The sequence below is a fragment of the Paramormyrops kingsleyae genome, chromosome 17 (assembly GCF_048594095.1).
Source record: "Paramormyrops kingsleyae isolate MSU_618 chromosome 17, PKINGS_0.4, whole genome shotgun sequence".
Lineage (NCBI taxonomy): Eukaryota > Metazoa > Chordata > Actinopteri > Osteoglossiformes > Mormyridae > Paramormyrops > Paramormyrops kingsleyae.
The window spans coordinates 10,941,229-11,046,145 of record NC_132813.1 but is presented as its reverse complement, the minus strand read 5'-3'; the positions used below and the strand labels follow the sequence as shown (position 1 = coordinate 11,046,145).

The window sequence follows — 104,917 nt, the reverse complement described above, 5'->3', positions numbered from 1 at the left end:
CACCATACACATACACCATACACACACACCATACACATACACCATACACACACCATACACACACACCATACACACACACCATACACATACACCATACACACACACCATACACATACACCATACACACACCATACACACACACCATACACACACACACATATACACCATTCACACACACACACACCATACACACACACCATACACATACACCATACACACACACCATACACTATTCACACACACACCATACAATACACACACACACACACACAGGTTTCTAATTATATCTTGTTGAGGACTCTCCATTCATTTCTATGGGGAAAACTCTAATCCCAACATAACAACCTTACCCCCTACCCAGCCCTAACCTTAACCATAAGTAACCAAACAAAATACAAGTCTTTTGGCATTTTTAGCTTTTTTGATTGCATTCACAGATGTTTATAAAATGTAATGTACACTTGGACCACACACGCACACACACACCTACAACTCCAGTTCACCTCAGTATGTTGTTGGGCTGTGTGTGGAAAACATGGAGAACACAAAGGAATCTCCATGACACCAACATGCAAACTCCACACACATGGAGCCATGACCGAGACAAAGGCGACGCTGCCGACCACTGGGCCACCTTCTGACAATCACACAAATTCCAAATTTCAATTTAATCTTAAAAACGGACAAAAGAAATGAAGTGTAGCCTTCTTTCCATTTGTATTCCTGTACATACTGTCCTGGTTGGAATGGAATGATCCTAACCCGATGCTTTCTGTCCTTCACTGCACCCAGTGTGGAAAATAAATAAGTGATGAAACCCAAATAACTATTACTTTCCTAGCAGCGCTACAGTGGGTAGCATTTTTTCCGCCCTTCTCCACAGTTGTGCGGCTGATTCGTGCCCTGGCTTTTGTGCATGGAGCTGCCGCGTTCTCTTTCCTTCTTTGAGAGCTTCTTCCCTTCTTCAAAGACGTGCAGTTTACATGAACTGGAGTCTGCTTATTGTCCTATTTGACGTATATCCTGTGTGTACCCAGGGCAGGATGCAGGACTGCCATAAACCTAGATGTTATGAAAAAACGAATGAATGAAAGACCAGTGTCAGGCAAAACAAACACATTTTTCGTTGCGCACATGTGTCTGTGTGCCATACGGAGAGCAAAATGGAACAGACAAAAAGACTATTTCCCCATAAATTATTCTATTACTAGTATTAATGTGTGAATAATAATAATAATAAACAAAAAGCATGGTGGCTTAGTGGATAGCAGTATTGCCCCACACCTCCAGTTTTGGGAGTTTGAATCCCTCCCTGTTCTGTGTGTGTGAAGTTTGCATATTTTGTCACATGGGGATTCCACCCTGCATCCCAAAGATATGTCCTTAGGTTACATGGCATCCCTAAATAGCTCTTAGGATATGTAGGTGTGTATGTCCTATGACAGACTGGCATCCAACTGAGGGTGTTCCCTTAGCCCTGGATGGGCTCCAGTACTTCCTGTGAGCCTGACCAAGACAGGGACTTGTAAGATGGATTGATGGTTAATTATTAAAAATGGACCAACTAATGGTGGATGTTTACAAACAATGCAATCGATTTGCTAAATGAAGATTTTTTAAAGCAAAAAGTGAAAAATAAAATTACAATGTTTCAGTATCATATGCAGAAGGATAAGTAGCTTCATGTTTACAAGAGTATTTTTACTGGCTACTGTTTCAAATGAAAACATATGAGTAGCTGACATAAAACATTAACAGGATTGTACATGATTTGATGGTATTTGTTTTCCAATGTTCTTTCGATTATTCTACGATGAAATGCATAACAATAACAAAGTATACCTTCACGTAATAAAAGAAGCTATTCCGAAAACTTGGATTTTGTGAGTTTTGTGTAACGCAAATTGCAATACGAAATAAAAAAGTTTGCACAATAATTCATTAGGTTTATGAAACTTCTTCATGCCGTGCCGCATAAAATGAAATGTTGAAACATCCTACGGATTCTTTGCCACTTGCAAGGTGCATTACCTGCAGCAGGCAAGCGATGCAGGAGGGTTTGTCTGGATGCAGATGCTGGCCGTACGTGCGGCCAGCTCCGGTACTGGCGCAGATTGATGAATGGAGGGATTGTCTCTTTAAGAAAATGGGGGCAGGGTGTGTGAGCCTCTGCTGCAGCCGAGCCTATTCTTTCTCCTGACGTCCTTCCTTCTCCAAAGTGTCATACGGTTTTGGGGATGTAGACTTTTTAGCTTAAAACTGAAGTGTTGATATTGCGTCTATCTTGGGGGTTAGGCTTGCTGTTTTACTAACTGGTGGGTTCTCTTTATGGGGTGTATTTTTTAGGAGGGGGGGACGTTTGTTTACCCCCCCCAAACCTGAGTCTGGCTTCTGGTACAGTGTAGAAAACCGTTCTCGGTGATGTAGTTACCATGTTTTTCAACATAGGTAGTGATATTTATTTATTTATTTATTCATTCGCCGGCGCGACATTAATAGTGAGACGCGTATTATATTCGCCTGTGTCTTTTTGGAAAGGATGTTAGCAGATTGAGTAGCTTAGCCCTTGTCACTGTTTTTTTTCGTTCGTCTTGCTGGGTTGGCGATTGCTGTTCCTTAATTTGTTTTTAGTCGTCATTTTTGTCCGTATTTTTTTTTTCTTAGGTACCATTTTTAATGGAGACAGCGAAGTCTATTAACTGTTCGTAGGATAACGAAGAAATAATTTATTTTTGCTATTATGACAGCAGTTTAAAAGCAATAGCCACCTTGGGCTTCGTGCTTGCTTTTTTTTTCTCTCCCCCTTTTCAAAATGAAGCACAATATCAATATTCGCCATAGTACTTTACCTTTCAGGCAAACATGAGACGTTTTCAGCTGGCTGCCCGGCTATCGTAAATCTACATTTTTCTCTCATTTTTGTCACGGTTGTTGCTGGGTTTCCTCGGTGAAAATGCGGATGGTTTGAGGATACCGGTCCCTCCTGCGACGGGCACAGGACGCGGCTTCCCCGGGCGCCGACGGGATAAAGGCATTGACTGCCTTACAGAACTGGCTTGGCTGCTGAGCGGCCAATGTCGACTGTTATTTTCAGCAGAATATAATCTTGTAAATATATATATATATATAATATAAGTATAGATCGTATATAGCTGTAAAAGTAGGAAAACTCAGGGAAAAATGTCTTCTCGCTCAGCACTCCCGTCTGGAAACGAAAGGAATTCCGACCATGTAAGTAATATTTTACATAAATATACACACCTTTTAGCCAAGTAGATATTAAAATAACAAACAGCAGTAGCTGACCCTATCTGATCGTGTGATGTACGAACGACAGCGGGGTGTATTGGTAGCTGGCTAAGTTACGTACGTTGTATTGTTACGTATTAGCTGGATAATTGCAGATAATAGGAAATGGACAAACTATAGCCTATATGGGGCATCGGTTGTATGTAGCTGTGATTTAAAAACGTTGGAAAATACACTTTGATGTGTATGTGTAGCGAATTGGCAAATATATAGCCAACGCAGGGGGAGCACAAATCCGCAAAGATCGCGCAGACCTTCCAGGGAGAGCCGACCTGAAACCTGCGATTTTTTAAATGATGACTTGTGCATTTTCCCCCCTAGCTAATCCATTTACAGTCTTTAGACATCACTTGGCACAGGACAGAGGCTGCCAGGATGTCCAGTCGGTTTTCAAGGTGCTGTCAATGCCACAGTGTATCGGGGCGACGTTTGATTTTTGACTCGATGCTGGATGAGCGATTCATGACCCGAATCTTTCCTGGCATGTTTTTAACCGCAAGGCTCCAAGTGCATATAGTCTCTGTCTTATTATAGTGTTATATTATCGGGGACTGTCTTGTGCTGTATATACATGCAAAGGGGACACACTGGGATACATGTCATATTGTGTGTCGGCTGTCTTGAATATTTAGAAATCAAACGCGGATAGGTATAGTCATCGATCGCCCCCCCCCCCCCCCCCCTTCTCTATGGGATTATACTGCGAAAACGGACAATAAGGGAAAATAATGAAAAGAAGAATAAAAATAATCAGTGGGCTAGCTACATTAACACAGAACCACTGTTAATTTGTTGGAATATTTTCCTATAATTGCTATTATACGTATACATAAGAACATAATAACATAAGTCGATGTCGATGTGAATTAATTGTATTCAAGGCCAAACAAAGCAAAGCAGTAATCGCATTTGTTTACTCGTATTTAACGTTTTTGTTTATTTTTTTCTGTTTACGGTTTTTATATGAAACGCCATTAGCTGTATTTTTGAGAAATATGCCGGTCATCTATTACATTACTGTAAAACTAGAAGCAATACTCGAAGGCCACTCCCCTACCACCAGCTTTCGTATGACGGCCTGTGCTTGGTATGCTGGCTTATGGCGGGGTAAAGGGGCTTTCACGTGCAGCCAGGTTTTCATTTTGTAAGAATCATGAATATAGATACGTTGTGGTGTTGTTTACGTAATATCACTTATTGCATCAAAGAGATTAGTACATCGGTAAAAGAACATAACGAACTTCACAGATGTGCCAGCTGTGGGGGACTTGTGCGGAAAACAACACTGTTAGAATGTGAATCGATTGGAAATGCAAAAATGTATTGATTACATACTACACAAATCTTAAAACTAAACAACGGTTTTTAATTTTAAAACCAAAATCGAGAGGGCAATGCTGTCATTACCATAAATACTAGAACATTGTAGCAGGATTTTAATTACTTGGATTTTGAATATCTGCAGCTTTTGATCAAATGAGTGAATGTAGTGTAGTAATTATTCCAGATATGTAATTAAGGATCTAGATGAAAGCCAGTAGAGTATATACGAAACTCATTGGGCAGGTTAACGCTTATATACGATGATACTTGAGTGCTTATTATTATTATTGCACCTTCTGTTTTCCTCACTGGTGAATTTTGGTCTTGGTATTTATTTGGTATCATTATGAAAATGATACCAAATAAAAATCCTAAAAGCTGACAGAAGATGCTTCATGGTTACAGCTGACTCTATAAAGCATTTAAAATACCATGTAGCCTACATATCACAGGTAATTGTTTTACCCAGCCAGAGGAGAATTAATTGGCTACTTTTGGCTAGCATACAATGTTTATGAATTCTTAAGTGATTGTAAAAGTTCAAAAGAAAACATGCTTTCTCTTCAGGCTGTTTTGTTTTGGTGTTAAAAAAACATACAGAAGCAGAACTATAGTGTGTTAGCTCATATTTCCTTCATTTTGAAATTGGTGCATCAGACACTTTGCAGTGAAAGTGTTACATGAAATAAAAACTGAAAATCTGCTGTCTGAGTTAAATCTCAGAATTACTTTTTTCCAGTTCCATCTCCATGAATATGGTTTCTTTCTCTTAGTCTGTGATCAGCATGATTTTAAGGCAGATACCTAATTTATTCATTTGTGTTGTGTAGAATGAAGCCATCCTTATTTACATTAACTGTTGTAAGTGATTTGTTCTCTGAATGTTTTGAATCTTCCATATCCTTATGTCTGCTAGTAATACAGCATATGATTGTGAAAGCCAATTCAAATCCAGGTGATGCATATTTGACTGCCTGTTACTGAAATCCACATGGAACCCTTTCATCAGTTTGAAATGATAGTAGTACTGAAATCATGTCTGCTCTTTATCTCTGCTGGTCTTTTAATAGAGCCCTTTTAAAGTAGCCATGCTCAGTTTTTTTACTCTACTAGAGGTGCACACTTTATTTTAAATGCTAAACTTGTTCAGATGTGAGTTGTCTGGGATTTTTCTGACACTTTCTCAGTTATGGTCGACAAATATGCCATATCATAGCAATACATTATTGCATCTGTGTGTTACCACTCTGCTCTCTGCACCTGGATGCAAGATCATAAGAAATATTTTGTAACAAAACCTCAACACTTTAATATAGGATTCCTTTACCAGAGATTTAGTCGTCCTTGTATTTTTCCTTTTTATTTCTGGGGGTCATTCCACAAACCAGGATTTCTCAGATAACTGGGTTAACTTAAGCTAGAAGTCATGATTGTCCAATAAGAGTTTAGGTAAGGAGCATTCCTATTGGACATTCTTGACTAGCTTAAGTTAACCCAGCTAACTGAGACATCCTGCTTTGTGGGAACACCCCCCTAGTCTTACAGGTGTAGCAGGGGGCTGAGGGGGGGTGACACCATTATGTCATCAATACATAATCTGTTAGTTTTTAGTCAACCTGAATATCACACACAGCTGAGACAAGTTAGACAGGGACATCTTGTTTTTTGCAATATATGTCAGTTCTAGAGGAAGAAACGTGCTGTCGTACTTGTGGCAAAACTAGCATCCAGATTATGGCATTAGCCTGACTTAAGCCTTAAGATATTTCTGTATCACTTTACAATAAGGCTTCCTTTTTCCACTTGTAAATGGTAGTAACTCATTAATAAAAAGAGACCTGTGTTATAACTTGCTTATAATTGTCTGTTAAAAATTTACAAAGTGTTACAACCTAATTAATAACCAGATTATAAACCATTCATAAACCCTTTATATGGGTATCCTTATTGTAAAGTGGCACCGATGTTTTTATGTATTTATCCTGAGGAAGGTCCACTAAATGTTCTCTGGTTTTTGGTTGTATTTTATATCTACCTTTTACATAACAATCTCTTATATTTCAGCACTTCTCTGCCCCAGGATTGCCATCAGGACGATAGCCCAACTTTAACAAAGCAGCTTTGACACCACATTTAGTGTTTGTTCAAATTAAAGAAGGTGATGTCACACCGTCCACAAGGATCTTATAGTAGAATGTTTTGCACGGTGCTATTTGTGAATGTTCCCCTTCAAAGCAGTGGTTTTAAGAAAATATTGTAAAAATGAGTTAAGGTAAATCCAAGGGTTAGGCTAGTATAAATACTTGTACTTTGCTTTATTTGGAATACTCAAAAAATAATAATTTGTGCATTTTCTTGTTGGGATATATAGTGCCTTTTCTAAGCTATGGTATTTTGATGCTTCAGTGTAAGAATATCTAGTGCTGCCTGCTTAAGCTTAATTAAGTTTTCCTTGGTATCACTGTCTTCTAGTAGTTAATGTTTCTGACTATAAAAAAAGTGAATCAGTCTGGTTCAACCTCGCCCTTGCTCTGACTTAAAGTTGTAAAAGGTACTATTAACTGTTTTCTGTGTCCCTGAGAAAAAAAGAGCATATTGAAAGGCTGCCTCTCTCTGTGTTGCACTTTGGTTGGACAGTAGTTTGCTGTGCGGGGCAGTTATGATCCGTCTTTTTTTTTTTTTTATCTCTTTCCTTCTCATCCAATCCACTCAGCAGCACTTACGTGAGCGGTCTTACAAATCATTCCAGTGCTGTAGGTGGATATACAAGTTAGAGCTACACCTAGATGGCCTCATTTACATGTATACAATCGGCGCATTTGCCACAAGAAGTGCGTTATATACTGTATTATTATTACTGTAATTGGCTAATAATACTACATTGGTCTTAAATAAATGCCATCCAACTATAGATGGCTTTTAACCTTAATAAGGTCACAGCAACCTCTCTTATGACCTGAGCATCTTTTTCTGTTTTTTATATGTCTAAAATTTTAGCTTTGTTAGACGTTGATGATCTAGAAATGTATTTAATTTAAATCTATACACATATGTCATATGTTTCGAAACAGTAAAGCAGCACAATTACCTGAGATTCTGGATAATGTAGGTTACCTAATGCATGATACCTTGAATCTACTTGTCATTTTTAGTTATTTCGCAGACACATTATGAGCAGGAATGATAAAGCTTATGATTTTATTGTTTAATGTGTAATCTTTGCGACATGTTGCAGACATTAAATGTTCTCGTAAGCAGTTTGATGTATTTTCCAGTTGAGCTGGTATTGCAAAAATAGACATGTTGCCTGCCGATATTCTCTCCTTTGTATCCGCTGTTCTTCGCTAATCCGGGTAGTGCAGGGAATCAAAATTGGCAAGGACTGTCCAGGGATGCGTGGTCCCGTCAGCATGTCCATGCTAAGTGGTCAGGCTTTCTGGTCCTGGCTCAGATTCTGTCCTCCCAGCAGTGAGGGAGGAGGCAATGGCACAAGAGCAGTGGAGGCTGGGCTTACATCACATAATGCAAGAAAAGTAGGAAGTGCGTCAAATCAGGCAGACCAGTCCATAGATTACATAAACCATCTGTCTCGTTCAGTCAAATCAAAGATGGAAAATTTTGCAGATGTGATCCAGGTCACCCGGATTTAGTGATAAAAGTATCTCCCAGTTCATACACAATCCATCTTTCCTTTACTCAACAACGCTGGAGTATCAGTGCTGATTTGCAGTTATCTGTTTCAGCTTGCAATACAAGCTTGTGGCTTGGGAAATACTTTAGGATTAGTGATCATTATTGTCTCGTGTCTGATATTACTATTTGGTCATATATTTTACAACTCGTTCATTTAGGGAAATGTATAGAGCATAGTAGGAGTGGGCAATTTCATCAAAATGTTACAATGTTTTTGGTTGGAATCATGGGCTACGATATAGATCATTATATTTTTGTTAGTTTATAAACCAACCAAATTGGAATGTAAGTAGTTAACTATTTAACTACTTAACCAGCAATTCTGTCCTTTCAAGAAACAGTTTGTAGCATCATAATAATCAATTATTAATGTATGTAAAATACTGTACAGTTTGCAAAGTCCGTTAATTACAGTATATTGGTTCACGTTGGATTTGGAAATCCAAACCTTTTCCACACAATCGAAGTAGAACATTTTGTTTTTTGGAACCAAGTCTTCCTCATCAGCCACATGCCATGCACTTTATTTGACAGCATAGCCAACCTGTATATGGACAATGTGTCGTTTACCACATTTTAGCATTAGCATTTTATATTTGAAAATTTTTAGCTGTTTTCTCACATTGATTTGTTTTTGTTGTAGTACCATTACAGCTCCTGAACACAAAGGTATTGCGTGATCAGTACTTGCCAGATGGTTCTGTCGCTGTAATAAAAGTGTTAAGTAGTGCTGAAGCACAATTTTTGCGATAACTCTGAAATTGCAACTGATCATGATAAAATGTCATATTGTCCACCACTACAGCATAGTTGGTCTCACGTTCACTGGCTACCAGTTCAGTGTGGTTTTTGTTCTGTGCAGTACAGTGTCATTTCATGACCAGCATGTGTGATGATTTGGCCAGTTTGAATGCCTTTCACGTTCCCAGTACCTGAAGGGCTATAGTAGGTTTTAATATTTAAGTAGTGGTGCTGGCTAGCATCAAGGTCAGGAATACTGTGAGCTCTGGATTTTTTTCTAATGCTTATTCTCAAGATCTAGTATTTGGTCACTAGACTGGATCTTCTTAATAATAAAAATAGTTCATGATATTAATAATGATTTTAGAAATTTCAGTTATAATACGACAATATCCGGTGAATTTGTTTAAACCACTTTCAGATATTATGTTTTTAATGATTTATGCAGCTCTCCTCTTAACATCAAGTTTTCAACATGAGTACTTATGTTTTAATCCAACATTGTTAGCTGCTAAGTAGTGTTTCAACATTTTACTTAATGATTTAATTACCAATAAAACTTGATTGCCCAGACATAAACACTGGCAATCTGTGTCCTTTTGTCTTTTATTCTTGTCCAGTGACACTTATTATTACAAGTTGGATTTGTGTTAATGTCTTTTATAGAGAATGTTGATTGCTGTAAAATTAAAACTGTTAGAAGAAAAGGTGCATAATTAAAAGTGTCAGAAAAGGAAAAAGTACTTTGTTTTTCATGTTAAATTTAATAAGTGTCATGGTTTGGGTGTCTATCATTGGTCAAAGAATACAAAGATATGCTTATCTTTGCTTTAACAGAATGGCAAGTAGTTTGTAGCCTTCTAAACTCAGAAATATGTTTTATAATTTATAGAACTGATTCAAATGTATTGTGCAATTTTTCTTGTGCTGTTTGTACTTGTTAGGCTGGAGGTGTCAGTGTTCATCAGTCTGGAACTCACTCAAAAGCGTAGGTCTAAGTAGAGTGGCAACTGTACAGAAAAAGTGTTTTGATTTTTTATTTTATTTTGTATGTTTTAGTATATTGTTCTTTATAAGTTGTGATCCTTCTATAGTGATGTTTTTTTATTGATGACGTACTGGACTCTCGAAGATTTGTGAATTATAGCTTTTCAGTTTAAATTATTAAATTAAAGCTCATGTTGAATTGTGCATTCACTTTTTTAATGGACAAAGTTTCAACAGCATTAAGTTTTTTTTTTTACCTTAGAATAATTGTTTACCCTTATATTACTTGTATACACACGCCACTAAGGATTTTGCTGCTACGGACTGTTAAGCACTGACCTTGTGTCAGACCCTACTATAAAATACTCTGAAAAATTGACTGACTCTCTGCCACAATACTCTCTGCCACCAACAAGCAGGTCTAGGTCATGAACTATCTGCTCCGATGACTCTGAAATGAAATTAAACGTATTGAAAAATAGAGCAATGTCTGATCATGATTTTTTTTATAAAATAGCCATTTTGAGAATGATGTGGTGGGCCACCCAAGCACATTGTTATATTAAATATGCCACGGTGGCACTGGGACCCCAATGCAGTTCATGATTTTGCTCCCTCCTGGCTCTCTACCAGGAGTTGGTTTGGAGCAAAAACATGAACTGCTGGGGGTCCCTAAGACCGGGTTGGGAAACACTGACTCAGAGGGCAGCACTGTTCCCTCACACCTTCATGGTTGGGGGGGTTCAAATCCTGCCTCACAGGTTCTCCCTGTGTCGCATGGGTTTTTTTTCTGGGTACTGGGTGGTTTTCTGCCACAGTACACAGTGCAGTTCAGTTGCCCACTGTGTGTGTAGGCCATGATGAAGAGGCATCCCGTCTAGATTGTACCCCTGTCCTCTGGTGTCTCGGATAAGCTTCTCACTCCCTACTCTGTGATTTTTGGGTATGTCTTTGGAAAATGGATGACATTTATGTATTCTGTTAAAATAGTCTGATTCTGGAATGGTTTGTGATGACTTGCTTTGAGCATAGGTAATTCTAAATGCCATTGTTAATCAATTTCCTGAGACTAATAGCAATAAGAAAACTTTTAAGCCATTTATTGTGTTGTGCATATGATTTATCGTTCCAGGAATCCAAATGGCCTTTCTGGTAAGGAAAAGATAACCTCCGTTCCTAGCCTGAGATGCAGTAGTCGTATCGTGACCACTTATCGTAAATCCAACATCTCACCTGAAAGTAGGAGCCAAAAGAATGGTTTTATAATTTTTGTTTTTTCTGTTAACTGTTTTTAGGAGATGCGTTGTGTTCAAAATTCTCAAAGTAAAAATGTTTAGCACCTACATGGAAAAAAGACTAATAACTAATTAAACGTATTACTGCTGTAGCTTTTCCAAGTAAGTTTTGCGTTTCTTTGAGCCATTTGTTAGCAGGTTTTTCTACATGTATATGGGATATAAACCAAATTGCCACAATTACGGCAGATCTTTTAAATCTTCAGTTGTGAATTGAATCTGAATTTCACATTTTACTGAAAAACATTGTTTAGAGGGAAAATGTACTGAGTTACGTTGCGTACACTTAACTAATTGGAGCAATTGCTTTTATTGCCTGAGGGAGCTATTGGGCATTGAGGGTATATTCACTAGCTTTGATTTAGCGCAGCCAAATAGGCATGAGCCTTTAGGTAACGTCTATGTGCTGGTTATCCTGAAGTGACACAGGTACTGTAACAATCCGATTGAGTGTGAAGCAGCTTTTCATTAGGAAAAGAGTATGATTTTTGTGGTAAGAAGGAGACAGAGTACTACGCCAGCATGCATATCAGGGAACAAAGAACAGTCAGCACTGACAGATAAAGCGATCTAAATAAGCAATGGTGCAAACTGGCTTCCACTGGGAAGCCGTTAAATAATGCAGTGCTGATTGGGATGATGCAATCGCCTCATGATATGAACTTAGCCAGACATTGGAAATACAAATAAAATTTAACAATTATACCAAATGGCATTGCAATTCTTTATATAAGCACACATTGAGCATACTTTTCATGTTATTTCAGTTGCATGCTTAATTCTTTGAAATCTCTAGTTTTAATGACTAAGGACCAAGTCTGTCTGCAAAAGTACTGGTATATTAAAAGTGAGTTAATGTCATTTCATATGATATGCTTAATTTAATTGACAATAATCACAAAATAATCAAATGGAGTTGTGTACATGTGAAGTTCTTCTTTATAAAAAAATAACATAAGGGATGGGTTTTTCCAAAAATCTCAAGTTTAAGAAAGCCTGCAATACCTTGATAGTATGTAGAAATAAATTCCAGTATTAACCAATTCATGGTGATTCCAATAGTCAGCTGAGTTTTGGAAATTAGTACATACAGTAATTTCAAATAGTTGTTTTGTACATCTTGGTTAAAAAACGTTCGGCAAGGCCGAGTTTCTCAGTTTACTACCAATAATGTAAACTTGATATAAAATCAATGATTTTGTTTTTGACATTTTATGCAAATTAAAATAATTGGAAGCTATCAAAGTGTATATATCCTGCTAAGAAAGATAAATTGAAAAGGTCTTGCAACATCAAAGCATGTAGTTAAAATTCAGGAACTTGGAATTCTGACAATTCATTAAAGTATCAGCTTTGCATATGTTGCCATAGTAAATGCCATCTTGTCAATGCAAAACAAAGTTTTAGGATAATTAGTGAAAAGAATATCGGTAAAGAGACCAGTCCTGTGTTGCCTTGTGAAATAATAGGTAAGACTGGGAAACTACAAAGAAATAAAACAAAGCAATTGTTGAAAAGGGTTAAGTTTCAGATTAACTTCATATGTTCTCAAACCCACATGTAAACAGATTGCAGAAGAATAACTAATGAATGCTCATTTGTCACAAAAGGTTAAGATGCCACTTTCCAAATATGACTGTATGACCATGAAATATAAAAATAACCACTACTGACTGTGTAAGTCCATGTTTTACTTCATTTGTAATTAAATTAATTCCATGTACTGCAGTTGAAACACTGTATTATTAATCAGGTTTCTGATTACAAGATATTCTGTATCTTTGAGGGTGAGCATTCAGGCCGACAAAATGTTTAACAATGTAGCTGCTTTAATTCAAGCAACATCCACTCTTGTCTACCTGGGTGTCATGTTTTTGTGAGAAACATCTTATATTGGTAATCTCGTATGTATTATATAATGAATGCTTAGAGTGTTTCAAATATCAGACCAGTGCTGTAGCTGATAATACTGCTCTTTTGCTATATTCAAAATCTAGTAAAGTATAACTGGTGATCTGGAAAAATATTTGTATTTATTGGTGTCAATCATATATAAAAATATATAATATCTTTTAGACTTACTGTATGCTTGATATATTACTTTTTAATGTATTGTTTTGACCTTTTACAGACATGATTACTGTTTTTCTGAGCTCTGTTACTACGCTTATTCACTGACGTCAAAGCTGCAGCAAAATTAAGACCTGTGTGGTTTGTGATGACGTGTTTCAGTTAGGCCTCAGCTTAAGATCAACTGAGCACTGCTGTTGATTTTACAGGCCTGCTTTTATTTTCGTAATGATAATCCTTGAAAATGTCAACAGTTCTGAGTTTTGGCTGAGTATTTGGAATAATATTCAATAATTATTATTTGTAGGTTTTATATGTCCTGAAAAAAAAATTAGTCTGCTGTTCAATATATATTTTCAATAGAACAAATCATGTATCTTTTTTCTGTCATTTTATTCGCCTACAAAAAAAAAAAACACTAAATACGTCCAATGGCGCCAGCTGTCTAATGTTGCAAAATGGGGGAAATCAAATTGTGTCAATAATTATTTTTATTATGCTAAATCTAGATTAACTGAATTGTTTGGAGACACGAGGCCTTGGAGCGTGCCTGGTTTGGTCAGTTATCATCAGTTTCATCCCATTTCCCAGTGTTGTCCCATTGGGTTAAACCAGGTGCTGACTGACTGGTAGTTATTCGTCTGTCACTATATTCCTGGGTACAGCTTGTCTAATATAAGTAACACTTTACTTGAGGGGGCACAAATAATGTGGTAGTACACTCTTACTTAATGCATTAGTTAACCATTAACTAAGTGTTAGTTACAAACCAATCCCATGATTGTTCTTCATTAATCAATCATAACTGTTTATATATTTCCTGCAGTTACTATATTTGTTCATGATTTGTACTTGAGTAATAAATGAGTTACTAAGTTACTTGTGGCACTTAAAGTCAAGTGTTACCAGGGCTTTTTTTTTTAAATGTATGTAGCATTATAAGCATTCAGTTTTAGCAGAAATCCATCATCCTTGTCCTGTGCAGGGGTCCGGAGCCTTTCCCGGAAGTGAATTTGGCCTTTTTTTGCCGAGAAATATTGGAATATATATTTATAATATTGTGATTTATAAAACAAAAAAATTGAGATTGAACCCAATATTACCCAAGCAACTTTATGATCTACCAATAAATTGGTGGTTTTGGCTCCAGTTGTTCTGACGAATCCCTTGCTATTGCTCTATGGAATCCAAAATATTTCTGTATCCAGAAGCTACCGTTTCATGTTTGCTTTTCTGCTCCTCACTCATTTTAGTTAAATTTCTCACTAATGCACCGCAGTGTCTATGAATGAATCCAATGGCAAGGGCAAAAATGATGATGCCTGGCTTGGAGAGTGCATGGAAAAGCCGTGGTGGAAAATTTCACACTGATTTTTTAACATATGCTAGATAATCATGAAAAGGAACAGTCAGTAAAATTGCAAAGCTTGCAATTTTGCAAAGTTTTGTTTCCTGTGACAGAGGAAAAATGTTTTAGCAAAACTTATTGAAACTAACAATCATTTAGTGAAATCTATCCCATCATGAAGACCCTCCTACTGCTCTGTGAATTTTACCTGCAAGATTTCAAAATATTGGAACTGTATTGCCAAAAAATGTTGCATTTGAAAATACCAAATATCACGTTATGAAGTCTGGAAAATTAGAGGAATTAGATATCGCCCAAGCGTAATCTCAACCCAGCTGACTATCGCGGTCCTTGCGATGTGACAGTTGCATCTGCATAACATGCAATGTGGATATTAATATTGCGAATTGTCCAGCCTGACATCTGACTCCATTTTATGGTTGGACTTATGATGTTATTGTGGCTTGTTCTGTAGACTGCTGTAACCCGGTGACATGAATAAAATGGAACGCTAACATGCTTTTATCCAAAAAAAAAAAAAAATCCATGATTGTGAAATTCTGGATCTCTTAACAGTTTAGGATGCTAAGACGTTTCGACATGTTTATGCTGGTGGGATCACCTGTGTTTTTAAATCAAACTGTTTTCAAGCTTGTTTTCCTTGGATTTTGGTGTTTGGATGGTATGGATATTGACAGCAACAGGAACAATCGACATTGTCGAGAACTTTGAGAAGGGGAAGTCTGAGGACTTGTGGCCTGTTGGGCAATGTACTTCCCTCCTAAACTTCTTGCTGAAGCCCCTGCCTCCCCTCTGCTTATCTCACAGACTGATACATACACATATGAAAACCGTCCTTCACAGGATGAATGCAGCCCAGTAGATTTATTGTTTCTGGTGGGAACTATATATATATATATATATATATATATATTTTTTTTTTTGTCAGAAATGCATTTCAGGGGGAAGCCCTGCACACATGCCCAGGGAAATATCTATACAGCCTTGAAATCCCCAAGTTTGCATGCCAGTGCCCCCTAAGTGGCAGCCTGACCCAGCACAATTAGAGCGCTGTGTAAACCTAGCTTTCGGAAGGCTTGTGTGGGCAACTGTGTAGAGGGACTCTTACCCTCTGCGACATCCAGGAAACTGACTTAGCACACTTTGCAGTCATGTGACACTATTGCATTATCTCTGGTGTTTTTCTACATCGCTGGGCTGTAGCAAAAGCTGATTTGGCAGTGTTTTTCTTAACTTTTGGATATATAAATATGGTCAGAATTGTGGCAAAATGGTATTTGTAACTTGTTTTTCTTTTTGTTGTTTGTTACTGTATGAAAGCGATCGATATAGTTATAGAAAGTCGTGAGGGACAGCCAACAACCCGCGAGTGGATGTGTTTGGGCTAGAATAATGGATAATTAGATATTAGCATTTCTCATGTCTGACTTCACACCCTGCTGTGATCTTCATGGTGTCCCCTGGTTATGTAGGCTCTTCATATCTGCCTACCAAATTTATGGGGTTTCCATAGTGGAACTATCCCACCTCTTTCATGACTTGTGCAGCTGTGTATGACTTGTTCATTTTGCAGTCCTTGGTCCCCACAATTAAAGCTCTCCGCAATTACTGTCCACTTATCTGCTAATCCAATAAATGCCACCTTGTTTCAATGTTATTTTCATGTGTGCTTCTGTGATGCAGGTCCTGAGGCTCACAACAGTAATACTTATTAACAGCAGCTAGCTGAAAATGACACTAAAAGACCTAATGTGCATAGAGCAGTGTTTCCCTATTCAGTCCTCTGGGAGCCACAGACAGTCCATGTTTTTGCTCCCTCCCAGCTTTCAGTAGGGAGCAAAAATGTGGACTGTCTGGTAGGGAGCTGGGAGGGAGCAAAAACATGGACCGTCGGTGGGTCCCCGAGGACCGGATCAGGAAACATTGCTCTAGAGTAAATAGAGTATGTTTCCAAAAAGAATGCAGTAACAAAGGCATTGCATATGTAAACATAGAGAACAAACGTTGTGTCATAGACTAGGCCAGTTTTTCCCAGTCTGGTCCTCGAGGACCTACAGCTGGTCCATGTTTTTGCTCCTTCAGAGCTCCCTGCCAGACTGTCCACATTTTTGGAGGAGCTAGGAGGGAGCAAAAACTTGGACTGTCTGTGTGTCCCTGTGGACTGGATTGGGAATCACTGGACTAGGCTATACTCAACATAACAGAAAGGGAATGTTCTTTTCCAGAAGTACCAGCCAAATATTTTCAAATCTCTTATTGCTGGAATTGGTGTAATGAAGAATTTTTCTGATATCCAGCAAGATATATTATTATGAAACTGGTAATAAAAATATACCAAATATGTTCTGTATATTTAGTGTAGTAAATGTCGTATGTGCATCATTTTTTAAAAGTAAAACTACGGTGGTAAATTAAATTAACAGTTGCAGCAGTCGACAACCAGGTGCAAGATCTGCAGTTTTGTAAATAGTGTTGAACATTGTACTGTTAACATTAGTCACATTATGTTTGTAGAAACTGAGTGACTGAAAGAGATTTAATGGGAGGTGGTATTTGAATTAAAGTGGAATTGTTAAACATTCTATTTGTCTTTATGTGCAAACAGAGCATTGAACAAATGTAAGGTGAGGTTTTTTTAATTTGTACTTAGTTTGCATAGTTAATATGTTTCAATCGTGTGTAATTTCCTATTTGTATTCCTATCTGTATTTACTTTCATTACCATCGATAAACATTGAATCTAACAAGTACTGCTTTCTGTTTCATATTTTCCCATAAGAATTTTTTTTTATGCTCTTTAGCTTCGTCAACCTCAGTGCTTTGGAGTTGTTGATGAAGTCCAGAACATGTCGTTTGGGATTAATGATCAGTAAATCAGAGCATTTTTTCCAGTGTACATTGGAAGTGTGCCGAGTTGAAAATGGATAGGATAAATAATCAGTATTTTTATTATCTCTATCAATATTGACTTATGAGTGTGTGTGTGTGTGTGTGTGTGTGTGTGTATGTATGTATGTGTGTATAGCCTATGTGTGTGTGTGTGTGTGTGTGTGTGTGTGTGTGTGTGTGTGTATATATATATATATATATATATATGCGCCTCCATGTCTTGGATGTTTCCTTTCTCTGTGCCTTTTGCTACTTGTAATTAGTGTCTGGTGTCCTAGTGACCCTGACCAGATTAGATGGATAGAAGAATGATCGATGGTCATAATTCACGCCTGGAAAAAGAAAAGAAAACTTAACTTTCTACCAGAATGAATATGAGGTACCTTATTATATACTTGCAAATTTCCTGTTTTCCAGCCTCTCATCTTGGACCAGGCCAATCCTGTTTCAGGCAGAGTAGGGGGCGTGGCTACTGTGAATGACGGCTAGTCAGACAGAGCGCACATGCATGCAGGCCAGGAAATTTAAAGATGCCAGTTAACCGGGTGATGCAGAGGAAATCCGCATGACCCGGGGAGCTCGTGAAAATTTCCCACATACTGAGCAGAGACGGGATTTGAACCCCAACCCTGAAGGTGTGCATAGGCAGCACAGAGCTACGTTCTCAAAGAACGATGCAGTAGGTCCTCAGTAGGCCTTCAAGCAGCATCTGCTTATTTAGGAAATATGTGTGTATATATATCATTTATATTATAGAGCTGTGGCCCATTGTCTGTAAGGTTGAAACATGTGACAACTCATATGATGTGAAAAAATAGCCAATAATTTAAAACGTCCAGCTGTGCTAGTAACGAGATTTTATTTTACAGAGTGAATCTATACATCATACAGTCCATGCTGTAAAAAGATCAAAAACTAGTATTTGTAATATTATCAGTTTAATATCAATTTGCTATCCATCCTTGTTTTTTCTCCTTTTTTGTTTAGCTGGTCAGTTTGAAACTTTGACATTTATTTGGGCAGAATAACTCTGAACTTCTGAAATTGGAAGGCTACACGTCAAGAACACTTTAAAGAACCATTAGTATGATGCAGGTTTTTAAAGTCACTACATTCATATTTTAATCATCATAAAATATGAAACCATGCCAGCTCATCTCTGTGTAAGCTTACTAATTGGGTAGATGGCTATTTTAGTAGCTATATTAAGAGAGGGCAGGGTCAGGATCTGAACTGAAAATGGTGAAGTGACAGTGAGCTGGCAAGTCACCTTTACCACTAATCCGTACATTTTTTTTGGTTATTTTTAGCAGTCTTTACACAAAATTGTTTTCCTGTGTGTGTATCCTCAGGCTTTAGATTCCTGCCCTTAATAAGATGTTGGATCCTCTGGTATTAGATTTTGCCAGAGCGAATTGTAATTCTTTGCAGAAAATTTGTATTGCTCTAATGCAGGAGCGCCCAACTCCAGTCCTGGGGGGCCAGAGCCCTGCACATTTTTGGGTTTCCCCTCATTTAACACACCTGATTCAACTCCTTGTGCTAATTACCACACAGCTCTTGAGCTAAATCATTTATGGTGGAACAGGGAAAGAACTAAGCTACACAGGGCTCCGGCCCCCCAGGACTGGAGTGGGGCACCCCTGCTGTAATGTTTTTGGATTTAACATTCTTTTCTCACAAAATTACAGATGTATTATAAAGAACAGATATATTAAAAATGTATCATTTTATACATCTGTAGGACGACTTTATTTTATATGTATCTCCTGATTTTCCTCCGGGAATCGATAAAGTACCATATCTCGCTCTTATAATGTCTAACTGCTAATTCTTTTTTTCATTTTCACTTTTCCTATCAAAGTAAGTCTCACTGTTTGCTGCTTCAGACCAGATTCAGGTGGACCTGGAAAGAGGATCATGCAGCCTGAATGTAAAAAATGCAGGATGATTACACATTTATTAATGTATAATAATTAGGCTGTAGTCTTCATTCTATAGCCTGGGATGCTTTTACAATGGTCTGAATCAGTCAACACGGTGGTCCCTCTGTCACCCCCTCCCCCATAGTTTTTCTCAGAACCCCACGCATCTTTAGTGACGGTCGCTCATTAGGCGACCCCCCCCCCCCCAAACCCGACCCCCCCCCCCCCAAACCCAACCCCCCCTGAATAAATTGTCCTGGCAATCAGACTGAGAAAGCTGGAGAGGGAATCGATGGCATCTTCTTGAAAGGGAGAAAATGGAAAAAAATGTAGAGGGGGAGGGGGCGTGATGCTGTGAAGCAGATTGGGGGGCTGGTTTGTAGTGGAGGAAAAAGATACCAGTATGTGGGGGTTGCTGGTGGTGTATTGATTTAAGTGGGAGCTGAGTAAGGGTCTTACTGGCAGGGTTTCCTCACAGTGTACTGGGGGGGTGGGGGTGCCCAGAACTGAATGTGCCAGTGGTATATGAGCGATAGAAAATGCTTCAGCAGTAGGTTGAATAATAATCGTGAATTTGGGGTGGGGGGGGGGGGGGGACTGGGAGGCATTGCAGAAACAGTAGAGTGACGCAATCTCAGATGGTGCATAGATACCACGTAATTCTTAAGATCTGCCCCCATCTGTGCGTGCGTGCGTGTGGGTTGCAGGGAGGGGGGGGATGGGTGGGATCGCAGCATGGCGACAGCCTGATATGTGTGACTTGTACATGTAGTTCCTCTTTCTGCGTTGTTGAAAGCGTGTGGCCAGCCTGAGGCCTGGATGCAGCTCTGCTGCTGCCGAGGGCTGCAGGGCACCTAGGGGCTGCGCAGGGCAGCAACTGCTGTGTCTGCATCTGCTTCCCTTTCTGTCCCTCTCGCTTTGCTCTCATCCTCCCTCCCTCATCACCCCCCGCCTTTCCGGTTGTCATTTCAGCACTCTTCCTTGTTCTAAGCTATGCTTTATTGTAGGTGTGTCTGGATTCACGACTGATTCGTTGAAAAATCTAGCCGTACTCTTTATTTTATTTTTTTTTCCCCCCTCTAAAAATGTTTGATGGCCTTTAATGTAGGCCCTAGGCATAGTGAATAAGGAGCATAGCCTTACTGGACCTTGAGTTATACTCAGAACATTGTCCAGCTGAAAGATTTATGTTTTATTAGTCATTAAATATCCACCATATCAGGCCAGATTGAACGGTTCAATGTGTGTGGTGCTAATTCAATAAATGTGATTTTGCGTCATAATGCTGTCAGAAGATTCAGATGAGGATTGTTGCAGTTTCTCGTCGACTTAGCATGCAAATACAGCGTGCTGCATACCAAGACAGATTTGTTAATAGATACAAGGAGAGGGCCCATACCAAAAATATCCCCCATATGTTATGACGTAATGTGTACCACAGAGGAATGAATGCAATGCAGAATGCTGGTAGAATAGCACTTTGCTCTTTCCCATAGGCCTACATTGTACCAGGGTGCATTTTTTAAGATTTGAATATCTTTGTATTTACTAAAGGTTATAAATGAATTGTCCTTTCGCTCCTTTCTTTATTGTTAGGTAAACTTTTGGGTTATTCTGTGTCAAAGCCCTGCTTTGAAATAACTGAATATAGCAGCATGTTGTCAGTTCAACTGAAATAAGTTTAAATGCAGAAATTGGTTGGTTTGGTTGGTTGTGTTTCATACTTGCAGACTTTAAAGCTAAGCTCTGATATGTATGAATGTATGTATGAATAAAGTCCATATATAGCAGTACGTAATATCACTATGTGGAAAAATCCTTTTAAATGAAGTGGACTCGGAGAATTCAGTGGACTGTGACCAAATGATAAGGATTACACTCTGGTAAATGTGTGTCAGCCTTTGTTGTCAGTTGTGCCTATTCATGTTTACGTGGAAAATATTTGTAGTTGTCACCTGCATGCTGTCTGTTACGTCGTTGTGCTTTAACACACAGCCATGATGCTGTAATGCTGTAGTACTTTTAAGGTAATGTGATAATGCTGTGCAGTAGTAATGTAGCCTTAGAGTTTGTGTGAATCCACTAATCTAATAAAGGTCCATTTCCCACTGAGATTATTTTTCAGAGTCAACTAATGACACAGGTGATACCTGAAATAGCTTTTAGGCAGTAGCATGCAATCTACCTTCAGAGGGAATTTGTTTATGGACTAAGCCTCACTAGAGACCCTCTGCGCAATGTTTTGGGTTCTTAAACCTTTGCTTTAGTAATGGTTCATTAAAATAAATGCCAAATATAGCAGAATAAGTAAAGGCTTCATGGTGGTAGAGTGTGTGCTTTTGAGATTCCAGCTTGTATATATGGGGCATGTTAATTAGTTGACAGTATACATACTGTAAGTGATTATTTAATCTGGGTGTTTTTGTCCAAGGCAGCGATTGCATTTCAGCATTTTTCCTCAAGGTGGCCCAGTAGGCACCCAGTGACCATGTGATTTCCAGCACAGATGCGACTACTTAAGCTGTTCAACTGTATTTGTGCTGGAGTCTTTCGTGAAGGCATGGTTAGAGTAGACTTAAAAATTCAGCACGCTTTCATCTGCGAGAGACTACAAGTATCAATATCATTAATTTTTCACTGTTGTAATTTGTTTCCCTCGACTAGAGATTTATCTTTTGATCAAGATGCCAGTAGAGTGACACTTAGAACGACTGAGACAGGGAAAAATAGCGGTCTGACACTCCAGTGGACACCAATGCAAAAAAACCCCAAAAACTTTAAAGTACGAGAAATCAGTGTGTTACGGTGATCTGAAAGAATGGATCATCTAGAATTACATTCTTTCGACAAGTAGGAGTTTGGATGAATTCCTACCGTGGGCATATGCTTTGTATTTGAAGACAACATTTGTGGGATCGTCATCCCTAGGGATCAGCGTACTTACAAAATACAATTCTCATGAGCAGCTTTTGAGTTTTGTAGTAAGATAAGTAAGATACCATTACGGTAATGTAAGGAATCTGGTTTGTCACTTAAGTGTGTTCATTTTTTGTTCCTCCCTGTTTTCCCAGCATGCCTCTCTCACAGGCAGCCGGTCAGAAAAGGGCTCTGGCTGGTCGAGTCGCTCGGTGGGGGCGCGGTGCCGAAACTCCATCGCCTCCTGCACTGATGAACAGCCTCACATTGGCAATTACCGGCTGCTCAAGACCATCGGCAAGGGAAACTTTGCCAAGGTTAAGCTGGCACGCCACATTCTGACAGGAAGGGAGGTAAGGCCATCCCTGTTGTTTAGAATATAAAAAATAACGGATATCAAATTTTCCCCTTACCTCGCTGCACCTTGATTGGTCAGTGACTTCTCAAATACTCAAGGTTAAGAATAGGGCACGTCTTGCATTTATGTTTTTTATTATAATTATTTAGAAGATGCTTTTGTCTGAAGCGAAACTTAAGTGAAGCATACAGCACATAAACAAACAGCAGTCAACTAGACATAAGCGCAGCTAGTTTGAGCTTCCAGTGAATGCCCAGTTACAAGTTTGTTTTCCTCTTTAATGACACAGTTGTTAGATGTTAGGCGTGTCATCATATCACAGAAACACGTGCTCATGTGGGTGTATGTCACATGTCTGTGTGGTGTATGTTTGTGAGTACTTGACAAGTGTTTTTCTTTACAGGAAAGCACAAGTTAGTGCAAACAATACTTGCAGCAACAGATAAAAAAAAGCATATAATCAGTAAAGGCAGTGAATTGTACAGTGTTGTTACTCATATGAAAAACATAAAATATCTCTAAATGAGTTTACAGCAAAATAATACATGTAAAACTCAATTTAAGATTTAGGACCTGGTTCCCTTGTACTACACAGAAAACTTAATACTATAGGTAATATCCGAAGCTGAGCGTACATAAGCCATATAAGGAGAAGATTACAGGTAGCCATTTGAATGTAATCGGGTTTGCAGTCAGGATTCGAGACTGAACAAGTCGCACAGTCTGAAAAGATGAATTTTGCGTCTTTTCATGAAGAGCAGAAACGAGTCTGCTGGTCTCAAGGGAGACATTTCACTGCACAGGACCAAGGTCCAAAACAGGCAGGATTCCAATACTTGACTTTTAAAACATGGACCTGACACAGGGGAACGTATCGAGCCTTAAGCGGCATAGCGTTTGATGAGACCTTGTGGATGAGGCCGTGAGGTTCCCGTCACAGGTTGGTAAGGCTGTTCCAAGGTCTTGAACTTGATATGAGCTGAAGCATGTATCGGTTGAGAAAGACTAAGGAAGGAGAGAGAGGAGAGCATCTGTGGAGGTCAAGTACAGCTCAGCCAGCCGTGTTAGTGGTCGGCAGCAGAGCTTTGGTGTTGCAGGCCAGTAGCATATAATAAAATGCTGTGTCCTGCTTTGAATCAATACAGGGCCAGATCTGTCCCCTATTTTCGAACTGGTTGATTGGCTGGCAATATCAGCCAAGATTGACACATCGGACTGATATCAGTATTTAGATTTTTAGCTGATATTGACCGATTCCAATTTGTTGACCTGTTGTCCATCTCTAGTAAAACTGTGTAATATTTACTTTTTGGTATTCTGTTGTTAGATTTTCATAAAACGAATTAGTGGTTAGATTAGTCAACGAGTCAAAAAAAAAAATTGCACGATTAGTACATACAAAAATAATTATTAGATGCAGCCTTATACATTTGTAATGTTTTAACATTTTTATATTGTTACTCTCTCATGTTTTTCCTTTCAGGTTGCAATAAAAATTATTGATAAAACACAGCTGAATCCAACCAGCCTACAAAAGGTGAGTGACTGTTCAGTTATTTGGTATTGGTGCGGTTGAGAATAAGCAGATAGATTCCGAGAGCAGACACATTCAAACTGAGAATTATTTTGTTAGATAGAAGCACGGTAATAATGGAGCTCAGTGCAGTGTGTTTTGAAGGTAGGTGTCCACATACTAACTGGAATGTAAGAAAATCGGCGTAAAAATCAGAAAGGTTGTAGCCAGGTCATCTGACACTAGGGGAAGGTTTCACATCATTGCCTTTCTGAGGATTATAAAGACCCTCGTTTTTTGTGCAACTGATAAAGTAATGCTGATGCCTATCATTGGAATATTTCAAAAGCTTGTGGACTAGATCATTAACTTACTTGACAAAAGAAGTTTTTGACCTGTTTGCCAGCCAGACCTTGCCCTCCTACCTGTGAATCTTTGGGTGTATTGCTTTTGTTTTGTCAATGTTAGTTGCTGTTGAAGGTTTAGCTGACTGAGTGTGTACACAAACTAGTATAGTGTCTGGTACATTTTTTTTCCCACCCCTTTGTGTGCAATTTGAGGTAAGAAGACAGTTTCACATTTATCTGTAAAATGATAAGCTAAATCAAAATGAGAATTTTATGAGTCCAGTAAAATTATAAAGGGCTTGTAAAGTTTTCCTTGCAGTGTAACATTGTCACCTGCTTTAACTTTTGATTATGTAGCACTTCTGTCTAGATTGACTTCATATCCTGTCATGGTGGAAAAAAGTACTGCAAGCCATACTAATGTTCTGCTCTTTTTAGCATGGAGTTTTCATGTGTACAACAGGACCTGACCAATATGAAAATTCTGTCTCAGATTTTGAGCCAGTTTTTAAGGAGCTAAAAAGTCCGTTAATTCAGTTAATTTATCAGGCAATGTCATTTTAAATGGTTAACAATTTAGGCACCAGTATTTCCATACTTGTTTCTTGGTTATTTAGAGAGTTAAATTTAGTTACTTGTGGGTTGTTTTTCTTGGTACAGTCCACATTGAACGCTGGTTATCCATCTGTAACATTGTGTATGTCTCACCGTTGTAAATATAACTCACAGCCAAAAGAATTTCCCTTGGCCTTTACCAAACAAAATTACACTCATCATACCCACTCTGTTACAGCTCAAACCTGAACCGTAACACTTACTAATAATGCAGGCAGAATAGTGTCTCAGTGTCTGGTCCAGTTTGAGGGCACCTTTTCTCATCATTGATGTTGAAATAAACATCTGCTGTGCTTTCATTCAATGCATTCGATGTATAAAGTTAATATCCGATTTTACTAGAAAACCAATATATCACTCGATCCGTGTTTCTGTTCTTTGCAGCATTCACATCATTGATGTGAGAACTGTAGAGAACAAGCAATGCTTAATCCTGATTTTCAAGCTTACGCGTCAAAACCGTACTGTTTTGCGTGTTTGATAAATGTTTAACGTTTACGGCAAAAACACGGACAATAAAGCTGGGCTGTCCTCATGTTTCGTCAGCGGGGGAGGTTGTACGGATGGGTGTGGCCCATGCAGAGGTACAGCGGAGGACTCAGTGTTGCTGCATTGGCCCTATTGTCCTGTCAGCATTTATTTTTTCGCCTGCCTGCTCGCTCTCATCATGGCCTCTCAGACACTAAATACTGCAGTCCGCTCGAACCGCAGCGCCATTGCCCAAAGGGCCGACGCCCCTAATCCGGCCCCGTTCCCTCCTCTTGTTTTCCCAAGTCCCCCCTCTTCAAGACAACAGGCTTGTCTAGACAAGGCCTGCCAGAAGCGCTCGGATACTGGGTGGGTCCTCAGGCACACGCCTGGAATTTTGAATAACAGAGGCGATGGGCCCAGGGAGCTGAGTCTCAGCCTCTAGGGCTTTGGCATTATGCAGAAGTGAGGTGTTTGTGTTTTTGCCCTCTGCAGTTCACCACTGTAATATGCAGTGTTTCTCAGGCCTGTTATTAATACCAGCTGGCCTTTAACATAACCTCTTATTTAGGATTACGTCTAATCATTATTACTAATTTGAGAGACACACACTAACAAGAAGTGAATGTTTGTTTTGTGACCTTTATTAACCCTAAAACTCCTCTGTATAATTAGTTTTTGAATGAAAGTATAGCATCTAAAATACAAAAAAAATCATGTTTACCCCTAACCCATTCTTAGATGGGTGTAATCTGATTGTCAGAAATTCTGGAATATTTAGGAGCCATATAGTGAGTGCAGAAGCCTAATATAAGAGGCCTGGCATTGACTCTGCACTGGCCAGTGGGTACAGTCATTCACACCAGCCTCTTAATCTCATTACGCTACTTTGCTGATCTCCATCAGCTGATGCTGACACCAGTGCCTGCTATACTCTGTTTTACTCTCTGGAGTTGCTGCTGCCATCCTACTGCATGTATAAGAGCAGTATTTCAGACAGTTCCCATTTAATAATGGGTATTGTCTTTCTAATCAGAGCCTCGGTAGCGTTGAGGGCGCAAAGAGTGGGTGATCTTGGACTACACAGAGGCCGGTCAGAAAGTGCTGGCTCTTTTAAAGCAGAGACAGCTTTGGGACTGAGCCAGAATATAACACAGGCGGGGGGGTTGGGGGGGGGGGGTGGACTGTGCATCCCCCATCCAAGCCCCCATGACCAGGGCCAACATTCCAGACAGGCAAACAAAGGAGATGGCCAACACAGGGAGGGCGAGCGCCTCACGGGGGGGGGGGGGGGCACCACACCGCACCGCACCGCCTCTCTGGAATAGGGTTCCTGTGAAATGATCTGCCTGTGTGATGAGGTACAGACACATAGGAAACACAGGGAGATTTGTTTGTGTTACCACGTTAGCCGGGGAGAATTGGCAGCCATTAAGGGAGGGGTTGTCTTCAAACAGATATGCAAAAGAAAAAGCGTGACTAGGGGCTGGATGCTGGGTACTAGGAGTGATGAAAAGCCAAAAATATCCTTTGGGGGTGTCTGCTTTGGAGCCCGTAGTAGCTACTCCCCTGCCGTTTAGAAATGCCCTAGATGATGATGTTACCTGCCAGTTAAGACACCGAAGGAGCCGATCCTGCAGCAGGCTAAAAGGTCTTATGCTGGGACTCTTCAGATCTGGCCCTCCATTCCAAATCCAGGCCTTGTTTTCAGTTCTCCCGGGTAGTTAGTTTAATAATTCCTGATCCTGATTGGTTAGAGGCTTCACACCTGGCTGATGGGTAAAAGGAGGCTGGAAAATCTTGACCATGAGGGCCGTGATTTGAATAACCCTGATCTAGGCAGTCAAAGAAAATTATGTTTCAGGTGCAGAAGACGGACGGACGGATGGATGGATGGATGGATGGATGGATATTAATGTTGGTATAAAGCTATTACTTTGTGTCCCTCAAAGTGTGTCTATCTCAAAACCACTCTTAAAGTCACCCCAGAATTTACAGTAACTATCCAATACACTCATGTGTTTGATGAGTCGACCGCTGGCAGACCATGTGTGGGTGATCAATACCTCATCCAATTATTGAACTAATTAAGTTAAGTAAGCTGATGGTGAAACTTGCCGGATACATGGAAAGGCTTGGATGCCCCTGAGGAGTTAAGGAACTAAAGCAGTGTTCATCTAGCAGTCCAACAGGATGTCAGTGATATTTTGGAGAGCAGATGAAATTATAATTTTTTTTATGTGTTTTTTTATGTGTTTATTTGTATATATTTTGGTTTTTTTTTGTTTTTTTTTTTTTGAGGAAATACACTTACTACCGAAAGAGTTTTAAACAGAATACTGTATATATTGTATTTTAACAAATGGCATTTTTACTCTTGAGCATTGGACAGCAGAGTACCACACCTCCAGACCTCATGCACATATGCCCATAACATCATATAATCATTTCCTCCATAGGTGTACAGCATTCGCAGTAATGAACCTGCAGGCACATCTTGGACACCTCTTCTTTCCTATTAGTAACAGTTAGCTGTGCTCTTGACGCCCGCCCTGACATTTCCTCCTTGGTAATGGAAGCCGGCCAGGCCTGGATGAGGCATTGTCTCTGTAATGCTGCGCAGGTGGGGGTGCAGGGGCACGACGGTGCACGGGCACACCCAGTGCGGCGAGACAGAGGCAGGTTCGGGGCCTTGCCGGGAATCGTCAAATCCTGCATCCCATCCCAAGTCCTTTTAACCTCGGCTTTTAGCTGCCCCCACTGTGGCCATCTGCCTGGGCTGTGTCCCTGGGGTGTGCCGCTCTCATGCGTCCGCTGCAGGACCCTGCGCGCATTCGCTCTCTCCTGGCCGCTCTCTCCGTTTCAGCACAGTAAAGCTGACTGTTTTGCTGTGTGTGGAATACCCCAACTGTTTCGGGCCTTTGTATGTAGATAGCATATGGTCAGCGAAATGACTAAGCACACAAGCCAGTGTAAACCGCATTCATTTCGTAGGACTGGTAGTGGTGCTTCTCTGTGTTAGCGAATGTGAAATTGTGACCCTGAAATTATGTGCAAGTCATCTGTCTTTTATCAAAATGGTGTGGTTTGTTGTAACTGTTTATAAAGCAGTTATAAAATACATATTATCACCTAATGTTGTGTTACATTAGAGTCTTTATCATAAGTTTTGTATTTGTTATATAAAATGGTATGTGATCCTCATTCACTTGGTTATAATATTCAATTTTCAGTAAAATAAATGTAATCTGTGTTGCTTTGATTGCGATTAAGACTGTAGAAAAAATGTTTAACCTGAATATTTGTTTTGTACTGGTGCCACAAAATTACATCTGTTATGTTATTTTGTTGAAATGACCGTATATTTGGCACACATCAAAAATTCAACTAGGCTATAAGATTAAATCAAAGTACAGTATGTGTGTACCTGTGTGTGTTTATATGTGTGTGTGTGAGAGAGAGAGTTTGTATTTGTCACAGATTGGATTGTGACATGGAAGGTGACCACATGCTATGTTTATAAAATGTCGGCATTCCTAACTGTACTTAGCACAATATGGGGACCAAATGTCCCCACAATGTGGTAAAACCAGTTACTTTTCAAGCTTGCATGAACATTTTTCAGGTCCCCACAATATAAATCTCAATTTTAGAAAAATCTGTGACTGCAGTAAAAAAACTAAAAATGCCAAAAGTCTTGTATTTTGTTTGGATATTTGTGGTTAGGTTAGGGCTGGGTAGGGGGTAAGCTTTTCATAGTTGGGAACAGGGTTCTGCTCATAGAAATTAATGGAGAGTCCCCATAAAGATATGAATACATGGACTGTGCTTCTGTGTGCTGGTTCGGCACTTTACATTCGCGTTCATTTCCCATGGCACTCCTAGATCTGACCAGGAGCCTTACAGATGTACACAATTTGAGAAAAAAAATACATAAAATTTTAATTAAGCTGGTTATCGCTGGATGCCGGTTCAAGCCCAGTCTCAGCAGAATAGTCTGACATGTCTGTGGGCCCTTGAGCGAGGCCCTTAACCCCCAGCTCCAGGGGCCCCTCTGCAGGTGGCTGCCCTTCACTGCCAAACTTCCTCTCACCAAGATGGGGTAGGCAAAAAGAGAATTTCCCCTCAGATCAATGAAGTATCATTATTGTTATTAATATATATTATTATTAGTTTTCTGTGTTCAAAGTCCTGACAAAATCATAAAGTGTTATAGTAATCAGAAGAAAGATACCATATTTATGGCAGTATTCAGTTTAGTATATTGGTCTGATTTGACGAAAATATATAAAAGGTTAAATTAATTAGTTCTGGTGCAGATCAAAAAGTCTTTTCAGAAACGGCTTGGTAGCAGTAATTGAGAAGTTGATATTTCCCCTTTGCTTACTTTTTCAGGGGTTACATTACTGCCCTTTTTTGTGTCGCCTGCTTGACGTCCCAGTCATTGTCATCTTCCACCATTTGGGAAGCCACATGCTTATTGTTCCATTCACAGAATACTGAAATAATTTGATTTGATAGTTGCTCAAGGAATGGCAATTTATTTTTGATTAGCTAGAAAATAGACTTCCTAAAGTTTGGCTGGAAGCCGCAGTCATTGAAAGGAGAGAGAGCGCATCGTATTCATTCAGAACACTTTAATCTGTTATTCTAGAATGTGATCTGTCATACTGGGATTCATTAGGCAGACATTGTTACAGTCAACTCAGGTGGGTTTGAAATATTGAGTATACATGTTTTCCCGTGCATGCATGGCTCTTCCCAAGCTGCTTTGTTTTTTATTTCCCAAACACATCCTTCTCACATGTCCAAGCTTGTGACTTCATTGGTCTCCAGGCTTCAAACCACATTTACTTGAATGTTTGGTGCTACAAAAACATGCTGCAGCCAGACTGCTCTCAGAGGGTTCTACCAAACTCCTAAATACCTGCTGTGATTCTACTTATGTGTTACTCACAAAATTAGAAAAGCTTAAAATATAGTAGATATCCACTCTGATAAAATCTGTGGACAGCATAGTATGTGTGGTGTGACAGTGAAATAATGCAAAATAACTATTCTCATAAAAGCCATATTATGTTAAGAATTAATGGTATGAGAGATATTTGATTTACATTTAACATTAGGTTTTGCAACTTCAGGAGAATGAAATTTAAATGCACTTTGTAAGCCTTGGAGTACAGTTTGACAAACTTAACTTTGTTTTAATATTGCGCCATAACATTTGGGCTTAACATTTGTTCTTGTGTTAAACTGTGTTTCTGTTTGTCTATTTATGCCAGTCTACCCAGACAGTTATACGAGTGACTCACTGTTCAGTGCTATGTAAAACCTCACAGCACGCTGAGCTCTGAAATGTGGATAATCTTCAGTGCGGCCAAAGTGCGAAAGTTCTGAAGCTCTGCTGTGTGCAGGTTAAAAAAAACTCAAGTGATTAAAAATAGTGTTGGAACAGCAAGAGTTTCTACAAGAAAGTGTCCGTGCTGTGCTTGTTTGCACTCTGATTAGCTTATTTGATATGCAGAAACCTGTTCTGGGAGTCATTGCTTGTGATGGAGAGGACTCCTCTGCACATAGTTACAACCAAGAAAATCATAATTTTGCATGTCTCTGTTAACTGCCCAACCTCTCAGTTATGTATATGCAGATAATGCCTTAGAACAATGTTTCCTAAGCTTTTCCTGCCACAGCACACTTCTCAGCCAGTATGCCTTGTGAATGACCTCTGTGGAAGTGACATTATGACAGATGCACTGAGATGGGACTTCGGGATTCTAACAATATTTTCTTTTTTTTCTCTCTTCTTTTTTTTTGGGGGGGGGTGGTTAAATTGTATTGCCTGAGTAAATTTGGGTTTTTGAAGAATATTCAGAATGTTTTATGGTGGAAGTTAATCGGTAAGGTTCTGTTGTTCGGAGACTGACACCTTTTCCTTTTAACCTTACTAAACAAAAATACTGTATAGGCTTGATACGCACATTGGTTAGGGATAGTCTAGTACATTTTTCTGTAAATACCTTCACACAGTCTACTTCTTTGAGTGTTCCCACAGTCACGTTCTTTACAGCGATATTGACAGGCTTTTGCATTATTAAAGCAGTATCAGGGACTGTGCAGAAAATAATTTTGTATATTATTCCAATTATGATGTCAAATACACAATACTGAGGCAGTTTAATTCCGCTTGGGACATTCTGTGTTTGTTGGGGAGAGAAAATACAGACAGATGTCTTGGTGTCACTTGTTTAATCTTCAGATTGTGGATCCTTTAGAGATGGGTCTTTGCAAACATTAAACCTTATTCCTTTGTTTTTCTTCAGGGAGTTAATGTCAAGTTTAAATAAGGATAAAGAATTTCAATATGCCTTTAAAATGACTTTTAATATTTGTATAGTTGCATTATTTCCGATAGCTGCAGGAGAGAATGACAGTAGCTCTCAGTCTAAATGTCAGCGCCACCCTGCCAGCTCTCGGCACATTACATATTTGGTCCTTCCTTCTTTCCGGACTGTTTGCTCCACCGATGGTCTGTCGTGGACAACGGTCACCCCGGGAACTGTGACCATGACTCACCATTCCTGTTATCTGTACATACCGCTGGCTGCTCCCCAACCATCCCTGCACCAAACCCACCCCGAAAGTGTCGCACATGCTCAGTCTGCACCGCAATTACGAATCATCTTCGCTCAGTATTTCTGGCTTCCCCGAAGAGAGGAGGAAATTTCTATTGTGCAGAATAATTTTTTATTTTTTTTTTTTTGTCTGTGGCATATGGCCGCAATCTGCCACTTTGTTTTATTCTGTTGTTTTGCGGCTGAGGTGGCGCAGTGAGTAGCACTGTGGTCTAACTCCTACAGCATTAGGGAACCGAATTCCACCTCCTCTCTGTCTGTATGGAGTTTGAATGTTTTCCCCATGTTTTATGGGTTTCCTCTTAATAATTCTTGTCCCCTAAACTGCCTGGGATACACTTCAGGCCCCCCCACAGCCCAGAACCCAGACAGTGATACGTTTTTAGACAATAGACGGATGTTTTGTTACTCACTTTATCATAGTTAGAGGCGGACATTTCAGGTCCAGAAAGTAAAAAATCCAAACCAGGATTTTGTTTCAACCAACAAGTTGATTACACTGTGACTGTGACTCTGCTCAACTGGTTGGTTGAAACAAAATCCTGGTTTGGATTTTTACTTTCTGGACCTGAAATGTCCGCCGCTAATCATAGTTCAGTTGATATACATTCTAATACCTCATTTATGAATGGGTAGACATGCAAGTAGGCCAGTTGAGTCTGGATGCAATAGGTCTTTGCTAATGTAATTTTTATGTTACTGTGCTTTTGTTTGCATTGCAGATGACCTGATCAAGTGTGTTATGTCTATCCAAGACATCATATATATGGACTGTTAGCTCAGTCTTGATGTCATATTTCGATTGGAACTTTTACCTCTGTGGCCTGGAAGGTCAGCCTGAGATGATAGCATTGCATAGTTGATGGTAGGTGTTGTGTGCTGCATAAGGTCATCCTGCGGAGACAGGTGGCTTTAAGGCCGGGGTCAGATTTCAAGGCAAACCATAGTGCTAGGAGATAGTTTCATTTGCATTTCAGGCTTGAAAGGACTCTGATTAGCATAATCCTCCCTTTTTTGTGCAGGGTAAAATGTCTTTGCAAAGGTTGTTGTGGTTGGTGTTTATGATTCAGTTAATTCAGAAACCAGTTACTTGGCCACGTGTCTATGGAGGTGAATTATGCCAGGTTGATTAGTTCAGGCTTGGAGTTTGCATTTGAGAGTGAAGGCCAACACTTGGCGATGCCTGACTTTATTGATGTCTTTGTTCGGCACTGCAGTCAGAAATATTTTTTGTCACGGATCATTTGTGTTTATGCTTCACAGACCGAGACAGACAGTGAGAAGGAATGCCGCGAATGCGATGTACAGGTTGTTTTTCCGGCCGCATCTGACCAGCCGTACATATGCAGGGATTTCAGGGTGGGAGAAACTGCTTTCCAGTGGCGCCGCAGTGAAAAGCGTGACACTGTCTGGTTGTGGTTAATGCCTCCGTTGACATGGTAACAGTGACGTTGGGTATTGTATGGGAAATTAACCAGGAAGTTCAGTATTGTGGCGTATGGGAGGGAAGTCGTCGGATCTGAGATTGCAGGCTTATCTGATTACCTTCAGAGCTTAGGTAGACAGATAATACATTGTCCTCCCGATTTGATTTGGAATTTAGAATCAGATCCATTTGGGGGATGCTGTTGTTCTGTGTGCTTATGCGTGCAGGTCATTTCCATTTAAACGTGAATGACGAATGACATGAGAATGCATGAGAAAGTCTTCAAGCATGCTGTTTATATCCTATATATAAGTGTGTAGTTATATAGATATCCTCCTGAGACCCAAGGAAAAAAGTGTCCTTCAATTTTAGGTTGTCTTTGGGGGAAATAAGACATCTTACAATTTAGATTTTTTTCAAATTTATTTTTATTTTTAATTTCACAACATGTCCTCTTTAGTGTACAACAGGAATAAATACGTTTCCTTACATCAGTGAAAAGATAGATGCAAAAACAAAATGTCCACTACAATGGACATAAATGAATGGGTGGGGTCTCAGGAGGATATAGATATATAGATGTACATACAGTATATAGGAAAAGTATGAAAAATTGCTCAAAAACAGCTATGGTATACAAATGCTGTTTTAAAACTTGTATCAGTGGTTTACTAAAAAGAAAGATATATATTTCTATATACATATAATATTTTTTTTTCTAAACATTGTGAGTTTAGATAAATGTTATGGGAGTTACTCAACTTTGTATTTGTTGTGTAAAATGTGACCTGCTATGTTTATATTTTGTAAGAACAACCAGCCCAATGTGTGTGTGTGTGTGTGTGTGAGTGTGTGTGTATTTGCATAGATTACATTTCAGGACCAAATTGTCCTCAAAGTGTAGTAAAACCTGAAATTTCCCTACTTTCGGGGACATCATTTCAGGTCCCCATTTGGAAATTCTCAGTTTTATACACTGCAATGCAATAAAAAAAGTAAAAATGCCAAAAGTCTTCTATTTGTATTAGTTACTTATGGTTAAGGTTAAGGATGGGTAGAGGTTAAGGGTGTCGTGATTGGGATTAGGGTGTTTCCCATAGAAATGAATGGATGGTCCCCATTTAGATAGGTAGACTAAGTTGTGTGTGTGTGTGCGCACATGCGCTCCCACCAGTGGACTGAAGCCTGGTCTAGCGCATAATCCTGCCCATTGTGCCTCACCCAGGCACTTTGTGACCCCGTACAGAATAAGCAGTTGGTAGGTAGAACCCAATCAGTGTCTGTCACAAAGTCTGCGGGGTGTGTTGCTTATGAAACAAGTTGGAACAGATGCTGCTGTTAAAAGGTGACACTATGACATCAAGAAGGGAGAATTCAGCTTGACTTGATGCGGCATTACTTTTCTGTGTTGGGGATTTCCATTTTTAGAGGAAGGGATCGATGCTGAGCAAGGTGCTATAAAAACACCAGGCATCCAAACTATTTATTTGTCGTATTTTTTTTCATTTCACTGTACCACTTTGTGAATGCTGCATCACCAAAAGAGGACACAGATGTACAGCATTACAGACCGAGAACCAGAATAGACAGTCACCTACGCAATAAGTTCTTGTGCACAATTATTGGACGAAAGCCCGGAAGTTGTTTTTGTCTTAGAAGTGTTCTAGGATGTCGTCCCCTAGGTCTGCTGATTCATGATCAATATGCTGTGTGCTTTTGTGTCTCTGCATTTGACACTAGCAACAGGAAAAATATGAAGACCATCTTGTATGTGCTGGTCCTCTGTTGGCGGTACTGTTTCTATTTCCAAAAACAAATGATAAAAACAATGAATTTTCTCCATCTAGTTTGGATGGGGGGTGGTGCTGGTAATTTTAAAATAACTATAATAGTTTTTAAGAATGCGTCCAATTATCCATCCTCCGGAGCTTCGCAGCACGTATATTATTCGTTGGGCCATATGTAGCATGGAGCTTCTCTCCGAAGCATCGCGAACTTTCAGATTCTCGTTGAGAGCTGTGTAGTGGCTCGAAATTTAGCTTTGGTCTGCAGCTGTGTCGTCTAGTCAACCGGAGCCCTTTCGCCATGCACAGAAAATGCAAGGGAGGATGACTGGCTCACCTAAATTTCACCAGAGCGATAGATCACAGAACTGACAGGAAAGCAGATTCCCTGCCTGTTATGATCATTGCGCCTCACTCTGTTTATGGTCCCAGAGCAGTCCCACTATTTAATTTAGTGAAGGTTTAATTTATTGTCATGACTTAAATTCAGCCCACTGTGAATATGTAGGATCTGTAATTAACTCTTCTTGGTAGTACATGTTGGTGCATGTTGATTTTTAAAAAAAATAATTTTCACCCTGTCTTTGAAAAAAAAAAAAAACAGTATTTTGTTGGTAAACAGAGTTGTTTTCCCTTCAGTGACCAGGAATTAGCTGGTCAGAATGAGCCACCCTGACTGTGGTATACAGCATTATACAATCTCTCTCTCTTCTTTCTCTTTGTACTTTCACAGCTCTTTCGAGAGGTACGGATAATGAAAGGCTTGAAGCACCCAAACATAGGTGAGTGCGGACCTTGCATCCCTTTGTCTGTCTTTGTCTGTCTGGGAAAGGTGACAAGGCATGATATTACTCCTACGTACATTCCCTGCAGTTTGGTACAGTTATTGCTAAAATGAAGGGCGAGTGAGAAATAGGATTACAGTGTGTAAAACTGCACCTATGGGGTTGATATGTGATATGTGACAATTCCGTGAAGCTCTTGAGTCTTTGCATGTTTCCTGCAGCTCCTCTGACGTGCATTTTTGCATTTTAGTCCACCCCGAACAAAAGCTACCACCTTCATGTTACCTAGATGCACCCTCTTATTACTTAGATGCTTGATTTCTAGTGATTTGTTAAGCTGCACCAGACATGCCTGCGGCTCCAAGCTTCTGAATTTTTAAGCAAATGGAGCACTAGCAAAGAAGCAGTTAGATTTTGTCGGATTTTGCATTCAACAGAATACACATAATGAAATACTGCTGGTGCTGAGATGTTTTAAATCTGACCTGTTGGTAACCAGCCACTGTAGATGTTTATTTTCAAGAGCCAGTCGCTTTCCTTCCTTTACTCATTCTTGTATACACTGCGAGACCATTGAAATATTGACCAGGAGCTGCCCTTTTATTAAATACTCTTCACTGTAGATGCTAGCATGGTGCTCATTTAAACAGTGCTCCTATATCTCAATAGTATACAAGTAGTGTTTACCTGCCTGTTTCCCGGACAAGGTAAACGACTGACCTGTACTGTGTTGAGAATTTCTTCTTACATCAAGCAGTAGTGAAAACCCTATGGTCAGGAAGTTTACTGTCAATGATAATAAGCCATTTCAAAAATGTGTATAACTCAGTAATAGTGTTTTTTCAGTTCCTGTCGCGGAAGAGCTATCTAGCTCGTCTTATTCTGTGGTCATTTTTTAAATTTCTGTCACATTTGAAAGAACGGATGCTAAAAAAGCTTTGTACGTGTGTGTCTGACTTACAGTGCAGCTGTTCGAGGTCATCGAGACGGATAAAACGCTATACCTGATCATGGAGTACGCCAGTGGGGGTAGGTGCCTCTGTTTTCTTTATTTTTCAACAGCCCGCTTTGGCATCTTTGCTAAACAGATCTCAATACTAATACAGTAAAATCCCGTTATAGTGGACTCTTTTATAACGGAATATCGGCTATAACGTATGAGGTCCGCTGGTCCTGGCCGTGCGCCTTTACGAACATGCAGAAAAAGCATCGGAAACAGCGGACTCGCATATAATGGAATTTCGCTTATAACGGACAGACAATTTGGTCCCCAGGGCTGCTTTTAGCTGTAGTTTTGTTCGTCTAAAACGGACATGCCGGTGATATCCAGCGCAGATGTGTACGTAGTCGGGATTATTAATAGTCACGCATCTGGTCAGGTAAAGTTGGATTACTACATGTAAAATATATTAATCTATACCAGAAGTGTGTCTGCTGGGTTGTGGCATGAGTAAATGGTGTCCTGTAGTTGTGTTCTGGCCATACAGCAACTCTGGATATAACGGACTTTGGATATAATGGACTGTTTTGCCAGGTCCCTTGAAGTCCGTTATAAGGGGATTTTACTGTATGTCCAAAACCTGTTTAATGGGACCCTGCCGCCGTCCTTCTTATTAATTCCATTTAATAACTAAAAAACTCATTTTGGAAGTTAAAATAATATTTAAAAATTTGAGGTGAGACAATTATTTTAGCTTTTTTTTTTAAAAAAAAAATATGTAACTGACTTTTATTATACTGCTTACTTTCAACCATTGAAAGGTCCTGCTTAGAGTTTATAAATTTTGTGCTATTAAAACTTTTGAAAAGTCTCTTATTTATAAATACGTCTGAAATGGATAGGTAAACTTAATCCCCCAAAGGGAAATTATCCATCCATCCACTGATTTTCAGAAACTCTTTGTCCTCTTCTGGGTCGCGGGAGGTTCAGAACCTTTCCCATAGGCTACAGGCATAAAGCAGGGTACAACCCAAGATGGGGTTACAAGAAATGTAAAGTAATTGAGTGTAAATTTATAGAATGCAAATATCATAACAAAAATCTAGCCATTCTCAAATATGCTGGGATGAAACCAAATTTGAACTCTGCATGTTGGACTCCAAAAGACCACTGAATACAAGGAGAAGCACAGTAAATTGTGATGGTGGATCAGATTTGCCGCTGTTTTGTTGCTTGTTGTTCAGGGCTCCTGATAAAATTTATGGTATGTTGAATTAAAAAGTGCCAGGATATCTTAACCCAAAACCTGGTTGCCTCTGCCCAGAGGTTAAGATGTGGACTGTAGATAGACCTTCCACCACGACAATGACCCTAAGCATAAGTCGAGACAAAAATGGTTGTGGTGAAACAAAATATGCCACCCTTTGTAATGGCCATTTCAGCCTGAAATCATATGTAAATCTGTGGTCTGATATGAAGACGGCATTTCACAAGCACAAAGGTAAGACCACCATGGATCTTGAAACGTTCTGCATGTAGGAATGGTGCAGTGTCCCTCCAACTGTCATAGCTGACTGGGGAAGCACTGGTGTCTTTATACCCCCTGGGAGATGCCTCACAAAATATTTAAAAAGGGGGTGCCAGTAATTTTGGAGCCTGTGTTTTTCAGTAAAAAGTACTACTCAAAATCTCCTGCTTTTAAAAAATTGTTTTTAAAGTTAACATTGGCATATCAAGCTAAGATCAGAGTAACGAACGATTTGTGAACATAAAGGGTTGCCATAGCAGTACAGAGTAGAAATACTAAATCTTGTAAGTGGAAGAAAAATCCCAGAAAACATGGTTTCGATATAGATGGAATAGTGCAGACTCTTGAGCCGTTGAGATGAGAACATCCAGACACAGAGAAATGGATATTCGGAATAACGGGTTAGGTGGGTCTTAATATACGTTACAGGATCAAATTTTATCAACACCTAAATACCGAAACCAGCAAGATATTTAAGGAATCAGCCAATCAGATATAGGTCCCTCCCCCATATCAGTTTTTCTTTTATATTTTTAGCCTTTTGTTTCAGTTCAGCTCAATTTAAAGAATCACGCTTCCAAAAAATAGGCTGATTGGACACATACATTGTTGTGATATATACAAAATGTATGTGTGGTTTGTAGTGGCAAGGATGACGGCACACACTGTACAAAAAGACCACATGGATTTGGAAGTAGATGACCATATAACAGGATGGTTGCTTGTGTTTGTTTGAATTTCATACTTCTGCCATTTTTGCTTGTACATTTCTCTGTCACCTCGGCTCCTCTTTAAACTGATGATTAGAACAAGTCAAAGATCTAAAACTTTTCCACGATGAACTTTGCATAAATCATATCCAACAAACCAGTGTGAATGCTCTGTATGCAGTGAATACATTTTTTAATGTAGTCAGTCCTCAAAGATACATGAAGCGAGAATCATTAAGAAACCATACATGATCTCTGAGACCTCTGAGACTCCGAAGTCTTTCTGTAAGTAAAAAAAACTTTCCCCTTGATATATGCTGGTATCTGGCCACACATAATGGGCACAAACTGGCATGCTAGATTGAGAATATCTTGCTCCTTCAAACAAGCACCATATGCAGGTATGCTAAGTTATTGCTGATCTTGAGCACATCTGCCAAGTATCTGCCTTGCAAATTGACAGTCTCCAACATTCAGTCAAACTCGAGAATAATTGTTCAAATCTTTCAGTATTCCCGAGTGATACCAGGGATTTCTGCAACCGTTGCTTGACTGCATTCTGGCTTAGCTCAGACATGCCTGATGAAGTCTTATGGTTGGACCGGTTTAGTTTGTTTTAGATTGATGAACGATCACAATGGAGGTTAACTGAGGGAATGCTTGTTTCTTGGTACCTTCCGGTGAACAATGACAGGTATAGGGCAGAACTGACCTAGAAGGTATATATTTTACTATAGTCCTTTTGTTTATCCCCAAGATTTGTCTTCCTTCAGTTCACTTTATTTTTCCACTAAAATATATAGTTACCTTCTGCCTCACACCAGCGGTACAGCACTCCTGGATATTGCTTGGGTTATGAAAATTTCAACCTTTTACGTCTGTAGTTATGACTGTAATTTGGAAAACACGTCCTGTTATGACAAGTAAGGAATAGTCTCCTTTATTCCAATAGAGGTCTGATAATAATCCTTTTGCTATAACTCAGAATGTAAGAATACATTGTTTATGAGAAGTGTTTGGCAAGTGCAAAGACTTTCCACTTTTTTCAACTTCTTTTACAGGAACCATTTGGTTCTATACTTTATATAAATAAAACATTGTCATTCATTGTGCCTTGTACATTTTGTACTGTACAAGTAGCTTGGGATGGTTTAGGATATTCTAACATACAAACATTTGCTAATGTTAGAATGCAAAAGGATGCCCTGTGAGATTGTATATATTTTTGTCACAGATGGAGTTTAATACCAATTTAAAACCAGTTTAAACCATACATGGTATTGCACTATTAGTGTACTTTGTCATTTTTGTACTTCTAATTTTCGCTAAAAGGAAAAACATAATTGTTGCACACTGATAAAAGATGCATACTCCTACATATCTTGATCACAGTTCTAGTTATGACTCATTTGGCCTCCTGTTTGTGTAACAGTAATTTGCATGTGCAAAAGTGGCATTTTATATATACACTGACCTTTTTATGGACCAGTCTTCAAAAAACAATCTTCCTGATTAAGACAAAAACACATAAGCCATAAAATTACGTATATGTATTTACATAAGGTCGATCATAAATTTTGTTCAACATTTGCAATAATTTTCCGAAGCCCTTTAAATCTGACGATGGTATTTCTAGAGGACATGCAGTGCTGCCAAATATTTCCCATTTTATTTATTCGATGCTTGCAGTTCTCAACTCACGACACTTGTGTTAAACCCAGATAACCAATGTGCTGTTTCTGCATCTTGTACGTGACAAGGACTCTCACAAGACTGAATGTGTTTAAATCATTAGGGCCGGACAGTTGGTCAGTGGGTTGGAGTTGGGATAAGGTTAGGTGATATGAACGAGATATTGACTTATTGTAATATAAAAATTAAACGATAAGAAAACTAGATACTTTGATAAACTGTTGATAAAGAGCATTGCTTGATAGCACATGTCACAACACGGTTGACAAACAATATTTCCAGCCAAACGTATGGTTGTCTTTTAAGAATGGGCAACCTATGCCCAAATAAATGCGCAGAAAACGTGATTGAGTTAGCCAAGCATGGTACTGATTTGGTAATATTATGAAAGTGTCAAGTGTGCTCACAGAGGAAACTTCGATGTTGGTGAAGAAAAGGAAAGCTCAGTGGCCACAACCTCTTTTTAAAAAGGAGATATTGTGGATAAACAATATAAAAAGACATTGGTGGTGTGGTGGTACAATTTATAGTCCAACACACAACAGCCTGGTGCTGTGCATTGTAAACTGCCGGAAACTTGCGCCAACTGGAACTGCAAAATACTGCAGCCATAGACTATATGAGCAAAAGTACTGGGACCCCTGGCTATTACACCCAGAGGAAATTGTATAGCATCACATTCTAAGTCTTTAGGCATCAGTATGGAGTTGGTCCCCCTTTGCAGCTATAACAGCTGCCACTCTTCTGGGAAGGCTTTCCACAAGATTTTGGAGTGTGTCTATGGGAATATGCGCATCAAGATATTTTGGACAATTCCATGCATAAAAGATTGTGGGAACAGTTTGGGGAAGGCCCTTTTCTGTTCCAGCGTGACTGTGCCCCAGTGTACAAAGCAAGGTCCATGAAGACATGGTTGGGTGAGTTTGGTGTGGAAGAACTTGACTGGCCTCACTGAGCCTTGACACCTTTGAGATGAACTAGAATGGCGATTGCGAGCCAGGCCTTCAGATCCAACATCAGTGCCTGACCTCACGAATGCTCTTCTGGATGAATGGGCAAAAATTCCCACAGACACAGTCCAAAATCTTGGGGAAAATTTTCCCAGAAGAGTGGCAGCTTTTAAAGCTGCAACGGTGGGACCAACTCCATACTGATGCCTGAGGATTTAGAATAGGATGTCATGAAAGTTCCGTTAGATGTACTGGCCAGATGTCTCAATACTTTTATCCATATAGTGTATTTCACCACTCAAAGCACTGCCATTCAGTAGAACATACAGAGTGTATGTGCCCACAGTCACAGGCATTAATTAGCAATTAGGGTTTCCACATTCAATTTGAAGAAATACTGGAGGAATCGCGTCCTGTATCGGTTCAAAATAGAACACAGAGTTATATATTTCAATACGGGATAACACCACAATGGATATTGAGATCAGAGTTGAATTTTTATCATTTTTACATTTTTATTTGTCCGTTGTACAAACAGGTTAACTATCCAGCATGGTCAAATCCTTTTCCTGTAACGAGCAGTGAGACAGTAAGAGAAAACCCCAGCAACAATCCGTACTCTTGGCGTTTTCTACTGTTACACCCTACCACAAAAAGTTGTTTTTTTGTGTAATTTACAGAAACACCTGTTTACTTTGTGTGAACATCTGCACTGCTCAATTATTCCATATGTGTTGTGATTTGGTGTGCAGTTCGACATGGGGGTAGTCACAGGTACATCAAATGGATTAGATCTTAGTCAGTTTGCGTACCTGTTAGATGACATCTTGCCTTCTGTCTCTCTCAGGCTGTCTGGATAGACATTTTTGTATAAGTGGATTGTTGTATTGAATATAATTGTGCTTCTGCATTCAACACTTCATTGTAGCACTGCTGGGGAACTGCTGTTAGAATTATTAGCTGAAAATATTTAACGCATGGCTGTTCACATTTAAACTCCTCCTTTACTTACAATTGTATTTCCTGGCAGGAGGACAATTACAGTATAGTAAAATAACAAATGATGCAAGTGTATTTCAGCTGGTGACTAACAGATCTTAATCTTTAAACATCAAGTTATACCTGGTTACAAGTGTCCAGGAAATAGGCTGGTTTTAATTACTAGAACTCAATACTGCACTTTGGTTTCCCACTTGGCCTTTAAGAATCATATTAGAGATTTTTTACTAATATATTGAAAAATGTTGCTATTTGTTAATTAATGTACATGCTAAGAAAATACATAATGAAACAAAGACACAAAACACCACTAAGATCATATTAGTTTCCAAATTACTGGTTACCTGTTTTTCTCAATGAGTGTCTTGATTGGTGGATTTCTTCTTGTTGCCAATCAAATCATATAACTCTCACTGTATAAATAATAAACAAAGCAGTACAATTTTTTATTTTTTTCCAAATCTATGTCGAATATCTCATTCTCAGTGCAAACCTAATATGCCCTGTTTGGTTTAATATGCTCATATTGAATAATGCAGAGAGTCCCCAGTTTACAAATGAGATCCATTCCCTAACTCAGCCTTTAAGTCAAATTTGTAGGTAAGTCAAAATAATAATACATTACATAATACAGTAATAAAATAACTACAAATGTTACGGTACTGTACTGTACCTACAGCCGACAAACTGCTGAAGCCTTGCAATGTTTTCACGAGTGTCAGAAAGTAGCGTGTTCGTTCATTATTACAAACCATTATATTAAACCCAAATCTTTAGTATAATGGTCTCTATGGCAGTCTGTTTGTAAGTCCGAGTTGTCGGTAAGCTGGGTGTTCTTAACCCAGGACCTGCCTGTAAATGTCTAAAAATGGTGTGGTACCAGGTTGACACACCATCAGTAATTGTTCTTCTAACTATATTTGGTTTATCTATAATAGTTGTTTGCATTTTGCTTCCTCTTCCTTTCATCCATTTTTTAGTCATTAGTGCCAAAAATATCCAGTGTAGGTATTTGGTACATGCACTCCAGTAAACATTTTAATGTGCACTGAACCATTGCCAACTTTATTAATATTCTTTCATCTGTTCCTTCTCTTAAGTGCCCCTCCCATTTGCTCATAAGATACTCTTCAAAAGATCTGCGTGTGACGGAATCCGACTTCTGTCTTTGTATCTGATGCTGTTGTTTACAGCCTGAGGCATAGACAAGCACTCTTGTGCTCTCTCTCTCTCTCTCTCTCTCTCTTTCTCTCTCTCTCGCTCATTCACTCACTCACTCACTCACTTTGGCTCCCACACACACATACACATTTGAGAACACACAGTAACACACCACTGGGCTTTCACTGACACACACACGCCTGTCTCATTGATCAGGCATCGAGCTTTGAGGCCTGTTCCACACCAGCTAGACTGGGGGTTTTTTTTCTCCTGGCACATTTCTGTCCTTCATTTAACTCATGGATCGTCATTAGTCTAAGGTCAAACTGCAGGGTCTATCCCTAGCATCACCTACCAGAGCCGAGAAAATGCCCCACTGATTACTCTTTTAAAATGCTCCATAACATGTACATTGATGGACAGCTAACCAGATCACTCTCTCAGAGCCTGAAAAATGCACTTCCAGGTCAGCCTCTATTCCATATGATTTTGTGTTATTAGTGTTCCACATTATTACGGAGGGTTCATATGTAAGAAGACAGGTATGCACATAAACAAACTCGATACTCTTCTGTCTCATGCCCACTCTAATGCACATTCTCATATTGCCATACCATGTCTGTGTCTCATTCAGAAGACTTTTCTTTCACTCTTTTCCCTGTCTGTCTCCTGTCAGCCTAAACCCTTCCCTCAATTTTTTTAATGAAGCCCCTTTTTCTCTCTCTCTCCCCCTTACACACACACACACAAACACACACACATACACCATCATACTGTAGAAAAAAAAGAACTCCTGAGAAATTAATTCTATTTCAATTCAAGGACATAAGCAAACACACTTTGCCATTGGTGCTGGAATCGGAAATTGTGCAATATTGGAATATTGCAGTTGCACCTCAAAGATGGGGATTTCGACATGCGAGGTCTAAAGTGTTGCATACATACAGTGGGACCACCATAGTCTCAGTTTCATTAGCCTCGGTTTCAGTTATTCCCAGTTAAACGCAGCCTAAAAAAAGGAAATTCCAGAAATAAATAGTTCATAAGTTCCAAACCACTCGCCAGATGAGCGCAGGCTGTAAGATTGCCAAATCTGCCAGCCTAGTCACACTCAGTACATGTCGCCCCTCCCTTTGTCCCCCATACCCACCCTTGTATAAAAAATGTATAAAAAGCATGATTTTTATTGCTCTGTCATCCCTTGATATATTTCTTTCTCATTACTCTATCATCTCTTGAGAATTAGGCTACAATGTCAGAATCCCTTTCATTCAAGAGAAAGTACAGTACTGTGCAATTATGTATAATGTACTGTATAATTACTATATTTCATGTTGGTAATGTTACTGTGCGTAATTTATCAATTAAACTTTAACATAAGTATGTTTACAAAAATCATGTTATATACGAGGTCTGCGGGTGTTTCACTTTTATTATGGTAGGTTTTGGAACACATCACCCGCAGATACAGGGGACTACGGTATTTGTTTTGAAAACAGTCTTCTTGGCTTCCGATTTAATGTGCACCCTGTCTCATACACTCTTTCCTGAGATGTTGGCGTGTAACAGTTCACCCAAAAAAATGGAAACCGTGGTACACAGGTCACAGATGGGTACACTGAATTTATTTATGACAAATCAATTATCGTGCTGAAAATACACAACTCTTTTTGTAGGAACTTCGGAATTTCCTAGAGTCACAGATAGATGTAATCTCACACACTATAGGTCAAAATATTAAAAAGTTAGGGAAATAAATAAAGCCATAAATAAAGACACAGGACCGTGGTCTCATCTCTCAAGTAATCTCTTGTGTGATTGCTTAGTGACGATTCAACCAGTCAGTGGTTGCTTTTCAATACCAAGAATGCGAAGATCGTACTTGTGGTCTTGGCAAGACCAGTCTTGCTAACTTGAATGAGTCGTGGGATTGGTGTCATTTGGTGAGGATGCCTCCGATGTACCCCTGATATTTGGGGCGGGGCAAGAACAACATCCAGGGATTTTTACCGTACCTTCTGTTCTTAGTATAGGAACTGGTCTTCAGCAATGGGAGATGATGTAAAACAGGTACACAAGAACACAAGTACGGTCAAGTACACATATTGAGAAAACCCCTTAATACTTGCTCCCATGATACCTTGCATAAATTATGGCCATGACTTCCGCTTTGTTGCACCACTGAACTGCATTGGCGTTTTTGATCAATAGTGATAAAATAACAAATCGATATGTGGGCACAAAGCCTGTCAACTCTGAAACGCATCAATGTTGTCATACCTCTGCCTTCTATGGTTGATGGATGGGGAAGAATGGCATGAAGAAGTGGCCACATACAGTAAAAAATGTAGTACCGGTGTAACGGACTGTAACTGATCCGTAATTTGCGCGGATACCCCTCATGGTTCGACATCTGTGAACTACAGATTAATTGCAAAGTTTAAGCATGAAATACAGTTTTACTGCTGCTGTTACTGTTTAAAGGAATAATTCCCTAAATCTCGATGTTAGTCCATAGAGGACTTGCATTCAGGGCTTGAAATTCATTTCTCTCAATGTAGCACATGGGGGGAGGTTAAGTTTTTGGTGGGAACGCAATAAAAAAACAAACTGCATGGATTCAATAGCAGTAGCTATGACATTATTAGTGGAATCCGCTTCCCTCATTCTCTTGACAAATGCTGTTTGCGTGCATTCTCAAAACAAATCATGATCTTAAAAAAACAGCTTTGGTTACGTTGAGATCAGGAGAAAAATAAAGTCGGGATCTCCCCATAACATGTCAGAAAAATATAACGATGGATGTCCTCTGTGAACTTCCGTACAAAGCAGAGTTGCACTGAAAAGATACAGACAAAGCAGGAAAGCAAAGTTATATTTGTGTATCTTTTTTGATCCAAAAAAGAATCAGATTCGTAACCGTGATACGATCAGAACGTGAGTTTTCTGATCCGTCACACCCCTATTATTTAGTTACTTCATCGACTGACAGTGAGGCGATAAAAAATGTTAAAAGCTACGAGACGTGTCAGTGTCTCCGCAGCAACAAGGATGGAAGCATTTTGTTAAAGGGAGTGGGAATTAATCTTGCTTCCGTTGGTTTCTTGTCAACAAAATGACATGAACATATGTAGAGGGTTTTCAATGGTCTCTTTAAGTTTAGGTGCTTCAACCAGTTTCATCTCAATTCTTCATCTTCTGGCAGGCGATGGAAGGTGTGCCAAGATCGACAGCTACAGTCCATCTTTGTTTGTGGCGCATGATTGTCGCATTGCTGTTTCAGCCACACGTTCAGCTTAGCCTGGTCATTAGTGAGCTCCATAGTGCCACTGCAGGCAACGCTAAAGCCACAGAGAGAAGAAAAAATCCACCAAAAAGCAATATATGTAACACTATATATGTTAGATGCGTTTGAAGGGACCGCTGCGGGTGGCTAGCACTCAAAAGCATGACAAGTTCTTGCCAGTTTACGCATACTTCCGCTGCTTCACCAGAAGTTACTCATAATTATTTCCACAGTAGTGCCCCCAGAAATAAGGTGGAAAGAATTAGGCAGGGATGGGAATTTGGGTCAGAGTAAAATGCACGCCGAGCTTAAAAGTTACTTAAAAGCATAGACGGGCGGGCGGATGGACAGACTAGCGCCTTAGTAGTGTTTGCACAGATGGAATGATTGATTTTTGCTGTTCCTCTCCCAACTCTTTTGTTTCTTCAGGTGAGGTCTTTGACTACCTTGTGTCACATGGGAGAATGAAGGAGAAAGAAGCACGAGCCAAATTCCGGCAGGTGAGACTTGAGGATCGCAGCTGCAGCCTTCTAATGTGTTACACTAATCCAGTGTTAAGAGCACGAGTGTTATTTTATGACACTTAACTAAGCTGCTGCTGCTTCTATGTTTGTCCTCTACAGATTGTGTCTGCTGTTCACTACTGTCACCAGAAAAACATTGTTCACAGGGACCTCAAGGTCAGTACATTGCCATGGTGAAAACGAGTATATTTGTGATTTCTTTAGTACACCGTCACCCTGAAAAAGATAAGCAGAACAAATATATGGGATTATTTTGAATCCTTGAACGTAACAGAAACCATGAGCTCTGTTTAAAGAGGATTTCAGAGAAATAAATGTTGTCTTTCATAGAAGTGAAGGACCCAAGAAGCTTTTCAGTAGTGGCTTGGTATGTGTGGACACACATGATCCTTTTGAGAAGAAACCAGTATTGTTTTTTTTAGTGACGCTTACATTAACTGGACCTTCATAATGTCTTTATAATGCATTCATAGAACATTCATAAGCAGCATGTAAGTATACCATAACATCCTAACATACCGTAACAGCTTTAATATACATTAATAACAAACATTATACAATTATACAAGTTTAATGTTTATTATTATCATATTATCATTATTATATAATGCATTTTAAAGCTGTTATAGTGTGCTAGAATGTTAGGTATACTTCTATGCTGCTTATGAATATGCAATCATATAAAAAGGATAGCTATATTTTAGTATTTGGCTATGATGCACAACTTTTGCTGCAACATTTATGCCACATGCTGGGATATCTAAAATAAGAGTATAATAAGATTATAAACTTTCTAATTCATGTTTGTGCCACTGTTATTGGCACAGGTCTATAAACATAACAACTGTAAGTTGGCGTCTCGCTCAGACATTTCAGTTTGTTGTGCTGCTGGGAGCTAGTTGTGACTTTATGCTTAAGAAATTGCTTAGGATATAGCAAACAGCATCCAGTCCTGGACACGGAAAACCGAAAGTGGTGCAGCTCCTATAACTCCGCCCACACACCTCTAATCATTCTCTCTATTGGCTGATGCAGGCGGAGAACCTCCTGCTGGACGCCGACTCCAACATAAAGATTGCAGACTTTGGCTTCAGCAACGAGTTCACACTGGGTAACAAGCTCGACACTTTCTGCGGCAGCCCCCCCTACGCTGCCCCCGAGCTCTTCCAGGGCAAGAAGTACGACGGGCCCGAGGTGGACATCTGGAGCCTGGGGGTCATCCTCTACACGCTGGTCAGCGGCTCGCTGCCGTTCGACGGGCAGAATCTCAAGGCAAGGCTGTTTCTCCTGTTGCTGTCCCCCCGTATTCCTGCTTTGTGACATTTGTAGATTGGAAAATATTGTAACTTAATTCCTGAAACTGTATGCTGGCATTTTCAAATATCTACAACTGGAAGTGAAAACGGCACCGTAGTGTCATAATTCACCGTAAAGAATCGAAGGCTTCGAATTTGTCTGGAGTTCCCATGTGCTGTGGAATATAGCTTTTTGTGTACCTGAAGATTTAATTATTCTAACAGTGCTGTTTGTGACTAGTGATAGTGCCAGCCGTTTTCCAAGTCTGGAAATCAGTCAGTTAGGATCCATCGATTAATCAATCTTTATTTATAATCACAGGGTTTACAGAGTGCTTTACAGATGGTTAAAAGAAAGGAATTAACATAAGCATAGAAGAAATAACAATAAGCACAGAAAAAAATAGAAATACAATCCATTTTTGATAAATATAACAAAAATAATAATAATAATAATACTAATAATAATACTTAATAATAAAATACCACAAAAAAACGCCAGACTTTGGCCATCCACTTTCTTGGTAGGGGACTCTAGTCCTGACCACACCGGAGACTCTAGCTCCTACCTCACAGGGGACTCTAGCTCCTGCCTCACAGGGGACTCTAGCCCCAACGACCCCGGGGACTCTAGCTCCTACCTCACAGGGGACTCTAGCCCCAACGACCCCGGGGGCTCTAGCTCCTACCTCACAGGGGACTCTAGCCCCTGCCTCACAGGGGACTCTAGCCCCAATGACCCCGGGGACTCTAGCCCCTGCCTCACAGGGGACTCTAGCCCCAACGACCCCGGGGACTCTAGCTCCTACCTCACATGGGACTCTAGCCCCTAGGATGACTGAGAACCAGGTTCATTTAGCACAGATTCACTTTGGACAGAAAGTAAGAACTGTCTAGTAGAAGGAAGCTAGACTTACCCAATATCATGCTCGTATTGTTTTCAGTGTGTCAGACTTAGAAGCGGTTGAAACCCCAGCCGTTTGTCATCATGGCGTAGCTGAGGAAAGGCCGGAGGGCCATGCCAGTTGTTCACATATGCAGACACATGTCGTACCACAGGAGCTACGGGAGCGGGTGCTGAGGGGGAAGTACCGAGTGCCCTTCTACATGTCGACGGACTGTGAGGGCATCCTGCGCAGGTTCCTGGTGCTTAACCCCACCAAGCGCTGCACACTGGAGGTGAGTGAAAACCTTCCAGTGTTCTCACAGGCACAGCAAGCGGGCATAGGGTAGACTGCGGGCACAGTGTGGGGAACTTCATGCCGGGATCAAGAGCTGACAGGAATCCAGGCCTCTTGGTGGAGATGACCGTTTCTGATGTTCTGATGTGTAGGTAGTTACTGAAAAGCAGACCACTGAGGAAATCCGTTTGAGATATCCCTCAAATTTAGGTTGGCTAATCCCGGTTTGACTTCATCACGGAAACTTCCCAGAAATAATCTGGATCCAACTCCTGAAATATAAAGCACTGTTACCCTCATCATAGTGGTAGTCTTAAATCAAGCCCAGGCGTGTGTCATTTGCTCTCAAAGTGCCAACTTGCTGATGTTTAGTTAAATCTTTATAAAGCCGTATTTGTCGTCATTTCTGAGTCATTTGTCATATAATTAGAAATGGGAGAGAGATCCTGCTGCAAACCCAAATTAATAAACGACTCCGCTCTCTGGGTCTGAGGCCGTCTTGATTATCAAGGCTCTGTGTGCTGAAAACCTTGCACAGGTTAGAATTGCTCTCAGCTGTTCCTGTGTGATAATTGTCACCAAACCCAGCAAATCATGAAAGACAAGTGGATGAATGTTGGGTACGAGGGTGAGGAGTTGAAGCCCCATGTGGAGCCAGTAGAAGACTACAACGACGCCAGCCGAATAGGTGAGCGCCCAGATCCCGCCCTTCCCATTCATTTTCGATCATCATCGAATTTTCTCATGCACCCAGTTAGTTCATTCTAGCCTTTAATTTTGTAGCTATAGCCCTGATGTGCCCCAGCAATTCCTATATCCAACTATCTAACCATTCTTGGATTCTCCCTACATCTCTTCTTGGCTTTTTCATGTTAACTTCCTCACGTCTTTTACTTTGAACAGGCTTTATGTCATTTGTACCCCCCCGTTATCAAACTGTATTGATATATTCAGCTTTTGGTGGTATAATATTCAGAAAGAGGGGACAAAACAATTCATCTCCTTGTTACTGTTCTTCAGAGGTGATGGTGGGAATGGGCTACTCCCGTGAGGAGATCAAGGACGCTTTGACCAATCAGAAGTACAACGATGTCACCGCCACTTACCTGCTGCTGGGCCGCAAGAACGAGGTGAGTCTGTTCAAGACATGTGACCAGTAAAGAGCCTTGAGTAAGTCAGTCACTTTTTTACACATTTGCCATTTCGGTCCTGTTTATTACTTTATTGCTTGTATATCCGGGACACTAGCTGCCCCCACTGAAGCAGTCTGCTCAGTATGGTCATCGTATGTTTCCCCGGCCGATTTCAGCAGGATAGCAGCGAGTCCCGGACAGGCAGCAGTCTCTCGCTAGCTCGGGTCAGACCTAGCACCATCACCAACGGCACCAGCAAGCACTCCTCCTCAGCCACCTCTACTTCTACCTCCACCTCTTCGCACGGCAAAACGCAGCGCAGCGCCTCCACCTACCACAGGCAGCGGAGGCACAGCGACTTCTGTGAGTACCAGCAGATACACAGACGTGAGCATGTCTACAGACATGGCAGGCGTGATGTCAGCATGGTGCCTCTTTCTGATTGGTCGTCAGTGACTGTTACACGGTGCCCTGCTTTGTTGTATTTACTTTTACTAGAGCATTAATTAATTGTGCACATGATTGAAACTGCAAATATGAATTTATGGCTTGGTAACATGCTTTATTTTGAAAAAGATACAAACAAAAATTGTTTTTATTAAATTTGATACATAGTGTTACAATGTTGCAGTTACTCATATTTATTTTATGAAATCCATTGAAAAATATCATTTTTAATTATTGTCGTTTTAAAGAATAGGGGTAATTAGGATTTCATTTGAGAACTCCGGCAATATGTAGGCTCTTCTTGCTAAACATACTTTTATGTGTTTACATCATTGTGCACATGACATACTCAATAAAATAAAACAACAATAAAAATGGATGAAAGGATTTATTACAGAACCATCCTGCCATGTAGATTGGGTTAGAAAATTTCTTCTGGTTCTTTATGACCAATAATTCTCTTAATCACGTTCTCCCTCATTTCCCAAGGTATACCTAACTACTTTTTGCAAATATTTTGTTTATGGAAGCATCAGACAATGTCTCTCAAGTTATCTTGAGCATATTCTTTTCTTCCATCGTTTATTTATTCTGCATTGTTCAAAACATCATTTTATGTTTAGTAATCATTAATGTTCACTTATTGCTTTTATTGTCTCCTGAATATTAGTTGCAATAACCCATTGGCCTTGAAATGTTAATATGCAGGTGTTTTATTCAGAATGAACACTGACTTATAAATCAGGGTGCATGCAGTCTTTGTTGGAGTCCTAAATATTAAGACTGAGCACCATTGCTGTCCTGATTAGGATCCATTTGAATTGTTTATGTACTTTAGAGGAATGTTTTCCATAATGGATATTTAACATGGTGTAGAAGCTCTGTTGATCACTTTGGTGAACACTTTATGTTGATCAGTGTTTCCCAATCTGGTCCCAATCAGGACCCCCCCCCAGACAGTCCATGTTTTTGCTCTACTGGGAGCTGGGAGGGAGCAGAATCGTGGACTGTCTGGGGGTCCCAAATGACCAGATTATATCAGAATAAACAAAAAAGTAACAAGCAACAATAATAGGACACACCATGTCGGAGACGTTGTTTAGCATCCATTAGTGTGGCGGACAGGGCAGCTTCCCGGCAGTAAGTCTGTGGTACGGTGTGGCATGCAGGCGGACCCTCCCTGCCGGTGACACAGCCGAAGCGCAGTCCGACGAGCACGGGGGACGGCGAGCTGAAGGAGGAGCGCCTGCCGTCGCGGAAGGCCAGCTGTAGCGTGGTGGGCAGCCGCAGCATCCCGCCGTCTAGCCCGATGGTCAGCAGCGCCAACAACCCCAACAAGTCCGAGATCCCCGACCGCCGCAAAGAGATTAACGCCACCACGGTGAGGAGGGCCGGGTGCGGCTTGGGCTAAATGTCAGAATGAGACGAGGGATATGGCCGCCTTGCAATTAGACTGCAGAGTTTACCTTTGAAGGGAGGTGGCAAGATGGTGGTGCCGCAGTGGCCTCACTCCCCTGGGACCAGGGTTCGAGTCTCCCCCATGGCTCTATGTGTGGAGTTTGCATGCTCTCCCCGTGTCTTCCTGGGGTTCCCTCTATGTCCCCTGTTTCACCCCCACAGCCGAAAAACATGCTGCGGTTAACTGGAGTAACCAAATTGCCCTTCGGTGTTTATGAGTGAATGTGCCCTGCAATGGGTTAGCCCCCCACCCCAGGCTACTCCCTGCCTTGCACCCATAGGCTCCAGACCCCCCACAACAATAGGATAAGCAGCTACAGAAAATGGATGGTTGGGGGAGTGGTTGATGCACTTTTATGTCATAGTTACCATTCAGCTACTAATTTGCTGGTGGTCCTGTTTTTAAACAGACCCAGCTGTAATCACAAAAAGGATTTTGCATTGAAAATCAATATGTTACTGTCCCGAATCCCAATACCACTCTCCGTTGTTTTTGGCTCCACCCCTGCGCTCCAGAATAACATCCCAGCCAGTGCGATGACCCGGCGTAACACCTACGTGTGCACAGATCGTTCCAGCACTGACAGACACTCCCTGTTACAAAACGGCAAAGAGAACAGGTAAGAAAATCACGTGTTAGCTTTATGTTTGGTAAGTGGGACAGAGGTATATGGCTCAGGTTTGCGTAGTTGTGTTTTCTCAGTGCTATACCGCTCCTTCTCGCTTTCCCTGATGCTGCACCTCAGCTCCCTGGCCCACCGCCTGCCGCCTGCGTCTCCCTCCACCCAAAGCATCGCCGGGGCAGGAGCGTCAGGGTCCTCCTCGGGGGAGCGATCCCGACTGACCCGCGGATCCACCATCCGCAGCACTTTCCACGGGGGTCAGTTGAGGGACCGCCGGCCCCCAGCCCACGCCGCGCCGCCCACCTCGCCCACCCTGTCTCACGACGCGAGCCCTTTGCCCCACGCTAGGAGCCGGGCCACCTCCAATCTCTTTAGTAAACTAACCTCCAAGCTCACGCGCAGGTAAGTGAGGAGCAAAGCCGGGAACCACGAACTAACCGACATGCCGGTTTCCACAGGGGTCAGATGATACACAGATTACATTAGATTACATGTCTGTAAAGCATTTTAATATGGATTATATTGTTCATTCTACTGTGCCAGTAAAGGTAAGCATTTAGATTGTATTAAAAAACAATGGTGAGTGCAAAAGTTAATTGGATTTTATTTTCATTTTCTCAAATTGATTAATAGTGGCCGCACTGAAACATTCTAAGCACTGGTAACTGTGTAATCAGAAAAGGTTCCTGGTACCTATAGGATGCATTCACCCTGAAATGTAGCTGCATTTGTCAAACTTCTGTTATTCTAAGGTACTAGATTTGTTCCAAAAGCAGCCAAAAAGATCAGAGGCAAATGCTGGAAAGCACAGAGAGAAATGATCTATTAGTACATTATTGGGGTACTGTGCAAATTTGCCATTTCTGAAATTCCGAACTGCGGTGGAATTATCAAATTCTCTGGTTCAGTTTCACAAAATATAAAATGTTTAATATGAATACAAAAACAGCACATGACTCAGATTAAAGTCAATCCTGGCCGTAGTGGTTCCTATATCATATTTTGTATCATATGCATCATATTTTGTGGATGCTGTTTATCAACAGTGAGCTGGATGCTTCTCAGAATAGAGTGAAATAAATGTGATTAAATAAATCCTTCAGTAAGCACATGACCTCAGAATGAGACCTAGGTTCATCTTCCAGCACACTGTGATGCCAAGAATGGCTTAAAAAAAAATAACAAATGACTGTCCTAGAATGAACCAGATAAAGACTGCAACCTGATTGAAACTGAATGTGAGGATTAGTGTTCAATACTGAGGTCCATCTGGTGTCCTATTGGCTCTGTAATTGCTCAATTGAAATATATGTGTACCAAGTAACCATTAGGTGCTCTTTAATGACCAGTAGATGCTGTAGATCTGATGTATCTTATTAATATTTATTAATATAAATTATTTCTTAGGAATTTTATAAGCTGTATTTAACCACACTCTTCTGAGGCCCTCCTTGAAGGAAAGTTTAAAGCCTATATGTAAAATAAAATCATAACATGAGGAACAATTTACAAAGGAACACATCAGTGCATGGAAGGAGCCCTACGAAGGGTGGACCTAGAAATATGTGTTCCTTATGTATAGAGCCCAGCAGGGGTCCTCTCTGCAGCTCTAGAATCCATCCATTCCTACGGACAACTAGAATGACATATCTCCCCCTTTGGGCATAGACGTAGGCAAGCAGAGAGCTGGTTACGTTGTATGAATGAGCGGATGCAAGGTGGACGCCGCCCTTATTCAGCATTGACTGTCCTCAGGCTGCTTTCTAGATTAACTTCCGGCCTCAAACCCAAGGCAGCATCTCCCCCTTCCTCAGTCTTGGTGACTGAGTGCTGTGTTTTTGTTTTTTTTTCCTATTCTTATATTTGTTTGCCCTTTTTTCCTTGCCAATCAGCCACAACCTCTCTCCCCTCTCTGTCTCCTCTGCACTTTCTCTTCTCTGTTTCTTCCTTTCTTTTGACTCCAGGGTCAATCTTGACCCTTCTAAGCGCCAGAGCTCAAACAAGTCTGTCTCGGGCTGTACTCTTCCACAGGGATCAAAAACAGTTAGTAAGTTTTCTTCCCGTGTTTCCAACTATTTCTCTCTGTCTGTCTGCCTGCTCTATTGCCTGCCTGCTTGTGTGGCTGCCTGTCACTCAGATTCCCCATTTTCATTGCTACCAGTCTGCTACCTGCTTTTCGAAAGGATCATGGCTCAGAGAGTCCCCTGGAGGTCACCGCTGGCATTACACATACTTGACTGGGTACAAAGGCTTCATTCTTTCAGTTAATTCCCAGAATCTTGCAGTTAATTCCCATCAGCACGTGAGGGTTAGCGCACACATTCAAAACCTTGATGCTTTACATAAAAAACATCCCAGAAGACTTGGCCATGCGTGTTTACAGGATTACTTGCAGTGCTATTGAGTCTTTAAGGGAAGTGAAGCTTCCGTCTTGAGTCCAGTTCTGTTGAAATATGTGAGACAGTGTCATAAAATGGCTACTCTCTGATTAGGCCTTGAACTCCAATGGACATTCTGATTTTTTTTTTCCTGCTTTTTCGATGTATTGTGACTGCCTCAGGATTTAATGTAATGTTTTTCTGTCTCTGGACACCTCATAACTAACTCCATAAAAATAGAGGAACCCGTTTGTCTCCACACAAGTCTTTTAGCTGATTTTTCATACAGGATTGTCCATTGTAATCTACATGATGTCCATGTTAAGTTCTCTGGACCTGGTATTGCAGTGTGAAGCCCCAGATCCACCAGTCTTACTTGGTTTCAGACACGTAGCCAAGGTTTCCAGACACGTAGCCAAGTAGCCTCCCCCATGCTGTCACGAGGGAGATAAGTTCGCAAAAGGCTACTGGGCCGTGGCTTCAATACAAGCAGCTAGTTGTCAGCGTGGATTATTGACGCAGTAAACCTACTTAAGCACCTCATTCTTGGTCAGAGAGAATTGCACAACCAGCGATCAACACGATGTGCCCTCCTGCAGTGACCTTTGGTGACTCAGAACTTTTATCTAGTTGGACTTTGCTGTTCCTCACGAAAGGTTCTTCATTGTGAACATTTTTTTAATACTGGGTTTGGTCTACATGACCACTTTAACATAAAGGTATGACTTAGTGCTGTTGTCCAGAGGTAGAAAACCTCATGATCTTTTTATCTTCCTTTTTGTCCCCTATTTATTTTCTGGTCATTTTTTATGTTTTTCTTTTTTTGTGAATGCTCATATGGTTTATGTCATTGCGCTGAATTGATGTTTTTGTGCACTTGCCAAGTTTCTTGGGGATGCTGGTTATGGATATTTTCTCCATTCCCTTCCTCCATTCGTTCCTAACACTAGGCTTTGTCTTCCTCTGAAGGGTCACAGACGAACCTGAGAGAGTCTCCAGATCTCCGGTCACAAGGTAAGGCTCTGCTGCAGCACCTCCTGGTGGTTGGAGGCTGAATTTACGTTTGCATTTCAGATCTGCTAGAACTATAAATGCCATAGTTTGCTTTCCCCACCCTTCCTAGTTTATAGGACATGTTTTTGATCCCAGGACCCTTATTAAAAAGCAAGCAAACTACTTACTGAAAGCAAGCAAAGCAATTTCTTTAGTATTTAATTTTTAACTTATTTAAAGGTGACTTTAAAACAGTACATGTAGCGAAAAATTATGTTTTGTCATGGAAGGCTCAGTGAGCATTGCTGTCACCTCTCCAGGTGTCCGAATCTCACTTTTACTCCTCTGGTTTGACCGTCTCTAAATTGTCCATAATATGTGCGCCCTGTGTCCTACAATCACCTCACCAGAGATGTGCATGCTTTTAAGCGGAATGCAATTAAATGTAATTATCAATAAGACGGACAATGGTTAGACCTGCGTAGTCATCAATCCTAAAAAAGCAGACAGTTAATGGAGTCGCATCTGGTTTTATTGCAGCTGAGATTGGAACAACATTTAAAATGTAGATTGGTCTCGCCCCAAAGGCAGTGGTTCCTGTTATAAGCAGAACTATATGCTGGTGTTGAGACGCTGGTCCCTCCTGTTTTTAGCCTCCATTGTGCTCCACATCTAACTCTTCATTTCTGTAAACGTTGTCAGTTAAACTGACCGTAGTGTCGGCTTCTCATCTACGGTGGAAAAGCGAATGGGGAAATTAAATGGCGTTCAAGTCATGGTGACTGTCGGTCTGAAAAACATCATGCGTTAAAAAAAAAAAAATTTAATACTGAAACTTTTCCCGCCCCCTGCAGTCGCCATCTACCTGGGCATCAAAAAGCGTCAGAGCCCCGGACCCCCCGATGCGGCTGGGATGTAAAGGTGCGCAGCCCCCGGGACCCGGCGGAGGTGGTCCTGGCATTGCGCGAGGCGGCCCAGGAATGCGGCTGCCAGGTCCATCTGGCTGGACCCTTCCTGCTATCCTGCACTCACGGGGTGGCCGGTTCGCGAGTGGCCTTCGAGGCCGAGGTGTGCCAGCTGCCGACGGGGCCGTCCGAGACCAGCGGCGTGCGCTTCAAGCGCCTCTGGGGGGCGCCTCTCGCCTTCCGGGACATTGCCACCAAAGTCTCCAAGGAATTGGAACTCTGAGGGTGATGGGGGTGGGGAGGGAGTGGGGGGGGGCAGAGGACAGACAGACTGGGACAAAAAAAAGGATGTTGAGGCAAACCTCTGTCTTGACTGCCATTGCTGCACCAATCCCATTGCTGCCCCCCCCCCCTGCTTTTCTGCCACATGGACACGCCGACTGACAGCTTGCTAATCACCCCCCTCCCACCCCCGCTGAAAGACATCAATACCCCTGGACCAAACCACCATCTGAATTATTTTTTGTTCTTCTCGATGAAATTGTCATCAAATTGATTATATACGTCATTCCTTTTCTCTACAGCTGCTATATATTCCCCCCCGCTCCCCCAGTCATGGAATCTTTTTTTTTTCCCCCCAGATTAATGCAGCTGAGCTTAGAGGATAAAGTATTTTAAAAGGGTAACGTCGACCAGAGCGATGTCATTCAGGACTTCTTTGTGAGGGTGGGATACACAGGAACACGTAGATTAATTGCATGAGCAGGAAAGATGCCCGATTTTCTCCCCCCCCCCCCTGTTATCGGTCCATTGGGTTCACACTTTGCTCTCTGATTATTTGGCCAGTTATGGCCGGAGCTTTAGCCTTCCGATACCAACAGTGTGCAAAGCAACTGGTAAGACGGCTCCTCTTCTGAGCCACTGTACTTCTTCTTCCCTACACACTAGCAGTACATATAGAGGAGCACTTTGTTCTGACAGTAAATACCCTTTCTGAAAGTTGTAGCCCCCTCTTATTTACCAAGTCGATTTTCTTGTTTACAGTTCGTCTTACATAAGTATTATGGTGAATCATCCGCCACAGCTTTGTCTTTTAGTTATAGTCTGATAGACAGATGGATACATGTTAGGACATTCAGTCATGGCAGTGAGGTGTTCCAACCTTCCCTCTAGCGTCTTAATACTCTGCTGAGCAGGTCAGTGTTGTTAAATAAAGAGGGCAACGATATCCACCCTCAAAACGACCCTAGAACAGGATAGAACAGCCAAAGGTTCTTAGATCTTAAACAAAGAACTGGTGTCTCACTCTTGTGTAGCTGAATCGGGATGGACTGAAATGTACCAACTGTTAGCACAAACCTTGCTTTCGTGAATTTTCAGTTACCTAATAACATTTTGGGTAGACATGTACAGGAATGGTGCTAAACCGTGACTGCCAAATCATCTGGTAAAGTGATCCAGTTTTTTTTTTTTCCCTTCTCTTCTAAGTGAGGCAGCCAGTCACACCTCGTAGCATGGGCCTGAGCCAGTCATTCTAGTTCAGGTCTGGAGATCATGGGTTCGAATGTGGACTGTGCCTCAGGTAGCAGCCAGCTTTTCATTAGTGTCTAAGTTGCCAAGGTGCCGTGCGTCGAATTAAAATCCCAGTGAGTTTGGTGTGACGGGATCAGGCCTGGGGAGACTGAGGCGGTGTTTCCGGCTGGGGTGTGGATTCACTTACGCGTTGGTCCGGTTCCTACCTGCGGTGGCTGTTCCACGCGCTGCTCGTTCCAACTCGCCTGTGAAGATGGAGGGAGTAACGGATCGCTCGTTTCACTTTTGCAAACCATTTGCTTGTTTTTTTTTTTCCATCTTTCGTCAGATCCCCATCCTTCCTTCCTCTAATGCCTGTGCATTACACCCACACATTTCCTCATGCACGCACGCACGCACACACACACACACACACACACACTCACGTACATACACAGACTGCCGCAGATCGGATTTCGCTACTATTCAACCCCCCCTTTTTGGCATTTTTGTTATTCTTATAAGGAAAGTGCACTGGAGTTTGTACAAATTTGAGCTGTGGTTTATCCAGACACTAAGTATATCTAACCTGTGCCGCATATACATGAATGCCAGAAACACGTTTCTCAAAGTGTGAAAGTCTTAAATGTAAAAGCTGTGATTTTGGTCACTCCCTTAGCTAGAAGATTTTCTAAACAAAACTTAAGAGGGCTTCTCTTCTTCAGCCGGTTGCATATATACTGTTAGAGCTTAGGGCTGTGTTTAGAGACTAGGAAGTAGTAATAGGTTTTAAACAGTTAATAATAAAGGGGATGCCCAGTAAGTATTTTTTGACTTGCAGTCCTGCATGTCTCCAGAAAAAGCAAAACAAAATAAAATTTCTTCCGTCACGTCTTTGGACATTTGCTTTTTTTTTTTCCCACATCACAGCATTTTAGTCATTCTGAGTAAATATCAGCAATTCATTAGGTCTCAAGGAGCAAAGAGCAGGTTTCACAAGGGGTATTTAAGGCTATTCCAGTAAGTGATAATGATGTTGGCCTTTTTTGGAGACTAGAGTTGTGGAAGAGTGTAATGTGTGGAAAGTGCCACTGTGAAGCCGATTAATCTGTTTGGCTTCCTTTGTTAGTCATTTAACGGGTCTTCAGGGAATTCACAGGACTGTAATAAATGCAACACGTTCTCAACTAGTCATGATCAACGTAAACCCATGTTCATATATAAATGCAATGTCTTTATTTTTTCTGCTGGTTTTCAAGCGCGACATTACATCAGATATGAACAAAGTTACAGCGGGCAGTGAAAACACACAGCAGGAAACTTGTGATAGGGAGTGTGGATTTCTGTGCTGCTGAGTTCGTGACCTGAGTGGATGTTTTTTTCCTATGTTACGGGAAGATATTCTCACACAGCTGTCATGGTGTTTGCGGGCAGTCTACAGATGACCGTTATTTTATGCTACCGATAGCCACGTGTCTTTGTGACCTTGTCAGTGTAAATTTTGATTTTGCACCAATGAGATTGACTATGGTCTGACCTGCATAATCGTCAGTCCTAAAAGATAGACAGCTAATGGAGTCACATCTGGTCTTATTGCAGCTGAGATTGGAACAACCTTTAAAATGTAGATTGGTCTCGCCTCAAAAGCAATTGTTCCTGTTATAAGCAGAACTATTTCCTGGAGCTAAGATGGGTATGGTTTTTCCCTCCTTTCACGACCTCCATTTTGGTCCGCATCTAACTGTATTCTACACACTCAGACATTCACACAACACAAACATGGTCCCTCTTGTTAAAACCCAGCAGAGTGCTTGTATTTGTACCATTGTGTAGAAACCAGATGAAAAATGAAACTATTGCTCATTATTTTTTTTCTTTACAATTTTTAAATTATTATTTTTTTTTCAGGTACTGACTGTGGTACCTTTAGATGTAAAGAAAAAATGGGAGTTAAGAAAAAAAATGAGAAATAAAAATCACTCATACTCACTTTTCTCTTTTTTTTTGTTCTTAATTGTTCAGGTCACTTTCGCTTTTATACTATATAAATGCACAAAAGGTTTATGCTTCAAAACTAATCCCTTTGGTTAATATCACTGGCTTCGTTCTCATTTATTGAGTCTAATGTATTAAATTAAGTTTGTTTGGAAAATATGAAATCAAAGGACAAGATGACACCATATCCTGATTGTTACATGGGGCTCAATTTATTGAATCAAATAATTTGTACAGCCAAAGGTCATGATTAAGGTGAAACCACAAGCAACTAGCAATGTGGCGGTTTGATCCCAGGATGTTACAATTGAGTTGGCGAAAACAGTGGAAAATGAAAAGTGGGAGAAAGGATAGGTAAATGAAAGAATGATGGAAAGAAAACCTGATGAAGAAGGTAAGCAGAGTCAAGAGTCTCTGGACAAGTCAGAGCAACGCAGCATTTTTTTTTTTTTTTACTCGTCCACACGTTGGTTGGCATGGTTACTTGTTCAATAATGTATTAAAAAAACCACGATTCTCACTTTACTTCTGGGCAGGGATCATATCGTCAATGGTGCCTCCTTTCTCCAGCTTCTTCTCCATCTCGACCATCAGCTTCACACCATCGACCACCAACTGGACTTGATAGACCTCAGAGGAGCCCAGGCGGTCAGCATTAGAGATATCAAAGATGCCGCCCACGGAAGCCGTGTCCACACCACCTGTGTGTAGCAGGTCAAAATTAACGTCAACGCCTGACTGATAAGCAGCCATCAGCTCTGCTGTATGGTGAATTTGTAGCGTCACATGATTGGCATTGTTGTATGGTCTGTGTAAGCCATAGTTTTTGTTGTTCGACATTCTTAATGTTTCTTTCAAATCACTAATATTAATTCAGAATACAAAGAACAAGGCTAATCTAAATGGTTGGATACTGTATTCAATAAGTAATTCATGTACTTTTTAATTAATTTTATAAACTCTTTATTTTTGTCATTACAGACTGTAGCTTTTATACCCTAGTGGCCGAAATTGTGGAAACACTTCCAGTTTTTAGAGATTGCAGAACTTTATTCAGCTGTTACTCCAGTTATTTATTTAATGATCGAATGTATGATATGATATGTAAACATTCTTAAATTGTTTGTAAACATTACCACCAATATTCATGTAGTAATTTTTAAAGCATTATGCCAAAAATGCTAAGTGTTAATTTTGGCCTTATTTATTGGCAGTTTGGTTTTTAATGCTGAAATGTATTGGGTTGCTTCAGGCTGGCGTGTAAATGCACCTGTGCCACGCTTCTGCAGACGCAGCCTGGTGAGGATCTCCTCGAACTTGGCGTGTGTGCTCAGCTTGGGCAGCTTGACGTGCACGCCGCCACGCAGCCCGGTGCCCAAGTTGGAGGGGCAGGTCAGCACGTAGCCAATGTGCTCGTTCCACATGAAGCCATGGTTGTGCTTCTTGAAGATCTCCTCAATCTGTGCACGTGAAACGACAGCCAGCAATTATCCCTAGAGGTGATGTTCCTGACAATGGGTGTTTCTCAATGTACGTACTTGACCATTCTTGTGTTCTCCTGTACCCGTTTGACTGTTATCTCCCATTGCCAAAGACCAGTTTCAATACCCAACAACAGAAATACGGAGGATGGCAAAAATCCCCGGATGTCGTTCTTGCCCCGCCCCAAATATCAAAGTTACATCGGTTGCATCCTCACCAATGAAAACAATCCCATGATTCACTGCGTCCTAAATTCGTTCTTGGGAGGAAAGTCAGCGAGAACACAAGTACGTTTTGTTGAGTTCTTGGTATTGAGCAGCACCCAACGTGCACCTACTTTTAAGTTGATATAGAGATAAGGATGGTGTGTTATGCAGGTATTTCTAGTGGGTATTACTGACAGTTAGCCAAATGGTTGTGAAATAGTAACCCTGTCACACTGTTAAACATTGCTGTGTAAAAACTTGTAAGATATGCATGACACATCAAGCAAATTTGCCTCTACAGGAGTCTAACATTAAACCCATATGATTACTACTAATAGTCTAAGAATAAAGTGTTAACGTATGGGTCATTAAAGGCTGCTGTCTGTCACGGCTTCCAATCATTATGGACTATGATTCTTTTGAGAATAAATTCATGAAATTCACAACTGTCCAAAAATAATAAGATGGTAGGAGGGTGACTCCTACCCTCTGGAGCCCGACGCAGAAGCGCCTGAAGACCTCTTTCATGTTGCCTCCTTTCTGCATGGAAATGACACGCAGGTGGTCTTCCTCGTTCACCCAGACCAGGAAGGTCTTTCCATCATTGTGCCTTTCAGGAGGGAAGAACCACATCATACAATAGACCCGGCAGTATCTAACAGCTGTTGGAATTCCTTAAAATGCTAAAGAAAGATGCTTCACTGTGTCCAGTTTTATCTCCTTTAGCACAGGATACATTGGACCATCCTTTATGGAGATAATGTCGTCCCACAATTCCTTGCAGCAGCAACATTTCGCACAAAGCTTTTCGTGGTTCATCCTTAGAACCTTGTAGTATCACGTGGCAGACCCACTTTGAAAACATCTGCCGTTATATAACTGCGCAGCCAAGTGTAAGTGCGCTCGGATTCTCTTAGCAGCATGGTTGTCTGCTCCTAGGTCCTCATGACTTTTCCTTCACACCTTTCCTTCACCTCATGACATTTTCCATTGGAGTCAAGGAAAAGTGATTAGGAAAATGACATGCTATTCAATGCACTTTTTAACAGAAACTACATGGACTGAAAAGACAAACTCACCAGATGCCTCTTGCGTCTGGCCAGTCACGTGCCATACCAGCGGCCAACAACAGGGGAGAGACCGGCTTGTCAAACAGGAAGTGGTCTGCAATGAGCTGCTCCTGCTCCTTATCAGACATGTCCTTCAGGGGGTAGTATTTGCCTTTGAACTCTCCATCCAAGCTGTTCAGGGCTATAGGATACGCAAGACATAATGTTCTGTGTGTTCCCATTTAGACTTCTAATCATTCAATGTAAAGCACTCTGTAACTGATGGCGCATTACCAGGGTGATTGTATTTATGTGTTCGCTACAATGTTTCAAAGATAACTGACAGCTGGAGAGACAACAGGGAGAAGGTTAATGCTTACCCTCGATAGATAGCTTCTCAATAGCCCTGCGCTCGCCGCGGCTGTTGTGGGGGGGGAGGGTAAACCCCTTGATGCTGCGGCCAGTGCGCACACGACTGCTGAGAACGTAGTTGGGGTCCAGGTCATCACCGCCCTGTATGGGTCAATTTCTTGGTTAGTTTCATAATATACTACTTAAACTAACCAAATCTGCCATTTAATTCAAATAAATTTTATTTATATAGCATAATTTCACATTACATTGTCTCAAAGGGCTTTACGTTATCACTGCCCAAAGACCTCAGTGAGCGAGCCAGAGGCAACAGTGGCGAGGAAAAACTCCCTAGAAGGAAGAAACCTTGGGAGGAACCAGACAAGCTACTATTTCTGTTGCACTGTCCACTTTGCTGCTGTAAAATGCAAATTTCCTACCTGTGGGACTAATAAATCTTACCTTAGCTACATCTAAGTCCTAATCTGAAAATCCTTGTGTCAAAAGTATTTTTAGGGGCATTTTATATAATATTATGAATTATATTAAATTTCATTCAAAACTAAAGCATAACCTTACCATAATGGAGAACTGGTACTTTCCCCAAAATATGTAAATATTTAGTAAATGTATTTTATGGGTAGCAAGTAAAATTGTAAAACACTTAGAAAACATGTTTAATGAAAAATGATGTTCGGGATCCATCACCTTTAGGTTCTCAAAGTTCAGGTCAGTCTTGTGCTTGTCTGTGGGCTTGTAGCCACCATGACGGTCGGAGATGATTGGGTCAAACAAATCCTTAAAGACGTCATAAGACTCCTCATCACCAGCAATGCAGCCCACGGTCATAATGAACGGGTGACCTGCGAGTTGGAATTAAGCATCACCGTAAAAACAGACACCCAAGAGCAATCTGGGTTGCTTGCTTCAATGCTTTTGCAAATCAGACAATACAGCCGTTTCAGTTCGATTACAATAGGCTGGTTGTGCTGCTAATCATAAAATAATTGAATATCTCAAATTATGATTTGTGCAATGTTTTAATGGCTGTCTGAGCACTGCACAGATGAGCCTTAATCCTCACTAACAATTTTATGATTTTCGTTATAATTATGGTGTGGAAACTGTAGTCTCCAGTTTTCCAGATGCTCCCAGAACGTTATCCCACTACTACAACTAAGATTAATAATATAACTAACAAAGGGTATGAGAGAGCAGTGGGTTACATTGTCGCTTTACACCACAAAGACCATGGGTCCAAGGCTGGATGATGAGTTTGCAGTACACATATAGCACATCCATAAAATAATATCTTATTACGAAAAATATTTTTCACCATTCATTGCATTAAAAGGAAATTAAGGTAATAATGTTATCATGACACTGACAGAACCTTTGTTAAAATGTAAAATATGGAAATTAACATTTTTGTAAGAATGTTCCCTGCTAACTTTGAGAGGACCTTTACAGAACTTTAACTTAAGTTCTGGAGAACTTTCCCTGAGCTGAGACAAAGCTAAACATCATAAAGACAATGGTGTCAGCACTGGGACTGTGAGCATCAAGGGGAATCCGCACCTGGGTTGTCCACACCAGTCTGGATGCAGTCATCCAGGGTGAATCCGCTGGGTGTTGACTTGCTCCTCAGCTTGTCATATATTTCCCTGGTTATGGCCTTGGACATGTGGTTGTTGTGCACTGTCAAGTCAGGGAACTCCTCGTCCGTGGTGAACTGCAATTTGTAGTCGTTGTGCTTGTTCTTAGTCATCGTTGCGTTTTTGACTTGATCTGCAAAAAAAAAAAAAACGTTATGCAAAGCGGATGAATATAAAGAGAACAAAACCCATATTTGATTTGTGATTTCGCTTTTGTGTGTGGTAAATCAGCCTACTCTGTCCCGGAATCTTTTCCAAAATGAGAGTTGATGGGCGGCTGATGCCCGCGTCATTATCGAATGTTGTCAATCCCTTGGTACCCTTACAGAACCTCTTCTGGCAGCTTCTATCCATTGACTCATGTTTCAGCTAAGAGTGCTGTCAGACTATCCTGTGTGCATATATGTACATGGAGCAGGTGGGATTTTTAATGTCTCCACCGTGCATATGCCCCAAATACGGACTAAGGCTCGAACTCCAGAGGACCAAAGAAAGAAAGTAAAATAGCCAATCACTCCACCCTTGTGTTTTTTCCCTGTTAAAGAACTGCACTATACATCATTATGACAAACAAGACCAGGATGGAACTCAGATTTAAAAATTCTGATCTATAACAGAGAATATTGCAGGCCAAACATGGTATTACTTGTTGATTTCTCATCTCCATAATGGATTTATAAAATACACAGCCACACAAAAATAACAGTGTCAAGTATTTCTTTACGTGCATGTCTGAGCTTTAGCATATTTCATATTAAACTTCTGCAGTATCTTATCTTACATTTAAAATCTGGTATCGAGCATTAATCTATAAAATATATGTGGCAGGATAAAGAGAATTATCTATTTCAGAGCCGTAAGCCTGTGCTCTTCTTACCATGACCACAGGGGGTGAAATCAACCCCCTGCTGTGATTTGATGCAGGCCAACACTTTTAGATCACCTGACACCACTCATAAAATATGCATGTCTATAGAAGGTGCACCCTGGGTGTTCACCCAGTCTCAAGTCTTAGCAAAATAGGTAAAAAAAAATGCATCCAAAGCAGACATGTCCGGCACTTCAGGCTGACACTAATATAATAATTAGCTGACGGTATTTCCATTTTCGCCCTTCAAAAGCACCTGCAGCAAGAAGCCAAAGAAGGTGCTCTCCAAAAATAAAATTAAAAAAAAGATTTCAGGAGTCCAGATGAATTGGTAATGGTAAGTTTCAGTGCATGTTAAAACTGCTGTTATCCCTAATCCTGAATTATTTAAGAAGAACCCAAATTAATTAGCCTACTCTCGTCTCTACATTTCTCACTCATCCCAGTAAGCTAGGTTTACCTTCGAGGGAGAAAAGAAAGCTGTAACAGTCCTTGGGATCAGATCCTGTTCACCAAAGCCAATGTAGGGGTCGCCCAACTATGAAGGAGTTCAACTCGGGTTTATATACCCAGATAACTTGTATCTATTGGCCAAAGAGCTTCTGCTTGCTTATTCTTCATTGGTCAGAGCCAGTATATGATAACCAGCTAAGGTAAGAACTTGCATAACACTGCCGAAGATAGGTAACATGCTAAGCCGCCCCCATTCATTGCCCCTACCCCAAACATAGCAACAGCAACTTCAAGGAGAGAGGAGCTTAGGAGTAAATAATGCCAGATTTATACCACTAATTTAAGTGCATTATTTTTATCGTTCCACAAACGAATGTTTTCTTTCTTGCACTTATACTGGGTTATGCATTAATTCTGCAAGAAGTTTTCATTTCCACTTTGCCTGTTCCCCTTCTTTCCTTATAACTTTAAATCCACCATGGAGGCAGAACAGTGCAACTGAAATTGTATTTGCATTTTATTCGCATTCTTTTATATGTTGAAAACAACAGTCTTGATTCAATGAAGGTCTTTAATATGCTGATTTACATCTCGGTAACACACTGGCAACATGCCAATCTGTCAGTATAGATTAGAATGCACAAGAAAGACTGCATAGACAACACGGGGACATATATTACATGGTCAAAAATAATATGCAATACATTATATACAATACACTGCATACTTATATTTTAGTAAAATTTATTTTTTTAATCTAACTTCATTTTCTTGAGTAATGCAAATAATTTTCAAAAATGTATCAAAATTCCTAAAGATTATGAACACAACCATTAACTGCACTATGGTCTTCCAATCCTTCCTTATTTATCCTGGTTTTAGAAATAAGCAACAACCATATGAAAAATTCATTGTCATCCATCACAATAGGAAATGACAAAGAACAGCTACGTCAAGAGAAGGAGCCTCATTGACACATTGTCGTGAACCCGCTACCAGCCACTGTTAAGACAAAACGACTTAAAAGTTTCAAATATCTGGACCAGTTGTTAATGTGCTGGAAACTGGACTCAAATTGTCTCCATACACTGTGGGGAAGGTATAGAAGAACCTAAAAGCTTCATATTTTAAGGAGCCAACAAAGGCTCAAATCAAGCGTGAGTATTTTCTACTCATATACTGTCTAATGGACATATCATATGTCTTTAACTGCTGTTACTGATTTGCAGCTTGAGTGTACATTGTATATTCACCAGGATCATTCACACCCCACCGCACCCCCACACTTGTGTACATATCTCTGTACATTTTGTACATACCTCTGTACATATCTCTGTACATATCTCTGACCTACCTGCTCTTGTTGTTCTACATAACTTTTTGTATAAGAGCTCAGTAACACCTAAATTTCTCATTCGTGGGATAATAAAGGTTTATTGTAAGCCCTTACTAAGGACAGCCAACACAATCATGCATGATGTGTGCAGTACATCTGCAGAAATGTAGGTAGAACTAAGAGATATAACCAAGCAAGGTCTATTTGTTTATGTACAGCATCTGCAGTACAAAAAAAAGGTTTTCATACAAGAGAAGTTATGCCTACAGCAAATCATTGGTGTCTAAGGGGATTTCGTCTGATCAGTAGTAGGGGGGCTGCAGCCTATGCCAGGCAGCACAGAGCAGATGTACAGCTTGAATGGAATACCCGTGGGCAGGTGTACACCTCGAATGGAATACCCGTGGGCAGGTGTACACCTCGAATGGAATACCCGTGGGCAGGTGTACACCTCGAATGGAATACCCGTGGGCAGGTGTATACCTCGAATGGAATACCCGTGGGCAGGTGTATACCTCGAATGGAATACCCGTGGGCAGGTGTACACCTCGAATGGAATACCCGTGGGCAGGTGTATACCTCGAATGGAATACCCGTGGGCAGGTGTACACCTCGAATGGAATACCCGTGGGCAGGTGTACACCTCGAATGGAATACCCGTGGGCAGGTGTACACCTCGAATGGAATACCCGTGGGCAGGTGTACAGCTCGAATGGAATACCCGTGGGCAGGTGTACAGCTCGAATGGAATACCCGTGGGCAGGTGTACACCTCGAATGGAATACCCGTGGGCAGGTGTACAGCTTGAATGGAATACCCGTGGGCAGGTGTACAGCTCGAATGGAATACCCGTGGGCAGGTGTACAGCTCGAATGGAATACCCGTGGGCAGGTGTATACCTCGAATGGAATACCCGTGGGCAGGTGTACACCTCGAATGGAATACCCATGGGCAGGTGTACAGCTCGAATGGAATACCCGTGGGCAGGTGTACACCTCGAATGGAATACCCGTGGGCAGGTGTACAGCTTGAATGGAATACCCGTGGGCAGGTGTACACCTCGAATGGAATACCCATGGGCAGGTGTACAGCTTGAATGGAATACCCGTGGGCAGGTGTATACCTCGAATGGAATACCCGTGGGCAGGTGTACACCTCGAATGGAATACCCGTGGGCAGGTGTACACCTCGAATGGAATACCCGTGGGCAGGTGTACACCTCGAATGGAATACCCGTGGGCAGGTGTACACCTTGAATGGAATACCCGTGGGCGTGTAATCACTTTGAATGTAATACCTGTTCATTGCAGGGCATGCAGTCATACACTAAAGGTAATGTAAGGATGTCTCTCACTCCATGTCCTTGGACTGTAGCAGGAAACCTCTGTGACAAGCTCTACACAAACATGCAGAGAGGAAGCAAGATCAGTATCCTGAACCTTGGAGTGTGATGCAGCAGTACTAGCGATAGAGTAACGTACCTATAGTCATTTTTGGCTTTTGTTTAAGTATTGAAAAAATCCGGTACCATATGTGGCAAATTCTCTTGTTATTCTGTTGTCTTAGGAAATTTGCTCCATACACATACAGGGCGATAGTTCAGGTCCAGAAAGTAAAAGTCCAGACCAAGATTTTGTTTGAACCAACCAGTTGTATACTCTGTGACTGTGACTCTTTAAATGCCTTTTGTATTTACATATCATGCAAAAGAATAACCTAGGGAAGGAATATGGGGAAGACGACTGTCCCAGTAACACCGCTTGTAGCTTGGAGTAGTTTGAGCGGTTTAGCATTAAGGAATACTGTCACTGTGGGGCATTTTTCATTACTTGTAGTGTCACTAAAAAAGGGAACTTTACTTCCTTTAAATGGCCCACTATAACTCTGGGAACTGCTGGATGGTTTGGGGTGTGGCGGGTGGGGGCGGGGTTAGCCGAAACCTGTCACGGTGCCCTTTTCCTAAATCAATACCCAGTGTCAAATTTCACAGCTGTCCCTTGCTTGTTCAGCCTCAACATGACTTACCAAATTTGTCTCTGTCTATATTCTTGCACCAACCCTCTCTCCCCGGTCTGTGACGGCATCCCCTGCATCCCCCCCCCCTCCCAAACACACCCTGCAAACATAAGAGCCTGCTACTTGTTTCTAGGGTGACTGCATTTGAAAACTGCTATGCACTGCAAAATGCCATGTAATGCATGGAACAACCTGTTCCTCAGCATGCTGGCAGTAAAAATAAGGAAATATATGACTTCTCATCAATTGGCCCATCTGAGGTATAAATTTGCATGCATAACTACTTGATTAAGAGTAATAAAATGTGTTTTTCATACGTGAACTATTTATTCCTGACCTTTAGTGCTATCTGTTAGCATCTAGGGCTACAGCAGAAGCGTCCTTCAGGGCTGGGGTCGTCCTGTCCCCGGGCCGTTGCCGCATGTTTTTGCAAAGGTGTGAAGTTAGTCTTCCTGGGGAGAGGCTGGTCTGGTGTATGAGAGAGAAGCGCGGCCTGAGCTGGTCCGGTGCTCCCAAATTAGCCTGCTGTGATGTCCTTCAGCCTCTGGCTGCTATGCATGGAGCGGGACAGTTATGTAACCTGTGCAACAGACACCCAGGCGTGGATCTGGGGGATGAACGCGTGAACTGAGGTTACCCTGACCTGCTTGCACACAGAGCTCAGCGGACATCCTGGGAATCATGCAGCTTGGGATTTTCCGTCACGCAGCTGCTGCATAGTGACCTTAAATGACAAAGCTAAGAATCCTTGGGTGTCTTGACATCATACGGCTGCCCATGTCGCTGGCAGAGGGAACCCCGGAGATTCTCTAGATTCCTGTCTTCTTTTATCACTCTCGGCGCAAAAGATAAACATTTAGACAACTCATCCGATGCGAAGTCATAGAATAATGACTGGGTACTAAAACGTTTAGTGTTGTGAGCCAAAATATTGATTTTGAAAGTCAGAAATAGGGGATGGTATTTATACAAATGAAAGGAAGTCTTATGAGTGTCCGTGTCTGCTTTTTAAGAGATTGAATAAAAATATAGGTCAGTGAATAGCAATGCTTGTGCACGCTAGTGGAAACACGGACTCCAAGGGAGTGCCAAGTGCGAGGCTGTTGTGTGCTCAAGACTCTCGGCCGGCTGAGCGAGGTCCCAGCAGCTGCTATGCCGACCTTGACACTGACACGCCGTACCTCCTAAAGGCATCCTTCACTTATATAATGTTCTTATTGGATTTGTCTTTAATATATATTTTTCCATAATAACAAATTTAGTTATTTGCTTTATACATGATTCTGAGTTAGTATGAGCACTAATATTAGTATGTATTCATATTTTTTGGTATTTTAATTTGCCTTTACCTAATATCATATGAAAATTTCCTTGGCTGTGATGTCACATACAGAGTGCACAGCATTTGCACTGTGTCATTGTTATGTATTGTTATGTAGTTTTTAATTCAATTTTCAATTTAATTAATTGATTGATTAATCTATCTATCTATCTATCTATTTTATTCTCTATTCTTTACTTATTCTCCTACCGGTATTTATTGTTTGGTGTTTATTTTCAGCTGCTCCTTGTCCTGGTTTTTTGGTTCATGTGTGAATTGACAATAAAGTGACTCGTCTTGACTACAGAGTGAAAATAGAGGTATTTACTGTTCCTGTAACAGAGTCGCAGTTTCACTGGAGAGACGGTAAGGGAGTACTGGGGAGTGCTGGGGAGATGGTAAGGGAGTACTGGGGAGTGCTGGGGAGATGGTAAGGGAGTACTGGGGAGTGCTGGGGAGATGGTAAGGGAGTAATGGGGAGTGCTGGGGAGATGGTAAGGGAGTACTGGGGAGTGCTGGGGAGATGGTAAGGGAGTACTGGGGAGTGCTGGGGAGATGGTAAGGGAGTACTGGGGAGTGCTGGGGAGATGGTAAGGGAGTACTGGGGAGTGCTGGGGAGATGGTAAGGGAGTAATGGGGAGTGCTGGGGAGATGGTAAGGGAGTATTGGGGAGTACTGGGGAGATGGTAAGGGAGTAATGGAGAGTGCTGGGGAGATGGTAAGGGAGTACTGGGGAGTGCTGGGGAGATAGTAAGGGAGTACTGGGGAGTACTGGGGAGATGAATGCTGTGCCTTTTAAAATGAAAAGAACTGAAAATATACTGTAGTTATAGTGCAAAAGACAAAGGAAAAACTTGCTGCCTTCTTTTGTAACATCACAAAAGTTATGGAATATATGGAGATCAATAATGCAGTACAGTAGGTGTTATTTAATCAAAATTCTGAATAATTCTACATATTTAGAAACTAAATACAGGAGATGGACAACATAATAGAATCACAACAAAAAAATACCTTTGAATGAAAATTAGCAGCATGGTTTGGTTTTAAAGGTGGTCTGACCATGACTACTTGGCAACGGTGTAAATTATGGGGGGACAGCCAATACAACCAACTAGACCCCCTTAAATGGATGGAGACCTCAACCTCCCCCCCCCCAAAAAAAAAAAAACCCAAAGTTATGCCCTTGGCACTTTAATATGTGAGTTTTCAAAGCAACATGAGGTAACAAGTAGAGTTCCGAAGGGGCCAAATCGACAGCATCTGAATTGTGTAACTATTTAACAAGTCAAGTAGAACAGTCACTAAAATAATAATAGCATGTGCCAAACATGGACAAACTGTACCAGCAAAGAGGAGCAGTTTTCGCAAGTTGGGATTGATGAAAACTCAGCAGGATAGCTGCTAAACACTACAAAAATATGCTGTCAAAAAATATCCATTTGACCCAGTCTCAACAAAAACTGCATGTTGCATGTTGCATGCTTCAGAAAGCTGGAATTGAAGCCATTTGCAAATGGTTTGTACTCAAGGCCAATGTTTGAGATGTACAACTTAATTACCAAAAACCTGGAACCATGAGTAATGAAGAAATGGTAATGCTTAACATTGACTGTGACTGTGACTGTGACGTCATAATAATAGAACATTCAGTGCACTGTCCTTCATAATGCATTTATAATGCATTCATAGAACATTCAGTGCACTGACCTTCATAATGCATTTATAATGCATTCATAGAACATTCAGTGCACTGACCTTCATAATGCATTTATAATGCATTCATAGAACATTCAGTGCACTGACCTTCATAATGCATTTATAATGCATTCATAGAACATTCAGTGCACTGACCTTTATAATGCATTTATAATGCATTCATAGAACATAGACATAAGCAGCATGTAACCATACATTAACATCCTAACATACCTTAATAGCTTTAATATGCATTCATAACAAGCATCATAAATTACATTATGTTTGCTATTATCATATAATGTTTGTTAATAATGTATATTAAGATAGATAGATAGATAGATAGATAGATAGATAGATAGATAGATAGATAGATAGATAGATAGATAGATAGATATCGAAGACTTTTGTTCCCCTCATGGGGTAGATTTCTGGTATTTATATGTGTGCATCAATGCCATGTGTTTCCAACTGGTTTCCATCAAAATAGAAGTGCTATACTCAGATATAGTAAACAATTTAGAAGCAGGTTAAATGTCTAGGTATATATATAACTTGCTATGACAGGCTAGCGCGTAAGCATACGTAATATGTTGAGTAGCATTCTTATTAAAATTCTTGTGATATCTTGTGATAATCTGTGTGTGCATGTGACGAGCCTTTTATCCCATTGACTCTGCAGCCTGTGCTGCTGTTTCTGGGCCAGGGGCTATGTTTAGTACTGTGGCAGGGGCTGTTGGTGTGTCGATGCCAATTCTGCTGATTGAATTGCATTGAGTCAGCTGTCGGTCTGTCTGTCCTTCCAGCCCTTCAAGCCAAGACCTCAGCATAACGGATTTACATTGAATTGTGCAAGTGGGTCCAGATTCTATTTTCCATCTGGATTTCATGCTGTCTTCCTCCTGACCATCCTGGTCACCCCAGGAAACCTCCCTTTGCGCCCCCGACTGACCTAATAGTCTGGCATGCCCGCTTACATAATGGCAGTGAAACATCCAGTGCATTTCTCACTCTGTTTTCGGCTGTGTTTATGTGTGATGTATGTAAACATCCAGCCGTTCCAGGTATGGCTGCAGAATACAGATACATGATATTGGCTCTCATGGTCTTTCCTCTAATGTTTGGTGACGATGTACAGTAAGAGAAGCCCGACAGAAGCCAGTATGTAGGAGGCCACAGAGCCTAGAGGCTGGTCTATTTAAATATATTTCTCTTGACTTTCACCACATAGACCTCCTTCATCCTCTTAACACAAGTACAGACATACAAGAAGGAGTTAGAAAGACAGTCCCCAATGATTCCCCGTGTCTTATTTGAGCAGTTAAATGACAATATTATTCAGTGCTTACAGATAGTCTTGGGAAGTTTGCTTAATTCAGTAAAAATATTGCTAATTTATTGGTTTTATAACAAAAATCATTATTTATTTGTTTATAAAAAATGTACATCACATTAGAAACAACTGGTAGTTTTAAGCAAAATATTAATTTCAAGTAGTAATAAATTGAAACCAAAAGTGATAGTTCTAAAAGGGCTGTAATGAGTTAAAAAGTTAATTGACAAGCATCATTTGGTGCTTTTTAATTAGCAACACCTTTGCAATAACATAAAACACCAGATATTTGTGTTAAGTATCTCTTTGGGAGCCATTGACTACAATTGCAATTAATAGCAAAATGGCAAGAACAGAACTAAATGAGTCAGTCAAAAAATTATGACACTTAAGAAGAAGAAGATGTCTGTGTAGATGTTATGTGCAGATATGTTAAACATTGCTTGTCAATGGACTTTTGTTACGAAACCAATAAATTTGCAACATTTTTACTGAATTAAGCAAGTGTCCCATGACTTTCTGTGAGCACTGTAAGCGGAAAACAGTGCTGAACACAGTTATAGAAGGAAGCACCTTAAAAACAATGTTCTGAAGTGTCTGTAGGTGCAAGTTACATTTAATAAATATATTATATGTACCCAGGTTTGCTTTGAAGTTCTCATATTCATGGTAACCTGCCAAACTGACTATGAAATCCCTACTTTACATATTCATAATTATTTACTGAACAGTTGTGACTTCTAGATATAATGAGTAATAGATTCAGTCTTACTGCTCCTATAAACCCGAGGATATGCCTCTGCCGCAGTACCGGAAGGGGGGGGGGGTCACTAAACACCCCCCCTCAGATCTGCATGGAGGCAGGAATGTGTGGGGGTCCTTATATGGCCGGCACGTCTCCCCCTCACTGTACGGCCCAGCAGCTGAGATGTAAATCACCAGCTTGTATAACTGCTTGGACGAAGCTGATCCTTCACACTGGCAGGATCCTGCTCAATGTCGCCTTCGCCGTCTCAGTCCTCCGCGTTCCTCCTCCTTTCGGGCCCGTCTTTAATTACCCTCCGCAGGCGCTCTTTTTCCGCCGCTCTTAACCTAACAAACGCTACTCTTGTGTGTGCCGGTCCTGTTCTCCCTCATTTATAGCACCTTCATTCGTTCTCTTTTCTTGCCCTTTCCCTTCTCCCTTTCTTTCACCTCTCCTTTTCTATCCGCCATTCCCTACATCAGGGCTATTCAGATCACGGTCCTCAGGGTCCGAGCCCTGCTGACTTTCCTGCCATTCCTGTACCCGTCGGCCAGGTGTGAAACCTCTGTGGCCAATCAGAATCAGGAATCATTAAACTAACGACTTAGGAGAGCTGAAAACAAGGCCGGGATTTGGAATCGAGGTGCAGATTTGAAGAGCCCTGCTCTAGATTGATACCATTATCCTTCTCTCTGCCATTCTCTCTACGTAAACCCCCATCTGACGGCTACCACTGTGTGTGTCAAAGTCTCACCCTTCTTCCCCCCCTCCTGAGCCTTCTGTCCTTCCCGTCTCTGCCTCTGGGTGTGACTCTGTCACTATTCAGTCAGTTCAAAAGTTGCCCCAGTAGCAGGAGTTTAAGACCTTGTTGTGCAATGTCACCATCAATGAAAATCTCAAACACAAATACCGTCCATGTAAATTATTAAGAGTAAGCATCCTCAGAAACATCTCACTGACGCACAGCCATCAACCACACAGCACATATGGAACATACAGACTTATAATGGTTATAATTTCATATTATATATATATACAGTGATTATTTTTACGATAACCACTCCTTTAATTAAGATCACAGAAATCCAGAGCCTATTATGGGACGCATAGGGTGTAAAGCTACACTGTAGATGGAACACACAGCCCAACACATGACACTCATGAAACACACTACACACACATACACACACACACACCTTGTATTCATATTTTTGTGTATTATTTTCTACGGGCATAACCCTAATCCCAACTATGACGACCTTAACCCCTATCCAGCCCAAACCATAACCATAAGTAACCAAACAAAATAAAAGAGTTTTTGCAAAAAAGCGGGTATTCATCACGTTGTGGGGACAGACACACACACACACACACACACACACACACACACGTAGGGCAATTGCCAGAGTTGCCAGTTCACCTTGAACTTCATACTTTCAAACTGTTGTAGGAAATCATAGCTGGAAAACGAAATCTACATTTCACTTATGTTCATTGTAAAATAGCTATACTTCTGATATATTTAAATATTATTAGAGAATATTGGGTCCATCGTTTTTTTTGTTGACATGGTGATAAAAAGTACCACAGCAAAAGGTAGGGAATGTACCAGTGGGAGAAATATTATGTTTTGCAAAGGCCAAGGTCTAGACCTTAATGTAATAGAATAAGAAATGATAGAAGAAATTGCATGACAGAAATTAACTCATCTATCCATCCATCCATCCATTTCCTGTAACCGCTTGTCCTATTCAGGGCCACAGGAGGTCCGGAGCCTATCCTAGAGGCTGTGGGCACAAGGCAGGGAACAACCCAGGATGGGGCGCCAACCCATCACAGGGCACACACACACACCAGTCACACACACACCAGTCACTCACACAGTCACACCTATGGGAAGTTTAAGAACATAATAAATTTAAAAATGAGAGGAGGCAATTCGGGTCACCAAGCTCATTTGTGAAGAACTACTGTAATAGCTCACTAATTTGGCAACTAACTGAAACTAATATATAACAGAAATGGTGTGCTTTGACAATATTTTTACCATTCATCCTTCTGTGTTGCATAACTGATTTTCCAGTGCAGTGTTTTGGTGATCCTGGAGCCCAGCCTGGTAATCACACGGCACACGGCAGGCAACATCCGGTATGAAATACCAGCCTATTGCAGAGTACAAAATCACACACAGAGTCACACACCATGGGCAATTTAGAGGCACTGATTAACCTAAACACATGTCTTTGCACTGTAGGAGGAATCCTAAATACCTTAGGTTACAGATAAAATTTTCAATTAGGAGACTCATTGCTGGCAGTGAGGGGCAGAGATGCACCTTTGAACATAGGATTAGGAAAAATCTTATAATTATTAATTTTGTATGGTCTAATTACTATTTTGCATTTATCCATCAGTCTTCCACTAACCGATTCATCAGTCTGGGGTCACAGTGAATGTGGACAGTCAGTCCCATAGGTGACACAGGCTGGGACACCAGCTTCAGTGACGGTGGTGACTTGCCCGCCAGTTTCTCTTTGCATCAGACAGTGGGCACCACCTCGACTGGGACCGGTACTGAGTTAAGAACTTATCTGAAGAAATACAGGGCATGAGGCAGGACACCTATACTCAACCCAGGGGCAATTTAGAGACCCTACTTTACCCAAACAAGGAGGAAACCAATGAAAATACAGGATAATATGCAAGATCATGCTGGGTGCAGGATCTCAAACCTCAGACCAGGAGTTGTGAGGCTACTGTGCCTTCCAGCCAGCCACCATACTGCCCATTTTACTTCATTCTTATTTATTCACACAAAATATCATTGGAGGTATATTTAGACTGGGCAACTTATGACACTGTCAGGATATTTTTGATGTACCCACTTATAACATACGTATATTAAAAAACAGCAAATACCTCATGACACAGTCAGACAAGGTATGCATATACATTTTATTGTATGTATCTGTATTTTCATACCTTTATGTAATTAACATGTATAGACTACAGCAGCATACAGCCACAATGATTTTACTGTAGCCACTAGAGTTTAAACAGAATGATGGAAAAACAAAACACAGGCAGTCAGAAGCAGTTATCTAGCTGAAAAGGCCTTGTCAAAGAAAGAGGTCCGACAAAGACGGTCAGACTTATTTAGGATAACAGTGGGAGTGCGGTACAACAGCTGCGTTTAAGAAAGGCATCTCCAAAATATGTTGCATGTCAACACTGGACGCAGTGCAGGAAACAATACCAAATATCGTAGGAGTACCTAATAAAGTGGCCACTGAATGTAGGTGGAAAGGCCAATAGATGTTGGTTTATTGTACATGATCTGAATCAGTGAATTTCAACTTCTTCTATGCAGCAGGGCAAAACGTGAAATTCTTACCATAAAACAGAAGTAATTTTGACATATAAATGTTACTGCCATTGCCATCGAATATGTGAATTGCAGAAAACTGATTACTTTACCGTCTGTCTTTACAACAGGATACATTATTGTAATAGCGTTGCTGATTGTCTCTCTTTCCATGCTCTTTCTTTATCTGCTTGTAGTCACCCAAGTTAGTCAAGGGATCCACTAGTGGCTTATTGAACATATATTTACCGTTTATGTTATTAAAGAAGTTACTTATGTGTCCTGTGGTCTCATGAATATGACCAGAAAAAATTACATAGATGGAGGCACCAGCAAGCCGTTAATGTAGGACGGCCCACAAGTCTGGAACCGTTTCAGTAATGACGCATGGCCAAAAAAATCACCAAAGTTACAAAAGAATGATTAGAAATTTAGGAAATGTTAGGCTGCAGTGATGGCCGCTAATGTATTCAAAGCAATAAATCGATTTTAAAGGTTGACTTCTCTACAAAATGGTTTCTACACTTCAGTTCCATGGTTTGGGTGGCCTGGCAGATCAGTGGTAATCACTCTACACGTCCGGCTCTGTCCGTGTGGAGTCTGCACATTCTCCCTCTCTTCAAACACGACACCTCTAGAGGCTCTGTTTCCCTTCTGTGGTACAAAAACATGTGGCTGAGTTGATATCGCTACTTTGACCTTAATGGGTGTGTGTGGGCCCCTATGATAGACTAGCATCCTATCCAGAATGTCTCCTGCCTCATGCTCTGTGCCTCCTGGGAGAGACTCCAAGCTTGCCTCAAACCTGAGCTAGTTACGGATGAATATTGGATCATTCTTATTATAGTTTTTCATGCAATAAAAAATGACATATGTGTGCCTGTTATGCATCAACCTACTGACTGCTCATCGTGGTCGGGGTCACGGGGGGGAGCTGGAGTCTATCCCAGGCAGCACATGGCTAGGATACACCCAGAAAAGGATGTCAATCTATCGTAGGGCACACATGCATACACACCATGAGCAATTTACATGCCAATTAGAGTACCGCGTATCGTTAGACTGCAGCAGGAAACCCACACAACACAAGATGAACATGCAAACCCCAGACACACAGATCAGAGGAGAGATTCAGCCCTCAACCCTGGAGGCGTGACGCAGCAGAGCTGCCCACTGAGTCACCCGTCTGTTACACACGTTATCCTAAAATACCAGAGCTTGTGCAAAGATTGCATAAAATTTGGCTGAAACATGTAAAAAATAAAGCACATAAGAATTTTAGCCAAACAACAATGAGATGAGATCACTATATTCAATAGGTAGTATCAAGTAATAACATATTTCAAAAATGTAACACAATTAACTAACATAATTGTAATATGTTATTTGTTTTTTATGTATTTTATGGAGAACAATTTTAAGAAATGCATTTCATCTACGAATCTCAACTATCTTAGATATGTTGAGGAAATTCTAGTTATTTAAAAGTAAAACCAGAATTATAAAAACGTACTGGATACTGAGAGTAGGAGTTCAAAAGTGTAAAAAAAAAATCTACCGTGTAAAATGTGTAACGGCGACGACAGTTTTCCTGTTTCCGAAAATACCCAGCTAGGCTACTGTAACTGTGACTGCTGACAGCAGACCAAGCAGGAAACACGCCTTTCATAAACTGCTGTCCCCGCCTTGTGGCGACAAACGCAAAATAAGGCTTGAACCGTTTTACGTATTTATCAGGCTGTCCTGCCTAAGATGCTAAGAAAAAGGAACAAATTGATGCTGTGATTGAGGAAATAGCACATAACAGACAGTTTGCATAATTAAGGTGTTTCTAATTTCTTACAGTTGTAGCGCTATAAATGCTCCAGCGTTTGTATATCTGAGTCGTTGTAATTCTGTGGCGTAGGCGCGTGACACTAAGACAATGATGTATGTGTTAAGGGTTTATTCAGCTCGCGCCGTTTTGATGACGTCAGTATAAGCATATTCCAATTTTTAAATCAGTTATATATATAGTCAGTAACTGAATATTTAAAAAACGTATATTGGGGCTATTTTTATTCAATTTAATTTGATGGTTGACATAACATCAATCAAATTTTTGCACATCATGAGTGTGTTTTCTTAAATAATCGCTGTTATACAATACGTCAGTTATATTTTTATAGTACCGCGATTTACATTTTTAATATTACAATGCTACCTTAATCACAGATTACATACCGCAGGAACTCGATCTGTATAGTTCTGATCAGATGTCATTGCCATGACATAAATTTTATATATAAATGAGGACCAACCACATATTACCTTTGCCAATTACGTCAGAACCGTATATCTGAATTTTACGTAAGTCTTTAAACAGCACAAGATAATAAATTTGTATGATTTATCTGCAGAACACGAGGTTCCTTCCAATGTCCTGCAGTCCGGCAGACTGTAGGTGGCGTCTTTGGCAAAGACGCCACTCTCTGGTGCCGCACTGCATTGTGGGTATGTCAGGTAAGCTCTTATAATACACTATCAAGGCGCAAGGGCAGTTTTGATGACAGCAGGAATGTTAATAAAATCAGATCAGTGTTTTTTTAAAGAATAATAAGCGAATATATGTATTGTACGATAGTTTATTTTTTTATAGATTCGTCGTTTTAATGGAGCTTCTGTGCGGGTTATTTTTTCTTTTAAATACGAAACACTTGGATCCTTAAGACTTCTGGAATTATCAGGTAAATATTAATATCAAAGATGTTAATATTGATTCCCATACCAAAATAAAATGTATTTGAATAGTTATCTACATCAGTTTTTTTATGGCAAACAAATTAAATATATATATATATATATATATATATATATATATATATATATATACTTTTAGTTTATTTGAACTATTATTGTTTATTATATATAAACATTAAATTCATTAACATTAAATTTATTAACAAGTATAATTCACGCAGTTGTACTTTAGAGAAGTTCTTCATTCCTAAACGCCGAAATGCACAAGTTATATGCATGCAGCTTATAATGGAACTCAAAGATTTGCAGTGATGTTGAAAAATGACAGGACAATTAGTCAAATTTGTGAAGGTTTTTTGCTGTCGATGGCTTTCTGGAGTTTAGAAACAGTATGGATAGTGTGTGCCTTGTAGGCCCGGAAATGTCATCCGTAAATTGTGGTAATTGATTGAGTTGTAATCGATCTGTAAAACAAAAACTAATCCGGAATATGTTCATCACCAATGGACGGATTCAGAATTTACTAATGAGTTTTGGTGAACATCTTGGCAAGTTATGCTTTTTAATGTACCAATGAACTGTGACAGTTCGTCTTATTGAAAATCTACAGTATATATCCCTTAGTCTTATTAAGTATAGGCTACCCTTTGAAACTTTGCGGTCTTTAGTTTTAATGCGTATCCCACAGTAAGTATTTCGTTGATTCAGTTTGCCTGCTGCAAACAAGGTTTATTTAATCCGGATATAATTGGCTATGAATACAAGCCATTTTTCAGCTGATACCCGAATTAACGTTAACTACAAACTTTATAAATTTATAGTGGGTGGGAAAGCATCACTTACCATTATACTTCAATAGAAATTGATCTTACTGCGACTCTAAATTGGTGAGGAATAAAGCAAATCTTCAGTTAAATTTTATTGCACAAAGCAGATGTTCGCAAATCACAGTACAGCGACGTATGTTGCTCTGCCTACTAAAGCAAACTGTATTTAATTAACATAATGTCGTTTCAGATAAAGCAGACTATGACTGTTAAGTCTACAGTGATGCTTTATATTATGCATATACTTAGTAGTACTACTAATACGTATAGATTAAAAATTGCAATGTTTACTGGATGCCAAACACTGCCGCCAGGACAGTGATCATTCTGAATTTACGTAATTGTCATAGGATGGTAGAAATGGAAAACCAGCTTTTCCTTCTCTCTCTAGAGAGATCTGGACAAGGTGCAATGAGCCCTTTCCTTGTTTTGCGTGCCCGAATCCTTTTTGTCGGCTGATACCTCGGCTTCCCCGGGGGCAGTAACTGTTCTGCTGACTGAGCGCCGTGTCGGACAGCGTCTTTCGCGATGCACAAACAAGGTTGACGATCCCTTACAGTTCCTCATTATTTACTTGCTTATTTATAGCTGATTAGGTAAACAAATAGCTATTTTTAGTTGCTTGTCCACTCTCGTTTCCAAGTCCACTTAGGTTGTGTATGATCATTAACACAGCTGTATCGTTTAGATAAAGTTAGTAACCGCAATGTACTGTAGAACTATGTAGTAAACTGCCGTCTACATCTTGTCTGCTTACTGTTTGAAAGTGAATTGGGTATGTACACTTTAACAAGTGTAAATAAGCCACATTATAAATTCTATACTATGTTACATGCTGGCAAAAACTCAACATATTAGGTAACATTTGTGCAGCTCCCAAATCTACACTCTCAGCCCCTTAATTATTATCTTCTGAACTAAATTAGAACATCTGATCTGTGATAGGAATAAGGGTTAATTGTTAGTAGAACTGGTTCTGTCACTCTATCTGTGGGTTTATGTAACATTAGCTATTTTCAAATGTTCCCATCTCTGATTTCTGGGAAAAAAAGATGAATAACAGCGTATGAATAACGCCCCTTGCGCTGGGTGGGATGACAAACGAAATCGCGTATAATGGGGATGGAAGGAAGGCACGGGTGATAGGAATAAAGCTTTTTCCTTCCAACTCTCAGATCAGATTTTTAACTGTTTAGCTTCAGATAGACTAATATTAGGTATTGCTGCAAAGGCAATATTTTAGAGTCTCCAAAACTTTGTGTATGAAATTAGCAAACATTCCAATACAGAGATGTAAGTCAACTAGTGCAAAGATCACTAATAAAAAACAAGTAAAAAATAACGATTCAAAAAAACAAGAAGCATATTGCGGTAAAAATGAACTATAGCAACCACTTTAAAATAAAAAAGTTTACGGTCAAACTTGGCCTGCTTTTGCTGTTACATTGTATGTAAAAGTTATATTTTTGTGTGTATTCTTCTGCTCTCTAACAAACCTGTACATGTATCCATTGTTTCGACAGCAATAAATTTCAGGCATGTAAAAGTATATTTCAGTACTGGGTCAAGTATGTGCCTATTATTTTCTTAGTCATTCTTCACACATAAATAATGTGTTTTCTTTGTGTTCTCATTCCAATATCAAAGAATCAAATAATCTTTTCTATTACAAAACCACTCTGAGACCTGCCTCTTGTACTGTTATTTTACAAATCAGATCGTCTAACCAGCTTATCGTTTTTGTTGTATGTATTATGTAATAAAAGACCTTGAAAGCCTCAACTTTTAGCGGCTGCTCAAAGGGAATTCCTATTTGCCTTAAAATTAGACTCTTAACACATCATTATAAGGCACTGAACTTTTCAAGAGAACTTTGTTGAGAACTCATTGCCGTGAAACATCTTTTTCATTATTACAGCATATATTCTGCATGTACACTGAAAGCAACTTATATAATCGCTACTGTGTATTGAAAATGAGTGCATATTTTCACAGAGCTGATACTGCTGCTGCTTATATTTTAATCAGATTTCACATTTTTAATTGAAATAATCTGTCTTTGAAGCAAAAACACTGCTAATTGTGAGTAAGTGTGAATTAGGGCACTTGAGCCTGGCAGTCCGTGTTTAGGACGGTACTTTCTATAAGCAATGAGAAAACACACCACCCATCCATCTTTCATGCTGCTTTTCCAATACAAGGTCACAGTGATAAAATTAAAATATATGAAGATCTATTTAATGAACAGGGTTTAAGCACGCTAGGGTTCACAATTGTATAGCGAAAATGAAATACATTGTTAGTGAGATTCAATTTAATATATATAATCTTTGTGGAATGTTACTTGTGCTATATAACCGGAGAGAAGGTCACCTGTCGAATTTCTCAGTTCTGATCATATAGGTCTAGGTGCGGCTCAGTCATGTTGTCAGAAGAGATCCTGTGCGGCACACGGCAGGTCATCGCAGGGTTAGAGGCTCTACGGGGGGAGAACCAAAGCCTCCTCGACAGCCTACAGGAGATCCTGCAGCACCGGCCAGCCAGTGAGACCGGGAGCGTGGAACAGGAGAAGCATGGTCTTATCCAGCAGTCACTGGACAGGATTGAGCTCGGTCTGGGGGAAGCTCAGGTGAGCAATAGAGCTTATTCTAATCTGAGGTGACACTTTACCAGGAACCTGTACTTAGATACATTACTCTGCTTTACCACTATTCTTGTGATGACTGCTAGGATGTATCTGTGTCATGCTGTGTCAAAGCTGTAAGATTGAACAATATTGTTGACCAGACATGTGAAGAAAAGATGGCTGAAAACAAACCGTTGTGCTGTAGCAGACAATATCCAGTAGGTTTGTGGTGGATCATCCACGATCTTCCAAACATTTATCCTATACTACAGTGGCAGGCAATCTTGTCCGCCAAGGGCCGGTGTGTATGCAGGTTTTGGGGGTAACCTTTAAGTCAGCGGTTCAGTCCCAGGCGTGGGGAGTCTTCAGCCAATCGGTCGTCCATAATTAGGGAGTTGTAGCGAAAACCTACATACACACCGGCCCTTTCCAGATAAAGTTGTCTACCCTGATAAAGTACCTCCTATGATATACTGGGCCTGGAGATTCTCCAAACTGTACTTTATAGCAAACTCAACAGGTGTTTTGAGGTTACTCAGTTCATGTGATTTTGAGACTAAACGTATTTGCACCCACAGCTGATGGTGGCCCTGTCGGCACACCTCGGCTCCCTGGAGGCAGAGAAGCAGAAGCTTCGGGCTCAGGTCCGCCGGCTGTGCCAGGAGAACCAGTGGCTGCGCGATGAGCTGGCCGGCGCCCAACAGCGGCTGCAGGAGCTGGAGCAGCATGTGGTCGCCCTGGAGGAGCAGAACCAGCACCTGCAGTTCATGAGCAGCATTCGAAAATACGACCAGGACGAGTCGCCGTTGGTCAGTGTCTTGAGTCTGTATGTCGGTGGTAGCTATCTTGTCACATGACTTCCCACCCCGCAATATCTTACACCAGTGTTTCCCAATCCAGTCCTCTGGGACCCACAGCTGGTCCACGTTTTTGCTCCCTCCCTAGCAGAAATCAAGGGAGCAAAAACGTGGACCAGCTGTGGCCCCCCGAGGATTGGATTGGGAAACACTGTCTTAGACTTACTGTTTGTGTCTCTTTCCATGTGGTTCCACTCATATCTCTACAACCCCATTTCCACCCTGCAGTGTCTCTCTGCCGCTTATTTTTAATTTATACCCTAATTCTCTTGAAGGATGATAAAGAAACCGTCTCTTCTAAGGAATCCCTAGATGATCTCTTCCCTACGGATGAGGAGGAACAGTCACAGAGTAAGTTTATATAACCATAAATAGCAACATGGATCTCAATAGATATACTGTCGATGTTTCTAAATGTTTGGACATCTGTGTTACTTCCTACCTTATTGTAGTGAAACATTCTGAGAAATGCGGTGTTAGGCGATTTTGTCATTGTATGAACGTCATAGAGTATACTTACACAAACCTAGATAGTATAGTCTACTACACACCTAGGCCACATGCTATAGCCTAAATAGCGATAAAAGGTACAGTATAGTAAATAACCAGTAACATAGTTACCGTTATCAAGTATTATGTACTGTACACAACTGTGTGTGCTGTGCATCGGTACCACTGGCAGCGCGTTTGCTTCGTTTACATCAGCATCACCACAAACACGTAACGTGTAGTGTAACGATATTCCAATGATTACGACGTCCCTAGACGACAGAAATTTTTCAGCTCTTATAATCGTATGGGATCAATGTTGTATATGTCATCTGTCATTGACTGAAATGTTACGTGGCACATGACTGTATGTCTCAGTATTAAACATAAATTGCCATCGATGTAATATTAGTCCTGCTGTTTTTATGCTTCCAGCCCACTTTAGCAGATTAAATGTGTGTCTTTGTCCTTCTTTGTTGGTTCCAGTCTCCCGGCAGCACAGCAGCGCGGTCATGGCTGCCCAGCAAGGAGGGTATGAGATCCCCGCCCGCTTGCGTACCCTACATAACCTGGTGATCCAGTACGCTTCCCAGGGCCGGTATGAGGTGGCCGTGCCCCTGTGCAAGCAGGCTCTGGAGGACTTGGAGAAGTCCTCGGGCCATATCCACCCCGATGTGGCCACCATGCTTAACATCCTCGCCCTGGTCTACAGGTAACTCAAGAATGCCTGCTGCATGAACTACTACAGTGTAAACATGACCATGTGTCTGTGACATTAACCCACTTTTTGTAACATTGAAGGGATCAGAATAAGTATAAAGAGGCAGCCAACTTGCTGAATGATGCACTGGCCATACGGGAGAAGACCCTAGGCATAGACCACCCCGCAGTAAGAGTCCACAACCACTCTACCCACCACTGTACTCTTAAATTAAGCAGCATATTCAATCCCCCTTCCTCAGCACTCAGTCATTCAGCTGAGCTTTCACTGGGCAGTAATATAGAGCTGTTGCATGCTCTGGTAGCCATAGACATGGCTGTTCAGTGTTGATACTGTTGAACCATTAAAATACCTTGATGGTTCCAAGTCTAGAAAACTAGAACATTAAGTGCTCTGAATGTACCAGTCTTTCCACGATTTACGTTGCACAAAGCTCGGTAAATGGCATAATTCCGAAACTGGAAGGAGCCTAAGGCTACAGGCCCTGCGTCTCTGTTTAGGTGGCGGCCACCCTCAACAACCTGGCAGTTTTATACGGCAAAAGGGGCAAGTTCAAGGAGGCGGAGCCCCTGTGCAAGAGGGCGCTGGAGATCAGAGAGAAAGTAAGGCAAGGGCTACTGAGCGGTTAGCGTAGCGCTCACAGTACAAAAAGGTAGAGAATGACTTAAAATAATTGTTTAATGCTTGGTGAAACCGTTTGTCTGCTAGTATCATGAATTAACCTCAAATGAAACGGCCAAGCGATTTTGGTTTAGTTTGCAGTGGTGTAAATGGAGTGATTTTCCATAAGAGCTGAGCCTGTTGTCCAGGTTGCTATTGCTACATTGCTACCACAGCGCTATCTGCACACATTCATACTGTGTGCTGTGCTCTCCTCAGGTGCTGGGAATGGACCATCCAGATGTAGCCAAACAGCTAAACAACCTGGCCTTGCTGTGCCAGAACCAAGGGAAATACCAAGAGGTGGAACAGTATTACGAGCGTGCCCTGCATATCTACGAGAGTCGCTTGGGGCCAGATGACGCCAACGTGGCCAAGACCAAGAACAACCTGGTGAGAGACGGTAGAGTGGTCAAGTGAGAGTTAGATCATGTAGTGCTGAAACTGGAGGAGTTGATATACAAGAGATGTTAAAGGTAGGTGTTAGGTAGTATGGACCAGGGTTTGAGTCTCCGCTATGGCTCCATGTGTGTGGAGTTTGCTTGTTCTCCCCTTGTCATATCTTGGGGTTTCCTCTGGGTACACCGGTTTTCCTAACAGTCCAAAAGCATGCTGAGGTTAATTGGAGTTACCAAATTGCCCATAGGCGTGAATGGTGTGTGTGTGTGTGTGTGTGCCCTGTGATGGGTTGGCACCCCATCCTGGGTTGTTCCCTGCTTTGTGCCCACCGTCTCTGGCATAGGCTGCAGACCCTCGCAACCCTGAATAGGACAAGCGGTTACAGAGGAAGGATGGATGGGTGGGTGGCTGTGTGTGGATGGATGGACAACAGTTGAAGAATGTTGGTAAGGAAACGAAAGTTATTATGGCCAGAACTGGATCATGAAAACAATGCCGTGTTTATATGTTTTGTTTGTCCTTTACAGGCCTCCTCTTACTTAAAGCAAGGGAAGTACAGACAAGCTGAGGCCCTTTACAAGGAGATCCTGACCCGGGCCCATGAGAAGCAGTTTGGATCAGTCGAAGGTTAAAAAACCTAAAAGATAGAATATATTCACCAAGCATTTATTGTCCACATTTTTACTCAGAAAAAAAACATCTTACTTGTGTCTATTGTTTTAGTTACAGGTTACTTTTGGCCGTTTGTGTATTTTTTGGGTATTTCTAAATTTGTTTGTATTCCTCATTTTGGAATTCTTTGAATTCGGATTAATGTGTCTCAGTTCATGATTCCCTGAAGCAGCATCGACGAATTCTGACGCTCATTTACAGTTTGGTTTTGTCAGACTGTAAGTTGCTTTGTGGGGATATTTAGGGAAGCGGGATGAAAAAAGAATAAGTTCTTGTAATGGCAGTTTTACTGGTTGTGAGGAGATACTTTCTTCTCCTAAGGGGATGGCAGCTCCATGTGGTTCAGCACAGACGAGGGAATCTGCCGACAGGTAATCTTCTATTTTAATTACGGCAGTATTTGGGGGAAGTTCTCAGCACCTTTTCCATTCTCATTCAGGACAAAGGGCTTACAGGTGAAGAGCCAACTACATGTCTTATGTGTAAAAATCCTTTATCTGTCAAACACATTTATTGTAATGCATTTCTTTTAACTCTCTTAGGCAAAGATACCATAAAGTCAACTCAGAGGCTTTTTTAGTCAACAAAGTCTTGACTAATTTCTGAAAAGCAGCTGCTATTAATGAACTCCTAGCGCTGCAGGCGGCCCGACACCTTCTGTTTCCGTCTGCAGGACGGACTGGGCAGCCTGAAGCGCAGCGGCTCCTTCACCAAACTGCGGCAGTCCATCCGGAGGAGCAGCGAGAAGCTGGTGCGCAAGCTGAAGGGAGTCGGGGCAGAGGACGCCGCTGCTCCTACTCCAGGGTAACATCAAGGAATTAAAAATCATTCCACCGATTCTTAACGCACTCTCCAGGCAGGTGAGAGGTTCAATATGGCTGTGGAGATGATATGACCCGGCAGGTCACGTGACACACTGCTGACTTCTTCCCCAGAATGAAAAGGGCCAATTCCCTTAATGTGTTGAACGTTGGCGTACGAGAGAACCAGGATGCGGCCCAGGTAAGAAGGATGATCTCACGCACACTCCTAGTGTCTGAAGACCGGCTTGTCTTTGCCTAATCCTTGCTGTTTTGTTAGCCCACGTTTTGAATGATGTGTGTATCAATCAGTACCCCCAGATGTTTAAATGTCAAATTAATCTCGGTATATCGGTTTAAGGTTTGGTCGTTATCACTCTGTTCTCAGAGTCCTAGCAGCTTGACAGACTCTCGGACCCTGAGCTCCAGCGCCCAGAGTCTGGCTCGTCGTGCATCCCTGACTGGAACCAGATAGTAGCTCACCTGGCAACCTTTGACCCGTAACTCTGGACCTGTGTTTGTGAGTGGACCGCTTCCTGCTTAAGACCCTCTTATCTCCTAAACCTTCACTTGTCCCACTGGATTATCTGTACCAAGACACAAAAGAATCCTGGTGAATGGCCCTGCTGGTCCCACAGGGGCAGCGGGATCTTGTGGGATAAGTGCAGGATTCAGCCCCATTTCACAGACAAGAAGCCAGTTGTGTGGGTAAATCTGATTGGATTATTTAACACAAATGTTATTCAGCAAGGGAAGGACTGTCTGTGGACTCGCACTGGTTGAATTTCATGTGCTACTGGTTCACTAAACCATGTGGGTCAAATAACCAAAAGAAAATAGGTTACGTCAGCACTGTTTGTAGGGCAGATTCACCAGCACTGGAAAAAGGCAGGGTCTTAACCAACCAGTTGAGTATTCTCTGGCTGTGCCTCGTTATAATTAACTGATTGGTTGAAACAAAATCTTGATCTGGATTTTTACTTCTTGGACCTGAACTTTCCACCTCTGCAAATAATTTCATTTTACTTTTTTTTGCTCAATTCAATTATGCAATCATGACTTTAAAAATATTATTATTAAGTTCAGTGGTAACTGAAAGTAAGTGTTTGTCATTTTAGGAAAAGTTTAATTCAAACTTTTTTTATATTTTACTCATATTTTGATATTTTAATTTTTTTAATTCTTGTTAAAATGACATATAAAGCACAATTAACTCTCAAGCCTACAACAATAAAAAGAAACTAGGTCCGGTTTCATAAATCAAATGCTTTTTGCTGTATTCTTGTAGCGACCTAGCAGAGAAGAAAATTAACAGACTACTTGTACAATGTTTAAAATGTTTTTGAATTTTAAAATAAATCCCTACCTTATATTTCAGTACAAACATTTCAGCGAGCTGGTTCCCTCACCACTGCACCCCTTGAAACACACTATTGCTATAAAACTGAAATGACCTGGTTAGTACTTTCACTGCGGTATTTTTAGTCGCACTGGCACTGCCTCATGTACATTAAAAATGCAGTCTCATCAAATGTGTTGTACTATTTAAAAAATGTCACAATTTTCAGAAACAAACTACATTACTAAATCAGGATACTGATCTTCAGTTGAGTGAACAAATATTGATAGTCCCCATATTTTACGAACCCCAGCTTTGTCTGATGTAATCCTGCAGGCAGCCCCGATGTCTGGTAACATTAACTTACCCAGCTTTCAAATCCACAGCCAGACAAGCCGATTAGATTACAGACCATGATTTCAGCAGCTCTGTTGTGCTGGTTAAATATGTAGCACTTCAAGGAGCAGGAATTCAGTTCCTGATAACCAGGAATTCAGTTCCTGATAACTGATCCGAGTAGAACGTAACAGAAGAGCCATATAAGTGGGAACACGTTTCAAAATTGTAAACATACAGGTTGCAGATCTGTAAAACTTTGGTGTAAACAGTAAGGGAAAAAAGCATCTCACTGCGGCAGTGACCCCCAACTCGAACTGACGTTTTTTGTCTTTAAACACTAAGTAGGTTCAGGGGACAATGACTGTTCAAGTTTTAATCAAAATGACTACATTATTTTTGACTAAACAGAAGATACTGTTATACAACATCAAGGGAACGATTCTGCTGCCATAACTGCCATCATAAGTATTGTCTGCTCATATGTCTGATTTAGACTGAAAACTTTTGTTTACTATTTAATGTTTGCAGAGTTTTGCGGATTACTTTAATATAAACAGCTTTGAGATGAAGGGATTCATTTCATTGCAGACAAAATAAGGTAGGGAAGTGGGCTTAGGAAAAAAAAAGTCTTTGTTTAGCATTTGTTACAATGTGTTTAAGGTTGGAGCTGCCATGTTTAACATGTGCAAGAACAATCTTTGAAAACTGATACAAAATTGTACTCTGATACAACTTTTTGTTCAACTAGACAAAATTCAGTGTGTATTAAATAATACCCCAAATATCATATATGATTCAAATATGAATTTCCTTTGAAAAGTTTTTTTTAAAAGCCTCTATATACATTTCAGTTGCATTTGTTTCTGCTGGAATGACGTGTGTACACCATGTCCATCTAGACTTTTGCGCTTCAGTCTATGCTCTAGATGGGTCTTTCAAGCCTGATGAGCAATCTGAGCTATTTTCTGCAGCATTTCCTCTGACTGCAGCTGATCCAAAGTGAGGAGGGACAGGCCCAGTTGGTCCTCCTGCAAAGAGCAGAGATTCACTTTGTATAAATGTACTCCTGTCTCAGGAAAAAAAAATTCTATATATACACAAATTGTGTATATATAGAATTTTTCCATTGTGTCAAAGGTCAAAGCAAATACATCATAAGTGTCAGAAAGCTTGAAATGTCAATTGAGCAGATTATCATATTGCCAGTGAAGTCAATGTTGAAAGCAGACAGGAAGGGTTTGATAACGGAAATAAGCAGAGACCTACTTTTAATTCACAAGACTATCAGAATTAGAAGTTCTTTCCCTTGAGGAAGGACACCTGGCCCAGTCTGTAAGATGTCAATATTCTGTGGTGGCAGTAGGACAGAAATTAAGCCGCATACCCTTCGAAAAGGCTGGGCCATCTGTCGCAGGAAGTGTTTGGACAGTTGAATGGTCTCATCGATAGTCAGGTTCAGACTGCCGTCGGAGATGTGCTCCTGAATCCAGCGGGGCAGCTTGCCTCGCTTGTCTGCACGAGCGTAGCGCTGGAGGAAGGAAAGATGGATGCATTGATTGGGGGAGGGGGGGGTTGTGCTTGCAGTGAACCATGGTTTATCCCAGGATACATAAAGTGTAAGTAAGTCAGGATACAACTTGGAAAGACTGTTAGTAAACTGCACCAACCTGCATTCCCTAACACAATCACTGTATTAGTAAATGTTCAGACATGCATTCACTTACACTGCATGGCTTTAGGGCTGCCACAGGATACAACCTAATGTTAAGCAAAACTTTTATGATACAAACTTTTTTTTGTCTCTCACGCGATGGAGATGGAGAGATGGAGATTTCAGGTCCAGAGAGTACAAATCCATGCCAGTTGAATATAAAGAGTCAGTCACAGAGTACTCAACTGGTTGGTTGACACAAAGTCTTGGTCTGGATTTGTACTCCCTGCACCTGAAATCTCCACCACTTCCACCCACACGTGTAAGCAAATTCTTTTACAAGTCGGTCTAATGGTCTAATGCTAAACACTGTACACATACTGACCTTGTCAGCGAAGATCATCAAGCCGTAGTCAGTTTTGCCCCGGATGGCCCTGCCCACACACTGCGCCGCATGTCTCATGGCGTCAAAAGTCAAGAAGTCATTCTCCCGGATTTGGAACTGATCCCTCAGGTACTCCAGGCGTGCCTGACGTTAAAAAAAAAAAAAAAAAAGCGTAACGAGCAATTGAAGCATCTGTAGTACCGGAGGATTCAATATTTTGAAAATATACATTCATGACTTCTTTAGCAATTTCAGGGTATTACCAACTTGGTAGCATAATGACTTGGAAGTACACTGAAATATGGTGGGAGAAAGGGTAAGGATGGATAATCCTGGACCCTGTGATGCAGTGACACCATATCCTGGATGTCCCCTGTCTGGTCCTCCGTACAAATTCAGTGTAACCCTGTACTGGAAAAGTAGGGTTTCCTAAACACACTGAAACAGACCTTGAGGATCCGGCTCTGCGTGTAGACGTACGGTACACCAAACATGATCACTGCACGTCCATAGTGATGCACTGGGGGGGGGGAGAGAGAGAAGGATGATGAAATACTTTATCGTCCGTTTATGGAAACATTTAAACTATAAAAGGTTAGGAAGAGGAGCCAGCAAAATTAGGCACAACGCTGGTAATGTTGTTGCCGATGTCGTCGTCCAAGTTCCCTCACCGAAATCGATTCCTTCCGACACCTTTCCTCTTGCCACTGACAGCAGAATCGCACCTCTGCCGTTCTCACAGGCCTGCAGGGATACATCCTCAAATCAGTACAGAAGCCAGCATACCCTCCAGGCCTCTGCCAAACACACAATGTGCAGTTTCTCCCACCAATCAGCGTTATGCAGTACAGGTCAGCGAGTACGCTTGTGTTGTCTGAACCACAATAATGATAAATGTTTTCCCGAAAGGTCTCTGCTGCCCGTAGCTGCACTGACCTCCTGATACTTCTCCAGGGCCATACTGGTTTCAGCTGCATCAGGTGTCTCAATAAAAATCAGCTTGTTCCTCTGGATATTCTCCAGGATTCCCTGGAATCAGAAGAATGAGCATTAAATCAAGGAGTCTTGATGTGGTATTGCAGTAACTGAAATGCAATACTATTCCTCACGATATGGACATCTAAAATTGTGTAAACAAGTTTGGTACCAATTTTGATTAACTATAGTTAATTATGTTGCAATGAAAAACTTCTGGACAGACTATTCATGAAACAAATCACAGACAGAATGATGAGTTGATTAACTCATGTTTCATCACGCATTTAGGCACCTTTGGTGACAGACCATGCCCAACTATGTACCAAATGTAAATACAGATTAATTTACATTTATTTCATAGACACTTTTGTATAAGTGAAGAAAATAGCACATTTCAAACATACAGCTGTTAAGGAGTCAAATAGTCTCCAATGAATGACCAGTTACAAGTATTTACAGGTTATACAACACTTTTTAAATGTAGCAAAATAAGACAACTATTTCAATCAAAAGACAAAGAGCGTTCAGGGAACACAGAGTAGCTAGTACAGCTGTTCCCAGAACAGATTGGTGTTGAGGCATTTATTGAAGGTTGAGAAGGACTGGATGTGGTTAGGCATCTCATTCATAAATATGAATTCCTATTGATCAAGTAAATCCACTCTGTTCGATCGCATACAGATTGATTTCAACAGAACTATGGTTCTTAAGTTCTCTGTATTTTATGAAATACATACCTGCTCATACCAAGATGCCACAATATTCTCCATGTATACATAACTGGTAAAGAAGGCGACAATGCCGTCGGGCACAATGGCTGACAGTTCCAGCAGCAAATTCCCATAGTTACGTATGACAGCTGAAAGACAGGCAGAATGCAGTAGTTCCTATACTTACAAAAAAAATCTTTGCTTGTTCCGATTTCAGGTACTGTTTCCCACACAACTCCTTACAAGTAGACAATAAAGTCAAAAATTTTTAAAGAAAATAACTTTAAAAAAATGATTTTTCAAACAGATCAATAACTCTTACCAAAATCTTCTCGCGTCTCAAATTTTGAGCTGATGGCCACTTGGTCATTTCCTCTCCCTACAATCTAGAAGAATCCATCAGTTAAACAAGCTCTAATCTGATGCTCCATACTCTCATACTCCATACTCTCATACTCTCGTTCGTGCATGTTTACCACTATGTCGATGAAATCTCACCAATGGGCAAAGACAGGTGCGAGCCAGCGTCATGGTGAAGGAAGCCGTGGTAACCGGTCGGAAGTCAAGGATACGAGGGTAAATATCCAATGGAGAAAGAGTCTGAGTTGAGAAACATCCACAAAGAGTGTTTGAAAATGACTGTCCGTTTAAACACATTATTATTTAAAACAACAGGAACATATTCATACCCACACTTTGAGCCCAAAGGCAGGACCTTACCCCTGATGTGATGATAACAGACTGGAATCGTTCGAACACTGGCTTGATGGCAATAGAGGGGTCCATGCAGCTTAGAATATGAAGATACAGAATTCCTTTAGCTTGAAACAGCACCACAAAATCATGACTGCACTTCTAACTTCACATGTTCTAAAAGAATCTATATTAATCTCAAACAAGGATCGCTATTGATAAAAAGAAACAGCAGACTTCCTACAGTCAAATCAAGAGATTCATGGAATGCTTTTCTCCTACACCAATTTGCCATCCAACATACAAGTTCCATGATATTTTGAATGTATACATGCACTAAATTACCATATGTTACAGACATTTTCTATTTAGTTATTATTTTGTTTTGGTTATTTGCATTGTTTCTATGCAGTTTTCTGCAGCTTCAGGGAAGCTTAAAAACCCATGTTCTTGTAGTTGAGTAATAAATCAAAGTTTTTTTGTTTTTTTTTTAAGGGGGGGGGTTATAAGGGTAAAGCAACCTTATTCTGCCATAATCTGAACACAGACATTTATTATATGGTCCCTGTTCTTGTTCCAGCTCCTGACTCGTGTTACTATGTTCATGATTGGGGGATGTGTCTTGATATGTACCCAACAAAACTATTAAACAGTGGGATATAACATCCAAAGCAGCATTCTTAGACTCTCCATTACGTTAATGCAGAATAATGACGTTTCCACAATGTCTTATTCACCAAAGGTCCCACAACATTAACTGCGACAGAGTTCGAAAGAGAGCTTAATAATAATGCAGCAAAAATAAATCTGATATTCACTGTATGACACTATGTACACTCCTGGACAGAAAATGGGCCAAACCCAAAACTGCAAAACAAAAAGCTTTTAATTAATGGTGTCAACGGCAAATAGCCAGAAACCACTTTTTGGAAAATTCTCAACACCCAGGCATCTGTTTGAAATTTAAAAACATTTACACTCTTTCATGATGTTATCTTTGCGAGCAAGACGGATACGTGAATTTCTTTCGCTCCAGCTTTCCCCCCCCCCCCAAAAGTTCACTGCAGCAGTGAGCAGTGACGAACAAACAGTTGCAAAGGTCTCAGGAATGCACGCCTTTAGTTCTTGCTACTTATCTGACCAATTATTTGTTATGACCATTAAAAGCTTAATATTTAGCAATTTTGGGTTTGGCCGATTTTTTAAACCCAAATCTGTAAGCTCCTTTAGATGCAAGTATGCCAGAAATGAATGGTATGAACTGTTAAATACAAGGAATCAATAAAATGTGTCAATACAGTACTGCCTTCAGTGTGAATGTTAAAATCCCAGACACGCCGACGACGGATTATGGGTAGATTAGGATAATCGTACCTGAAGTGCAGAACAGGATTAGCAATGGTGGGCGTCTTGTCTTCAAACGGCTCTATGATGATGGTGAAGCCTGAAATAACCAAATAATTGCTGCAGGTACATTTGTTTACCCTCAAAACCAGTGAAAATGTGCAGAGGATCAGGTCAGTGCCACCCGTGAAGGGCAGGATCGCTACCTTTGCTGTATGTGCTGACCAGCGTCGCGAAGTTCGAGATGAGAGTGATGCCGGAAAAATCTGTGATATCGGCGATCTCAAGGGTACGCAGTAACATGCGCAGTCTCTCAGCGCAGAACCTGGAGGTGCAACAGGGTTATGAAGAAATGCACTAAAACTTCACACACAGCTTCAGCCATCCTATCTCCAACAACTAAACAATGCAGATACATTTAACAGGAGGTAAAATGCTACAAAATAATACGATCGCAGTTAATCCTAATGGATCAGAACTGTGGAAAAAATCCTCCAAGTAATCTGAATTATTAAATCATACTTGCTGTTACTGTCATTACAAAGTAGAAGCCGACATGGCATCCTGCTACACATGATCCATATCACTTTCATACTAAATATTTGCTGTATTTCCTGGCATAAAATGGACATTGTTACACAGAACTGTTGTCTGCACAAGGGCTGAATTTTGATATGGAGGGTGGATTGTAACACTCTTACCGGAGTGGCTTGCGGTCGATGCAGACCTTCTCGAAAATGTCCTTGAGAAACTGTGGAGAGCTCTCCTGCACCACATGCTGGATTCGAAGCCGGGATTTCAGGTATTCCAGAAAGCGCTTCATGAAGCCCACAAAGTGTTCTGCTGTCCGGATGCTGCCTGGGATGGCTTCTGTATTTCGACAAAAGCAGCAGCCATCTCAGATGACTGTGACTCGTCTAGACATACAAAGCTCTATGGAGGCGCAGAGACTCCCTTCAGCACTAAGAGCTCTGTAACCCCAGCCTGCCCATTCCAGCCATTGACTTTAGTGCTAATAACTTTATGCATTTTGGTAGCTTCAGTAAAATGTTTCCCAATGTTCTGTATTAGTTCAGGAGCAGTAGCTTGAAATATATGAACAATATAAAGCAGATGTTTAAGACAAAGGACTGGCCTTTAATAAATATGATGAAAATATATTTGCAGTGATATATAGCGTAAATTTTACACAATAATAATGATAAATATAATTTAAAAACCTTGTAGAATTTCATCAGGTAACACAGGATTCGAGAGATAAATATCCGTTTCACGGGCAACATTGGCTTCCTTCAACCCTTCCACCAATCTCCTGTATTCCTCTTTTAATTTTGCAGCATCAGTCTCCTTTATTCTACGATGAGGAAAAAGCAAAGACAATCATCAGTTCCTTTCACATTTTGTTCACAAATTCGTGACGTTTGTAGCCAAAGCCAGCGGCAGAGAATGGGAACTGATCATGTGACTCATTTTCATACTTCTGAATGGTGGTTTGCAAGGTCTCCACATTGGCTTGGCTGCGGTCGATGATCCTCCTGGTGATGTTGACGCTCATGGAGTCGATGCAGACGTTATCTGCGGGTGAAAGCGGAGGGTTACAGGTTGCATCGTGAAACGGTCCGCGGATCCAGAAAGAGAACAAAACATGACGCGGAACTTTCTTACCAATGTTGTGCGCCTCATCAAAAACCACAACTGATTTCTTGGCAAGTTCTTTGGATACAAGATCAGCAATCTTCGGATCCAGAAGGTAGTGATAGCTGTAAACTACAATATTAGCATGGATGATCTGTTTATAAGAAAAGAAAAAAATAACGCAAGTTACTTATCAACCTAATCAATACATTATTGTTGTTTGAATGATTCAAATTAGGTTAATATAAAGACTATTCTACCTGAAGCAGCGTTTTTACTCACTTATACAGCTGCACAATTTTCTACAGCAGTCCAGCTTAAACACTACAGCGAGGCCCAGAAAGAATCTAAACCATTAAACTGCAGCTCACAAGTTCAGGTTCATAAGCACAACATTGCGAGATTCAGTAACACAGATAATATGTCACACTATTTTTGCTGAAGTAATTTTAATATGCAAGTTGTTTTGCCGAGTGCGGAGCTTACACGTGACATTTTTAAAAGCAAAATGATGAGTGCAATAATATATATCACTATTTCTGAGGATAATAATTATGTTCTGGGCTTAGGTATTGCCCCTTGTGAAAGGCAATAGCAGTTATAATCTATAGAGTATTGTGCTATACTATACCACCAGCATCACTACCACACCACAAAGAAGTCTACACACCAGAACTGCAGACTTTAGATATATTAGACTGCATAGAATTTGTAAACGACGAGGTAAAAATGCTTACAGAATATCGGGCAAGGTAGTATGGGCACCAGCCTTTCCGGCGGCCAAATTCCTTCAGATCATCCAAGTTATAGATGCCAGCGGGAAGTGGAACCTGTCTGCCAATAGCATCAAACTCCTGCCAGGGTTCAGGGACCGAGGAGAAGCAAAACAAAGACACGTCAAAAACACATAGACAGAACTAGAGTATAACCCAGACTAGACTTTTCGACATTCGTAAAAAGTGAAAATATACATATTGACTGCAATGTAATAATGCAATGAAGGTTGACAGCAGTGTTTCTCAAACCAGTCCTCAGGGACCCACAGACGGTCCATGTTTTTGCTCAGCTCTATAGAAGGAGCAAAAATGTGGGCTGTCTGGCAGGGAGCTGGGAGGGAGCAAAAACATGGACCGTCTGTGGGTCCCTGAGGACCGGATTGGGAATCACTGCTTTAGAGCGCATCTCCCTGTGTGCAGTTTACCTCATAGAAGTGGCACACAGACAGGCTGGGGTTGCTCTGTCGCTGTGAGCGTATGTACGACGCCGTCAGGCTATGGCACTTCCCGTCCACCTCTTTTCCGAAGCGTAGGGAGCTCACCTAAAACAAATGATACACCCCAGGGTCAGGGTCCCCCTACACAGCTCAATTCTGAAATCTTACGAGAAATCTTACGAGATTTTCAAAGGAAATGACCACAAAGAGGACTGTCCAGTCTGACTCCAAAGGGGCTTTAAGCCACATCCTACCAAGAAGCCAGCCTTACCTCAGGGTGCACGCACAGATTTTTGCGCGATGAAAGAGCCAAGGCAAGAAAATGACTGTTTTCCCCAGTCTCTTTGGCATAAAATTCCATCAACTTCCTCAGTTCCTCCACAACCTATCAAAGAGGAAACACAGGTGAAGACGAACGCTATGATGATGAATGTAATGACTGTTTGTTCATTCAAAGAGGCTCAAGGTGATCCATGGACCATATGTCTTTGAATTGCAGGATTAAACTGGGATACCTGGAGGAAACTCATGCAAACTCTGGTACAACAAATTTCTCTCCAAAAAAATGAATGGCTTTGATAGCCTGACTGTGCGGGTACTGACCTTCTCTATCTCAGGCACAGTTCGAGAACAGTATATCAGTTTAGTGACCTCCAGGGGGTAAGTCTGTGTGCAGCGGGAAGAGGTTGTACATTAGGTGATATTAATTTTTTATTATTAAGGAATTCAGTTTTGGACAGCAGAAACTGTAGCATTTTCAAAATCATTAAGCACATCAGACTTCTATTTTTAGGGTAAACGGTAGGGTATATAGTGACTTGTTAGAAAAACAAACAGACTATATCTCAATTACAAAGATTTAAGGAATGCAAAAAAAGTATATGCAACACCCACTCGTTGATAAGCGACTATCAATGAAAGGAGTGAGATGGTTTTTCCTGTCCCGGAAGGCATTTCCAGAACTCCGTGTCCCTACGACAGTTTAAAAAGAAAACAGTACTGTAAAGAAACCTTTACTGAATGCCCAGTATGCACGTGTCTTGCAAATTAGGTGTAGGTGCTGTTGCATACCTTAGCATCAAGCGTCCTCTTCAGCTCCAGCATATAGGAGTATTGCTCAGGGTAAATGTAATCATACGGGAAATAGACCAGGAGACCTTCGATGTTCAACCTGAGAAAAGCAGCAGTGCTTACAAATTCACACATTATACTTCATCCAAGACGACTCTTATTTTGATATGCATATTAGGTTTGCTCGATAAACTTCAACTTTAAAATATCTGATGAGAAAAATATCTCACAATCTTTTGTCACAAGACAATTTGCCAGCTGCGTAGCTATCTTGATCAATTAAATACGACTAAAATAATAAGTTGTAAAATGCATAACGGCAATGGATTATCATTTCGAGTACTTTGCATTCTCGCTAGCAGAGTACCTACTTCATTTTGCTGGTATCACTCACGCTCTGCTCAGATTCCTGTATACAGTGTGCTTTAGCTCAGTGATTCACATTAAAAAAAGAGAGAGTTGATAATTATATCCAGAATTATTTACATATTCTATTCGGAATTTCTGGAACTATACCATACTCTGTTATGTCACATCTAAGCATGCTAAGCATACTCTCCATTATTGTCCCTCCCTCCTCTAATTTGATTGGTTTATTTAACAGTAGAGCTATATTTGGACGCTTCTGTATGGCTAGAGTATATGTCAGTCCGTAAAAGTGCGACGGAAGTACAACCCTGTTTAGTTCTGAGCCAGACCTAAATAATCAAGTTCTGAATGGCTCTTGATGTAGTTTAGTTTGTGTAGTGAAATTATGAAATGAGGATGGTAAGTGATTTTAACAATTCATGTTTTCTTTGTATAGACTGCCATTATTTTTAATGGGTTTTATGTGTTGGGTGGTTTTAAGATTTGCTCTGGCAGGTCGACAAGCAGAGCCACATGACACTTAGATGGATATAAGAAAGAGGGATTTTCTTGTGTGTAACAAAGCAGGAGCTGAAAAAGACGGTAAACGGTGAGCAATACAGGTAATGCGAAAAGGGCATAGGCATAGGAACCGGGGGCATTTAAAATTAAAGTTGTGCCCCCACCCCCCCAATATCAAACTCACTCCTGCCAGTCATTGTAAAAAGTATGTAAACCTCTAGGAAAATAAATTTTAAAAAGTGGGATATTGGAGCCAGCTGACCCTTTTCAATAGAGTTCTATCAAATGCATTTGTGAACATTTGGGCTTCCGTCAATTTCCAGTTAGAGAGACAAAAGCAAGAAATTCAATACTGGCTCTGAGTAACACTATTGTCGGCGGCTCTATTTACCACCACTCAAATCACGCATTTCCTGGTGCCCCCTGTTGGCCACAAACACTCACTACACCAAGTATTAAATAAATGCGTTTCTTATTTAGTAGATGCTGAAGCAGCATGTTCTGGTAACCAGCTAGCTATCTTCTGACTGTACCCGCTAACTATTTGGTTTTTTAGACATCAGGGGCAGAGGGGTAGCTCTGGATTGGTCTGCTGTGGCCCCTGCCTTTGACTGCCACCTGATCCACATGGCATCCACACCCCCACGGCAGGGGGTCTGACCACAGAAGGGGGCACACATGTAGCTCCTTCAGAATAGATGCCTGTCCACCATGTGCTTGCTGACGAGGCCCCCCTGCCCCCCAGTCCTGTCTCCAGGGCAGGGCCCCTCGTTCCCTATTGTAGATGTAGATGTTGTTTTTCTTCATCGGGGTTGTTTGAATCACACTTAAGTCTGGCTGCTCACCTAGGACCAATTTGCCTTGGGAGACCCTGCCTGGGGCAGCTGCCCCCAACAACGTAGCTCCTAGGATCATAGAGGCACACAAACCCCTCCTCCAGGGTGTGTGTGTGTGTTCATACTCGCATGCATGTGTGTGTGTGTGTGTGCTTTTGAATATATTACATTGTGGGGACCATTTTTTTGGTCCCTACAAGGGAAAACTCAATTTTCTATAAAAAAAATTGCTGGGTATAGGGTTTTCCCAGTCTCCAAAAGATATGAATACAAACGTGTCTGTCTGTCTGTCTGTCTGTCTGTCTGTCTGTCTGTCTGTCTGTCTGTCTGTCTGTCTGTCTGTCTGTCTGTCTGTCTGTCTGTCTGTCTGTCTGTCTGTCTGTCTGTCTGTCTGTCTGTCTGTCTGTCTGTCTGTCTGTCTGTCTGTCTGTCTGTCTGTCTGTCTGTCTGTCTGTCTGTCTGTCTGTCTGTCTGTCTGTCTGTCTGTCTGTCTGTCTGTCTGTCTGTCTGTCTGTCTGTCTGTCTGTCTGTCTGTCTGTCTGTCTGTCTGTCTGTCTGTCTGTCTGTCTGTCTGTCTGTCTGTCTGTCTGTCTGTCTGTCTGTCTGTCTGTCTGTCTGTCTGTCTGTCTGTCTGTCTGTCTGTCTGTCTGTCTGTCTGTCTGTCTGTCTGTCTGTCTGTCTGTCTGTCTGTCTGTCTGTCTGTCTGTCTGTCTGTCTGTCTGTCTGTCTGTCTGTCTGTCTGTCTGTCTGTCTGTCTGTCTGTCTGTCTGTCTGTCTGTCTGTCTGTCTGTCTGTCTGTCTGTCTGTCTGTCTGTCTGTCTGTCTGTCTGTCTGTCTGTCTGTCTGTCTGTCTGTCTGTCTGTCTGTCTGTCTGTCTGTCTGTCTGTCTGTCTGTCTGTCTGTCTGTCTGTCTGTCTGTCTGTCTGTCTGTCTGTCTGTCTGTCTGTCTGTCTGTCTGTCTGTCTGTCTGTCTGTCTGTCTGTCTGTCTGTCTGTCTGTCTGTCTGTCTGTCTGTCTGTCTGTCTGTCTGT

The 104,917-nt window shown here is 40.9% G+C and overlaps 4 protein-coding genes across 11 annotated transcripts; 2 read left to right on the top strand and 2 right to left on the bottom strand.

Annotated features, from left to right (window-relative positions):
* Positions 1-2,135: 2,135 nt before the first annotated feature.
* Positions 2,136-62,789, top strand: mark4b (MAP/microtubule affinity-regulating kinase 4b). Of its 5 annotated transcripts, none has more exons than XM_072701477.1 (18): positions 2,136-3,231; positions 22,673-22,870; positions 24,359-24,412; positions 36,394-36,442; positions 37,409-37,474; positions 48,141-48,211; positions 48,335-48,391; positions 49,271-49,507; positions 50,590-50,709; positions 51,300-51,399; positions 51,732-51,841; positions 52,021-52,207; positions 53,461-53,672; positions 54,266-54,369; positions 54,496-54,774; positions 56,337-56,419; positions 57,728-57,764; positions 58,598-62,789. In XM_072701477.1, the coding sequence occupies exons 1-18, from the start codon at positions 3,181-3,183 to the stop codon at positions 58,929-58,931; spliced, it is 2,349 nt and encodes a 782-aa protein (XP_072557578.1). In that variant the 5' UTR covers positions 2,136-3,180; the 3' UTR covers positions 58,932-62,789. The 5 variants fall into 5 exon arrangements, with proteins under 5 accessions (XP_072557578.1, XP_023668008.1, XP_023668005.1 ...); XM_023812240.2 differs by having other exon boundaries at positions 2,137-3,231; positions 52,024-52,207; positions 57,720-57,764; positions 58,598-58,795; XM_023812239.2 differs by having other exon boundaries at positions 2,138-3,231; positions 57,720-57,764; positions 58,598-58,795.
* On the bottom strand, positions 62,343-68,386 carry ckmb (creatine kinase, muscle b). The gene is made up of 8 exons (XM_023812241.2): positions 68,227-68,386; positions 66,822-67,031; positions 65,952-66,106; positions 65,273-65,405; positions 64,923-65,094; positions 64,330-64,453; positions 63,426-63,615; positions 62,343-62,856 (listed from the first exon to the last, which is right to left on the bottom strand). The coding sequence occupies exons 2-8, from the start codon at positions 67,009-67,011 to the stop codon at positions 62,678-62,680; spliced, it is 1,143 nt and encodes a 380-aa protein (XP_023668009.1). The 5' UTR covers positions 67,012-67,031; positions 68,227-68,386; the 3' UTR covers positions 62,343-62,677.
* A 13,357-nt stretch (positions 68,387-81,743) lies between these two features.
* Positions 81,744-92,641, top strand: klc3 (kinesin light chain 3). Of its 4 annotated transcripts, XM_023812267.2 has the most exons (14): positions 81,744-81,857; positions 82,432-82,534; positions 85,988-86,227; positions 86,803-87,033; positions 87,357-87,432; positions 88,057-88,282; positions 88,372-88,459; positions 88,792-88,893; positions 89,171-89,344; positions 89,878-89,977; positions 90,344-90,393; positions 90,696-90,826; positions 90,958-91,024; positions 91,211-92,641. In XM_023812267.2, exons 3-14 carry the CDS (start codon positions 86,021-86,023, stop codon positions 91,295-91,297), a joined length of 1,539 nt encoding a protein of 512 aa, XP_023668035.2. In that variant the 5' UTR covers positions 81,744-81,857; positions 82,432-82,534; positions 85,988-86,020; the 3' UTR covers positions 91,298-92,641. The 4 variants fall into 4 exon arrangements, with proteins under 4 accessions (XP_023668035.2, XP_023668034.2, XP_023668033.2 ...); XM_023812266.2 differs by lacking the exon at positions 81,744-81,857 and having other exon boundaries at positions 82,054-82,525; XM_023812265.2 differs by lacking the exon at positions 81,744-81,857 and having other exon boundaries at positions 82,054-82,534.
* Positions 92,642-92,858: 217 nt separating this feature from the next.
* Positions 92,859-102,741, bottom strand: ercc2 (excision repair cross-complementation group 2). The gene is made up of 23 exons (XM_023812264.2): positions 102,552-102,741; positions 102,181-102,280; positions 102,004-102,081; positions 101,713-101,775; positions 101,381-101,494; positions 101,098-101,214; positions 100,634-100,750; positions 99,927-100,050; positions 99,740-99,836; positions 99,482-99,615; positions 98,963-99,131; positions 98,468-98,586; positions 98,292-98,361; positions 96,945-97,014; positions 96,723-96,824; positions 96,547-96,610; positions 96,252-96,373; positions 95,473-95,565; positions 95,208-95,280; positions 94,986-95,056; positions 94,537-94,680; positions 93,885-94,028; positions 92,859-93,528 (listed from the first exon to the last, which is right to left on the bottom strand). The coding sequence occupies exons 1-23, from the start codon at positions 102,554-102,556 to the stop codon at positions 93,436-93,438; spliced, it is 2,283 nt and encodes a 760-aa protein (XP_023668032.1). The 5' UTR covers positions 102,557-102,741; the 3' UTR covers positions 92,859-93,435.
* Positions 102,742-104,917: the final 2,176 nt, after the last annotated feature.

What these genes read in the sequence shown, in the direction of transcription:
- mark4b (XM_072701477.1), top strand. Translation starts at nt 3,181, where the DNA reads ATGTCTTCTCGCTCAGCACTCCCGTCTGGAAACGAAAGGAATTCCGAC. An exon ending in CTTGAAGCACCCAAACATAG is followed by an intron (nt 36,443 to 37,408) that starts GTGAGTGCGGAC and finishes TCTGACTTACAG; the next exon opens with TGCAGCTGTTCGAGGTCATC. An exon ending in TGCTGGGCCGCAAGAACGAG is followed by an intron (nt 51,842 to 52,020) that starts GTGAGTCTGTTC and finishes GGCCGATTTCAG; the next exon opens with CAGGATAGCAGCGAGTCCCG.
- ckmb (XM_023812241.2), bottom strand. Translation starts at nt 67,011, where the DNA reads ATGACTAAGAACAAGCACAACGACTACAAATTGCAGTTCACCACGGAC. An exon ending in CCAGACGCAAGAGGCATCTG is followed by an intron (nt 64,454 to 64,922) that starts GTGAGTTTGTCT and finishes CCCTCCTGAAAG; the next exon opens with GCACAATGATGGAAAGACCT. An exon ending in TCTGCGTCGGGCTCCAGAGG is followed by an intron (nt 63,616 to 64,329) that starts GTAGGAGTCACC and finishes TCACGTGCACAG; the next exon opens with ATTGAGGAGATCTTCAAGAA.
- klc3 (XM_023812267.2), top strand. Translation starts at nt 86,021, where the DNA reads ATGTTGTCAGAAGAGATCCTGTGCGGCACACGGCAGGTCATCGCAGGG. An exon ending in TCGGTCTGGGGGAAGCTCAG is followed by an intron (nt 86,228 to 86,802) that starts GTGAGCAATAGA and finishes TTGCACCCACAG; the next exon opens with CTGATGGTGGCCCTGTCGGC. An exon ending in ACCAGGACGAGTCGCCGTTG is followed by an intron (nt 87,034 to 87,356) that starts GTCAGTGTCTTG and finishes ATTCTCTTGAAG; the next exon opens with GATGATAAAGAAACCGTCTC.
- ercc2 (XM_023812264.2), bottom strand. An exon ending in ATCTGTGCGTGCACCCTGAG is followed by an intron (nt 101,215 to 101,380) that starts GTAAGGCTGGCT and finishes CATTTGTTTTAG; the next exon opens with GTGAGCTCCCTACGCTTCGG. An exon ending in TGGCCCAGCCTTTTCGAAGG is followed by an intron (nt 93,529 to 93,884) that starts GTATGCGGCTTA and finishes TGCTCTTTGCAG; the next exon opens with GAGGACCAACTGGGCCTGTC.